The sequence below is a fragment of the Delphinapterus leucas genome, chromosome 4 (assembly GCF_059928025.1).
Source record: "Delphinapterus leucas isolate spDelLeu-1000000601 "Yukka" chromosome 4, BTC_Dleu_Yukka2, whole genome shotgun sequence".
Taxonomy (NCBI): Eukaryota; Metazoa; Chordata; class Mammalia; order Artiodactyla; family Monodontidae; genus Delphinapterus; species Delphinapterus leucas.
The window spans coordinates 56662767-56806945 of record NC_143132.1 but is presented as its reverse complement, the minus strand read 5'-3'; the positions used below and the strand labels follow the sequence as shown (position 1 = coordinate 56806945).

At 38.4% G+C, this 144179-nt stretch overlaps 1 pseudogene; it reads right to left on the bottom strand.

Annotated features, from left to right (window-relative positions):
- Positions 1-72365: 72365 nt before the first annotated feature.
- LOC111172323 (lysocardiolipin acyltransferase 1 pseudogene) lies at positions 72366-132753 on the bottom strand (annotated as a pseudogene).
- Positions 132754-144179: the final 11426 nt, after the last annotated feature.

Below are 144179 nucleotides of genomic sequence, written 5' to 3'. Positions count from 1 at the left end.
AAGTTATCTGTGAAAAAATGCATTACTAAAGGAGCAATAATGCTGTTTAAATGGGTGGGAAAGAACCTAAGCGAAAGATAGGAAAGTAGGAAGATAAAATGTCAAATTGAGTTTTAGAAAAATCTTTAGAGTCTTAATTTTTTAAGTGATATTGATGTGCTTATTCTGTTCATTCAGAAAGTTCCCTTTAGATGGCTTTTGTCTCTGACCCTTAGAGATGGACTTAGGCTAATACTTACAATATCTGAATTCAGTTGTTTTCTTGCTGCCATTTATAATCTACTGAGGAATTTTAGATGAAACAATTTCAATGTGACTTTTACTTAAAGAAATTGTCCTTTGATTTTTAAGATTTAATCTTTTTTTAAGTTTTTCTTTTTTTCATTTTGCTGTTGCCTCCTGCTTTGGACAGAGAGATTAGGAAGTTCCCATATGTCATAATATTAGTCAGACTGACTAACAAGCCTATGCACAGTTAGAATGTACTGGAAGGCTATGAACTCACCTGAATCCAAAGGAGGCTTGGAAACTAGTCTTGGATAACAGTCAGGAATCAAGGAACCCCTGGAGGCTAGGGCAGCAAAGGCAAACCAGAGGGATTAGTCTAATCTGAACCCCACTGTGGGCAAAGAGCCCCCAACTATTGCTAGCATTGCTCTCCTAAGATTCAAAGTCCTATAAGGAAGCATTCACTTTACTAAGCCCAAGTATGTACCTAATATGACCTCTTCCTCCATCCATGCAAGGACAAGGAATGCAAAGAACTAAATATCACTCTAAGATTATAAACAAATAAAAGTATACCCCAAAGGGAGATCAGGATATTAGGCTTATGGGATTGAATATTTACTCTTCAGTCAAAAATATTACAAATGCCCAACACATATACATAAGTAATGACAGAAGTTGGTTGAGCCTTAGGCGGAACTGATCAAAAGGTACTATGTATTATGGTAGAAGGAGCACTCATAGGTTTTGAGAAAATTGGTTGGAGCCAATCTTAGCTTCCCCATATCCTATATATGAGACCTTGTATGAGCAACTTGACCTCTCTGAGCCTCTCAACATAAGGACTGTTCTGAGGATTAACAATAACCCACCTAGCAAACAACAGAAACTCAGAAAATGACAGCAATCTGCAGAGATGGCAAGAACCTCTCTGCCATCATCTACCATCAGGACCATATCTACATGCCCTGACATTAGCCCTTCTAGATTAATATTCTAAGGACACTCTGTATTTTCTAGCCAGAAAACCTGGCACGCTTTCCCAAATTATCTGAAAATACCACAACTGGCGTTTTTCAGCCAATTTTCTCCTCTCAACCAATTCTAAGAAATTCATGACTATTCATCTCTTTAATGTTTAGTATCATCCATTATGATAATTCCAGATCTTCCCTCTGCTATTGAGAGACCATATGAATTCACAGCTGGAATAATAATTGTTTTGCGATAACTGAGAATCTGCTACATCATTAATTCTTATCACCTTCACATTACAAACCTTTATTTATTTATTTTTATCTTGGCCAATACATGGTTAGATTCTTCTGAGGAAAACGATTTAAAAAAAAAACAAAAACACCCCAGTTGCTGGAGAAATAAGTTGAAAACTGATTTCTTCAGGTGGACAACACTGCAGATGTAGGTAACTTGAGTATCAAAGGAAAAGGAAATGCTTATAATCCAACTGGGGGTTTCAAAGAAGTTAATTCTGATGAGCTTGCCCACCCTTAGATTAGTTAGCACTCTAGCTTGTGAATATATCCATATGCCTTTTCCTTCAGAGTCACTGTCCATCCTACCCTTTTTGCTGAACAGATGGGCCTCCCCAAGAGCTGGGATCCCCAGCTCTGCTTCCTGTTTGTCCCACTCCAGAAAGCAGTGACTAGTGCTTAATGAAAAAATCAGTTCTTGCTGTAGTTAGTACATAAACCAGCCAATGAGCTTATACTATAAAATGAAAAAGTATGTATTGAGGAGCTGTATGGGATTTAACAAAAAAAAATCCATTTATCCCATGGATTATTATCTCACTTATAGGTAATTGGCAGAGAAATATACTTACGTAAACTCATGTTATCATTAATGAAAGGTGATAATTATAGCTTACAAGAGTGTCAGTATAATCTTTTGTAATCCTTATGATCCCTTATATAGAAGTCAATTATCTCCACTTCGTATAAACATAAGGTAGCTTAATGCAAGCGACTGTATTTTTTAATTTATAACATTAAAGGTAACATTTGTTTTACAACCACTTAGGCAGCAAACCTTCTTTCATTTGGAGAACTGTTTTGTATGCTAATATGTTAATTTGCACTACATGGAAATATCACTCGATTTAGAAAGCAATAGACTCTACACTGACTAGTTTATAGTACAGCCATATTATCTTGTTTGTAAAAAGTTTGGTTAAATATAAATGTGATGTTACGCATTACTCAGTTATTTTGCATTTAAAAGGACTATATTTAGGCAGACCCTAATGCTAGTTTTACTTCTGTATAATAAAAATAGATCAGTAGATAAAAGGGAAAAATAACTAATTAGAAAAAGTTATATACCAATTGCTGAAACCTCACAATACTTGTTTCCACTTTCTTTAGTTTCAAAAATGTTTTATAACTACCTAATTCCCTATTAGACTCTAAGTTTCAAGAGCATAAAGATCATTTCTCTTATCTGTTATACATGATATTCTTGGAATTTTGCACAGAGCCTAGGACACAGAAGGTGCTCTCTCATGACTCTTATAAAGACATTAACCTCACTCACGAGGGTGGAGCCCTCATGACCTCATCCAATCCTAATTACTCCCCAAAGGCCTTTCCTCCTAATACCATCACATTGGGGATGGGAGGGTAGGGTTTCAACATATGAATTTAGGGAAGACACAAGCATTCATTACATAACAAGTTGGCAAGTCACAAGGACTAGTTTAAGTTTTTGAAACAAAGTAAGGAAAGAAAATCCCATTTTTTATAGGACAAAAACTACACGTATGGTTAGAAAAGCTAAGTTATATATCATTACAGAGAAAGGGCAATAAATGCAATTCAAATGGACACTAAATTTGGTTTTACATGTTCCAATAGTGAAGGCAAAAGAGAAGTCTGTTAGGGCTTTCTAAAAACAAAATGCATACATATTCATCTCCAGGCTTCTTACCATTTAACTCAAACAGAGATCTACAAAATAAGGAACTTTGAGTGGCATAATGGAAACAATTTAAAACCATAATTTAAAAAAGAGAGAAAGAGTGTAGATTTTAATTAAAAAAAAACAAAAAAACTTTGGTCTCCTATGTAAAATTGTTTAAGATTCCCCAAATGCAGTCTGCCCTATGTTCAATCTTTATAAACATTACTCAGGCAAAAATTGAAATAAATCTTTTGCTTAAAGTTTAAGGTCCCTGAAGTAGTATTTATGTGCACAAAAGAGTAAAATAAAATGTACATGGTTTTCCATCACTTAAATGGCATTATACCTTTTTACCCTTGGGGACTCAGAAAGACTCCAAGATTTAAAAACAATTTTTTTTCAAAGTTCCTCTCCTGGAACTTAAAAGTTTGATTGGGGATAAATAAATTAATTCTCATTATCTTCAGGAAGAAAAGTGTTTAATCTTTGCACTATAAATTGTCACTCAGAACCAAGAAAAACAGAACTCAATTCTACCTGTGTCTTAGTATGTGAGCTCATCTAATGAACCTAAGCGTGTTTACCAAAGTTGATAACTCAATATTTTATGGGCCAGATGTACAAAGCAGAAATCATTTGGAATGTATACAACGTGTGACTTTGAGGCAATTCAGTAGGCTCAATATTGTACATCTTATACCACTCCCAAACCCTGATGAAGTTGATGTAAGGAAGAAATACCAGTTTAATATCTGCTCTGTTTATAAGTTTCACAGCTTTATAGAACTTTGGGGTTTCTTCATTTATCTAGCTTAATCTCTTCACTTCACAGAAAATAACACTAAAACCCAGAAAAGTTAAAGATCTTAGCCTGAGTCTCACGGCTGGTAAGCAACAGAACTAAAACCCACCCTATCATTTAAAACCCAGCATCTCAACATTACCTGTTACTTCTAGGTTATTATTTAATACTATTAAATGGTCTAAATAATTTCTCATAGTATAGACTTACATAGTTTTCTAAATTTTAAAAGCATCATTTTGCATTATGAAAACAATTCTGTGAAACTGGAGGGAATCAGGTTGAAACCATATATTTGTATCACTTTGCTGGGAATGTTCTCTTTCCCCACTAGTACTCCAACCTTCTTTGACCAGGTTTTCTTATCTCATCATTGGGAACATACGCCAATTTCACATGACTGAGCTTTATCACCGAAAACTGACACCTTGCTTTAGATTACTTTTTTCTCTACATGACTCAAGAGATTTAACCTGTATTCTAGAAACGCTGAGTTAACACTGCAGCCTTAATGTCAATACGCATTCTTCTCTTAACCTCAGGCATAGTGGAAGAGAGGAGGCAAGCTTCTAGCAATGCCAACAGGAGTTTGTTGTTCTGGAAGGAGTTTCCTATTGTCATTCATTTATTACTGCAAATACACCTATGATACTTAGAAAACTCATGCTTTTTTTAAAAACTGCAGTAAATATGATGCCATCAGAAACACCATTGAGTTCAAAATATTATAGCTAACTTTCAAGCTTCATGTTTGTCAAAATAAAAATTGAAGAACGTATTATAAACTTGTGAAATAATACAGCTTATTTTTCCAAGCGTCAGTCCAATTCATTAAAACCAAATAATTTGATTGGGTTTAACCTCCTTATTTTTTACTGCCACTTCTAAGCAACTTCTTCAACCCAATCGTTGAATAACAATGTCACTGTAACAATAAAAAAGCTCACTTGTGTAATCTTCTTTTCCTTTGCCCTAATTCCATAATTATGATAGCTGACATTGTCATTTGGCATTTTTCTGAAACTAGTGATTATTTTTCTTGTACTTATTTGTAAAGGTCACTGATAACTGAATTCCTTTGTGTTTATGTTTTTTTAATGATCTAGATGCTCTGTTTTGCACGTATCCATCTTTTGAGTTTGACTGGCATTCACTTTTATTCCCCAGTCTCCAGGAATGTACTCCAATGTCTCTCCAGTCTCCCTCCTGCACCTTCAGCCTTGCCTATTTTACTGAGTGATTCCCATTAACATTCAAATATGGTTTCACATAACCCATCTTTAAAGCACACCAAAACAAATGTTCCTTGACTCCTACACTCCTCTAGTAGCCCCCCATCTACTTCTACAAGAAAGTGTATATCCCAAGAGACATGTATAGGGTGAAAGGTGGGAAGCTCCACTTGAGATTCCAGCTAATTTACATTCTTCATCGTAGTTTTCCTGAAGGTCAGGAGGAGGCTTAAATGCTTATCAAGATTAATACATTCGATTTCCCATTTGTCTAGTAATCATACATATCCACATCATTTTCAGGTCTCCAAAAATAAAGAAGGTTGAATAGTAAACTATGAATTCCCCAAAAGGAAGAGAGAATTGAGGTTGCTCACATGATGAAGAGTGAGAGTCAGACTGAAGGAGGGATTCTGAAGAAAGCACGGTTATTACCAATTAGATTTGTTCTCTGCCCAGGCCCTGTCCTAAGGACTCATTCCTGAATTGTCAATAATGGGAACTATAGCCAAAAGGGGGGAAATCTGAATGAGCTGTTTTACCACAGTCTCTGTAGTAAAACTGATATCTTCAATATTAGCCATTATCAGCCTAAGTGGAGATCCTGGCTGTCACCCACAGTAATGAAACTCTTGCCATCATGAGACTTTGAGCAGCACTGGCTGCAGAAGCCTCTTCATACCAAGGTTCATTGGACACACAGACCATTGGTACAAACATCAGTGGCCTAAGCATCATGTATTAGCAACCTCAGAGCACGTTGACAGGCATCAGTACCAGAACAGGTGGCACCTTGAGGCTATTAGTAGCATGGCTCCTACTTTGGATACCAACAAGACAGGACACATCACCAAGTGAGCCAATGATGAAGAGGAGGAAAAGCCAATGTCATGGGATTGCCAAGCACAGGGGTCAGTGGAGCATATATTGGCCACTTTGTAAGGATTAAAAGAATCATTTGCATGGAATTATAGGAAAGTTAGTTCCTCTACAAATCAGGTGGATGTATGAAACAAGGTAACTATTATTTTATGGTTAATCCTATTACTCTATTTTTAACCCCGGACTAATACGGTTAAATATATTATAGATTAAATATATTTGAGGACACTTAAAGAGTGTCTCGAAGTTAAAAATAAATATAACTTGCATAATTAAGTTATGGTCCAAGAAGATCTTAAAGGATGTTTTACAATAATCACCTAAGTTTAAAGACTAAGTTTATGGTTAAATATTAACATTGCTTTAAAATGTTAACATATGCCTTATTAAGAATTAAATTTTTTAAAGTCTGATCTCCTCGTGAGATCAACCATTATTCATATTATCTTTTAACAAGGTTCACTAAGCCCCTAGGGATTGTAACTATTTTTCATTTATGTCTAGGCTAGAAACAATTGAACATTTGTACTGCAATACGAAACTGCATAAAAAGCTACCCATGCATTTCTTTATATCAATCACTTTATCTCATGGAACATTTTTAATATCAGTGCCCTGAAGCATTTTAAATATTCAGGTGGACACGTTTAGATGCCTTCAAGTTTTAAGTAGATTATTTATGTAACCTAAAGGAATTTTTCTATTTCTACAAAGAAAAACAAATCACTGAACAAATAATTAATCTTTCCTTCATAACATTTTCCAGATCTATAGAACACTTCACTATTCTTATGAGGCTAACAAAATAATAACATAATGCTCTATGCTTATACACTTCTTTTCTAATAATTATCAACTCATTCACTTTTTGACAGCCTTGAGTAGAAAAACAACATTATTTCTACTTCATATTGAGGAAACTGAGGCAAAGAGTCCATGAGAAATTTGCCCAAGGTCAGAGTTTATCTATAGCTAAGTTAAATAAAGAAAAGACAGAAAAATAAAGAAACAGGGAGCAAAGTAATCAGGGTTCTTTATAATTAAAAGTAGTCATGGGTTGTTTCACTACTGAAAGCAGAGGGGACAAAAAAGTTTTATATAATAGATAAAAATACACTTGGATTGAAACCCACATCTTATCACAGGCTGTGTAGATACAAGAGGCTATGCTGAAATAACAAAGAAATACTGAAATCTTAGTGGTTTAACACAACACACTTTATTTTTCTTTTATTACCAGTGAAATCTAGGTTGTTCTTCTCAAAGGCTCTCCTTCACGTTTTAACTCAGGGATGTGGGTCCCTGCCATAATGTAGCTAAACCATCTGGAAGACACAGTGTCTAAGGTCACCGCAGAAGGGAAAAGGAAGCTTGGGGATAAGATCATTCAGGGTACTTTAAGTATAAGTCCTGAAACTAGCTTAAATCAATTCTGACCACACTCCACCGTCCAGAAGTTAATCCATGCTCCCAATCTAGAACATTGAAAAATATAGTCTGTGTGCCTAGAATATCAAACTGAATCTGGTAAGAGTCATAACTGCCTCTGTCACAAACTAGCATGTGGCTAAGCAAGAAGTTGTTGGAACACGTTTTTAAAAAGCATAGGGAAAAGTTTGAGGAGACCTATATTTGATCCTACTTCTGAGAATAGCTCGTAAATTTACTTTGGGCAACTCTGTTAACTCACATGACGTCAGTTTACTTGGCTACAAAATAAGAGATTGATCAAACTATGGTGATATTATATATGATAATAATAACTATTTACTAAGAGTTTGCCACCTGCACCTGCTGTACTACATTCTTTATTTTATTTCTTTTTTTAACATCTTTATTGGAGTTTAATTGCTTTCCAATGCTGTGTTAGCTTCTGTTGTATAACAAGTGAAGCAGCTATATGTATACGTATATCCCCATATCCCCTCCCTCTTGCATCTCCCTCCCACCCCTCTAGGTGGTCACAAAGCACCAAGCTGATCTCGCTGGGCTATGCAGCTGCTTCCCACTAGCTATCAATTTTACACTTGGTAGTATATATAAGTCCATGCCACTCTCTCATTTCGTCACAGCTTACACTTCCCCATCCCTGTGTCCTCAAGTCCATTCTCTACGTCTGCGTCTTTATTCATATCCTGCCCCTAGGTTCTTCAAAACCATTTTCTTAGATTACATATATATGTGTTAGCATACGATATTTGTTTTTCTATTTCTCACTTCACATGGTATGACAGACTCCAGTTCCATCCACCTCACTACAAATAACTCAAATTCGTTTCTTTTTATGCCTGAGTACTATTCCATTGTATATATATGCCACATCTTCTTTATCCATTTATCTGTTGATGGACACTTAGGTTGCTTCCATGACCTGGCTATTGTAAATAGAGCTGCAATGAACATTGTGGTACATGACTCTTTTTGCATTATGGAATTATTGGAATTATGGTCTTCTCTGGGTATATGCCCAGTAGAGGGATTGCTGGGTCATATGGTAGTTCTATTTTTGGTTTTCTAAGGAACCTCCATACTGTTCTCCATAGTGGCAGTATCAATTTACATTCCCACCAACAGTGCAAGAGGGCTCCCTTTTCTCCACACCCTCTCCAGCATTTGTTGTTTGTAGATTTTTTGATGATGGCCATTCTGACTGGTGTGAGGTGATACCTCATTGTAGTTTTGATTTGCATTTCTCTAATGATTAATGATGTTGAGCATTCTATCATGTGTTTGTTGGCAGTCTGTATATCTTCATTGGAGAAATGTCTGTTTAGGTTTTCTTCCCATTTTTGGATTGGTTTGCTTGTTTTTCTGATATTGAGCTGCATGAGCTGCTTGTAAAGTTTGGAGATTAATCCTTTGTCAGCTGTTTCATTTTCAAATAATTTCTCCCATTCTAAGGATTGTCTTTTTGTCTTATTTATGGTTTCCTTTGCTGTGTAAATCTTTTAAGTTTCATTAGGTCCCATTTGTTTATTTTTGTTTTTATTTCTATTTCTCTAGGAGGTGGGTCAAAAAGGATCTTGCTGTGATTTATGTCATACAGTGTTCTGCCTATGTTTTGCTCTAAGAGTTTAATAGTGTCTGGCCTTACATTTAGGTCTTTAATCCATTTGGAGTTTATTTTTGTGTATGGTGTTAGGGAGTGTTCTAAATTCATTCTTTTACATGCAGCTGTCCAATTTCCCAAGCCCCACTTATTGAAAAGGCTGTCTTTAATCCATTGTATATACTTGCCTCCTTTATCAAATATAAGGTGAACATATGTGTGTGGGTTTATCTCTGGGTTTCTTTCCTGTTCCATTGAACTATATTTCTGTTTATGTGCCAGTACCATACTGTCTTGATTACTGAAGCTTTGTAGTATAGTCTGAAGACCAGGAGCCTGATTCCTCCAGCTCCGTTTTTCTTTCTCAAGATTGCTTTGGCTATTCAGGGTCCTTTGTGTTTCCATACAAATTGTGAAATTTTCTGTTCTAGTTCTGTGAAATATGTCAGTGGTAGTTTGATAGGGATTGCATTGAATCTGTAGATTGATTTGGGTAGTAGAGTCATTTTCACAATGTTGATTCTTCCAATCCAAGAACATGGTATACCTCTCCATCTGTTGGTATCATCTTTAATTTCTTTCATCAGTGTCTTACAGTTTTCTGCATACAGGTCTTTTGTCTCCTTAGGTAGCTTTATTCCTAGATATTTTATTCTTTTTGTTGCAGTGGTAAATGGTAGTGTTTCATTAAATTCTCTTTCATGTTTTTCATCGTTAGTGTGCAGGAACGCAAGAGGTTTTGGTGCATTAATTTTGTAGCTTGCTACTTTACCAAATTCATAGATTAGCTCTAGTAGTTTTCTGGTAGCATCTTACGATCCTCTATGTATAGTATCACATCATCTGCAAACAGTGACAGTTTTACTTCTTTTCCAATTTGGATTCCTTTTATTTCTTTTTCTTCTCTGATTACTGTGGCTAAAACTTCTAAAACTATGTTGAATAATAGCGGTGAGAGTGGGCAACCTTTTCTTCCTGATCTTAGACAAAATGGTTTCAGTTTTTCACCATTGAGAACAATGTTGGCTGTGGGTTTGTTATATATGGCCTTTATTATGTGGAGGTAAGTTCCCTCTATGCCTACTTTCTGGAGGGTTGTTATCATAAATGGGTGTTGAATTTTGTCAAAAATCTTTTCTGCATCTATGAGATACTCATATGGTTTTTCTCCTTCAATTTGTTAATATGGTGTATCACACTGATTAATTTGCATATATTGAAGAATCCTTGCACTCCTGGGATAAACCCCACTTGATCATGGTGTATGATCCGTTTAATGTGCTGTTGGATTCTGTTTGCTAGTATTTTGTTGAGGACTTTTGCATGTATGTTCATCAGTGATTTTGGCCTGTAGTTTTCTTCCATTGTGACATCTTTGTCTGGTTTTGGTATTAGGGTGATGGTGGCCTCATAGAATGAGTTTGGGAGTGTTCCTTCCTCTGCTATATTTTGTGAGAGTTTGAGAAGGATAGGTGTTAGCTCTTCTCTAAATGTTTGATAGAATTCTCCTATGAAGCCATCTGGTCCTGTGCTTTCGTTTCTTGGAATATTTTTATCTCAGCTTCAATTTCAGTGCTTATGATTGGTCTGTTTATATTTTCCATTTCTTTCTGGTTCAGTCTCAGAATATGTTCATTTCTTCCAGATTGTCAATTTTATTGACATATAATTGCCTGTAGTAATCTCTCGTGATCCTTTGTATTTTGGCAGGGTCAGTTATTACATCTCCATTTTTCATTTCTAATTCTGTTGATTTGAGGCTTTTCCCTTATTTTCTTGATAAGTCTGGCTAATGCTTTATCAATTTTGTTTCTCTTCTCCAAGGACGAGCTTTTAGTTTTACTGATCTTTGCTACTGTTTCCTTCATTTATTTTTCATTTATTTCTGATCTGATCTTTATGATTTCTTGCCGTCTGCTAACTTTGGGGGTTTTTTGTTCTTATTTCTCTAATTGCTTTACGTGTAAGTTTAGGTTGTTTATTTGAGATGTTTTCTGTTTCCTGCGGTAGGATTGTATTGCTATAAACTTCCCTCTTAGAACTGCTTTGGCTGCATTCCACAGGTTTTGGGCCAACGTGTTTGCATTATCATTTGTTTCTAGGTATTTTTTGATTTCCTCTTTGATTTCTTCAGTGATCTCTTGGTTGTTTAGTAGTGTATTGTTTAGCCTCCATGTGTTTGTACTTTTTACATATTTTTTCCTATAATTGATATCTAGTCTCATATTGTTGTGGTTGGAAAAGATACTTGATACGATTTCAATTTTCTTAAATTTACTAAGACTTGATTTGTGACCCAAGATATGATCTCTCCTGGAGAATGTTCCATAAGCACTCGAAAAGAAAGTGTATTCTGTTGTTTTTGGATGGAATGTCCTATAAATATCAATTAAATCCATCTTGTCTAATGTATCATTTAAAGCTTGTGTTTCTTTATTTTCATTTTGTATGATCTGTCCATTGGTGATAATGGGGTGTTAAAGTCCCCTATTATGACTGTGTTACTGTCGATTTCCCTTTTTATGGTTGTTAGCATTTGCCTTATGTATTGAGGTGCTCCTATGTTGTGTGCATAAATATTTACAATTTTTATATATTCTTCTTGGATTGATCCCTTGATCATTATGTACTATCCTTCTTTATCTCTTGTAATAGACTTTATTTTAAAGTCTATTTTGCCTGATATGAGAACAGCTACTCCAGCTTTCTTTTGATTTCCATTTACATGGTATACCTTTTCCATCCCCTCACTTTCAGTCTGTATGTGTCCCTAGGTCTGAAGTGGGTCTCTTTTAGACAGCCTATATACGGGTCTTGTTTTTGTATCCATTCAGCCAGTCTATGTCTTTTGGTCAGAGCATTTAATCCATTTACATTTAAGGTAGTTATTGATATGTATGTTCCCACTTCCATTTTCTTAATTGATTTGGGTTTGTTATTGTAGATCTTTTCCTTCTCTTGCATTTCCTGCCTAGAGAAGTGCCATTAGTATTTGTTGTAAAGCTGGTTTGGTGGTGCTGAATTCTCTTAGCTTTTGCTTGTCTGTAAGGTTTTAATTTCTCCGTCGAATCTGAATGAGATCCTTTCTGTGTAGAGTAATCTTGGTTGTAGTTTTTTCCCTTTTATCACTTTAAATATGTCCTGCCACTCCCTTCTGGCTTGCAGAGTTTCTGCTGAAAGGTCAGCTGTTAACATTATGGGGATTCCCTTGTATGTTATTTGTTGTTTTTCCCTTGCTGCTTTTAATATTTTTTCTTTGTATTTAATTTTTGATAGTTTGATTAATATGTGTCTTGGCATGTTTCTCTTTGGATTTATCCTGTATGGGACTCTCTGCCCTTCCTAAACTTGTTTGACTATTTCCTTTCCCATATTAGGGAAGCTTTCAACTATGATCTCTTCAAATATTTTCTCGACCGTTTCGTTTTCTCTTCTTCTTCTGGGACCCCTACAATTCTAATGTTGGTGCGTTTAATGCTGTCTCAGAGGTCTCTGAGACTGTCCTCAGTTCTTTTCATTCTTTTTTCTTTATTCTGCTCTGCAGTAGTTATTTCCACTATTTTATCTTCCAGGTCACTTATCCATTCTTCTGTCTCAGTTATTCTGTTACTGATTCCTTCTAGAGAATTTTTAATTTCATTTACTCTGTTGTTCATCATTGTTTTTTGCTCTTTAGTTTTTCTAGGCCCCTGTTAAACGTTTCTTGTTTTTCTCCATTCTATTTCCAAGATTTTGGATCAACTTTACTATCATTACTCTGAATTCTTTTTCAGGTAGACTGCCTATTTCCTCTTCATTTGTTTAGTCTGGTGGGTTTTTCACCTTGCTCCTTCATCTGCTGTGTGTTTCTCTGTCTATTCATTTTGCTTAACCTACTGTGTTTGGGGTCTCCTTTTCCCAAGCTGCAGGTTCATAGTTCCAGTTGTTTTTGGTGTCTTCCCCCAGTGGGTTAGCTTGGTTCAGTGGCTTGTGTAGGCTTCCTGGTACAGGGGACTGGTGCTTGTGTTCTGGTGGTTGGAGCTGGATCTTGTCTTTCTGGTGGGTAGTGCCACATCTGGCAGTGTGTTTGCGGTGTCTGTAAACTTAGTATGATTTTAGAGAGCCTCTCTGCTAATGGGTGGGGTTGTGTTCCTGTCTTGCTAGTTGTTTGGCAGTGGGCGTCCAGCACTGGAGCTTGCTGGCCATTAGGTGGAGCTGGGTTAACGTTGAGATGGAGATATCTTGGAGAGCTCTCACTGATTGATATTACTAGGTACTGGGAGGTCTCTGGTAGTCCAGTGCCCTGAATTCAGCTCTCCCACCTCAGAGGCTTGGACCTGACACCAGGCCAGACCACCAAGACACTGTCAGCCACATGGCTCAGAAGAAAAGGGGGATGAAAAGAAAGAAACTTTTTTTTATTTATTATAAAAATGTATTAAAATAAAAAAGTAGTAATTAAAATAAGAGAGCAACCAAACCAATAAACAAATCCACCAATGATAACAAGCACTAAAAACTACTAAGATAAAGATAAAAATCAGAAACAAATCAGTCACAGACAGCAAACCACAAGTCTACAGTTGCTTGCAAAATCCACTGCCTCAATTTTGGGATGATTTGCTGTCTATTCAGGTATTACACAGATGCAGAGTACATGAAGTTGACTGTGGGGATTTCATCTGCTGCTCTTGAGGCTGCATGGAGAAATTTCCCTTTCTCTTCTCTGTTTGCACAGCTCCTGGGGTTCAGCTTTGGTTTTGGCCACACTTCTGCATGTAGGTCGCTCTCAGGTATCTGTTCCTTTTGGGAAGTATGAGGTCTTCTGCCAGTGTTCAGTAGGTGTTCTATAGGAGTTGTCCACACGTAGATGTATTTTTGATGTATTTGTGAGGAGGAAGGTGATCTCCACATCTTACTCCTCTGCCATCTTGAAGATCATCTGTACTACATTCTTTAAATCCTTATCTCATGATTTTCTCCTAAGCCTAGCTTCTAACATTTTATGATGCTGAGTAAAGACACTTAAACATCCTCATATGAGGGAATTCCCAGGTGGTCCAGTGGTTAGGTCCAAGCACTTCCACTGCAGAGGGCACGGGTTTTACCCCTCATTGGGGAACTAAGATCTGTGCAGCATGGCCAAATAAAAATCGTCACACAAGACTACAAGAAGGAATAAAATAAATTAGTGTTGAGTAATGTTTAGAAGTACAGGGAAACAGAGAAATAGCACTTGCTATGTCTCAGGAGTGGTCCAGTTAAGAATAATAAGGGTTGGAATTCATTAAAAGAAGAAAAAGAAATGGTAATAGGTTGATGAAGGTCCCTTGTTGATAATCACAACTTTTCCCTCTTTATTTCTGTAAATCTTGGCTTACTCCTCCTTCTCTTTATTCAAAGAGATCTCTGTTGAGCACCTACAATGTGCAAGGCTTAGATGCTGTCAGCCTAGAAACAAGAGAGCATTCAGAATGATGTTCAAGGGTCCTAATATTTTTATGGTGTATAAGTTGTATTAGTTAGAGTTCTCCAGAGAGGCAGAACAAGTATCTTATAGATGGATATATATGGGAAGTTTACTTAGGAATTGGATTATGGAGACCGAGAAGTCCCACAATCTGCCATGTGCAAGCTGGAGAACCAGGAAACCAGTGGCGTAATTCATTCAGAGTCTGAAGGCTTATGAAACCAGAAGACCAATGGTAGAACTCCCAGTCCTAGTCCAAAGGTCTGAGAGCCAGGGCTGATGTCTATGGGCAAAAGGAGACGGATGTCCCAGCTCAACCAAAGTGAGTAAATTCACCCTTTCTCTGTCCTTTGTCTCTATTCAGGATCCCAGGGGGTTAGATATTGCCCACCTGCAGTGGTGAGGGCTATCTTCATTCAGTCTACAGATTCAAATGCTAACCTCTCCCAGAAACACCCTCTCAGACACACCCAGAAATATTGGTTTACCAGCTATCTGGGCATCCCTTAGCCCAGTCAGGTTGACACATAAAATTAACCCTCACATAAGCTGAGGAAATAAAATGTAGAATTTATTATGAGAAAGAAAGAAAAAACTGAAATCCTTAGGGATTCAATTTGTCCTTATGGATTCACTTTGGAGACAATAATATCAGCTTTACAAAAATGCCTTGCAACACCCCTTACTGAGACTCTTGTAAAATGAAGAGTTTGTTTCAAAACTACCCATAAATCAAAAACCTCTTGTACTAGGGAATGGCACTCTAAAAAACTGAGCTATTTTTAGCTCTAAAACACATGTTTGTTGACAACATTGAAAGAGTACTGTCCATCAACCATCAGGCCATTCCACGGTGTAAAGTGGTATATAGTTTTCCCTTAATAAACTGTTTCCTCAGCAATGCTGGGATGGAAGTAGATCCCTGGCAGATGAGGGCTGTCCTAATGGAGAATGAAAATGCAATTTAAATATTCACACTTTTGGAGGACCAGATCAAGATAGCAGAGTAGGAAGATCCTTAAGTCACCTCCTCCCACAGACACACTAAACTACAACAACATATAGAATAACTATCCCTGAGAATGACCTAAAGACTAGAAGAACAAATTTTCTACAACTAAGGATTTAAAGAAAAGGCCCTATCAAGATAGGTAAGAGGAGCAGAGATACAATCTGGTCAGAACCCACACCCCGGGTGCGGCAGCCCACAAGCATGAAACATAACACAACCAAGGTGAGGAGCAAGGGGTCCCAGCCACATGTTCAACTCCCCAGTCCAGGGGGCCTCCATTGGGAAGATGAGCCCCCATAACGTCTGGCTTTGGAAACCAGCAAGGCTTACGTCAAGGAGAACTGGATGGCTGTGGGAAACCAAGACCCTGCTCTTGAAGGGTCACATACAACACACTTGCTCCAAGTTCTAGTACACAGGCAGCAGCCTGAAAGGCAGCCAGGTCATATGAGAAGATTCACTGACAAATTTTAAAGCATGTGCTGGAGGGGCAGAAATCTAGTGGAACTTTCTCTGGAGTCAAAAGTACTGGTAGGTGCCATTTTTCTTCCACAATCAATATGAAGTTATTATACATTCAGAAAAATATATTTTATACAACACACTATATAATTTCTAATTCCTCACATACCAGTAATTTCCACAAATCAAAGAGATTATCGACCTTCAACTTATTTGGAATTTTAAGACAAAGCTCAATGGCAGGTTGTGAATTTACAAGGTAGATGCCATATTTTTACACTCCTACCTAGCTCACCTGGCACTGGCTGGTGCTATTTCTGTCACTCTCTATCAACATAGCTAACATGATGGTGCATCTTGCCCTTGTATTCCCCTGAGTACCAATGCCACCCAACCTGCCCACACTGGCACTCCTCCAAGGTGGCTTACAGGCCACCCCACCAGGCAAGCAGCCCTGACCAGCACTGGTACCTCTTCAAAGAAACTCCTGCTCCAGGGGGTCAGCACAACACACCAAAGCACCCAAAACAACTGCAGCTGGGCCTCACAGCCAGCTGGCCTAGGAGCCAACCTTGCCCACCAGCACACCCACAGCAACTGCGGCCCAACCACAAGAGCAGGGCACACACAGCCCACACAGGGGAAACCCCTGGAGCACCTGACTCTGGTGACCAGGGGGACTGTACCACTGGGCGCCACAGGACACCTTCTACATAACACCACTCTTTCAAGACTAGGAGATGGAGATGATCTACTTAATAAACACAAAAAAACACCAAGAGTTAGGCAAAATGAGGAGACAAAGGAATATGTTCTGAATGGAAAAACAAGACAAAACCTCAGGAAAAAAAATCAAAATGGAGATAATAATTTACCAGATAAACAGTTCAAAGTAATAGTCACAAAGATATTCACTGAACTCAGAAGACTGTGTGAAGTCAATGAGAATTTCAACAAAGAGATAGAAAATGTGTTTTAAAAAAATCAGAACTGAAGAATATATAACTGAAGTAAAAAAAATACACTAGAGGGAACCAACAGCAGATTGGAGGATGCAGAAGGACTGATCAGCAATCTGGAAGACATGATGCTGAAAATTACTCCAAACAGCAAAAGAAAAAAATTTAAATAAGGAGAGTTTGAAAGACATCTCGGACAAGGCTAAATGTACTAACATTTGCATTATGGGTGCCCCAGAATGAGAAAAGAGAGAGAAAAAGAGAGAAAAACTATTTGAAGAAATAATGGCTGAAAACTCCCCTAACCCGGTGAAGGAAACAGACATACAAGTCCAGGATGCACCTAGTCCCAAACAAGATGAACCCAAAGAGACCCACACCAAGACACATTATAATTTAAATTCCAAAAGTGAAAGATAAAGAGAGAATCTTAAAAGCACCAAGAGATAAACAACTAGTTATACTTGAAGGAAACCCCTTAAAACTATCAGCCGATTTTCAGCAGAAACATCATAGACCAGAAGGGAATAGCATGATATATTCAAAGTACTGAAAGGAAAAAAAACTTACATCCAAAACTCAACAAGGTTATCATTCAGAATTGAAAGAGAGATAGAGTGTTTCCCAGACAAGCAAAGGCTAAAGGAGCTCATCATCACTAACCTAGCCTTACAGGAAATGTTAGAGGTACTTCCTTACATAAAAAAGAAAAGGCCATAACTAGAAACAATAAAATATGAAAGAAATAAATCTCACCTGTAAAGACAAATATATACAAAATGTAGTGAATAAACCATCTATAAAAGGTGAAAAGACAAGAGTAGTCAAACCATCTATATCTAAAATAAATAATGAAATAATACATGAAATAAACATATGTAAAATATGACATCAAAAATATAAAATGGGGCCAGAAAACTACTAGAGCTCATCAATGAATTAGGTAAAGTTGCAGGATACTAAATTAATAGACAGAAATCTGTTGCATTTCTACACAGTAACAGTGAAAGATCAGAAAGAGAAATTAAGGAAACAATCCCATTTACCATCATATCAAGAAGAATAAAATACCTAGAAATAAACCTACCTAAGGAGGCAAAAGACCTGTATTCAGAAAACTATAAGATGCTGATGAAAGAAACTGAAGACGACACAAACAGTTGGAAAGATATACCATGTTCTTGGATTGGAAGAATCAATACTGTTAAAATTAGTATACTACCTAAGGCAATCTACAGATTCGATGCAATCCCTATCAAATTACCAATGGCATTTTTCACAGAACTAGAACAAAAAAATGTACAATTTGTATGCAAACACAAAATAGCCAAAGCAATCTTGAGAAAGAAAAACAGAGCTGGAGGAATCAGGCTCCCTGACTTCAGACTACAAAGCTACAGTCATCAAAACAGTATGGTACTGGCACAAAAACAGAAATATAGATCAATGGAATAGGATAGAAAGCCGAGAAATAAACCTACACACCTACGGTCAATTAATCTAACACAAAAGAGGCAAGAATATACAATGGAGAAAAGTCAGTCTCTTCAATAAGTAGTGCTGGGAAAACCGGACAGCTACATGTAAAAGATTGAAATTAGAACATTCTCTAACACCATGTACAAAAATAAACTCAAACTGGATTAAAGACCTAAATGTAAGACCAGATACGATAAAACTCCTAGAAGAAAACATAGGCAGAACACTCTTTGACATAAATTGCAGCAATATCTTTTTGGATCCATCTTCTAGAGTAATGGAAATAAAAACAAAAATAAACAAATGATACCTTGTTAAACTTAAAAGCTTTTGCACATCAAAGGAAACCATAAACAAGATAGAAAAGACAATCTGCAGAATGGGAGAAAATACTTTCAAACAATGTGGCCAACAAGGGCTTAATATCCAAAATACACAAACAGCTCATACAAATCAATATCAAAAAAAAAAATCCAATCAAGAAATGAACAGGCAGAAGCTCTAAACAGACATTTCTTCATAGAAGACATACAGACGGCCAATAGGCACATGAAAAAAATGGCCCACATCACTAATTATTAGAGCAATGCAAATCAAAACTACAGTGAGGAATCACCTCACACCACTCAGAATGTCCATTATCAAAAAGTCTACAAATACTAAATGTTGGAGAGGGTATGGAGAAAAAGGAACCCTCCTACACCATTGGTGGGAATGTAAATTGGTACAGGCACTATGGAGAGCAGTATGGAGGTTTCTTAAAAAACTAAAAATAGAGTTACCATGATATGATCCTGCAATCCCACTCCTGAACATATATCCAGAAAAAACTATAATTCAAAAAGATACATGCACCCCAATGTTCATTGCAGCACTACTTACAATAGCCAAGACATGGAAGCAACCTGAATGCCCATCAACAGATGAATAGAAAAAGATGTGGTGTATACATATATACAGTGGAACGTCACTCAGCCATAAAAAAGAATGAAATAATGCCTTTTGCAGCAATATAGATGGACCTACAGATTATGATACTAAGTGAAGTAAGCAAGACAGAGAAAGACAAGTATCATATGATATCACTTACATGTGGACTCTTTAAAAAAAATTTTAAGATACAAATGAAGTTATTTACAAAACAGAAAGAGACTCACTTATGGTTACCAAAGGGGAAAGTCGGGGGAATAAATTAAGAGGTTGGGATTAACATATACACACTACTACATATAAAGTAGATAATCAACAAGTACCTACTATATAGCACAGGGAACTATACTCAGTATTTTGTAATAACCTACAAGGGAAAAGAATCTGAAAAAAGAATATATATATATATTCTTTTACATGTATATACATATATATGTATAACTGAATCACTGTGCTGTACACCTGAAACTAACACGACATTGTAAACCAACGATACTTCAATAAAAACTATATATATATATGTGTGTGTGTGTGTGTGTATACCCACACACACAAATATATATATAAAATGGGGGGGTGGCAGACAGTAAAAATGTAGTGCTTTTGGAATGAACTGAAACTTAAGTGAATAGCAACTTAAAATAGACTGCTATATACATATGCTTTTTTCTTTTAGAAATAAAAAGGGACTTTATTGGTTCACATAACTGAAAATTTCATGGCTATATTAAGATTCAGAAATGGCTGGATGCAGGTAATCAAACAAGATCATCATGGACTATGTCTCACATTCTGTCTCTAGACCCTGCATTCTTCTGGGATGGCTTCATTCCCAAAGTAGCTCTCTGCATGCAGAAAGAATCATGGCACCTAGCAGCTCCAGACTATTTTTTTAAAAATTTTCATTGGAGTATAGTTGATTTACAATGTTGTGTTAGTTTCAGGTATATAGCAAAGTGAATCAGTTATACATAGACATATATACCTTTTTTTAGATTCTTTTCCCATATAGACCATTACAGAGTATAAGTAGAGAATTGAGTAGAGTTCCTTGTGCTATATAGTAGGTCCTCATTAGTTATCTATTTTATATATAGTAGTGTGTATATGTCAATTCCAATCTCCCAATTTATCCCCTCACTTTACCCCCTGGTAACCATAAGTTTGTTTTCTACGTGTGTAATTCTATTTCTGTTTTGTAGGTAAGTTCATTTGTACCCTTTTTATAGATTCCACATGTAAGTGATATCATATATCTGTCTTTGTCTGACTTACCTCATTCAGTATGACAATCTCTAGGTCCATCCATGTTGCTGCAAATGGCATTATTTTGTTCTTTTTTATGGCACAGTAATAGTCCATTGTATACATGTATCACATCTTCTTTATCCAGTCCTCTGTCGATGGACATTTAGGTTGCTTCCATGTCCTGGCTATTGTAAATAGTACTGCAATGAACATTGGGGTGCATGTGTCTTTTCGAATTATGGTTTTCTCCTGATATATACCCAGGAGTGGGATTGCTAATGGTAACCACAAACCAGAAACTTATAACAGATATACAAAAATAAAAAGACCTCATCAAGATGGCAGAGTAGGAAGATGCTGCACTCACTTCCGTGGGCATACCAAAATTGTAACTATTTACAGAGCAATTATTGATGAGAAAGACCAAAACTACCATAAAAGACCTCCTACAACTAAAGATATAAAGAAGGAACTATAATGAGACAGGTAGGAGGGGTGGAGGTGAATATAGTCAAGACCCATACCCCCAGGTGGGTGACCCACAAACAGGAGGATAATAAGAATTGCAGATGTTCTCCCCAAGGAACAATGGGTCTGAGCCCTGCATCGGGCTCCTTAGCCTGGGGGTCCTGGACCAGGAAGTTGAGCTCCTAGAATGTTTTCTTTGAAGACCAGTGGGGTCTTACTTTTAGGTGACCCAGAGGGCTGTGGGAAATAGAGACTCCACTCTTAAAAGATGTACACAAAATATTACACACTCCAGGACCCAGGGTAGAAGCAGTAATTTGAAAGGGCTCGGACTGGAAGAATTAATATTGTTAAAATGACCATAATACCCAAGTTAATCTACAGATTCAATGCAATCCCTATGAAAATACCAATGGCATTTTCACAGAACTAGAATAATTCTAAAATCTGTATGGAAACAGAAAAGACTCTGAATAGTCAAAGAAATCTTAAGAAAGAGGAACAAAGCTGGAGGTATCATGCTCTCTGATTTCCAACTATACTACAAAGCTACAGTAATCTAAACAGTATGGTACTGGTACAAAAAACAGACCCATAGATCAATGGATCAGAATACAGAGTCAGGAAATAAACTCATGCTTTTATGCTCAATTAATTTACAACCATGAAGCCAAAAATATACAGTGTGGAAAAGAGAGTCTCTTCAATAAATACCCTTTGGAAAACTAGACAGCCACATGCAGTCTAGTTTGTAGACAGCAAATTGGACTACTGGACTGAATGAATAAAATGAATAAATGAGTAAAACTGGACTCTTCTCACAACATATACAAGAATAAACTCAAAATGTATTAAAGACTTCAATGTACAACCTGAAACTATAAAACTCCCAGAAGAAAACACAGGCAGTATGTTCTCTGACACTGATCTTAGCAATATTTTTTTTGATCTGTCCCCTCAGGCAAGGGCAACAAAGTCAAAAATAAACAAGTGGAACTACCTCAAACTAAAAATGCCTCTGAACAGTGAAGGAAACCATCAACAAAATGAAAAGGCAACCTACGGGAGAAGATATTTGCAAATGATATATGCGATAAGAGGTTAACATCCAAAATATACATAGAAACCGTACATCTCAAAATCAAAAAACAAACAACCTCATTAAAAAAAATGGGCAGAGGACTTGAATAGACATTTTTCCAAAGAAGACATACAGATGGCCAACAGGCACATAAAAAGATGCTCAACATCACTAATCATCAGGGAAATGCCACCTGATACCTGTCAGAATGACTATTATCAAAAAGACAAGAAATAACATGTGTTGACGAGGATATGGAGAAAAGGAAACCCTAGTGCACTGTTGGTGGGAATGTAAACTGGTGTAGCCACTATAGAAAACAATATGGAGGGTCCTCAAAAAACTAAAAATAGAATTTCCATATGATTCAGCAATTCCACTTCTGGGTATTTATCCAAAGAAAATAAAAACACTAATGAGAAAAGATATATGCATCTATACACTCATTGCAGCATTATTTACAACAGCCAAGATATGGAAGCAACCTAAGTAGTCTATTGATAGATGAATGGATAAAGAAAATGTTATATACACACACACACAAACACACACACACACACACACACACACACAATGGAATATTACTCAGCCATAAAGAAAAATTAAATCTTGCCACTTACGGCAACATGAATGATGAACGGACCTAGAGGGTATAATGCTAAGTGAAATAAGTCAGACAGAGATACACAGTTACCATATGATTTCACGTATATGTGGAATCTACAAAAGACACAAATAAAACAGAAATAGATTCATAGATAGAGAATAAACTGGTTATCACCAGGGGGGAGAGGGGTGGAGGTTAGGTAAAATAAGTGAAGGGAATTAGGAGGTACAAGCTTCCAGTTATAAAATACAGGGACGTAATGTACAACATAGGGTATATAGTCAATAACATTGAAATAGTTTGTATGGTGACAGATCGTTAATAGACTTATTGTGGTGATCAATTCATAATGAATATAAATGTTGTACCACTATACTGTATACCTGAAACTAATATATTGTATGTCAACTATACTTAGATAAAAACGAAAAAAAATTTTAAATAAATATTCAAACCATTAGGTTTAAAATAAGCTAGCAAGGACATATTGTACAACACAGGTAATATAACAAATAATTTATAATAACTATACATGGAGTATAACCTTTAAAAATTGTGAATCACTATACTGCACACCTGTAATTTATATACTATACATCAACTATAGTTCAATAAAAAAGATTAATTTGTGAAAACTTAAAAAGTAAACAAATACATACATACTCACATTTTTCCTACTGAGATTGTTCAAGAACGGTGAGAAAGTTGATTTTATTTCTGGAAGGAAAAAAAGTGTCTTACAATGCTTTTTAATGGACATTTTAAATAGGCCCCACCAATAGCGTTTTAAGTTGCTAATGAAGTGACTGTATTCTTTATGCCAGGAGCCAAGCAATGATAAATAATTACATCAAAGCCTTTCTCTGAAGTCAAAGTTCCAATATACTTCACTCAACTCATAGACTTTTTGATGTGTCAAAAAGATCACCATCACCTCTGATACAGAGCAGGTTTGAATCTCAAAAAAACTGTGTCCTTAATTAACTGTAAATAAATCAGTCAAACCTTCATCAGCATTCATCTGCTATTATCTTCAATGTACCTGGATTACTGTCTCTCTTCCAATGAGAAGCAAATATTACTTTGTTACATAGAAATACCTTTGCTTTTGCTAAGTGCCTGCAGGAAAACATTCCTCATTAAAATAATTAACTGTGTGTGCTCAGAAATTTTGCTTTCTTAAAGATACTATAAAATCCAAAATAGATACAGTTCTGAATTTCTATAAACTTTATGCACTATAATTTTAAACTAAGCTATGAAAATATTTCTAGATATTTTCCATTAAAAATTCAGTCTTTGAATTCAAATGTTTCTAAGCCGTAAAAGTTTTAAACAATTATTTTCTGAGTCACTTATAGCTTGAAAAACGTATGTATAAGATGCAACTATATAATATAAAAATATATGTGTATTTATAATATACTTTTTATAGCATTTGTGTCAATAAGACACCTTATTCTGAACTAAATGGTTCAATGTGGTTCTCACCCAGTGGTTCTCAACCCAGACTGCACAGCATGGATGAACCTCAAGGGCATTATGCTGAGTGAAATAAGCCAGACAGAGAAAGGCAAATATTGCATGGTATCACTTATAGGAACTCATAGAAATAGACACTAGGATGGTTGTTGCCAGGGGCTGGAGTTTGGGGGAAATGGGGAGAGGTTGGTAAACTGACAGTTTATAAGCTGTCAGTTATAAAATGAATACATTCTGAGGAGCTCATGTATAGCATGGTGAATATAGTTGAGAATACTGTTATTGTATAACTGAAATTTGCTTAAGCATTCTCAACAGAAAAACACAAAGAAACCAACAAAAACTATGTAAGGTGATGGATGTATTAATTTGTGCGAATCTTTTCACAGTGTATACATATGTCAAATCATTACATTGTACTTTAAATGTATCAGCTTTGTTTGTCAGTGATAACCTTGATAAAGGCGGAAAAAATCTTTTTTTAATTTGCCAGGGAGATTTTAAAAATTCTGATACACAGACCACTCCAGACAAAATAAATAAGAATCTCTTTGGGTAGGACCAAGGTGTCAGTAATTTTTAAGGCTCCTCAGGAGATTGTCCCTACAATGAGCATATCATGCTAATATGTTTGTTACTTAATATGAATTTTTGAGGAGAATACATATCTAATTACCATCATGAGCCTAATCTTCAGCAATTTCCCATCATTGACCATATCTTATCCATGAACTATTTATAGCAGACTTGTTTCTAGTCCTATCCCATTTTGAACATGCTGAAAGCCTTTCTGATTTCCTTTCACTAAACAACTGCATGTATTTAATTAGCATACAAGGCTAAAATCAGCAAAGATGTTAGCCTTTTTTACTGGTATATTTGCATCTCAGGGTACCAAGGGGGTAGCTATCAGATTTCACAAAGTCTTCCATTGCCTCTCCTTTAATCCCCTTGGAGCTGTGTGAGAGCCCTGACAATTTACTTCTGCACTAAGGAGGGTAAAGTGCCTGAGCTACACATTCCATCACAACCACTGCGAACTTAACAACAGTATTTACTAGGTGTGTGTGTGCCAGAATGTCTCTCATGCTCAGGCTCATTCATCTCAGGGCTTAAATTGGCTCTCTCAGTGTTATTTTAATCTGTACAGACCCAATTACACAAAACATACAAATGGTTCAAAGATATGCACATTATAACATGGCTGAGGATGCAGTTTCTGTCAGGAATAGCATTGTTAACTGTGATTGAAAAGACATGGATCTTGCTAAATAGATAGGATACATTTTTATACCTATTGAATCTTGGAGGAAAGAAATATGCAACAGGTAAAATTTGAATTCCTCTGGAAGCCCCTGGGACCTTCTCAATAAGAGGACACCTACAAATAATGATACGTAGTAGTAAATCCACTTTACAGATTAATAAGCCAAGGGTGCAAGGGTTACAATAGGCTACACAAAATGATCTGCAAGCATCCCTGACCCATGAATTGAGCATGTCCTTTTGCTTTATCTCATGTACTCAGACAGAATTGCTATTCTTTGCCTAAAAACAGTTTGATAAGTGAGAGAATACTACTTCAGCTCCTCACCAAAGGCCCAAGAGAGCTAAATGCTTAGTTTTGCACTGAAGAACAAAAAGCCCATGCATTACATAGGAGCAATTCATTTCATTTTTCCTACCCCACAGCAGCCTTCTCTGTTCGAGTCTTTGGAGGGCATTCTAGCAGTTAAAAATTCTGGCAGTTAACAACCGATATAACATGGGTTTGGAACAATCAGATTAGACAGCGGGAGCTCCTTCCTGCGGGCCCCCTGCCATGCCAAGGTCTAACTCTTTAGTTTCTAGATAAAGAGGCAGTCTCAAGGGTCTTAGGACCCACCAAGAAATTCTGTGGCAAGGATATGTTCGGAGGACTTGGGTCAGCAGATATATACCATTTGGTAAGGAGGAATTTCATTATCTTAACAACGGTTCTGGTTATCTGAGTGAATATTATCCCTGTGTCTAATACATGGGATTCTATTGATACAATTCTAGCACTTATCCTATTGACTGGAGATTTGGATTTTTGACCTAGTGGTTTTTGTTCTGGTTATTACATATTTTCCCTGTCTCTTATTAAAATAAAAGATCTTGCTGAAAATTAATGGAGAAGAGAGACAGAGAAAGATGGGGGAGGGAAGATGGGAGGGAAGAAGGTTGAATCAGAGAGAAGAGAGAGAAAGGCTAGTGTATCTAGACAATGATTCCAATTACATAAACAATGCCCCCCCCTCCCAACCTCTCCTAATATTCCAGGCTTGCAAAGGACTTGCAGCCACAGGTTTCTGCCATTCACAATCAGTGCCTCCATTTATCAATTTTACCTTGCACAGTGGTCTGCAGAACACAAATGCAAAGATACAGGAATAATGATTATCTGAGCACAGCCTCCCCTTGACGGCAATAACTGTTGGCTGGAGCAGGTGCTGAGATGCAATAAAATTCATGTTAAGCAGCATTCTATTCTGTAGTCTATCAGATGTACTAAGATATCTCTTGGTGGCATGTGGCAAACCATCAGTCAATTCTATTTGGCTATTCAATGAGCAGAAAAGGAAATGTGCTTCTGTCACAAGCAGAAACTTGTCCTAAGCCAATTCTGCTGGATGCCTTGAGGTTAACTCAACTTCCCAGCACTCACTGATTGAGTTTTGAGAAGTCTGAGTCCCACAGCTATCTGATAGTGAGTTCTGACTCTTTCATGCCATTAACCTTTACTAAATCTAAAGGCAAAATACTCCATCTTATTTGGTCTCAGACTGAATTTAATAGCTGTTGCCAGGCTGACAGCCTGAAAGATGGAACCATGTAGCTCTGGCCAGTGATATCCATAGGAACATTCCGACAGGGAATGGCCAAGGTGGCATCATTACATACGGTACTGGAAGCTCCCCATATCTTTTAAACTATTTCTACTTCCTAAGCTAGGGACCCACTCTAGTGAGATGTCATACCTTTTAGCTTAAGGTTTCATCCCCTTTCAAAATGTTTACACTGTTCAGATGAGTGACTCTAAACTTTACCAGTCATTTAAGCTATAATGAAATTGGGTCTATCAGATATTTTCCTGAAAGAAGCTTCTGTAAATAAAGAGATAAGAAATACATGAAGATACTTATAACTTGAAAGATAAATACACCTGAGGGAGAAGATGACAAATGGATGAGCAAAAAACATGCTGTTGTATAACTGTAACTCACATTTTTTGCCTAAATGGCCTTGTGCCTAGCTTTGATTAAAGGAGAATATCCCCTTTCCCCCAAGTTAAATCAACTTTGTCTGTAATCCTTTTTCCCAAAGAGACTCATTAAGCAGGACACTATTTCATACTGTGACAGAAGAGGCTAGTGGCTTTCTACATGCCTTCTCCCCTTCTTCCGTACTAAACAGCAGGGGCTTTAGCAGGACACGTTGCTCCTCAGGATAAAAAAACAGATTTTCCTGAATCCCTTCCAGCTATGTATAGCACATGCCTAAGTCTGGCCATTAAAATGTAAGTATTTGGAACTTCCAGGAAGACTTTAAAGGAAGTGGATTCACTGGGGTCGGGGCCCCTTTGCTGTTTCCTACTTTCTCCTGTTACCAGCCTGGCTAGAGTTTTAGTGATCAGCTTACACTCCACGATCAGTCATTAACATCATCCTTAGCATACTCTTAAAACTCTTTGACCCTTTTCTCACATAACCTTATTGTCTTACACCTTGAGAAACTCAGATCTTCGCTGAATCTGTGCCTGCGTCCACACAAATAAACTGGAGTACACAAAAGACACAAAACCATAATGAATGTTCTCATCTTAAATTCATACTACCAACTCTATTTTAATTTTTTATTTTTTAAATTGGGGTAAAATATACATAACTTAAAATTTACCATTTTAACCATTTTTGAGAATACAGTTCAGTGGCATTAAGTATTTTCACACTGTTAATACAACCATCATCACTACTTTCCATTTCCAGAACTTGTTTCAACTTGCAAAACTGAAACTCTCTACCCATTAAACAATAATTCCCCATTCTCCACTCTCCCCAGCCCCAGGCAACCATTATTCTACTTTCTGTCTTTATAGTTACCATGGGGATTATATTTAACATTCTTAAGTTACAACGTTCTAATTTGAGTTTATACCAGCTTAAATTCAATAACATACAAACTCTGTTCCAATACAGTTCTATCCCTACCCCCTTTCTGTTACTGATGTGACAAACTACATCTTTACACATTGTGTGTCCAAAAACATAAACTAATAATTATTGTTTTTATTCATTAAATAACACAGAAAACAAAAAGTATAGTTACAAATCAAATTAATAATATTTAATTGTCCATGTGAATACATTTACCAAAGACCTTTATTTTTTTATACAACTTTGAGTTACTGTCTAGAGTAACTAGACAGTAGAGTCCTTTCATTTCAAACTGAAGATCTCCCCTGAGCATTTCTTGCAAGGGCAGGTCTAGTGGTAATGAACTCCCTGAGTTTTTGTTTATCTGGGAGTGTCTTAATTTTTCCCTCATTTTTGAGTGATAGTTTTGCTCTATTCTTGATTGATAGCTTTTATCCTTCCACAATTTAAATACATCAATGTATTGCCATCTGACCGCCAAGGTTTCAGATAACAATCTGCTGATAATCTTATTGGGGATTCCATTGTATATAACTCTGTGGCTTTCAAGATTCTCTCTTTGGCTTTGGCTTGCAACTGTTTGATTACAATGTGCTTCAGTGTAGGTCTCTTTGAATCTACTCTGCTTAGAATTTGTTGAATTCCTTGGATGTTTATATTCATGCCTTCACGGAATTTGGGGAGTTTGGGGACATTATTTTTTCTCTTCCCATTTCTCTCTCTTTCTCTTCCTGGGACTCCCACAATGTGCATGTTGATCTGCTTGATGGTTTACCAAAGGTCCTTCAGGTTCCGTTCATTTTTCTTCAATCTTATTTTTTCTCTGTACCTCAAACTTGATCATTTCAATTGTCCACACTATCATCAAGTTCTATGATTTTTCTGGGTTCTCAAATCTGCTTATGAATCCATCTACTGAGATTTTCATTTCAGTTATTGTAATTTTCAGCTCCAGAATTTCTTTCTAGTTCCTTTTTATGTTTTTATCTCTTCTTTAAAAAATTTTTATTACTTACATGATATTTGTTGTTAAAAAATCAAACAAAATTGAAATAGTTAACAAATAAATATAAATCCCTCTGATATTTCACCTGAGAAAATGAACACTAACATTTTGGTGCTTGTGAATTCTGTGGCATGCTTTTAATGTCCTAGAATATTTATCTATATATTTTTAATTGAAGTACAGTTGATTTATAATATTATATAAGTTTCAGGTGTACAACATAGCAATTCTATGATTCTATATTTTTATAGATTATACTCCTTTTAAAGTTATTATAAAAATATTAGCTATATTCCTGTGCTGTACAATATGTCTTTGTAGCTTATTCATTTTATATGTAGTAGTATGTATCTCTTAATCTCCTACCTCTGTCTAGCCCCTCGCCTCTAACCTCTCCCTACTGATAACCACTAGTTTGCTCTCTATACCTGTGAGTCTGTTTATGTTTTGTTACATTAATTTGTTTACCTTTTGAGATTCCACATGTAAGTGATAACATAGAGTATTTATCTTTCCCTGTCTGACTTATTTCACTAAGCAGATGTCCAGGTCCACCCATGTTGTTGCAAATGGCAAAACGTTTTTTTTTTTTTTTGATGTGGACCGTTTTTAAAGTCTTTATTGAATTTGATACAATATTGCTTCTGTTTTATGTTTTGATTTTTTGGCTGTGAGGCATGTCTTAGCTCCCTGACCAGGGATCAAACCCACACCACCTGCATTGGAAGACAAAGTCTCAAACACTGAACACCAGGGAAGTCCCTAAAACTTCATTCTTTTTTATGGCTGAGTAATATTCCATTGTGTGTATGTATGTGTGTGTGTGTGTATACACACACACACACACACACACACACATATGGCACATCTTCTTTATCCACTCTTCTGTTAATGGACACTTATGTTGCTTCCATGTCTTGGCTGTTATAAGTAATGCTGCTATGAACACTGGGATGCATGTACCTTTTAAAATTACTGTTTTCAATTCCTTTGGATATATACCCAGGAGTGGAACTGCTGAATCATATGGTAGTTCTATTTTTAGTTTACTTGAGGAATCTCCATGCTGTTTTCCATAGTGACTGCACCAATTTACATTCCCACCAACAGTGTACTACAGTTCCCTTATCTCCACATCCTCACCAGCATTTGTTATTTGTAGACTTTTTTATGATAGCCATTCTGACAGGTGTGAAGTTCTATCTCATTGTGGTTCTGATTTGCGTTTCTCTGATGATTAGTGATACTGAGCATCTTTTCATGTGTCTGTTAGACATCTGTAGCCTTCTTCAGAAAAATGGATATTCAGGTCTTCTGCCCATCTTTCAATCACGTTGTTTATTTGATATTGAGAGGAAGTTGCAAGATGGCAGAGTAGAAGGACATGAGCTCATCCCTTCTTACAAAAACACAAAAATCACAACTAACTGCTGAACAATCATTGACAAAAAACCCACTGGAACCTACCAAAAAAGGTACCCTACATCCAAAGACAAAGAAGAAGCCACAGGCAGATGGTAGGAGGGGTGCAATCCCAATAAAAACAAATCCCATACCTGCCAGGTGGGTGACCCACAAACTCGAAAATAATTATACCATAGAAGTTCTCCCACAGGAATGAAAGTACTGAGCCCCACATCAGACTTCCCAGCCTGGGGGCCTGGCAACAGGAGGAGGAGACCCCAGAGAATCTGGCTTTGAAGGCCAGCAGGGTTAGACTGCAGGAATTCCACAGGACTGGGGGAAACAGAAACTCCACTCTTGAAGGGTGCACACAAGGTCTCGTGTGCACCAGGACCGAGGGAAAAAAGCAGTGACCTCATAGGAGACTGGGCCATACCTACCTGCTAGTATTAGAGGGTCTCCTGCAGAGGCAGGGGGAGGCTGTGGCTCACTGTGGGGACAAAGACACTGGCAGTGGCAGTTCTGGTGAGCACTCATTGGTGTGAGCCCTCCTGGAGGCTGCCAATTCCTCCCCAAGACCTAGCCCCATCCAACAGCCTAAAGGATCCAGTCCTGGGAAGCCTCAGGCCAAACAACCAACAGGGTGGGAACACAGCCCCGCGCATCAGCAGACAGGCTGCTTAAAGTCTTCCTGAGCACAGTCCTGCCCACCAGAGGGACAAGTTCCAGCTCCACCCACCAGTGGGCAGGAACTAGTCCCTCCCACCAGGAAGCCTGAACAAGCCTCTTAGACAGCCTCATCCACCAGAGGGCAGACAGCAGAGGCAAGAAGAACTACAATCCTGCAGCCTGTGGAACAGAAACCACACTCACAGAAAGTCAGACAAAATGAGATGGCAGAGGAATATGTCCCAGATGAAGGAACAAGATAAAACCCCAGAACAACAGCTAAGTGAAGTGGCGATAGGCAATCTTCCAGAAAAAGAATTCAGAGTAATAATAGTGAAGATGATCCAAGATCTCAGAATAAAGAATGAGGGCACAGATACAAGAAATGTTTAACAAAGACCTAGAAGGCTAAAGAACAAACAAATGGAGATGAACAATACAATAACTGAAATGAAAAATATACTAGAAGGAATCAATAGCAGAGTAACTGAGGCAGAAGAACGGATAAGTGAGCTGGAAGACAGAATGGTGGAAATCACTGCCATGGAACAGAATAAAGAACAAAAATGAAAAGAAATGAAGACAGTCTAAGAGACATCTGGGACAACATTAAAATACCAACATTTGCATAATAGAGGTCACAGAAGGAGAGAGAGAAAGGACCTGAGAAAATATTTGAAGAGATATTAGCTGAAAAATTCCCTAACATGGGAAAGGAAACAATCACCAAAGTCCAGGAATTTCAGAGTCCCAGGCAGGATAAACCAAGGAGGAACACACCAAGACACACAGTAATCAAATAGACAAAAAATTATTTGATATTGAGTTGTATGAGCTGTTTATATATTTTGGATATTAATCCCTTCTCAGTCATATCATTTGCAAATATTTGTCTCCCATTCAGTAGGTTGCCTTTTCATTTTGTCAGTAGTTTGCTGTGCAAAAGCTTGTTAAGTTTATTTGGTCCCAATTGTTTATTGTTGCTTTTGTTTCCTTTGCCTTAGGACACAGATCCAAAAACATATTGCTACAATTTATGTCAAAGAGTATCCTGCCTATGTTTTCTTCTAGGAGTTTTATGGTTTCTGGTCTTATAGTTATATACATCTTTAATCCATTTTGAGTTTACTTTTTGTATATGCTGTGAGAAAATATTCCAATTTCATTCTTCTACATGTACCTGTCCCGTTTTCCCAGCACCATTTACTGAAAAGACTGTCTTTTCCTCATTGCATATTCTTGCCTCCTTTGTCATAGATTAATTGACCATAAGGGTATGGGTTTATTTTTGGGCTCTCTATTCTGTTCACTGATCTATGTGTCTGCTTTGTGCCAATACCATACTGTTTTGATTACTGTAGCTTTGCAGTATAGTCTGAAGTAAGGGCCCATAATACCTCAGTTCGTTCTTTTTTCTTAAGATTGCTTTGGCTATTCAGGGTCTTTTGTGGTCCCACATAAATTTTAGGATTATTTGTTCTAATTCTGTGAAGAATGTCACATTTAACAGGTATCGCATTAAACCTGTAGCTTGCTTTGGGTACTGTGGTAATTTTAACAATATTAATTACTCCAGTCCATGAACACTGGATATCTTTCCATTTCTTTGTATCATCTTCAATTTCCTTCATCAACGTTTTATAGTTTTCAGAGTATAGGTCTTTCAGCTCCTTGCTTAAGTTTATCTCTAGGTATATTATTCTTTCTGATACAATTTTAAATGGAACTGTTCTCTGGCTTTCTCTTTCTGATAGTTCATTATTAGTGTATAGAAAAGCAACAAAATAAACATGTATATTAATCATGTATCCTGCAACTTTACTGAATTCATTTATTAGTTCTAATAGTTTGTTGGTGGAGACTTGAGGTTTTCTATATATAGTTTCATGTCATCTGCAAATAGTGACAGTTTTACTTCTTCCCTTCCACTTTGGATGCCTTTTATTTTTCTTTCTGATTGCTGTGGCTAGGACTTCCAACACTATGTTAATAGAAGTGGCAAGAGTGGGCATACTTATTTTGTTCCTGATTTCACAGGATAAGCTTTTAGCTTTTTATGGTTTTATTCTTTATTAATACTTCCATTTTGTTCATACATCATTATCTTGACTTTATCCACATCTTGTTTTAGCTCTTTGAGCATCTTTAAGATAGTTGTTTAAAAGTCTTTGCCTAGTAAGTCAGCCATCTTCTCTTTTTCAGGGATAGTTTCTATTAATTCATTTTTCTCCTATTTCTTTATAAGCCTTGTGATTTCTTTAAAACATGGACATTTGAATCCTATAATGTGGTAACTCTGAAGATCAGATTCTCCCTTTTCTCCAGGGTTTGCTATTTTATTTCGTTTCACTTTTGATTGTTTTATGGTGTACCTGTGCCAGTAATCAGCCTGAGGTGTAGATTTAAGGTCTTCCTAGGTCTCTTCTGAGTGGGTGCTTTCCTGGGCATACATGGTGACTTTCTAAATCTCCCACTATATATTGATGCTTTTGAACAAACATATATGGCCCCCAAAAGGGTAAAAAGTGAAAAATGAAGGGGGACAATTTCTTCAATGCCCTGGTAGTCACTTCAGCTGTTAGGAAAGGTACTTACAACAATGGGGGAGTGGGAGTGCAACAATGGCTTCCTGCCTCTGCACCTGTGCCTCTGCAATCAGAAGCAGCAATCAGCATCAGAGCATAAATACTTGCTATGGTGGACAGGGCCCACACTGGCTCCTGCAAGCAGCATGCAAGTTGCTCCAAGAATTTGTGCGCAGCTGTCTGCCATGGGGCTAGGGGTGACAGATGGAGAGCCACTACTGAACTAAGAGCTAAAATTGACTTAAAATAACCATGATTTGCTGTATAACCCATCCTCTGAAGTTTCAAGCTTTCAATACATTCCAGAGTTCCAAAATAGGTTCATCAAACAGATTCTGCCAGTACATCTTTAATCTCAGCTAATGACTTTACTTCTTATTTCACTAACAAAATATTCAATGTATTTAATCAAAAGAATAATTCTATATTCTTCCACCACTGTATCTGCTTATGCAGTAGCATCTGTCCCTAGGTATTTTGTCTTCTCCTCTGTTACTATAGATGAGCCCTACCACTGGCATACTGTGTTCCATCCCCTCTCTTCTCTCAGACATTGCTCCAGAATCCAGGAGTTCTTCCCTTTTTCTCCTCCATCATCACTTTTTTCCCTCATACTGGAACTTTCCAATTAGCATAAAAAATATTGTATTTTAATTTATCACTTAAAGGAAGAGAACCCTCCCCTTGACCCCACACTCTCCTCCATCCATTAACCTTTATTTTTTCCTTTGTTTCAAAGAAAAACTCTTTAAAAGATTTTATGTACTCACTGTCTATAATTTCATGGTCACCTTCTCCCACAAACCCTCTCCAATTAGAATTTAACTCCTTCCATTCTACCAAAACTATTGTTATCATCAAAGACCTTCACACTGCCTAACTCAATGGCCAATTATCCACCATTTTTTAACTGACCAACCAGCTACATCTAATACGGTTGATCATATTCTCCTCCTGCATCCATCTTCATCCCTCCCTCCCTTCCTTCCTTCTTTCCTTCCTTCCTTCCTTCCTTCCTTCCTTTCTCCCTTCCTACCTTCCCATCTCTATCTCTCTCTCTCCTCATCCCTTCCTCCCCCCTTCCCTCCCTCCCATCCTCTCTCCTTCCCCTTAGGACTCCTTCTCAGCCTCCTTTGCTATTTTCTCCTTATTTCCTCTTCCTCTAACTTTTGGTTCAGTCTTGTATCTTTTATCTCTATATTAATTCCCTTCACAAGCTACTCACGTCTCATGGCTTTTACCATTATCTATGTGTTTATGGTTCCAAGTTTGTATCCCCATCTTAGACCTCTCCTGTGAGCTCCTAACTTATATAACCAATTGCCTCCACACCTCTCCACTTGGAGCTTACAGCAGTCTGTGTCCAACCAGAAGAGAGAAACCATGTAGCAGGTTAAATGGGGAAGTTTAAAATAAAAATTATGACATATTATAAAAGAGCAACTTGACACACATGGTACCATAGGGCATAGGGAGGGAACCCAAGGAAAGGCAAACTTAGAAAAGGTTCAGACCTTGTTGGAGAAGGTGTAGCTCAGCCTACCAGACAGTAGAGAAAGCCAGAACGAGTCTGGAATTGCTGGACAAGTAACAGGCTACTCTTTGAGGTGCAGGTGGGAACAAGTAATCAGCACCCACTGACGTGCAGAGGGAGTCAGGGTGTGGGCAGATGAAGAAGGCCCTCAGAGAGTGTGGGGGCTCTGGTTTTCACTTCAAGAGGGCTGCAAAATAGTTCTTGCCAGGCTGAGGCTCCAAAGTCATATAGCAGTCAAATCCTGGTCCCAGGGCTGAAGCAACTCCACTGGATGTCCTCACACCCATACTGCCAATGCCCAGTCTCCACCAGAAACACCAGGAGGAAATGCCTCTTCCTCCTGCAGTGTCCTACCAGTGCCCTCTACTAAGAAAGCTTAACACTGTGCTTACTTTAAAGGAGAAATGCTTAGAAAAATTTTGTTGTTTATCACAGAGTATATATTGGAACTGAGAAGCAAACCAAAGCAAATGTCTAACCAGCATTTTAACTTGACATGTCCAAACTCCTGATTTTGACCCAAACCTTCTCCATTTTCAGTCTTCCCGATCTCAGTAAATGGCAACTCCATTCTTCCAGTTCATCAGCCCAAAACCTTTGTACCCATACTGACTCTGGTCTTTTGCTCTCATGCCACACTCATTATATTAACAAACGATGTTGTCTCTATCTTCAGATTAAATCTGAAATCAATCTACTTCTTATCAAATTTATAACTACCATCGTGGTCCAAGTCACCATCATGTCTCACCCTGACAATTACAACAGCATTCTGACTGGTCCCCCTGCTTCCACCTGGTCAATTAGTGGGTCTGTTCTCTAACACAGCAAGAAGAAGTGATCCTGATGAAACTGAAATATAAATCATATCATGTCACTTTTCTGCTTAATGTCCCTCCCTGCCCTCAGGCTAAATTGAAAATCTTTATAGTAGCCTATAAAGCCTACTCAATACGTTAACCCACCCACAATCTCTCTCACATCCTGCTTACCCCTGCACTCATTCACCCACATTCACTTCTTTGCTTTTTCTCAAATACACACATCAGGTTCATTCCTACCTTAGGGACTTCGATGCTTCTTTTCTCTGCTTGGAACACTTTTGCTTCAGATATCTATCACTTACTCCTTGATGTTTGTTTGCTCTTTAGTTTTCTACTCAAATGTCACCTTCTTGGCAAGATATTTTGTAGCCACACTATCTAAAATGCAATCAGATCTTAGAACAATTCCTGACACAAGGTAGGTGCCCAATAAATACTGGCTGAATAAATATATAATAAATCTTGCCATGAGGTGACCTTATGAATGAATCCATATATGAGAAAAAGATTCTATGATCCGAGGTACTTGATAACACCATAGAGCCACCACACCAACACTGGATTGCCTACTTCCAGACTTCTTTTCAGTGAGAGAAAAAAACGTTCTTATTTAATACACTGCTACTCAGGAGCTTTACATCTGGTAGTTGACTAATCCTGTTTTACTTCTATGCATCTGGTAGTTGACTAATCCTGATGTCCCTTCCTATAGCTCACTAGTTTCCAGTCCTAAATTTATGTTAGAATCACCTGAAAAACTTTCAATAACTACTAATTCTTGGGCCTCACCTCCAGGGCTACTGATTTAACTGACTTGCTAGAGCCAGATATTATTACTTAGAAGCCTCCTAGCACTTCAACCATGCAGCCAGAATTGAGAAGAACTGCTGTAAGCTTTTTTGTTAAATGTTTTTGTATCATTTTTCCAAATAAATAGCTATCATTTTTTGGTCTCAGTTTTTATCCAATGACTCTTAACATCTGTATTCCTTGGATTATACCAAAGAAGTAGAATAATAAAAAGTAATAATAGAAACAAACTCTATTTGCCTATTATTTGTACCTTACAGTGTTTTCATACAACAACCAACTCTATTAAGAAAGTTTTGATTGCTTTTCCACTTTGCAGGTGATGAGACCTCCCACTAAGATGACAGACCATCCTTGGTTAGGTCTCTGGTCAAAATGACTCACTGTAGCAAGAGCATAAGCTGCCCCAATTTGACAAGCACAAAATTTGAAACATGTATTTTCCATTCCTGCTGACCCACACATGCCTTAAAGCCATTTTAAACAATGACTAATTGACTAGGAAAGAACTAACCTTACTTGCTTAATTCCAGATACCAACCTCAAGGACATGCTCCAGGAAACTGGCAATAATTTAGACTATTAGCCAGACTTGAAGCAAACTCCCAGTTCCTGAACGATACAGATAAAGGTCTGACACACACTCTTAAGTTGTTTTTACAGGAACAGCCCCCACCAGATGAAAACTGCTGACCACAAGCATATAAACCCCAGACCGGTTGAAACCAGAAAATTGGTGATACTCACAACTTGACCTTGATGCCAACCTATCTGAGAATTATGCACAAGCTGCTCACACACCCTACAGCCACCTACCTCACACAACCGTAAAACATTTGTCTCCCAACCGTCAACTTGGAGATGGTCTTAGGACATTAGTCTACCGTCTTCGCAGATTGCCTGCCTCCTGAATAAAGCAACATTTCGTTTTCCACCAACACATATCTCTCGAGTACTGGCCTTTTGAGCGGTGAGGAGCCGAACTTGGATTTGGTACCAGCCTTGTTCGGTTACATCACCACTGTGCTCAGCTCTTTGCTCTGTCCTAAGCACTAAAATAAGCTGGCACAGTCCAGCTCTTCCTCCACAGGGGCCAGAGACTAGGATGGAGCTTTGTCCTGTAGCGATTAGAGAAAAAAAAAGAGTCCTAAATCAATCTCTTGCAGACCCTGATTCTCAGGATTCCCAACAAAGTAACCCAAAACCTAAAGAGCATAAGAAACAACCAAACCAACTGAGCAAGGAGGATGGGTCCAAAAGCCAAGGAATAAGACTTCAAAATACTTCAAAGGAAAAGAGATCACACCATTACTGAGCTAGGACAGGGGATATTTTTACTACAGAAACAAATCTAGGCTCATGAAATGAAAACTAAGACTATAGACTCACGGTATTTCATTGTATTTAATCTATAACCTAGACAGTGGAGAAACACATATCTATAGTCTAGAATAAAAATGGAGATAATTCGAAAGGCTTCACCTCAGCAATGGTTCCTAGCCAGCCAGCTTTGGCATTTCTAACTGCTACCCATGTTAAATGATAAGACAGAGCCTTCAAGAACCAAGGACAAAATGGAGAAGGATATCATAAGCAAAAATCCTCGCCCTGGCCCAACTGGAGGATCAATTATGCTATGATTTCCAGGCTTAATAATTATTGTATTATTTTTATTATTGAGAAGCAGCATAGCACAGTGCTTATAAATGTTACAAAAATGTTTTATGCTTTAGCTTCCTCATTAAGAAAATGGGAATAACGGGATCTCTTACATTAGTCTACTGTAGGGATTAAATAGGTTATCACATACAGTGTTTAGAAATTGCCTAATCCCATATAAGCAATTATGCGGGGAACATTTACTATTATTATTTATATTACTAGTAACATTATCATTATTAGGAACATCATCATACAGAGAAATTTATTTCACACAATTTCACAGTCATTTGGACAAAAGATACTTGTAATGAGCTGAACTGTATGTCTCTACTCCCCTGCCAAAATTCACATGCTGAAGTCTTAACATCTAGTACCTCAGAATGTGACTGCATTTAGAGATAGGGCATTTAAAGAGGTAATTAAGGTAAAATGAGGTTATATGGATGGACCCTAATCCAATATGTCTAGTGTCCTTGCAAGAAGAAGAGATTAGGACACGGACATACACAGAGAGAAGACCATGTGAAGACATAGGAAAAAGACAGCTATTTATAAGCTAAGGAGAGAGGCTTCAAGAAAAACCCACCCAGCTGTCACCTTGATCTCAGACTTCTAGCTTCCAGAACTGTGATAAAATAAATTTCTGTTACTTAAGGAGCCCAGTCTGTGGTACTTTGCTACGGCAGCCCTAGCAAACTAACACAACAGTGAATTTCTTGATTTCCTATAAATGTCCCTAATGTTGATTTCTTGCCCACCCCTTGCCAAGACAGTGTAAATCTCAGCAATTCCTGGGAATCCTCCCAACATTAGGAGGATGTGTGAAGGACTTAGTACAGTGACAAGGAGTAACCTCTCTGGATACTACCTAGACATATTCCACACGGTCCCTCTGGGTCCAGCCTTCTTCCCACCTGCTGCTTCTGTCTACCACAATGGGGAGGTAGGAACATGTGCAAGCCTAGGATCTGTACAACATTCCTCCCAGAGGTCTTGCTTCCTTACCCACAGCACTGACAGTGAACAGGGTGTCTCATGTGACCCTTGAGTTATCCTTATAATAATCCCCACCTTGCGCTACTATAAGTAGTATATTCATTTCAGTAGGAGGAAAATTAATCATTTTCCCTTCATCTCTCTCATGAGGCATTCTCTCTCCTCTCCTTCAAGAGCATCTAGCATAATCTCATCAAAAGACCTAGATTGTTAGAAAACAAAAATCTGGGTGAAAGTGAAACTTCAGTTTTATCATACCCAAATTTTCCTTGAGAGAAGAAAGCACAGAGCCTGGCTACCTACTTGAATGAGGATATAATTGGAAAACTAGAGAAAAACACATTAGGTTAACATCTTAAAAGATAGCCTGGAGAACCTTCAACATGGCAGAGGAGTAAGACGTGGTGATCACCTTCTCCTCACAAATGCATCAGAAATACATCTACATGTGAAACAACTACAGAACACCTACTGAATGCTGGCAGAAGAACTCAGACTTCCAAAAAGCCATGTGGCTAACAGGGTCTTGGTGCTCCAGCCAGGTGTCAGGCCTGTGCCTCTGAGGTGGGAGAGGCGAGTTCAGGATATTGGCCCAACAGAGACATCCCAGCTCCACATAATATCAAAGCGTGAAAGCTCTCCGAGAGATCTCCATCTCAACGCTAAGACTCAGCTCCACTCAACGACCAGCAAGGTACAGGGCTGGACACCATATGCCAAACAACTAGAAAGACAAGAACAAACCCCACCCATTAGCAGAGAGGCTGCCTAAAATCATAATAAGGTCACAGACACTGCAAAACACACCACCGGACGAGGTCCTGCACAACACAAAGGCAAGATCCAGGCTCATCCACAAGAACAGAGGCACCAGTCCCCTCCAACAGGAAGCCTACACAACTCACTGAACCAACCTTACCCAGTGGGGGCAGACACCAAAAACAACGGGAACAACGACCCTGCAGCCGGCACAAAGGAGACCCCAAACACAGTAAGTTAAGTAAAATGAGAAGACCGAGAAACAAACAGCAGATGAAGGAGCAAGGGAAAAAAACCCAACAGACCAAACAAAAGAAGAGGAAATAGGTAGTCTACCCGAAAGAGAATTCAGAGTAATGATAGTAAAGATGATCCAAAATCTTGGAAATAGAATGGAGAAAATACAAAAAACGTTTAACAAGGACCTAGAAGAACTAAAGAGCAAACAGACAATGATGAACAATACAATAAATGAAATTTAAAATTCTCTAGAAAGATTCAATAGCAGAATAACAGAGGCAGAAGAACAGACAAGTGACCTGGAAGATAAAATAGTGGAAATAACTACCGTAGAGCAGAGTAAAAAAAAAAAAGAATGAAAAGAATTGAGGACAGTCTCAGATACCTCTGTGACAACAATAAACGAACCAACATTCGAATTGTAGGGGTCCCAAAAGAAGAAGAGAAAGAAAAAAAGGGACTGAGAAAATAGGTTAAAAGATTATAGTTGAAAACGTCCCTAATATGTGAAAAGAAATAGTCAATCAAGTCCACGAAGCACAGTGAGTCCCATACAGGATAAATCCAAGGAGAAACATGCCAAGACAAATATTAATCAAACTATCAAAAATTAAAAACAAAGAAAAAATATTCAAAGCAAAAAGGGAAAAGCAACAAATAACATAAAAGGGAATCCCCATAATGTTAACAGCTAACCTTTCAGCATAAACTCTGCAAGCCAGAAGGGAGTGGCAGGACATATTTAAAGTGATGAAAGGGAAAAGTTACAAACAAGATTACTCTACCCAGCAAGGATCTCATTGAGGTAATTCAGCACCACCAAACCAGCTTTACAACAATGCTACAGGAACTTCTCTAGGTAGGAAACACAAGAGGAGGAAAAGACCTACAATAACACACACAGGTCAATTAAGAAAATGGTAATAGGAATATACATATCGATAACTACCTTAAATGTAAATGGATTAAATGCTCGAACCAAAAGACATAGACTGGCTGAATGGATACAAAAACAAGACATGTATATATGCTGTCTACAAGAGACCCACTTCAGACCTAGGGATACATACAGACTGAAAGCGAGGGGACAGAAAAAGATATTCCATGCAAATGGAAATCAAAAGAAAGCTGGAATAGCAATTCTCATATCAGACACAACAGACTTTAAAACACAGACTATTACAAGAGAAAAAGAAGGACACTACGTAATGATCAAGGGATCAACCCAAGAAGAAGACATAACAATTTTAAATATTTATGCACCCAACACAGGAGCACCTCAATATATAAGGCAAATACTAACAGCCATAAAAGAAGAAATCGACAGTAACACAATCATACTAGGGGACTTCAACATCCAACTTTCACCAATGGACAGATCATCCAAAATGAAAATAAATAAGGAAACACAAGCTTTAAATGATACGTTAAACAAGATGGACTTAATTAATATTTATAGGACATTCCATCCAAAAACAACAGAACACACATTCTTCTCAAGAGCTCATGGAACATTCTCCAGGATAGATCATATCTTGGGTAACAAATCAAGCGTTCCTAAATTTAAGGAAATTGAAATCGTATCAAGTACCTTTTCTGACCGCAGCGCTATGAGACTAGATATCACTTACAGGAAAAAAAATCTGTAAAAAATACAAACACATGGAGGCTAAACAATACACTACTTAATAACCAACAGATCACTGAAGAAATCAAAGAGGAAATCAAAAAATACCTAAAAACAAATGACAATGAAAACACGACAACCCAAAACCTATGAGATGAAGCAAAAATAGTTCTTAGAGGGAAGTTTATAGCAGCACAATCCTACCTGAAGAAACAAGAAACATCTCAAATAAAAAACCTAACCTTACACCTAAAGAAATTACAGAAAGAAGAACAAGAAAATGCCAGAGATACCAGAAGAAAAGAAATAATAAATATCATATTAGAAATAAATGAAAAAGAAGTGAAGGAAACGACAGCAAAGATCAATAAAGCTCAAAGCTGGTTCTTGAGTAGATAAACAAAATTGATAAACCATTAGCGAGACTCACCAAGAAATAAAGGGAGAAGACTCAAATCAATAGAATTAGAAATGAAAAAGAAGTAACAACTGACACTGCAGAAATAAAAAGGATCATGAGAGATTACTACAAGCAACTCTATGCCAATAAAATAGACAACCTGGAAGAAATGGACAAATTCTTAGAAATGCACAAACTTCCGAGACTGAACCAGGAAGAAAGAGAAAATATAAACAGACTAATCACAAGTAATGAAATTGAAACTGTGATTAAAAATCTTCCAACAAACAATAGCCCCAGACCAGATGGCTTCACGGGGGAATTCTATCAAACATTTAGAGAAGAGCTAACACCCACCTTCTCAAACTGTTCCAAAATACAGCAGAGGGAGAAACACTCCCAAACTCATTCTACAAGGCCACCATCACCCTGATACCAAAACCAGACAAAGATGTCACAGAGAAAGAAAACTACAGGCCAATATCACTGATGAACATAGGTGCAAGAAACCTCAACAAAATACTAGCAAACAGAATCCAACAGCACATTAAAAGGATCATACACCATAATCAAGTGGCATTTACCCCAGGAATGCAAGGATTCTTCAATATACGCAAATCAATCAATGTGATACACCATATTAACAAACTGAAGGAGAAAAACCATATGATCATCTCAATAGATGCAGAGGAAGCTTTCGACAAAATTCAACACCCATTTATGATAAAAACCCTCCAAAAAGTAGGCATAGAGGGAACTTTCCTCAACATAGTAAAAGCCATATATGACAAATCCACAGGCAACATTGTCCTCAATGGTGAAAACCTGAAACCATTTCCATTAAGATCAGGAACAAGACAAGGTTGTCCACTCTAACCACTATTATTCGACATAGTTTTGGAAGTTTTAGCCACAGCAATCAGAGAAGAAAAAGAAATATAAGGAACCCAAATAGGAAAAGAAGAAGTAAAGCTGTCACTGTTTGAAGATGACATGATACTGTATACAGAATCCTAAATATGCTACCAGAAAACTACTAAAGCTAGTCAGTGAATTTGGTAAAGTAGCAGGATACAAAATTAATGCACAGAAATCACTTGCATTCCTGTACACTAATGATGAAAAATCTGAAAGTGAAATTAAGAAAACACTCTCATTTACCACTGCAACAATAAGAATAAAATATCTAGGAATAAGCCTACCTAAGGAGACAAAAGACCTGTATGCAAAAATTATAAGACACTGATGAAAGAAATTAAAGATGATACAAATAGATGGATAGATATACCATGTTGTTAGATTGGAAGAATCAACATTGTGAAAACAACTATACTTCCCAAAGCAATCTACGGATTCAATGCAATCCCTATCAAACTACCAATGTCATTTTTCACAGAACTAGCACAAAAAATTTCACAATTTGTACGGAAACATAAAAGACCCTGAATAGCCAAAGCATTATTGAGAAAGAAAAATGGAACTGGAGGAATCAGGCTCCCGGACTTCAGACTATACTACAATGCTATAATAATCAAGACAGTATGGTACTGGCACAAAAACAGAAATATAGATCAAATGAACAGGATAGAAAGCCCAGAGATAAACCCATGCACATATGATCACCTTTATCTTTGATAAAGGAAGCAAGAATATACAGTGGAGAAATGACAGCCTCTTCAATAAGTGGTGCTGGGAAAACTGGACAGCTATATGTAAAAGAATGAAATTAGAACACTCCCTAACACCATACACAAAAATAAACTCAACGAAAAAGAAAAAAAAAGTTAGCCTGAAACATTTCCAATAATTTTTGTACAGACTCTTAAATCGATAAATTTCGTGATTTTTTAATTCAAAAACTGTGGGTGAGCTTCTTTTATTTGTCTTCTTTTCTCCCATCAGCTTATTTACTGTTCTACTTCATTTGTGAAAAGTGACCAATTACTCCAGAAAAAATGTGAGTTGTTTTTACTGACTGGTCTGCCTCTCCTCTGACCTCTATTCTTTTGGCCTAAGAGGTAAAAAATGTTATCAGGCTGGGTTTTTAGTTGCAAGCAAGAGAAACTAACCATGACAGATTAAATGGGAAGGAAAAGAATTTATTTAAAAGGCTATTGGGTAGCTCTCTGAGTCACCAGGAGATCTGGACCATGTTGCTTATAACTGCGCATCTTGAAACACCACCACAAATTAGGCTGCAAAACTGGGCTTATGAAGACATGACTTCTGTCTCTGGAAGGACTAGAATACTGAATGTCCTCAATACTACTGTCACTGATATGCCAGGAGTACAATTTTGCTAAACCGACTTCCTTTATAAGGGAATTATCCACTTTGCATATTTCTCAGTGTCACTAGGTCTACACTCAAAACCTGGTGTGTGTACATCCAGTTGAGAAAGCTTTACTTGCCTAAGCCGTAGTTTCAAATGAGGCTGAGAAACTATCTTAGTTTATACAGTTTATAATTGGCTCTGTCTCCCATTAAGACTCATTTCACATAGGAAGGGAATTCAAATGCTAAGCTGCTGAAAAGACTAAAAAATTTCCACAACAGACCAATAGTAAGCTGAAAGAAAGAAAAGAAAATAGATAGCAATTCAGGATGTTGTTTGGAGTGCTTTTGGCTGCAAGTAATAAAATATCTGACTAGGAGTAATTTAAACAGTAAAGGGTGTTTTATCACATTATACAAAATCTGAAAGTAAGAATTTTCTTGTCTTAACTCAGTAGCTCAGCAATGTCAAAATTAAGTTAAAAATTATCTTGGGGGCTTCCCTGGTGGTGCAGTGGTTGAGAGTCTGCCTGCCGATGCAGGGGACGTGGGTTCGTGGCCCAGTCCGGGAAGATCCCACATGCCACGAAGCGGCTAGGCCCGTGAGCCATGGCCGCTGAGCCTGCGTGTCCGGAGCCTGTGCTCCGCAACGGGATAGGCCACAACAGTGAGAGGCCCACATACCGCAAAAAAAAAAAAAAAAAAAATTATCTTGGCCTTTCCCTCCTAAGTCCAATACAACATTGTTTTTTAGCTTCAAAGCAGAAAAAGGAAAGAAAGAAGTAAAGTACCAACAACAGACTTCGATGTATGTCTCACAGGCCAGAAACACTGGCAACCAGTCCATAGAAAAACACAGCATTAAAGCCACAAGCTAGAGTAGTATTTTCCTCATATGTAAGGCAATGCTATCCTACAGAGTTCCTTTAAAAAATCCCAATTAAAACTGATTTCTAAGAAATTTGTTCCTGTTTTGTTGACAAAAGTGTATGCTTCCCAACTGTGAGTGATCACTTTTTTGAGTTACAATCTTAACATTTTCAAGATTTTAACCATTAATTGTGTCTGGGCATATATGCAACAGAGAATATAAGTAAATGTACAATATGTTATAGAACTTAAAATGATAGATATTAAGGAGAGTCACCTGGTTTGTAACTACCTTCCATATTAAGAGATGCATCTGTAGAATTTACTGACAACCTCGTGTGTTGTTTTGTTTTTCTCTCCAGTCACATATAGTTCATAGCCATTGCCAAGAACAATCCCATTTATCTTAACAATTACTGAAAGTGTTTATATTTACGTGACTTTCTAATGTTTTCTTTGGTTCTACAACTCTTTGAAAACTCACTTTAAGTGGTCTTGTTTGGTAACATCTAAAATGCCATTTCTAAGGTCCCAGTGTCTTTCCCAATCATTTGTATAATTGTCTCTACTGATGCCTAATTTAATACTGGCATTCTGGATACTCCCTTTTCCCATCTCTCTGCTACTCTTTATTTTAAATAGAAGACCAGACATATGGTAATAAACATAAGGTCACATCCATGTCTCCAGATGAATGGGATATCAAAATTAAGTAGGCACAACAGTGAAAAGACTCCTGTAAAAACACTCAAGATACTCTGGGTTGGAGTCCAGGCTGTGCTTTTTATTATTCAGGTGACTTTAACGTGTCACTCAATCTCTTGAGGACCAATTTCATCAAATGTACCTTACTTCATATATTTTTGTTAAGAATCTTGTGAAGATTTTAGATACAGAATACTTTTAAGTCTATAAAATTGTTTTTAAAGAAAAAGTAATGCATATTATGTATTATTCTTCCCAGTGTTCTTGAACCCTCCTAGAAATTATCCAACAAATATTGTTTACCCCTACCTCCATGTTTCCTTCTCCACCTCTTCCTCACCTCACATCCCCTCTAATTGCCTCCATCTTGACTACAGTGTTCTTACAAAATGAAGTGGATAAAAAATGTAAACAAAAGAAGTAGGTTTATATCAGATTCTGCTCAGGGTAAACTATAGAGATCAACCTTATTCTCTTTGTCCTGACCCTAAGTAGTGGGTTCTGGTCTCTATATTAGCTGTCAAGGGCGGTTATTTATTTCACACTATGGAAGTCTCTGGCCCAGAAGGGTTGATTTCTCGAACCTGTCCAGTCTTATGAGACTCAGATACTGATCTGTACCTTTGTTACCTACTCTAAACCTGCCTAATGAGTTAACTCTGTGAAACATCAGGACTCTTGGTATTTGGCCTTAGCGTAGCCTATTAATTCATCCTGTTGTATCTCCTACTTCCTCCAGGAGGGGATGGTAAAATTTTTAAAGTGAGTTTTATGAGCAACCTATGGCCAGATTAAAACACTGCTTTCACATATTTATGACTAATGTTCCAAGAAGTTGAAACTATTGATGGGTAGGAAATCCCATGTGCTAGACCCTTGCCATGTACACCCACTTACTCATGGGAGATTGAGCTTGACAGTTAATCCAAAAGGGGCTCAAAACCTACAAGAAAGTATAAATTTTGCTTGTTTTCTCATTCAATTTTACTTGTTTACTCTCCTTCTTTAAGGCATCTTTTAAGAGGATTGCTTTCTTGACTAGGGGACCCCTACTGACAATTTTAGTTCATCTTTGATTTGTAACATTACTTGACATATGCATGAAGCAAAGTGCCTAGTTTTATGTTTCCTATACCTCTGCACGTTTTTGCCTTCCAGTGTTCATACTTCGGTAAATTTGGATTCCACTGTTTTCCTAAATAAAGACTACTTTCCTTACAGAGACCACTTTCTCCATGCAGTAAGTAAAAGAAAGCGTATTCCAGCTTCCACTCTTATTCACGAAGGACTCTGCCAGTGAAGGCCTTTGTGGTGCTGAGGTATCAAGGGATCTATTGTCCACCATCAAACATGAGAGCAGCACAGAATGTACATTCTCTAGCAAAAGCCAGAGGAGGCAAGGGGGCAGTGTGAGAGTGCCACATACTTTAAAGGAGTGTGGAAAATACAGAAGCTAAAAGTGACAGCACCCAACGCACAATTGCTCATGCAAGAAAAAGTAATTCATTAGCTCACATGTCTGGAAGGATGCTGGGGATAGTGCATAGCATAAAAGAAAAGTTTAGAACCAGGGCCAGGAGATGGAAGCTGGAACTCAGAGGCCATTATCTCTTATGCCACTCAAATATTGCTTCCCTCTACTTGGCTTACTTTTCTAAAAAGACTCTTCCCTCTTATTCATCAGGGCAACTGGTTATCAGATGGGTTTGTCTTTAACCCTCTTCCCTACTTCCAAACATAAAAAAAAATTCTCTCTCCTGGCATTCATTAAAAAAAAAATAAAAAAGAGAGAGGGCTCTGATTCTACTTTTAGGGTTGCCAGATTTAGCCAACAAAAATACAGAACACCTAGTTAAAACTGAACTTCAGATAAACAATGAATATTACTTGAGTGTAAGCCTATATTGGTATGAATACATCCCATTCAATAACTGACAAAATTTCTACAGATGTGAAAAAAAGGCATAACCTAGGCTCCTAGTCATTGTTTATCTAAAATTCACATTTAAGTGGGAATCCTGCATTTTATCTGGCAACCCTGCATACTTGGGTCAAGTTCCCATCACAATCACTACTGTCCAAGAATTGGGGTCACTATGCTTGGTCTTACCCCGCCATACCATCCAGTCACCATGAGGGTGAAGTCTGATACCAGAAGAGAGGCAATGATGGAAACATTGTCATGTGCAGCCCCAAATAACTATCCCACACCATAACAGAGATGAGTAAAGGTGGACGTAGTTGAGCCAAGGATACACAAGACAAATCTATTCACCATTTGCTTAGGGCTTAGCTTAAAAACAGAAGATGCTGATCAAATTTGGTTTTCACTGTTGATGATCCACATTACTATACATCACCACTGATTATAGGTCCAAACCACAGAAAACAGTCTTCTGATTTTTTTTTTTAAGAAAACATGAATTCCTATGTAATTGTACATTGCTGCAAAAGACAAGTGGTAGGGGCGGACTAAATAACTATGGTTTAATATTGGGGGCATGGCCAGGATGGTAGGCAGTCTTATTTTATGGTTTTCCTGGGATTCAAGAAGCTTCCTTGAGCTTCTCTCAGCGGTGATTATAAAATGTTAAGCAACAAACATGTTGGGTCTGCTGTCAGGCAGGAGGACAGGAGTGCAGGCCCATCTGACTTTGGCAGCAGCACCCTTAATCATCTTGACATGTGGCTGTGTCATTTCTTAGGAACTAACTATTTCATTCCTTCGGAAAGAAAATGTCCCTCAGGACAGAGTTTTTGAAATACAACTTCTGAACCAAAGACCTCAACACAGTGAATCAAATTATGATGATTGGTTGCTGATAGGATAGTTTTAAACTTTAAAATAAGGATAAAAATTTTAAATACCTACCATCCTTTACAGAGATAACGTAAGTAGATATGGCTGTGGAATGACTACAAAATAGTCTCCTCATAACATTTCAATGGTTTGATGTAATTCCTCAGTGGCGGATCAGGCTTTAAGATCAATCTTTCATATAGACGGGGAATGGGAATGAAGTTTCCTACCATCAATTTAAGTGGGAGCCACCACTTCCATGGGTAAACAATGATTTGTCAAAGATAGTTTAGCTCTGATAAGCTGATCTGAACTGACAGAAAGAGTGACAAATACTAATGAACAAGTGTGTGAAAGAGACACACAGACACAGAGAGGGACAGAGAGATACAGAGACTGACTGACTTTACATCCTGAGTAGAAGGCAACAAACTGCCTTCACTTTGAAAGGTCTGGACATCACGCAGAGGAACAGACAGGACAATGGCAACTGTACTCTTCTGGGCCAGTTGTGTTTCTCTGATTTCTCCTTCCTCTTTTCCTTGCTGGCTTACTTCTTTTTCCTTTTACCCTCTAAATTTGAGCATTTCTCAAAATTCCTTCTCTGTACTCTCTCCCTCGGTAAATGTCCCTGAACAGAACCATCCCTCTTGTGGCATACAGTCCCTGCATGAGTTTGGTCAGGTTGTGCAGTGCACAACTCTCATGGCCCCCTTACGCTGTAGTCCACATGCCCTGCAAACCTATCAACTTTTACGTGGCAGCCTAATATGGATGATCCAAATCCAGCTCTACCCCTCTTTTTTCTTCTGTTCTCCACTCATGAACCTCTAGCTGCTTATCCAACAATTCCTTTTAAACAGAAAATAAATGCCAATTGTATGTATGCTCTTAGAGTAGAAGGAACTAAGAGCAGAGGTCTTCCTCTACCAGAAGAAAATAAAAATTACATGAAGCCATCCCCATTTGGTTGGTATTTTTGAACAATAAGTGGCCTACTATTACTACTTGCACACATTTCCCCTAATACTATAGACACACAGTGCCAAAGGTGATTCTCAAAGGACTCGATTATAACAACACCACACAGTCATAGCAGTAATGAAGGGCTGCTTAATGGGCAATTCTAAACACTAGATGACAGTGATACTATTTCAGCCTCACAGAATTTCCTGATTGCTGGGGCAACCTCTAGTGGTAAGTGCAGAGAAGAGGAAAATGTTCAGCTGAGAGCAGGGAATGACGACTAGCAAGAGATACAGCAGCTCCCTAAGCAGGCTGCTTTTGAAGACGTGCTCCAGACACTGCCCAAAGACGCTAATGTGAGCTCAAAGAGCTAACAGTGCTAAATGATCTACCCATTCTATGAACGATCTTAATGCTCACTTATCTCGCAGGTCATATTCTTGTCCCCAGCCATGAGATCTGAGATCAGTGTGGACTTAGCAACTGACACCTTATAAACCCAAAACCTTGACCTCCTTCCCCTGTCAATTTCCTGACTACATCTGCATTCGGGCACTCTAAAAGTACAAATGACACCCATTTCCAAATCTAGAGCTATGCACGTGAAGGCCCTCTCAGAAGCTTCAAGGGTGCCTTCACCTTCCTTCTCTGAGGGAGGCTAACCCAGTAGCTCCAAGTTTTTCCCTTTTAAGTGAGGCCCTCTGAGTACACCAGCTAATCTTCAATAGGATCTTGCCTCCAATGTCTTCAAAGTGGATTTTTTCTCTAACACCTTTCTAATTAATGGCAGGAAAAACAAAATCTCCAATAACCTCTTCCAAAATTTTAAAGTAATCCTCATATCGCCATGTCTCTTATTGCTCACAACTTTCCCATCATGCACAAAATTAAGAAAACAAAATGATTACAAAGAATTTCTACCATATATGTACACAAGTCTTATCTCACTTTACTGCCTGTAGAATTACTGAAGTGGGCATTATTTCTCAAATTCATTCCAAACATTGTATATTAAGTTATTCATTATATTCCCTCCACCTGGAATTCCATCCACCTCACCTGTCAAAAAGCTATTCTTCATTCAAAGGATGACAGTAATGCCACCTCTTTTTAGTCATCCCCAAACAATGGTAACCTCTCCATCTTTTAAATTCCACCAAGTACAGTGCCAAGACTGTAGGCGATGAAACTCAACACAGGATTGTGTGAATCTCACTTTCACCACTCCCTTAGCTCTGTGTCCTAGAGAGATTTACTTAATACCTTGATCCCCATTTTCTTCATTTTTAAAATGATCATTTTCTTAATTTATAAAATGTAAATAATATTTTTCTTTCAGGATAACTATAAGAATAATATAACTCACATAGCAGAGAGCGAGGCAAATATGTGCTAAGTAGGGAGTAGCCATTGCTATCACTATGAATTGTATCTTCTATAACTTTACCAGGTGGGTAACAAAAAACTTAATCCAAAAATATGGAAAACAAAGCAGGTCAGGTACAGGAGACCAAGGGCAAATCCTTAAGTAGTAATGGAAATCCAACACAGGTTGGCCCTGAACTCATACAAAATTCTAACCAATGTTTGAGTGCTGTTCTGACTGAATTATATTACATCCTGTTGCGTATGTGGTTGTTTCTGCCACAAGAGTGCCTTAACGATGTCAAGTTGCAATTTCTGAAGCACTGTAACCAATTATTTTATTATTTATTAACTAATTATTATCACAGCTTTACTTATATAACTATCTAAAAATTTCCTATGTTTATGACTCAGCTCCTCACTTTAAAAGCTTACTGGGGCCCTGAACCAAGATGGCGGAGTCGAAGGACGTGCTCTCACTACCGCTTGTAAGAACCACAGAATCACAACTAGCTGCTGGACAATCAACAGGAAGACACTGGAACTCATCAAAAAAGATACTCCACATACAAAGACAAAGAAGAAGCCAAAATGAGATGGTAGGCTGCGTGCAATCACAGTAAAATCAAATCCCGTAACTGCTGGGTGGGTGACTCACAGACTGCAGAACACTTATATGACAGAAGTCCACCCACTGGAGTGAAGGTTCTGAGCCCCACGTCAGGCTTCCCAACCTGGGGGTCCAGCAACAGGAGGAGGAATACCTAGAGAATCAGACTTTGAAGGCTAGTGGGACTTGACTGCAGGACTTTGACAGGATTGGGGGAAACAGAGATTCCACTCTTGGAGGGCACACAAAGTAGTGTGTGCATCGGGAACAGGGGAAGGAGCAGTGACCCCAGGAGAGACTGAACCAGACCTACCTGCTAGTGTTGGAGGGTCTCCTGCAGAGGCAAGGAGTGGCTGTGGCTCACAATGGGGACAAGGACACTGGCAGCAGAAGTTCTGGAAAGTACTCCTTGGCATGAGCCCTCCCAGAGTCTGTCATTAGGCCAACCAAAGAGCCCAGGTAGTCGCCAGTGTTGCGTTGCCTCAGGCCAAACAAACAACAGGGAGGGAACCCAGCCCCCCACCCATCAGCAGACAAGCCGATTAAACTTTTACTGAGCTCTGCACACCAGAGCAACACTCAGCTCTACCCACAACCAGTCCCTCCCATCAGGAAATTTGCACAAGCCTCTTCAACCAGAGGGCAGACAGCAGAAGCAAGAAGAACTACAATCCTGCAGCCTGTGGAACAAAAACCACATTCACAGAAAGACATACAAGATGAAAAGGCAGAGGGCTATGTACCAAATGAGGGACAAGATAAAACCCCAGAAAAACAACTAAATGAAGTGGAGATAGGCAACCTTCCAGAAAAAGAATTCAGAATAATGATAGTAAAGATGATCCAAGACCTTGGAAAAAGAAAGGAGGAAAAGACTGAGAAGATGCAAGAAATGTTTAACAAAAATCTAGAAGAATTAAAGAACAAACAAAGATTAACAATACAATAACTGAAATGAAAACTACACTAGAAGGAATCAGTAGCAGAATAACTGAGGCAGAAGAACGCATAAGTGACCTGGAAGACAGAATGGTGCAATTCACTGCTGAGGAACAGAATAAAGAAATGAAGACAGCCTAAGAGACCTCTGGGACAACATTAAATGCAACAACATTCACATTATAGGGATCCCAGAAGGAAAAGAGAGAGAGAAAGGAACACAGCAAATATCTGAAGAGATTATAGTCAAAAACATCCATAACATGGGAAAGCAAACAGCCACCCAAGTCCAGGAAGCACAGCGAGTCAATTACAGGATATAAACCCAAGGAAAAAAACACCAAGACACATAGTAATCAAATTGGCAAAAATTAAAGACAAAGAAAAATTATTGAAAGCAGCAAGGGAAAAACGAATAATAACATACAAGGGAACTCCCACAAGGTTAACAGCTGATTTCTCAGTGGAAACTCTATAAGCCAGAAGGGAGTAACATTATATACTTAAAGTGATGAAAGGGAAGAACCTAGAATCAAGATTACTCTACCCGGCACTGATCTCATTCAGATTCAATGAAGAAATCAAAAGCTTTACAGACAAGCAAAAGCTAAGAGAATTCAGCACCACCAAACCAGCTCTACAACAAATGCTACAGGAACTTCTCTAGGTAGGAAACACAAGAGAAGAAAAGGACCTACAAAAACAAACCCAAAACAATTAAGAAAATGGTCATAGGAACATACATATTGATAATTACCTTAAACGTAAATGGATTAAATGCTCCAACCAAAAGACACAGGCTTGCTGAATGGATACAAAAACAAAACCCATATATATGCTGGCTACAAGAGACCCACTTCAGACCTAGGGACACATACAGACTGAAAGTGAGGGGATGGAAAAAGATATTCCATACAAATGGAAATCAAAAGAAAGCTGGAGTAGCAATACTCATATCAGATAAAATAGACTTTAAAATAAAGAACATTACAAGGGACAAGGAAGGACACTACATAATGATCAAGGGATCAATCCAAGAAGATATAACAATTATAAATATATATGCATCAAACATAGGAGCACCTCAATACATAAGACAACTGCTAACAGCTATAAAAAAGAAAATCAGCAATAACACAATAATAATGGGGGCCTTTAACACCAATGGACTGATCATCAAAACTGAAAATAAATAAGGAAAGAGAAGCTTTAAATGACACAATAGACCAGATAGATTAAATTGATATTTATAGGACATTCCATCCAAAAAGAGCAGTTTACACTTTCTTCTCAAGTGCACATGGAACATTCTCCAGGATATATCATATATTGGGTCACAAATAAAGCCTCAGTAAATTTAAGAAAATTGAAAGCATATCAAGCATCTTTTCTGATCACAATGCTATGAGATTAGAAAACAATTACAGGGAAACAAAATGTAATTAACACAAACACATGGATGCTAAACAATATGTTACTAATTAACCAAGAGATCACTGAACAAATCAAAGAGGAAATCAAAAAGTACCTAGAGACACAACAATGAAAACATGACGATCCAAAACCTATGGGATGCAACAGAAGCAGTTCTAAGAGGGAAGTTTATAGCTATACAAGCCTACCTCAAGAAACAAGAAAAATCTCAAATAAACAATCTAACCTTACACCTAAAGGAACTAGAGAAAGAAGAACAAACAAAACCCAAAGTCAGCAGAAGGAATGAAATCATAAAGATCAGAGCAGAAATAAATGAAATAGAAACAAAGAAAACAACAGCAAAGATCAATAAAACTAAAAGCTGGTTCTTTAAGAAGATAAACAAAAGTGACAAACCATTAGCCAGACACATCAAGAAAAAGAGGGAGAGGACTCAAGTCAATAAAATTAGAAATGAAAAAGGAGAAGTTACAACAGACACCGCAGAAATACAAAGCACCCTAAGAGACTACTACAAGCAACTCTATGACAATAATATCGACAACCTGGAAGAAATGCACAAATTCTTAGATATGCACAATCTTCTGAGACTGAACAAGGAAGAAATAGAAAATAGTAACAGAGCAATCACAAGTAATGAAATTGAAACTGTGAGTAAAAATCTTCCAAAAAACAAAAGTCCAGGACCAGATGGCTTCACAGGTGAATTCTATCTAACATTTAGAGAAGAGCTAACACCCATCCTTCTCAAACTCTTCCAAAAACTTGCAGAGGAAGGAACACTCCCAAACTCATTCTATGAGGCCATCATCACCCTGATACCAAAGCAGACAAAGATACTACAAAAAAAGAAAATTACAGACCAATATCACTGATCAACATAGACGCAAAATTGCTCAACAAAATACCAGCAAACAGAATCCAACAACACAGTAAAAGGATCACACACCATGATCAAGTGGGATTTATTCCAGGGATGCACGGATTCTTCAATATACTCAAATCGATGTGATACACCATATTAACAAATTGAAGAATAAAAACCATATGATCATCTCAATAGATGCAGAAAAAGCTTTTGACAAAATTCAACACCCATTTATGACAAAAACTCTCCAGAAAGTGGGCATAGAGGGGACCTACCTCAACATAATAAAGGCCATATACGACAAACCCACAGCAAACATCATTCTCAATGGTGAAAAACTGAAAGCATTTCTTCAAAGATCAGGAATGAGACAAGGATGTCCACTCTCACCACTATTATTCAACATAGTTTTGGAAGTCCTAGCCACAGCAATCAGAGAAGAAAAATAAAAGGAATACAAATTGGAAAAGAAGAAGTAAAACTGTCACTGTTTGCAGATGACATGATACTATAGAGAATCCTAAAGATGCCACCAGAAAACTACTAGAGCTAATCAATGAATTTGGTAAAGCTGCAGGATGCAAAATTAATGCACAGAAATCTCTTGCATTCCTATACATTAATGATGAAAAATCTGAAAGTGAAATCAAGAAAACACTCCCATTTACCATTGCAACAAAAATAATAAAATACCTAGGAATAAACCTACCTAGGGAGACAAAAGACCTGTATGTATAAAACTATAAGACACCGATGAAAGAAATTAAAGATGATACCAACAGATGGACAGATATACCATGTTCTTAATGGGAAGAACCAATATTATGAAAATGACTATACTACCCAAAGCAATCTACACATTCAGTGCAATCCCTATCAAATTACCAATAGCATTTTTTATGGAACTAGAACAAAAAATCTTAAAATCTGTACAGAGACACAAAAGACCCCAAATAGCTAAAGCAGTCTGGAGGGAAAAACACGGAGCTGGAGAGATCAGACTCCCTGACCTCAGACTATACTACAAAGCTATAGTAATCAAGAGAATAAGGTAGTGGCACAAAAACAGAAGCACAGATCAATGGAACAAGATAGAAAGCCCAGAGATAAACCCATGCACCTATGGTCAACTAATCCATGACAAAGGAGGCAAGGATATACAATGGAGAAAAGATGGTCTCATCAATAAGTGGTGCTGGGAAAACTGGACAGCTACATGTAAAAGAATGAAATTAGAACTCTCCCTAACACCATACACAAAAGTAAACTCAAAATGGAGTAGAGACCTACATGTAAGACCGGACACTATAAAACTCTTAGAGGAAAACACAGGAAGAACACTCTTTGACATAAATCACAGCAAGATCTTTTTTGATCCACCTCCTAGAGTAATGGAAATAAAAACAAAAATAAACAAATGGGACCTAATGAAACTTCAAAGCTTTTGCACAGCAAAGGAAACCATAAACAAGACACAAAGACAACCCTCAGAATGGGAGAAAATATTTGCAAATGAATCAACGGACAAAGGATTAATCTCCAAAACATACAAGCAACTCATGCAGCTCAATATCAAAAAAATAAACAACCCAATCCAAAAATGGGCAAAAGCCCTAAATAGACACTTCTCCAAAGAAGACAGACAGATGGCCAAGAAGCACATGAAAAGCTGCTTCAACATCACTAATTATTAGAGAAATGCAAATGAAAACTACAATGAGGTATCACCTCACACCAGTTAGAATGGGCATCATCAGAAATCTACAAACAACAAATGCTGGAGAGGGTGTGGAGAAAAGGGAACCCTTTTGCACTGTCAGTGGTAATATAAATTGATACAGCCACTATGGAGAACAGTATGGAGGTTCCTTAAAAAACTAAAAATTGAATTACCATATGATCCAGCAATCCCACTACTGGGCATATACCCAGAGAAAACCATAATTCAAAAAGACACATGCATCCCAATGTTCATTGCAGCACTATTTACAATAACCAGGTCCTGGAAGCAACCTAAATGCCCATCGACAGACAGATGGATAAAGAAGATGTGGTACATATATACAATGGAATATTACTCATCCATAAAAAGGAACGAAATTGGGTCATTTGTTGAGACATGGATGGATCTAGAGACTGTCATACAGAGTGAAGTAAGTCAGAAAAACAAATATCGTATATTAACACATGTATGCGGAATCTGGAAAAATGGTACAGATGAACCGGTTTGCAGGGAAGAAGTTGAGGCACAGATGTAGAGAAGAAACTTATGGACACCAAGCGGGGAAAGCCGCGGGGGATGGGGATGGTGGCGTGATGAATCGGGCGATTGGGATTGACATGTATACACTGATGTGTATCAAATTGATGACTAATAAGAACCTGCTGTATAAAAAGATATATAAAATAAAATTTAAAAATAATAAAAATAAAATACGTGTAAGACACACACACACACACACACACACAAAGCTTATTGGGGATGACCATATCATGTTTTTTAATTGTTTCTATCCCCCTTAGATCTGGATAAAGAGTAGGTGTCAAGAAAGCACCAATTCAATTGTTGCATTGGACCTTACTGCACGCAGAGATGTTACTGACAAATGTATGTTGGCATCCCTCATAGGGAAGTAGCAGATGTTAGTGTCTAAGCAAAAATTAGAATCACTATTGGGCTATCACCTTAAAGTACTATATAATCTGGGGCAAATTTCCAACTCTCAGTGCCATTTTGTTCTCTGTAACCTAACATATGACAATCAAATGACAGAGTAGTTCAAGTGCAAAGGTGAGAAACTATCCTTACAGACTCGGATGCTAATACTTAAGTGGGAAAGAATCACAACAGAATCTTTACCTTGGATTGAAATAGTTTCGATTTTTAGATTCTTATTTTCTTAAAATCACTAACTGAAACACCCAAACCAAATTTTTACCCAGCAAATATTTATTCAGCACCTATTATATTCATAAATATGTTAAAGGTTGAAGAAAGGAATAACATTTCCCAATTTAGTGGTAAAAATGGATATGTAAAATGTTCAGTTAACTATGCTAAAGTGAATTATAAAGCCAGTACAGCGAAATATAGGGACAAGAGTAAGTCACCCAACTTAGTTTAACCCATGCTGAAGGAGGGAGTGGCACTTTACCTAATGCTTCAAAGATTTTTAGCTTTTGAACATGCATAGGGAGGAATTAAGAGTATCTCGTGTGGAAGGAACAACACGAGAAAAGAAAACTGGGAATGAGTGCACAGTTTGTTTGCGGGTGTTCATGCATTTGAGTGACATGAGATCACATGTATCCTGGTCAAGTGAAAGTTTCTTTTTCCCTGGCTGTGGAACTGTGACCTGCCAGAGCTGCCATCCTAAGTGTGCAGGAAACCATTCAGGTGGGACTCCAGCCATGCTGGCCCACCCTCCACTCCCAGCGCCCCTGTGGGCGCCACTCCCCTCTGACTCAGGGCACCCCTGGACTACTAGCCCACATAGGCCTGGACAGGACAGAGCCTAAGTGCGGTTGTACAGGCAGCCTTTCCTCCTCCCTCATACATTTGTTCTACTTAACAGTGAGCAGTGCGATTTATTAATCACATGACAACTGCCATTTTATGCATCTTGGATCTCAAGTGCTCCATCTTCCTTGATGTTTCCACAGCTCCTCCATTCAGCAGTTTCTATTTCCATCAATAACCACAGCAGAAAAATAAGCATGCCTAATATCCTTTAAGATTTACACCGAATTTGGCTCCGTAGATTTGGGCACAACATCTTGTGATTGTGAAACTCCTACTGTCTCTTCCTGTAACTCCAGCACTTCTCACAGGGTGGGGGTGAGGTGTGTATTCCGGGGTGAGGGCGTTGAGGTCACATGAAGACGGGGATACATTTCCCTGGGCATCAGTGTACTCACGGTGCTGCTCTTGTGGAACTCTCCATCTTAATGGCTCCTTTCAGCTGTCCTCACTCTGGAACTCACTAATCTAGACATAAACCATAGATCTCTTCCTTTAATCCTTCTGTGATACCATCTCCCCCTCGAAAAATATACTTCACCTGAGACTTTTGTGAATGCAACAGAGTATATTGACATTTGTAGCAATGGAAGAGATTTACAACACAAAATGCAAGTGTATTAGTTTGCTAGGGCTGCTGTAGCAAAATACCACAGACTGGATGGCTTATACATAGGAGGAATTTATTTCCTCACAGCTCTGGAGCCCAGAAGTCTGAGATCAAGGTGTCAGCAGGTTTGGTTTCTCCTGAGGCCTCTCTCCTTGGCTTGCACATGGCCACATTCTCACTGTGTCCTCACACGGCTTTTTCTCTGTGCACACATATCCTTGGTCACTTTGTGTGTCCAAACTTCCTCTTCTTATAAGGACACCAGTCACATGAGATTAGGGCCCAGCCTAATGGTCTCATTTTAACTTAATTACCTCTTTCAAGGCCCCATCTCCAAATACAGGCACATTCTGAGGCACTGGGAGTTAGGGCTTCAACATATGAATTTTGAGGAAACATAATTCATTGCATAACAACAATTAACTGCAAATTCAGTATTAGGTATCCTTGTTCCTATTAAAGTTCCTTAGCACCAGGAATTTCTCACAGGCCATTTTTCTTCAGAAGTTCTAGCTTCTGTGTAGACCAGCTGATAACATTTTGTTTTGTTTTGTTTTGTTTTGTTTTCCCACCCAGCTATACGGACACAGAATTAAAACTGCAGTTTATCCTTTTCAGAACATATTGCTTCTAGCATCTCTCTGCTAATACTCAACCAATCCATGTAAGAGGCTCCACTAGATTAAGCACCAAGAACTTCTCAATTACTAATTATGTTTGCACATAGCAGAGGCTGACACTGAGGTGAACCCATACTCAGCCCTGGGATTCAGACTGGGCATATCTGATCGGCTGGTTGTATGAGGGTTTGGGTTGAATGTCCATAGAGGAGCGTACACTTTTATGTATCAGTCACAGGTCAGTGAGGAAACAGGAAACACTCTCAGTGTTTTAAACACAGGGAACTTAATGTTGGGAAGGGGTTATACAGATGATGAGAAAGATGAGAAGCAAAGCAGGGCTGGCGGAGTAAATGAATAGTTAGAAACAGCAGAAAACCACCACCACCTCTAGGACTGCAGGAACACAAAAGAGAAGTGGTACTACCGGAAATCAGAAGCTTGGGACACATGGGGAGAGCTAGAACCACAGCAGGGTTTACCTGGTAGGGACTGGGTTTACAAAGGGAGAGCTGTTCAGAAAGAACTTGCTACCCTAAAGACTCAGCCACTTCCAGAACCTGCTGCCTGAAGCAGAAGAACTTTAGAAATATCCCAGCTTCTTTACTCCTGAAACCCTCTAATATTCCACCAGTGCTTCCTACAGGCCAAACATACCTGGAAGCCCAACACAGAGGCAAGATACAGCAAATATAGACAAGACAGAAAACATAATGGGCCAAGAACTGGATCTTTGTGTAAATAAATAGGCAATGACTAGAACTGTACTCGAGAATTATGAGAGCACAGAAAATCAGTCTCACAGATTCCATCCTCAAGTATAATAAATGGATTAATGCCTGCATCTTACAAAGGCCAGTGAAACTTGAAAAAACACAATGAAAATTGTTTATACCAAAAGCTCTGCATGCTATTGGGGAATACAGTTAGAATAATGGGCCCCCAACGATGTTCCTGTCCTAATCCTTGGAATCTGTGAATATGGCAAAAGAGACTTCACAGATATGATTAAGATTAAGGACCATGAGATAGAGAGGTTATCCTGGATCATCCAGGTGGGCCAAATCTAAACACATGTGTTCTTAGAAGTAAAGAATACTTCCTTGTGTGGTCAGAAAGGGATGTGACTATGGAAAAATGATCAAAGATGCAATGTTGCTGCCTTTGGAGATGGAGGAAGGGGGTCACATGTCAAGGAATGTGGGCAACCTCTAGATGCCAGAAAATGCAAGGAAACAGTTGCTTCCCTAGTCTTGAGAATAGAACATGGCCCTGACAACACCTTGGCTTGAGCTCAGGGAGACCTGGGTCAGACTTCTAATTTACAAACATAGAAGAAAATAAATTTGTGTTGTTATAAAGGCACTAAGTTTGTTACAGCAGCAACTTGAAACAAATACAGAGAACAAAGAGCTCTGCTTGGTATCAGTAACAAAGTTGAACTGAAAGAAGGGAAAGGTGGGAAAGAAGCATTTTCCCAACCTCTGCATGGAAAGCAATGTGGCTTCGGTGCATTGTTGGTCTCCAAAGAAGTCAGCAACAGCATAGTGATCACCATGCAGAGTGCAAACAGTGCCTGATTAGAGGTAGAGGAGCCCAGGAAAATCAGCTCGATGGCCAGCACTCACACAGCTGGTTATGGTAGGTCTGAAAGCAGAAGAGTTTCAGCAGGAAGCACCAATGAGATGACAAGTAGTCCTAAAGGACCTATGAGTTCCAGGTGAGGATGGACTGGACTCCTTCATGGACACACATGAAATTCACAGTGAAGAATTTTGATGGCAGTCTTCTATTCCTTTATTCTTTTTTTTTTTTTTGTGGTACGCGGGCCTCTCACTGCTGTGGCCTCTCCCGCTGTGGAGCACAGGCTCCGGATGAGCAGGCCCAGCGGCCATGGCTCACGGGCCCAGCCACTCCATGGCATATGGGATCCTCGTGGACCGGGGCACGAACCCGCGTCCCCTGCATCGGCAGGCGGACCCTCAACCACTGCGCCACCAGGGAAGCCCTATTCCTTTATTCTTGAATGAAGTCCTAGGTAATAAACTGAAACAGTTTTGTATTCAAAACACAATTAAGAGGTACTTGGAGAGATAAATTAGTTTCTAACAAAAAAGGATAAAGAATTCTCCAATATAATTATTACTAATTATTTTTCTGCACACCTACAGCTCTAGAATAAATTAGAGACATAATAATCTGTTTAGAGCAGAATGTAGTTAGCAGGCTTTATTTAAGTTTATCTGATAAAGACTGGCTTGTTGCTTTATCCTAAAGAACAAAATCAAAAACATCACTTCTTGAAAATAGTCCTGCAAAATATGATTTGGTATCTAAACATTGTATCTTACTATCTTAAAGTAATTGTACAATTCTGTAAGGATAAATTCCTAAGGAATATTATTCCATTCTGTCTAAAACACCTTCTGAGCCAAACCTGATTCTCAGGTTTTCCCTACATCTTCCATTATATTGCAGGGCAAAATAGTCAGGTAATGGAACAAAAGATGGATAAAAAGCGCTTGAATATTTTGGAATACTGAGTGCCACTTTGAATGACTATAAGAGGAATATGTGTTTTTTACCTCAAATGAAATATTTCTTAAACTAAAATGTTTGATAGTCAAAAGTAATAAACTAAATCAACTTTCCAATCCAGAGCTGTAAAATGTTTTTCTCCATGATGGAATTACTTACACCCTTTAGGCCCATTTTCTCTCTGGGATGCAGGTTTGGTAACAGCTCTGATTTTAGCACCCAAAATACTGAAACAAACCTGGGCAACTATTTTACAGAACGCGTGAACACCGGAGTTAAGCGCTCTCCATTTTTCTACCCTTTTTAATGGCCATCCACTTAATGCCCATATTTGATCAGTTCTGAACCACGGCAGTAACTTCCACTTCTTGCAGTACTTACACTGACGGTAGGTATATTAACAACAATATACTATTTTAATTATATCCTGTTCCCCAGGAGGTGATTACCTTTTTTAATCTTTACTATAATGCCCATTGCTAGTATCAGGATTTGGTGGTAACAACAAGAACAAAAAAAACAAAGACTGGAATGGTTTTCAGAATGCTATTTATGATATTTACTCAGTGTTACAAGGTTTGGCTGGAAAGCATGAAAGCTATGATTTCTTAGGCTTAGTCAAAGATATAATTTTGGAGACAAGAAAATGTTTTTTAAAATTTTAAGTATTTTTTTAAACGTAAAAGCAATGCACAGCTTTTGTACTGACTCAAGCAATATGTACGGAATAAAAAGTTAAAGCCAGCCAAGGCAAGAATGATCATTATTTTAAATATTATTATAACCTTGTTCTCCAAGTCCTATCCAATTAAGTTATCAAAGAAAATTAGATTAAAAATATTGGGGAAAATAATCATTGTTTAATGGTGGTAGGATTTCATATGTAGAAAACTGAGAGAATCAACTATATAGGAAATAAAAAGAATTCAGTAAAGCAACTGATTACAAAATTAATATATATAAATCAATAACATCAAATATGCAAAGGATTTGTCAGAAAATATATGAAAAGAAAAAGAATCCTTTATGATAGCACTAAACAGATGGAAATATATTTAAGAAAGGTGCTGGTCCCATAAGAAAACTACTATAAAAATCAACTGGAGGAAATGAAGAAAAAAAATTAAAGTAAGATATTTCATGCTCTTGGATAGAAATGCTCTCAGTATTGTTGAGATTATGAGTTCTCCATAATTTACTCAACTATTTTATATAATCCCAATTAAAACAGCCTCAGGATGTTTAAAATTGGAAAACCCTGATGACTCCACAGACGATACTGACAACTCAGCATTCTCATATACCATTGGAATGCCTTTCTAGCAAGCAGTTTGGCAATAACTATAAATTTTAAATCTTTATGTCATATGATCTACGAATTCATCTACTAAAAATTAACCCTGTGCATATTCCAGTAGTCAGAATTCCAATCTAAAAATAGTCATCAAAGCCTTGTTTACAACAATAAAACAAAAAAAAAATGCATCAATAAGGCACTGAGTAAATCTACATTTTTGTATAAATAAACTCTTAGTGAGTACCTTTAGATAAAAGAATATTGGTCAAAAGACAGGAAAAGACTTTCTGCATTTCATTTTTTCCACTGTTACGTCGTTTTTATTACCATTTGCATATAAAAGTATATTGACCAGGGATACCTTTATGGTAGACTATGGATCATTTTAAAATATCTTTTTTTTCTTTGATTCATTCAACATTTAATTATTGAACACCTACTCTATGTATCACACTCTTTGGACACTGGGGATACAGTAGTCAACAGTATTTTTTAATGTACTATACTATAACATATTTTTTTAAATAATAAAGATTACCAAAAATACAAATTCCTTTTCACAAAACCATGACTCCTATTTACCTCTTCAGAGACAAATCAACGTTAAGAGTTTAGTATACAAGTATACCACGCTTTATTGTGCTTTACTTTATTGCACTTCACAGGTAATTCATTTTTTACAAACTGAAGATTCGTGGCAACCCTGCGTCTAGCAAGTCTATCAGCACCATTTTTCCAACAGCATTTGCTCACTTCGTGTCTCTGTGGCACATTTTACTAATTCTCACATTTCAAACATTTTCATTATTATTACATTTGTTATGGTGATCTGTGATCAGTGATTTTTGATGTTACTACTAGGACTCACTGAAGACTCAGATGATGGCTAGCATTTTTTTAGCAATAAAATATTTTTTAATTAAGGCATGTACGTTTTTTAGACATAATGCTTTGTACACTTAACAGACTACAGTATAATGTTAACATAACTTTTATATACACTGGGAAACCAAAAAATTCATATGACTCACTTTATTGCAGTATTTGCTTATTGTGTTGGTCTGGAACTAAACCCACAATATCTCTGAGGTATGCCTATACTCCATCAGACATTTTCTATACATTACCACATGTGATAAAGACACAGAAAATAAATAAAGATGATATAGACACAGTCACACAGACTCACATTCATACAAGCAGACTTTTAATGTGAATTGAATAATACCATTCTATGTTATCCTGCTTCCCTCTATTTCTTAAAAATACATGAATACTTAGAGATCTTTTCACTTTTTTTAGCTGTTGCACACTCTTCTCTAGTATATTATTTAACCATTTAAATAATAATAATAAACAATAATATATAAATAATACTTAATAATAATAAATAAATAATACTTCTCTAGTATTATTTAACCATTTCCCTGTTCATATGCATTTGAATTGTTTAAACTTTTCCATGATCACAAATATAATTGTAAAAAGTAATGCTGAGCATATACAGAACATCCTTCATATCCACGGGTTCTACATTCATTAATTCAACCAACAGTGGATGGAAAATATCCCCCCAAAATTCCAGAAAGTTCCAAAAAGTGAAACTTGAATTTGTCACACACCAGCAACTATTTACCATCATTTACATTGTGCCGGGTACTATAAGTAATCTAGACAATTTAAGGTATAGTGGAGGATGTGTATAGCTTATATGCAAATACTATGCCATTTTATATAAAGGACTTAAGCATCCACTGATTTTGGTATCCACGAGATGTCCTGGAACCAATTCCCCATGAATACTGAGGACGACTGTATATCAGAAGCAAAATCTTTTAGTTGATGTAAATGTGCTTTTGAAATTTTGATACCATTAACCTGCCCATCAAAAAGCAGTTCCAATTAACCCCAAGAGGAAAAGAATGTGTCTATTTCCCCATACTTCTGCTAGTTCCACATATTAACATTGTCCATTAGATGGGTTAAAGTATATAATTTCATTATTCATTTTATCAAGACTCTTCATAATTATTCTGAGCCATTTGTATTTCTTCTTATCTGAATTGCTGTGCATATTATTTTCCAATTTTTCTACTGGTTGTATTTCTTACTGATTTAAAAGTGCTCCTTATACAGCACACTTATCAATCCTTTGCTAAATGTTTACAAAAATCTGGCCCAGATTTTTCAAATGCCTTTTAACTCTGTCCATGGATTTTTTAATATTATAAACAATAAGGGGGTCACCACTTTTATATGATGACATTTGTAAATCATATTTACAAATGGCTCTATGGCTTTTAGAGTTTTATGTCTTTTTTTTTTTTTTTTTTTTTTTTGCGGTACACAGGCCTCTCACTGTTGTGGCCTCTCCCATTGTGGAGCACAGGCTCCGGACGGGCAGGCCCAGTGGCCATGGCTCACGGGCCCAGCCGCTCCGCAGCATGTGGGATCCTCCCGGACCAGGGCACGAACCCGTGGCCCCTGCATCGGCAGGTGGACTCTCAACCACTGCGCCACCAAGGAAGCCCTTATGTCATTTTTAAGAAGGGCTTTCTTGTTAAAAATTTATAAAAATGTTCTCCAGTACCTTTGTATTACTTTTATAATTTTTAAGTGTTTAATATTTCTTGAATTTTCTTGGATATGGCAAGGAAAGAGATTCTGCTTTATTTATACAGCTAAATAAATGGATTATCAGATAAATTAATTGAATAGTCTATTTTTTCCCCACCGATTTGCAATACATCTTTTTTATTTAAATTCATGTATGTTCCAGGAATACTTCTCTACTTCTTAAACTACTTGTTCATTCAAGCCCTATCAGCATTATCTTTTAATGTTTTGGCTTTAACATCCAGCATCAAAAGACTGCCCTCATTTTTTTCCCCAAAAGTTACTGTCTCCTCTTATGCATTTACTTTTCCAGATAAGCTTAGAATCAATTTGTCACTTTCCATTTTTAAAAATACCATTAGAATTGTTTTTCAGATTGCATCTATGTTATAGATACACTGGGTGAATAGATATTTTACAAAACAAAGTCCTCATATTCAGGAACATAGGGAATCTCAACATTTATTCAGGACTCATTTAGTATCTGTCTTTAATTTCTTTTTTCTTTTTCTTTTTAATTCAGGTAATTGTGTATGTGTGTGACATTTTTCCCAGTATGCTTTATTTTTTTAAATAAATTTATTTATTTATTTATCTTTGGCTGCTTTGGGTCTTCGTTGCTGCACGCAGGCTTTCTCTAGTTGCAGGGAGCAGGTGCTACTCTTCGTTGCGGTGTGCGGGCTTCTCATTGCGGTGGCTTCTCTTGTTGTGGAGCACGGGTTCCAGGGTGTGTGGGCTTCGGTAGTTGTGGCAGGTGGGCTCAGTAGTTGTGGTGCACGGGCTCAGTTGCTCCGTGGCATGTGGGATCTTCCCAGACCAGGGCTCTAACCCGTGTCCCCTGCATTGGCAGGAGGGTTCTTAACCACTGCACCACCAGGGAAGCCCTTTCCCAGTATATTTTTAATTTCTAGTATAAACACACTTTTATCCATTTGAATTTGTGTCGCCATGCTTATCTCTCTTATTTACTCCAATATATAGTTAGTTGACTCTAGTTGGTTCCAGAGAGTTCTTCATGTTGTTTCCAAAAAGTAAAATTTTTCTTATTCTTACTATCTAAAATTCATTGTGCTTTCAAGATGTATTGCATTGAACAGAACCATCTATAAAATACCTACAGTGGTGCTGAAGGTGTACTCCTTTTGTCATTTCCAGTTTTAGTTATAATACTTCAAATATTTTCAATAATTTTGGTTTTGCTAGCATAGTTTTCTATACTTTTAAGATCTCTCTTAAATCCTTTATAAGCTAAAGGAAGTTTCATTTTTTTATAGCTTACTAAGCATTCTTACCAGAAACTTTTTATTTTTAGTACAGTAAGTAGTTCGTTAGATTACTAATGACTAAAAACTACTCCATTCCTGTGATAAACTCTATGTTACAAAGCTGACTTTGATCGAAGTTTTACTTAAAGTAGTTGCATCTCTATTAATAAAGGAAATTGATCTAAATTTTTCTTTCTTTCAGTTTATTGCATTTTATTTTGTGTATGTATAGTTCGGGCTTAGACATGAACTAATCTTGAAATGAGTCGAGAAGCGTCAAAAGGCATTATCTGCCCTTCAGTTCTCCATGTTTTTCCCTTCCTGTCTTGCAGTTAACATAAAGGTGGTGGGGTTAAAATCTTGAGGCACAATGTATGAGCAGCCCTACTGGCTAATTCACCACATCAAAAAGGGCTGCCTGAAAGTCTCACCTGTGCCCTCAACAGGTTTAATTTGATTGAGAAGTAAACTTTTCTATGTTAAACTACTGACATTACTGGAATGTTTGTTACTGCAGCATTCTGACTAATATAGTACCTTTCCTCTATTTAATGCTCAGGAATATTTTAAACAATGTATTTAAATATTTGGTAAAATCACTGTAAAATCTTTGGGTCTGATGCCTTTTTAATGGTGAAACTTTTCACTACTTTTCGGTTTTCTGTTTTGCTTGGGTATTCTACCTCTCCTTAGGTTTAGAATACTATATATTAGAAAACATCTTTTCTTCAATTTCATGACTCAATTTCCAAACTTATTGGAAGGAAGTTACACATAATCTTCTAAGTTTTAAATCTCTGTAATTGCACCTGATTTCTTATACCTAATGTTTATTCATGATTTTATTTCTCTAGTTGATCAGTCTCTCTTTTATCTTTGTTAGCTTCTTTTTCTCCTTTCCTTGGGTTTATATGGCCAGTTTTGTTTTTTTTTAATTGAAGACAGTTCATAAGACTTTAATTTTTTTCAGCAAACTGTGTTAGCTAGGTCTTTACATGTGACCCACCTTGTTATTTTCAAAAATTCTTAACAATATATTTCAGTATTCCCTTTAATCCATTTAGATAAATGCATTTTTAAATAATTTCTAAGAAAAGTCAGAATTTTTTTTGACTATGAAGTGAATGCATTTATTTTCAATATACTGTTATGCTTAATTTCTATTTATATTGCTTGTAGTTAGAAAATCTGTTTTGTGTAATTTCTCCTACACGGAATTAATAGAGATTATCTTTGTAGCTTAAATGACATGTTCAATTTTTATAAATGTTTCATGGATATTTGAAAAGAACATATACCTTCTGTTTACTGGTATAAAGTTACATATTAATACTTCTGACACTGAATGTACTGATTGTGTTATTCAAATTATTTCTATTACCCTACTTATTGTTTCCCTCATCTATAAATTTCTAAGAGAAGTATATTAAAGTCTCCCATCGAGGTCATGGATTAGTATATTTCTCTGACAAGATTTTGCTTTATATTCCTTGATATTTTGAAAATAAGAACATAAAGATTAATAAAAATGAAAATTCCTGATTCACTAATTTTTTCAATATAAAATATCCATTTTCTCATGTAATACATTATATCTTAAGCCTTTTTTAATACTGACATCAGCTTTCTTTTTGTAAGGATGTACTAACTATATTTTTGTTCCAACCCACTCTATTTAATACAGTTCCTCATTTTGTTTCTGTATATCTTTGCGTAATCTTCTATTTTATTTTAATACAATCTGTTTCTGTCATTAATACCATAGTTCAAATATAGTTTTATCACTTTGATTTTGATAGTAAAGTGCTTGTATTTATTTCTATATTTTTACACTGAGAAAGAAATATAATCCTATATTATGAAAACTTTACCACTTAAAAGTAAATCTTCGTGATGATAATATTTACAAGAATTTTTTCATTTTATTTCTAACTTCCTTCACTTTTTCTCAGTGAAACTTAGTTTTTACTGTTTTTTGTTTTTTGGTAATGCATGCCTTTTCCTTACTTCCATTCCTTTTTCATGTTGTATGACCATGTCTCCAAATCACCTTTTTATTCCAAAGGGCAAGTATAACTGATGAACATTTTGAAGTTTTGCCTCTGCAAAAATGGATATTTACCCTCACACTTGATGGCAGTTTGACTAGACAAAGAATTCTATGTTAAGACACCATTTATTACTGAAGTTATTTTTCAATGTCTTCTAGTAGCTAGGGTTATAAATTGGAATTGTGATGCCACCCATATTCTTGATCTTTTGCAAGTATCGTCTGATACTGCTGCAAGGTACAGAATACCTAACTCAAATAGTATAAAAACAAACAACAAAGACAACAAAAAAAGTCTTTTCTCACAATGAAAACTAGACTAGTGGCATGACAGTACCATGTGGATTAATTCACAATGTTGCTATCGACCCAAATACTTTCCTATAGTTGTAATGCTATCTAAAGTATGTTGACCAAATGTCCTTATGGCCAAGACATGGCTGCCACAATTCCAGGAATCATGTGCACCCTTAACAACATTTTGCAGTAGAAGAAGGAATGTATTTTTTTTTCTTTTTCTCTTTATCTGAGAAGGCAAACCTTTCCTCTAGAGACAGACTTCTCTTTATGTCCCATTAACCAGACTGAATTATATTTCCAAGCCCAAACCAATCCTTGCAAAGGAAATAAGAGCATCACAGTTCTCCCCTTGAGGAAGAAGTCGACCTTCCCTAAAGATACGTAGAACCTGATAAAAGCAAAGTTCTTCCAGATAAAAAAGGAGATTGAGGAATGGCTGCTGGCAGACAATCAGCAGTATCTATCAAAAAAGTAACTTTGGTCGGCGGTCTTAGCACTGCAGCTCCGAGGCAGCAAGATGGCGATGCCACCACCAGCTTGTGAGGGCGGAGGGCAGCCAGCAGGGCCCGTGGCGGGGCAGACCTCCTGGGCTGCTTCGCGCAGCCCATATGTTTATAGGTGTCCGAGGAGCCAGTGCAGTTGCCCTGCGGACGGTTCCTTTGCCCTGCATTCCTGCAGGAATGTTTGAAGCCAAAGAAGCCTGTCTGTGCAGTGCATCGCAGCACTCTGGCACCTGGCATCTGAGCTGTGGGACTCAAGCAGCCAATGGAGAGCACGGAGACTTCTTGCCACGGCTGCCATAAAAATTTCTTAAAAGGAAAAAGAAAAAACCCGTTGGAGCACTTGACATGTGTCCCTTGAAGTTGGGTGGCCACAACAACTATGTATGTCTCATATGTAAACAACTTCTAAAAGTCAAAGTCTGGCTGGAGCTGCTCGTGTAAAAAGAGAAACACGAAGTCTGCAGTAGGAACGAGTCACTCATCTACCACGGACGGCCAGAGGTGCTTGGTTTTCAAGAGTCAGTCATGATCCCTGCAGAACTGGGCTAGAACTGAGTCCTCCTAAAAGGAACCCTACATACAAGGCCTAAATGGATGGGGGACGTCAACCAGTAGAGTGTCTTTTTGCAGTAGAAGCCAGGAGCTAAGGGAGGAGTCGCCTATGAGGAGAAAATCGACTGTGGGATGTCACAGGTTTTAAAAAAATATTTCAACCAAGACGCAACTTCAAAAGAGAGCTTCTGATGGCAGTAGCAGAACCTTCTTCTACACTTTCCTTTCAAATCGTAAATGACTTGATGAGCACAGTTTTTAATGCAGAAAAGCGACACCTGCCAACAAGCTGTGAAGAAACCAGCACTAAACATACAAGGTTATGCAGACGTGGAAGAATTAAAGTGTATGAATTCCTAGCTTTAAAAATTCAAACTAAGGTTTCTGAGTGGAGAGCCTATGGTTGCTCTGTGAGACTCATCTAGGCCTTATTTTCCGGTGAGTAGAGGGCACTGGTGGTCTTCTGACATCTAGGTCACCGCAAGGCTAAATGCCAAGATTTTATGAATAATTAAGGACTTCCTATCAAAATGTTTGTTTAGCTTAAGGACAAAGGGTTTCTGTTTTCTGGTCTTAAGGAAGAATGCAAGGGTTTGATTGGCATAGAAAGGAGTGTGGGGACAGTGCCGAGAGGGAGCCAGCAGGAAGGGCCCTCACCTCCGCGGTCAAGTGCCAGAACTTGATCTGGGCCAGTGCCCAGGAGCCCCAAATCTGCCTCTAGTCTGGAGAGTTTGTTAGGAAGTAGGATTGGGCCTTTAAGACAATCTTGTGTGTACCTTGTCTGCTAACAGCATGACGACTGTTTACTAATACTCTGGCCTAAGTTATTTCACGGAGAACGCTCCCTGCTACATAGTGTTGAAATTACATTCAGAGATTTAAAAAGAAAATTGTGTGTGTAGCAATATTTTTCCACTGAGTGCAAAATATCTTTAACAAATAATGATGGTAATAAGAAATATTACATGTAGTCATGCAAAAATGCATCTCATTTTACAAAGGCTTAGAACATTAACAAAATATCCCCTAGGTTTTTAGACTGTGAACCTTACAATCTTACCCATTTTTCTTTGCATTTAAATGTGGCTGTTTGTCCAAAAAACATTAACATGCAAGTTCAGTGATCTCTAGTCTACCAAATATTCTCTCCCACAGCATGAAGATGATAATGATGATTATAAAATACCACCAAACAAGACTGTACACATAGATGAGCAGGCACACTGCAGGGCTGAACAGGGTCCAGTACGGTGTAGGAAGCAATTAGACCAGAAGGATCCTGGGCACAGACTTGCAAGGTGGAATTACAGTCTGTCCCATAAAGTAAAAAGTCTTCTCCCCCCAGTAGAAGCAGCACAGCCTCTCTTCTTTCTCCTCCCACCACTTGTGGTACCAGAGCTGGAGGTCCTCCTTGGACGTGGGGAGGGTGTCCACTGGGTATCGGTGGACATGGAAGTGGATTTCCTTGGAAAGGTCCTTGAGGAGGACGTGCCTCTCTGTCTGAGGAATGTTATGAGGGTATGCTACCGTGATGTCATGGACAGCGTCCAGGTTCTTACCTTCTCTTAGATGGTCTACTACAAAAGTAAAGCCTGTAGTTCTTGGATGTTAAGACATTTTCATATTTCTGAAGTCCATTCTTTTTAGCAAATTCATTACTTCAAGCTGTGCTATTTTCTGTGAGATCAGTCCCTTCTGGGAATATGAGGAGTTGAAGTGGTTCATGGATATCACAAAAATAATTAATCACATTTTCAAAAAAAAAGAAAAAAGTAACTTTGTTGTTGTCATCTTCCCTGGAGCCTTTTAGAGGTTTTATCCTTTTCTTTACAGTCCAGAAATTTAACCAGAACTTGTGTAGATGTATATTTTTATTTTTCCCATCTTAGTATATAGTGAGTTTTTACAAATTAAAGACTTGAGTCTTTCTATAGCTCAGGAAAATTTTCATCTACATTTCTTTGATTATTTCCTGCCTTCATTCTTTCTGGTCTTACACTAAACTTCAAATTTAACTTTCAGATCAACAACTTATTCTTCACCAATAGCCAACCAAATTGTTAGCCATTCCCTTGATTTTTTTGTTATTTCTTTTCTCATTACTCATTTTTCACAGTCTCTTGGTCTTGTTTATGAATTTTAAATTATCCCCAATCTCTGCAATTATTAAAAAATAAGTTTGTGTGAGGTTATAATCTATTTCCAAAATTACCTGTTTTTACTTAAGTTGGTCCTGTTTTTTCATATTGTCCTCCCTTCTATACTATTGATTTATCTCAGATGTTTGACGATTTTTCATTTTCTATTCCTATTTATATGCAAAGATCTAGATCTAAGGACACAATTTGAGGTTACTTTGTGGTTCTGATGTTTCTCCTGTCTTCTATGGGAGGGAGGGGTGCTAACTATAGGTTCTCTAGAAATGCATAGGGTGAGCTACTTGATAAACTCCCCTTAGTGTGCCTAGGTAGGTGGAAACAGGCAGGCTAAGTGCTCCCAAGTTTGCCATGTAAGGAGAGTTCTGAGGAAGTGACAAATATTGGTAGATTTTATGTCAAAAAGAAGCTGCAGTTTTTTCCTTATCTACCTAGTACAAAAGTCTAGTTACCTGAGGGTCTACCTTGATTCTCTGTTCATCCTCAGTATTTAATATAAGAACTATGTCTATATGCACAGCCTGTTAATTGGTAAGGCATTCTCAGCACATTGTCCTAGAGCAAATTCTAAACTGAGAAGCTCCATAAAAGGAGGGATGTGAAGAACTAAGGGGAAGAATGTTACCTAAGGTACACTTTAAGAAATTAACATGGAGTAGTGTGGCCAAAATGGCAAAGTAAGAAGACCTCACCTCCTCCCATGGGCACACCAAAATTTAAAATATTTACAGAGCAACTATCTATGAGAATGACCTGAAGACTAGAAGAAAAGATTTTCCACAACTAAAGATATAAAGAAGGAACCACAATAAGATGAATAGGAGAGGTAGAGAGGAGGTATAGTCAAGACCCACGCCCCTGGGCAGGTGACCCACAATGGGAGGATAAACACAATTGCAGACGTTCTCCCCAGGAAGCAAGGGGTCCAAGCCCCACATTGGGTTCTCCAGCCCAGGGGTCCTGCACCAGGAAGATGAGGCCCCAGAATGTCTGGCTTTAAAGGCTGGCAAGGCTTGCGTATGAGACAGCTAAAGGTCTGTAGGAAAAAGAGACTCCTCTCTTAAAGAGCTCATGCACAAACTCACGTGCTTTAAGTTCTAACACAGAGGCAATAATTTGCAAGGAGCTTGGGTCAGACCCACTTGCTGATCTTGGAGTCCTCCTTGAGAGGTGAGAGGCAACTGGGACTCCCCCTGGGACATAGACATTGATGAGAGACAATTTAGGGAGCTCATTCTACCATGAGGACACTGATGCTGGCATGTGCCATTTTGGGGTCTTCCCTCTAGTCTGTTAGTGCCAGGGGCAGGCCAATACCAGCTCCAGGGCCCACCTCAGGACACAGCCCCACACACCAGTGGGCTAGCACCAGGGCACCCACCTGGGCCCCACAGTCAGCACCCCCTGGACCCAGCCCCAATACCAGTGGGCCAGTACCAGTCCCAGCCCCTCCCCCAGGTCCTACAGGTAGCTTCCCAGGCCCCAACCCTGCCCATGAGCAGGCCAGCATTAGCCCTTAGCCCCCATAGGCCCTGCAGGCAATTGCCCCAGAACCTGGACCCACATACCAGCAGGCCAGCACCAGATCCAAGACCTCACGGATGCTACAGCCAGCATCCCCATGGCCCAGCCTCACAACCAGTGGTCAGGTACCAGACACAGGACCCCCCTAGCCACAGAGCAAGTCGGCCCAGGACATGGTCCTGCCTACCAGAAGGCTGGCACCAGCCTTGAGACTGCCCAGGGAATGTAGCCAGCTGAACCGAAACCCAGATATGCCCACCAATGGGCAAAGAGATACTGCACAAGGCAGAGCCTGGCAGCCAACCAGGTCAGGGCCCAGCCCTGCCTACCAAAAGACTCACATTAGCACCACAAAATAAGGGCCATGCAGCCCACATAGAGGGCAACCCTGCACATATAGCCCTGGTGACCAGAGAGGAGTGTGCTGCTGTGCCCTACAGAACATCTCCTACAGAAGGCCACTTCTTAGATCAGGAAATGTAACCCACCTACCTAATACATGGGGAAAAAAAACACAGAGACTTAAGCAAAGTGAGGAGATAGTAAAATATGTTTTAAGCAAAGGAACAAGACAAAACCTCAGAAAAGAAGTAAATGACAAGGAGATGAGCAATTTAACAGGTAAAGAATTCAAAATAATGATCATAAAGATGCTCAAAAAACACAAAAGAAGAATGAAAACAGTGAGAATTTTAACAAAGTTAGAAAATATAAAGAAGAACCAAATAAAGCTGAAGAATACAATAAATGAAGTAAAAAATATACTAGAAGGAATCAACAGTAGATTAGATGATAGAGGGGAATGGATCAGTGAACTGGAAGACAGAATAGCAAAAATCACTCAAGCTAAAGACAAAAGAATTTTTTTTTAATAAGGATAATTTAAGAGACTTCAGGGACAATATCAAGTGTACTAACATTCGCATTGTAGGGGTCCCAGAAGTAGAAAAGAGAAAGAAAGTGACAGACAACTTATATGAAGAAAAAAAATAGCTGAAAACTTCCCTAATGTAGAAGAGGAAACAGAATTCCAGGTCCAGGAAGCACAGAGTCCCAAACAAGATTCCTCAAAGAGGTCCACACCAAGACACATTATAATTAAAATGGCAAAAATTAAAAATAAAAAGATAATCTTAATAGCAGTAAGAGAAAAACAGCTAGCTATGTACAAGAGAACTCCCATAGCCATCAGCTGACTTTTCAGCAGAAATTTTGCAGGGCAAAAGGGAGTGGCATGATATATTCAAAGTGATGAAAGGAAAAAAAAAAACAATGCTACAACCAAGAATATTCTACCAGGCAAGGTTATCATTCAGATTTGAAGGACAGATAAAATGTTTTACAGACAAGCAAAAGCTGAAAGATTTCAGCACCACTAAGCTGGCTTTACATAAATGTTAAAGGGACTTCTCCAAGCAGAAAAGAAAAGACCACAACTAGAAATAGGAAATTCGCAAAAGGAAAAATATCACTGGTAAAGGCAAACATACAGTAAGGGTAGTCACTTATAAAACTAGTAAGAAGGTTAAAAGACAAAGGTATTATAATGATCTATATTCACAATAAAAAGTTAAAGGATACACATGAAGAAAGATGTAAAATATGATGTCAAAACATTAAAAGTGAGCAGGTGGAGTAAAAATGCAGGCTTGTTAGAATGCATTCAAACTTAAGAGATCATCACCTTAAAATAATCATATACATAAACAAAAATATTAAAATATATTTTAAAACAAAGACTGTAACAAGAGACAAAGAAGGACATTACATAATAAGAAAAGGATCAGTCCAGCAAGAAGATATAACAATTGTAAATATGTATGCGCCCAACATAGGAGCACCTAAATACATAAAGCAAATATTACATAAAGGGATAAATTAACAGTAACACAATAACAGTAGGTGACTTTATCATCTCACTTACATCAATGGACAGATCATATAGAAAGAAAACCAATGAGGAAACACTGCCCTTAAACAATACATTAGATCAGACGGACTTAATACATATCTAAAAAACAGTCCATCCAAAAGCAGTAGAGGGACTTCCCTGGTGGTGCAGTGGTTAAGAATCCGCCTGTCAATTCAAGGGACATATGATTGATCCCCAGTCTGGGAAGATTCCACATGCTGCAGAGCAACTAAGCCCATGTGCCACAACTACTGAGCCTGCGCTTTAGAGGCCATGAGCAACAACTACTGAGGCCGCGTACCACAACTACTGAAGCCCACGCACCTAGAGCTCATGCTCCACAACAAGAGAAGCCACCACAATGAGAAGCCCACGCACTGCAATAAAGAGTAGTCTCCGCTCACCACAACCAGAGAGCCCGGGGGCTCGCCACTGCCCCCACGTGCAGCAACAAAGACCCAACACAGCCAAAAATAAATAAAATAAATAAATTAGTTTAAAAAATAAATAAAATACTGTTTAGAAAAAAAAGAAACAAAAGCAGTAGAATACATATTCTTTTCAAGTGCACATGGAACATTCTCAAGAATAGATCACATGCTAGGCCCCAAAACAAGTCTCAGTAAATTTAAGAAGACTGAAATCATATCAAGCATCTTTTCCTACCACAACACTATGAGACTAGAAATCAACTACAAGGAAAAAACTGCAAAACACACAAACACATGGAGAATAAACAATATGCTACTAAACAACCAATGGGTATTGAAGATCAAAGAGGAAATTTTTTAAAAGGCACAGAGACAAAGAAAACGGAAATTCAACAATCTAAAATCTAAGGGACACAGCAAAGCAGTTGTAATGAGGAAGTTTATAAAAGCCTATCTCAGAAAACAAGAAAACTATGAAATAAACAATTTAACCTTAAACATAAAGGAACTACAAAAGAAAAAACAAAAGAAAAACAAAACCCAAAGTTAGTAGAAAGAATAAAAATAGAGCAATTAAATAAAACAGAAACCATAAAAAAGCAAAGATCAATGGAAATAAGAGCTTTAAAAAGATAAACAAAATGATAAAACTTTAGCCAGACCCATCAAGAAAAAAAAGGAGAGGGCCCAAATAAAATCAGAAATGAAAGAGGAAACATTACAATCAACACCACAGGAATACAAAATATCATAGGAAATTACCATGACCAGTTATATGCCAATAAACTAGACAACCTGAAGAAATGGATAAATCCCTAGAACCATACAATCTCCTAAAACTGATCAGGAAGAAACAGAAAATGAAGAGACAGATTACAAGTAAGGAAATTGAATGAATAATAAAAAAATAAAACTCCCCACGTACAAAAGTCCAGGACCAGATGGCTTCACAGGTGAATTCTACCCAACTTTAAAAATGAGTTAAATACCTACCCTTATCAAAATATTCCAAAAATTTGAAGAGGAAGGAATGCTTCCAAACTCACTTTACAAGGCCAGCATGATCCTGATACCAAAATCAGACAAAGACACCACCAAAAAAAGAGAATTACAAGCCAACATCTATGATGAACATAGATGCAACAACTCCTCAACAATATATAAGCAAAACAAATTCAACAATACATTTAATGATCATACGACATGATCAAGTGGGATTTATCTCAGGGAGAATGTTCCAATACCCACAAAACAAAATTATGATACAGCACATCAACAAATTGAAGGATAAAAATCATATGATCATCTCAATAGAGCAGAAAAGGCTTTTGACAAGATTCAACATCCAATTATGATAAAAACACTCAACGAAGTGGGTACACAGAGGAAATTACCTCAACATCATAAAGACCATATATGACAAACACAGAGCCAACATCATTCTCAACACTGAAAAGCTGAAAGCATTTCCCCTAAGATCAGGAACATGACAAGGTTGCTCACTTCACCACTTTTTATTAACATAGTATTCAAGTCTTGGCCCCACAATCAGAAAAAAAAAGAAGTAAAAATACTCCAAATTGGAAAACAAGAGGTGACACTGTCACTGTTAACAGAGAACATGCTACTCTATATAGAAAATCCTAAAGACACCACCAAAAAACTTAGAATTAATAAATGAACTCAGTAAAATTTCAGGATACAGAAATCTGTGTGTTTCTATACACTAACAGTGAACTAGGAGAAAGAGAAATTAATAAAATAATCTCATTTAAAATTGCATCAAAAGGAACAAAACACGTAGAAATAAAACTAAGAAGGTGAAAGACCTGAACTCAGTAAACTAGAAGACAATGATGAAAGAAATTGAAGACCACACAAACAGATGGAAAGATCCACAGTGTTCTTGGATTGGAAGAATGAATATTGTTAAAATGACCATACTATGCAAGGTAATCTACATATGCAAGGCAATCTACATATTCAACCCAATCCCTATCAAAATACCAATGGCATTTTTCACAAAACAAGAACAAATAATTCTAAAATGTTTATGAAAACACAAAAGACCCTAAATAGCCAAAACAATTTTAAGAAAGTAAAACAAAACTGGAGGTATCATGCTCCCTGATTTCCAACTATACTACAAAGCTACAGTAATCGAAATAATATGGTACTGGCACAAAAACAGACACATAGATCAATGGAACAGAACAGAGAGCCCAGAAATGAATCCAAACTTATATGGGCAATTAATATATGACAAGAAGGCAAGAATATACAGTCAGAGAAAGACAAATGCCATATGATATCACTTATATGTGGAATCTAAAATATGACACAAATCAAACTATCTAAAAAACAGAAACAGACTCACAGACATAGAGAACAGACTTGTGGTTGCCAAGGAGGGGTAGGGTAGGGATGGATTGGGAGTTTGGGATTAGCAGATGCAAACTATTATATACAGAATGCATAAACAACAAGGTCCTACAGAGAAGTATATTTAATACCCTGTGATAAACCATAATGGAAAAAAATATAAAAAAGAATATATATATATATACACACACACACACATATATATATACACACATATATATACACATACATATATATATACACACACCCAACTGAATCACTTTGCTGTACAGCAAAAATTAACACACCGTAAATCAACTGTATTTTAAATAAAAATATAAATAAAACGTGAAGTTTTAAAATACCTTCTCTGATTTCAACACTTCACTATCCCTTCCTTGTTTTAGCATTCTCCCAAAGTCATGGTAATGAGGGATAATATCAGGAAAAGTCAGATAAGCACTGGAGCCTTTGCTCCAAACTTTGAGACTGCCTGACTTCACTGTGCCCAGCCTACCTCCTCCATACATTACTCAACTCTACATCATAGCCCATGGACTTTCTCCTGTGTCCAGCATTAATAGGCTAGCAGCCAAGTTATTAAGATCCTACCTGTATCCTTGATAAAAATGAAGGCAAATTTTTTTTATTAAAGAAACAGTTTTTCTTGGTGATGTTGTTTAATAGATAAGGACAATGCCAGATGCAGAAGATGAGGCTGTAGCCCAGCTTACTCTCTAACTAGCTCTGATTCTCAACCTCCAATGCTTGAGCAAGTCCATCCAGAAGAGCTTCCCATCCCAGTTCTGAGTGAAACCACCTTCAGTGCCTACAGTAGAACTTTGGTAAATAACCTTTTAAATGCATCCACAGAGGCAACGATTGTTGACACAGACGATCTAAAAAGTGAGAGACTCTGGCAGTTCGTAATTATCACTCTTAAATAAAATACTTAAACTCACTGGTCCTCAGTTCTTTTGCTTTAAATAACTATGTTTTTCTGTGTGCTCTCTTAGGTCCTCCCAGCTAAATATTTCTATGAGCTACAGCAAAAGAATGAGACTGAGATGTGCCATAATGCTTGAAGGGAAACATCTGATATTAGAGCAGTGTGTTTGGTATCCACAGTGAGGACTTAGTATTCATGTAAGTCAAAAGTGTCTGCATTTGATATAGTCTATAATGAAAGACAGGCTTGATAAATAGCAAATGGTTTGGAATTACAAATAAAGCCTTAGGGGTTGTCTCATTTATACAACCTTCCAAAGAATTACAGGCAGCCTAAATAAAGAGCCTTATTTCCCCGATCATGGTGAAGATCATTTTGGGTACAGCAAGAATTCTTACAAAGGCTGGTCTTCCCTGATGTCCATGAGGTACCGTGTAACAATGTAAAGGACACAAATCTCAGAGTTGACATAACTGGATTGGAGGTCAGATTCCATTACTTCCAACTGTATGTCCTTAGGCAAATAAATTACCCTCTCTGATTTTGTTGGTTTAGCTATAAAATGGGATGTTGTTATGTGTATTACCTGCTTCAAAAGGTTATTGTGAAGAAAAGTGATTTAATACATGTTAAAGGAATTTGGAAACAGAAAGGCTACATGTAATTATAAAGCTATTTTTACGGGGAAACTTAAGTAGGCAGAATACACTTCTCTCTTTACAGAGGTCATAATCCTATTCTGGGGCAAGGAGCTAACTGATTAAACATCTTTTCCATGTCACATGTTAATAGCAAAGATTACAGGCTCCGACATTCATTTTTGCAATAGTAAGATCCATACATTAAAGCCACCATTTTTTTGTGTGCTATGAATCTCCCATCTGTTTTGTACTCTCTCCCAGAAAGAGACTGGTGTTATTTTTCAAAGTAGATGTCAGCTTTCAGGCTCTGGAGCTCCTAAGTGCATCTGAGCTGGTGCATCCTCCACCACCCGTCATCAGCAGATGGATCTTGTCTAAGTGATTTGGATTACTGGATAAGAGCAAGATTTGGAACATGAACTTGTTCAAGGAATATATGCTCAAGGAATTCATATATTTGGTAAAACAGGTTAAATGTGTATGTGAAAAAATCATTTTTTCCTCTTCATTATTTCCAGTATTAAAAATAAAATAAATAAAAATAGCTTGCTACTAATGGCACTGAAGAGTCCAAAAAAGGACCAAAAACATTTGGCATTTTGGTGTTGAAGGAAAACCAGTCCTTTTTTGTTGTTATAATAAGTGAAGCCTGAAAGGACCATGCGGAGAGGAAGATGAATCTAAGCTACGTCAAACTAGCAGGGAAATGGCACCTGTGAAGAAGCCTATTGGCAACTTCAACGATGATTTGTCAGGTTTGATTAAAACCTGAATTAAGCAGTTCTCATTAGAACCTCAGAAGGATGAATTATGCAGCATAAATAGATTACTCATGCCCTGATAGAAACACTGGCACCACACACCCTGCTAGTAACTTTCAATTACATTGATAAATGAGAAGTTAAACTGTAATTTGTTTAGCACTATCCATTTTGTCTCTAATATCCTGCCACTTTTGTTTGTATTGTGACTAAAAAAACAAGGCCGCAATGAAACAGTCCTCTAGATTAGTGTCACACTCCAGACCAGGAGATAATGGGGGGTAGAGTTATGATTGGAAAAGGGACCCCAAGAAGAGTGAAAGGTGTTCTTTATCTCCAATGCTGCCCCAGGTATTTATTAAGGTTGTATAATAAGTGCATTTAGGATTTATCTTCACTTACAAATAAAATAGCCAGATTATGGGATAATCTACTAATGACAATGTCTTGAAAGTGCTATTGGAAAATTTAATGTCATTGGTCATGGACTGGACTTGTTAACTAGCCAGTGAGTCAACAGATTTCATTGGCCATAGTTAATCTTTATAACACTTCCAAAAAAGAGACGGCAGCAAAAGCACTTACCATGTTGGTCGCCATTTCCTCCCCTCAGCTGTTTATAAGCATCAATTAAATTTATATCTGATCTCATCCTTTTAGTTCCTGACACACAGTCATTTTTCCTATTAATGCAGATTGCGAAAAATTGGGCTAGGCATTGTGGGAAAGAAGGAAGGCGTCAAAAATGGATACCTGCATTTTCCAAATGAAACTGTTTTTTGGGGTTCTTTTTGCCCCAACTTTGAGGCCCATCTTTAGCATGGTGATGCACCCAATAAAACAAAAATCCAACTCCTCAAAGACTTGAAAAGCAGTATGCCTACAGGGAAGTCTCCAGTAGAGGGAGAAAAAGACGAACTGTATCTAATGACTCATACAAAAAAAAAAAACAACTTCTTAAAATCTCTACCCATATCTGCCTCTCCCTGGATTTCCAGCAGAGGAAGGAGCTGGTAAAACTCTTCTCACCCAACCTCAAAATTTCTCCAAACTTCCTTGGTTTCACTACTCCATCTCCTCTCCTGCTGCCCTCTTCTTGCTTCTGAACCTTTTCTCTTCTTCCAAGCCTAAGTGCAGGCTAAGAATGTAAATTAAGTTTGCTCAGTTTCCTCCAGTTATCTTCTCCATCCATGACTCTAATCAGACAAGAACCATGATCCAAGTACCATAATGAATGCTCCTGATTACAGAGGAGAAAGGGTCTCATCACTTACCTTTCAATATTTTTACCGCAGTTCTATTACACCAAGGGGCTGGGGAGACCTCCCAAAAGAAATGAACGCTAGAAATTTCACTGACAGTGGTTTCTGCTGTCAAGGTTTGAAGGCAAATTCCTCTTAGCTTTTCATCTCACTCCAAAGCAGCTGTATGCCAGCTTAGATCAGAGGCTTTCAGAACCTTCCCCCTTTTATATAAAAGAACTTCATGTTGAGAGGAAAGAAATGTGAGAGGAAATTTTTAGTACAGAGGCATACAAAAGAAAGAGAAAAAAGAAGAGGAATGAGATTTTAGGTAAGAAACCATTAAAGACAAACTACATACTTCAAACTTATCCTGAAGCTTGGAGTAGGGAGAGAGACCATAAAGAAAAAAAGAGTCCAGAATCCTGGAATTAGAGTCCTGCTCTTCCATTTGTATTAGGAAAATCACCTCCCTGGGCCTCTGTTTACTCCTGTATAAAGTCAGGGAATTTGACTAAAGGATCTGAAAAGCCCACATCCCTTGCTTTTATGAATCCTTCTTCATCTAATCTGCCTTCTAACCATCGCTCTAACCACCCCCATCACTGCTATAATCCTCAGGATTTTAACTGTGTGCTTGTCCACACAGTCTGAAGATGTGTTGTGTTTTGCTTCATGTTCTATGCAAACTCCAGCAGTCCCTGAATGCATGTACATTATCTCTATTATTAAATTCATCACCTACCAAAAAAAATAGTTTAATTACCTGATCGATTATGATACTGCACTAAGTCTACAGAATAATGACTTCACAGGAGTTAACAAATTAAGATAAATGAAGCTGCCATGAATGCAGCTACACATACAAAAAAAGAATAAACAGCATTAAATTAAAACACATCTGACCAGTAAGATGGAAGCTATTGAGTGTTTAGCCATGAACTATATATATCTATTAATATCTATATATCTAATGGATAATCTCTTTTGAAATAGTCACCTAGAGAAAAAATGTTCAGCTGTTAGAATTGTTCAGTGATCACACACTAAACTCAGAGGCATTTCTATATTGCCCTTCCTCAACTTTATTTCCCAAAATGGAACTTACTGACTTTCTAATCTGACTTATTCCCTGGACTTAATTTTAAACGCTCTTGGTTTATTCTTAAGATAAGGATAAAAACCATGCTTCAGGTTCCAGAGGAAAGAAATTCAAAGGAAGAATTCTAAAATAACATGACTTAACTATTAGTATCTAATTTTCCAAGGTAAATACTGTGAAAAAAACAGCACTCACTTGAAAGTAAAAATTCTAGATCAAGAAAAATATTAGATTATTTTCAGTCATACATTCAATATGCCAAGCTCATCTTGGGAGTAAGGAGTGCTTTGGTGATAAGAAAACACTTCACATTAGGCCTCAGGATAAGATGCCATTACGTGCAAGGAAGGATCTGTTCACTGCTCAGCTCACTGCTGGGCACTAAATCAACATTGTTATGTGTCTGACCGAACAAGACACAAATCTTATTTACATTTCAGAAAACTGAGCACAAGTCATTGAATTATTTGCAGGAGGCTGAATCAGAGATAGGATGAGCCTTCTTAAATCCCTGGTTCTATTCTAAGACTTCTGACACCTAGAATCAGAACAGTGTTTGTAATAAATTGAATTTTGATTATTTTGATATTTTATTGAAAAAAATCTAATAAAATGATCAAAAGAAAAAAAATTTTTTTCATGCATCTCCTTTTTATCATACAAATCCTTCCCTTCTCTCCAGAATACTGAAGTAATACTCGAATATAAATTCACTGTAATATTCATATGGACCCAAAATAAATTTGATTCCATGTGAGGGCCTGAGAGAATCTCTTAATCATCAAGTCTTGCAGTGAGGAGAGAGGAAACATCCCTTAATTTTTTTCTTTTACAAAATTATTTACATTGTTAAACAATTCTACAAGACTTAAAAAAAACATATTCAACAGACCTCTGATCTTCCTCCCACATACACATTCACACCTTCCTTCCCTGACACTGAAATGTCTTAAACTCAGAATTTCATTGACTCCACCTCTCCAGAAAATCCACCTGCCTTCATTCAAGGGAAGGGAGCAGTGGGTACCTGACAGTGTGGGCTGAAGAAGGAAATCTAGGGATCAAGTTCTTAAACAGCCTTTCTAATAATAATCCTGCTTTTCAGTCCTACTCACAGTCCTATTTCAAAGATATCTCATGTCTCCATGGGACCCACACTGCCTTGCTACTTGGCTCCACTCCCTACCCAAACTACATTTCAACTTCCTTTGGTCTGCTGATTTCAGCTTTCGTCCATCTACTACGTTGCCACCTCCTCTATGGTTTCCTTGACACTGTGGATTTACAACTTTAAAAAAATCACCTTATTGCCCTAAAACTGGGATTTTAAGAGGAATCATGAATTCAACTGTTCATGCTATACTTAGCCAAAAATCTGCTATATTTAGTCAAAAATCTCAACTTTCGTTTCTTACTCTAAACCCTTATATATTGATAATTGACTTGTATATTTTCTGTAACTTAAAAATAAATTTAAAATTAAGCCCATGGAATCCATGACGGTTCTTTCCCTACTCAGGCTTTCTATAAGTTTTCACCATTTTCTATTATGTGGCTAATTCTAGATGGTTAAACTTGTTTGAAGTTGGGTCTCTGACTCAGTGCACCCTTGTGTAGAGTCCAAATACATTCAAAATGATAATTAGCAAAAAAAAAAAATCAGTCATGTCACCCATGACTTATTATGAACTATTTTCATAATAGTTATGAAAACCAAGTGTTGGCTTTCTCTACAAAATGATTCAGGGTATAGTCTGTGGAGGTTTTTCCAAAAGTCCAGAGCAACCATGTGCCCCAGAGGTTGTTCAGGCAGCTGCTTATAAACATACTTGAAACACAGTTCTTAAGATGTCCTTTTGCTTGGAGTTGGCTCTCTCTTTTCCCTTTTAAAATAAACAATCTTACTTATTCTTCAAGGCACGGCTCAAATATAACTTCCCCTCTTTGGCATTCTCTTTTCTCTTCCATTTCCATGGGAGAATCAATTACCCCATTATCTGAGCTCTTTTAATATTTTGTACATGCTTCTACTGTAGTATGTAACACACAATGTACTGAGATGATTTATTGTCTATACCTCCACTATATTTTGAACTCCTCAAAGACAGGATCTGTGTTCCATTCTTTTTGGTATCACCAGTAGCTAGCAGAGTACCTATAACTCAAAAGAGCATCAGTAAATAATCTTGAACTTAATCACAATGACACAAATATCCTCTACTCTGAGAAAGCCCAGGACTGCACAAGGAGAAATGAGATGAAAACTCAATTCAAACTCTAAAATAAAGAGAAGCTTTATGTATTAATCCAATTCCCCCTCACTAAAACTACCTGAGGAAGGTATCATCCTCTGAGAGATGAAGGAATAGAGACTCAAATAACTTGGTCAAAATCAAAGCTAGTAAACATTAGAATAAGAGCATTTTCACCCCCATCTGATTCCAAAGCTAGAGCTCTTGAAATTTTTTCTTTTTAATGCTTCTTTCCTGGAGATCAGAGAATACAACATGCAAAAAAGGAACAGTTTTTCATCTCTGTTTTGCCAGATCTTGGTATATAACTGACTAAAGTCCTCAAATATAAGTCATGTCCAAATGTTTGTTTTTTGACTTATTTTTTACATGGTTCATTTCTGAACCATTACATCTGCCATGGTTAGTTAAGCCTGCTGTGAGCCTGTACAGTCTGAGACTGCTATTACTTTAAATGGTAGTTCTTAGTGCATGAAGATGATGCTCCCAACTGTTCTACCTTCAGAGAAGGAAGGTGGGTACAACCAATTCCTTGACTTCTGTTCTCAACCACATATTGTGCACCTGCAATTTGCATACTTTGGGAAGTGTGCCTACTGGGGCCTTGATTTTTTTGTGTTTAGAAAAGTGAAATGTGGGATACATGCATAACACAGTAAATCTTGCTGGAATGCACACTTGGTGCTTTTTATCTTCTTTGACTCCTTTGGGCACCTACATATTGGCTACAACACTCAAGTTTGAGTGTACATATCTACATCTCTATATACAGATTCCTATATAGTTAACATTGCTATGCAATGTGAACAAAAAGTTTTTTATATCAATTTCGAATCCCTCTTCTCCACTGACTACTAATCAGTGTGGCCAAGAATAATTGTTTCCATTGTGGAAAGTCTGATTTTCATTCTCCTAGATCTCACTGGCGTCTAGATTCCAGATATCTCATAGATTCTTATGCCTTACATGTCATGCTCTCTGTGTCACGATAGGTGGGAAGCAGAACATAAATCCTTGGCGTCCACCATTCCCAAACCTGCTGCAGGCTTCTTACTTAAAGCATTTGCAGCTCTTAATAGAGGGCTTTATCTACTTGCCAAAAATGCTCATCCCAGGCACAGGGGAGTCCAGAGGTGGCAGAAAGGTGATGTCTCTGGAGCAGCCTTCAGAAGCTGACAAAGAGAGGTGTGTCCTGCACTGACTCCCCGGAGGTGCCCAATAGGACTAAGCCCTGCTGTGTCACTGTGGTGATCGTCTCATTAGAATATCAGCTTCCCTCCCTTCTCTACCTCACTTCCCTATTGGCACTACTGGGATTGCCTCACATCTGACCTCCAGCCCTGAAGCCTAGAACAGAGAAAAGGCCACTTTAAGAACAGTGCTTAGTAGGTGATACTTCGGAGATTTACTCCCTCCACTCTGCAGAGAACAATGCCAGATCCTAACTCTCTCATCCCACCAGGACTGGCTTCTGCTTATTTCCTCCATTCATCAGTTCTCCCAAACCTGGGTGTCCTGTGACAAGGTCTCTACTCTGAACACTGTAGCACAATTAGGGGTCTTTTAAATTCCTTAGGGCAAGAAGAGTCACTGTCCTGCCTGTGTCCAGGATGAAAATGGATTCCCTCCACCCTAACCACTGAGTGGTGCCTTTGCAGCTCCAGTCACTCCTTCCTTGACAAGCTGCAGGCCACAATGTCCTTTTGCCTAGTCTTCTCAAATGAGCATTTACTATCTTTTTCCTCTTGTAAGCTACGTGCATACACACAAACTTTTACTTTACTTATAAATGTGTTCATTTATTATTGCTGTTACTATAATAAATCATAAATGTAGTGTCATAAAACAACAAAAAAATCTTACAGATCTGGAGATGAGAAATCTGAAACAAGTCTCACAGGGCTAAAATCAAAGTGTTGGTAGGGCTGGCATTTCTTTTGGAGACATTATGGGAGAACCAGTTTTCTTGCCTTTTCCAGCTTCCAATCTGCATTCCTTAGCTAGTGGCCCCATTCCTCCATTTTCAAAGCCAGCATCTTTAAAGTAAGTCCTTTTCATGCTGCCATCCTCTTCCACTTATAAGGACCTTTGTGACCACATCGGGCCCACCCAGATATCTCAAAGTCAGCTTAGTAGCAACTTTAATTACATCTGTAACCTTAATTCCCTTTGCCATATAAACTAACATGTTCACAGTTTCCAGGAATTGGGATATAGACATCTTTGGGAGGTGGGGGCATTATTCTACCAATCACAATAAGTTTAAAAATGCTCATTAGGTTACTTACTGCTGTCAGACCTAAATTATTCTAGATGCTGTGTATAAGGATGATCCTACTACCCCACTCACTCTAGAAACAACATCCATCTAAAACACTGAATACTGTACATTACCAATAGTTGCCATCATTCAGAACCTATGATGTGTCAGGTATTCGATGTACTAAACAATGTTTAATAGTTACAGCATGGCCTTCAGAATTACAATGGTCTGGAATTCAAGTTGTACTCTGCCACCTACTAAATAGATATCACTCTGGACAAGTTAATTAACCCCTTTGAATCTCATTCTATCAAATGTTAAAGAGACAGTATACCTCCTTCATAGTGGCGATTTGATCACTTTATTATTTTAACTGACACCAGAATTCCTTATTGTAATATTTGTCATTGTTTGGAAAAATTGAGAGGAATATTTGATTACATAAAGGATTACCTCATGTTTTTACCTTTTAATGCTCCCAAAATTAATCCAAAATGACAGCTGAGAAATTAGCATGTTAGTAACCCATAATGTTGAGAATGAGAGAGGAGGAAACAGTGAGAAGAATCACTTCAACAAATATTTGAGAGACGAAAAATAAATGGTGTGGTAACTGACATATCAGAATACAGGAAGCTAAAGTCTACATCAGCATCAGAGGGTACCAAAAAAGAAGCTAGCCAATTTACCCAACAAAACATCTGGAAGCTCAGCCTTTGGAATCAGTCAGCACTAAAACTGGAAGGGCTGGGGTGAACAAAGAGAAAATGGCTAAGATCTATACTCATAGTAAGTGGCATGGAGACCTTTCCACCCAGGTTCTCTTTTTCAGTCTGTGCAGCCAGGCAACTGTTCCTCAACCTCAGCTCTGTGAGAGAGGGGATATGTTCTCCTGTGGAGAAATGGAGTCAGTAAGGGTCCTCCTAATGTGGGAACAAGAGACACACGGAAAAGGGGATGATTCATGGTACTGAAAAGCAGGGACTATGCATAAGTTCACATACTGAACTACAGGCATCTTAGACCTCAATCCTCATCAGGAAGAAAACTAGAGGATTTTTGTTTAGGTAACTAAACAGTTCACATATTGACCTTTGACTGACCCTCAATGAAATAAATAGCTTTCTATTGAAGGCCATCAGACAACAAGTCCATCTACCATTAAACAGAACTTCTAACCAGAATTTTAGTGACAAGTATCAATGGAAAGTTAAAGTTTCCTGGACATTTGAGTAAGTATCCAAAGTGAAAGATCAAAACAAACAGAAACCAAAAAAGAAGATAAAAGGCAATGAAGAAGAAAATCAACATAACATGCAAGATATTCAGAGAGACATAACTCTTTCTCTAAAACTAAAAAATGATGCAGTGAAAAAAGGACTGTCTTAGAATTTAAAAATGAGCTCCTGGGGGCAGAGTCAAAATGGCATACTAGGAGGACGCAGAATTTGCATCTCCTCACAACTAGGGCACCTACTAGGCACAGTGGGGGACCACAGACAACCAAGCGGACGGGAGGAAACCCCAGTGGCGGGGAGGAGAAGTGGAGGCGGGGCGGGACTGGCATCCCTGAGGGGCAGCTGGGGGAGGGAAAGGGATCCCACACCCAAAGGGTGAAATTGGGGGACCACTGGGAGGGCAGAGGATCAAAAGGGAGAGTGGCGAGGTTTCCCCTGTCCACTTGGGCCCCCAGGAGCCTGCTGAGATACCGGGCGTGATCCTCTGTCCATCGAGGCCCCCTCCAGCCATGCGGGTCCTGAGGGAGTGGGAGGGAGGAAAGGGGGAGGAAAAGTAAAGGCCGGACCTCCGGGACCGGCACCCCTGAGGGGGGACTGGGGGAGGGGAGGAGTTCCTACACCTAGCAGGACCCACCCATTGTTAGGGGTCCAGAGGGGATCGGAGAGACCCTGGGGGAGATGGTGGGGGAGGGGTGCGAAAGAACAGAAAGGAACATGGCCAGTGCTTTTCCTGTCCGCTTAGGCACCAGGGAGCTTGTTGGGCTCCCAGGCCTAATCCTCTGCCCTTGGAGCCTCCCTGCTGCTGTGCAGAGCCCAAGCCCCACCCCTACACCCCCACCCAGGGCCCTACCTCTACACTTGGAGACCCCCTCTGAGACCCCCTCCAAACGTGCTGAGCCTAAACCCCACCCACACACCCCCACCCAGGGCCTTACCTCCAAACTCCAAAACTCCACACTCCAGAGGCCCTCCTTTCGAGGCTGCCTCTCCCCTTCCCAGCAGGTCCTAAGCAGAGGCCCCACCCCACGCTTCAATGTTGCCCCGCCTAGGCCCCCGCCCCCAAGGCCTTTTCGAGCTGCATGGATCCTGAGCCTAGGCGCCCCCCTACGCTCAAACGTCACCCCCCACCCACATAGATCCCGTCCCACCCTAAACCCCGCCCCTGCAGAAGTTCCACCTCCACCTAAACTCTGCCCCCTATAGCCAAGGCTTTTTTTTTTCTGTTGTGGTTTTATTTTACCTTGTTGCAGTTGTTCCAATTATATTTTTACTTTTCCTAATATATTTTTTATCTTTCTAATTTTATTTTGTTTTTTATTCTTTGTTATTGTATTGCTCCTTGCTTTTTTTTTTTTCTCCATGCCGCACAGCTTGTGGGACCTTGGTTCCCAGGCCGGAGGCCAGGCCCGAGCTCCTGTGGTGGGAACTCCAAGTCCAAACCGCTGGACTAACAGAGAACCTCAGACCCCAGGGAATATTAATCAGAGTGAGGCCTCCCTGAGTTCCTCATCTCAGCACCAAGACCCGGCTCTATCCAACTGCCTGCAAACTCCAGTGCTGGACATCTCCAGCCAAACAACAGGAATACAGCCCCACATATAAAAAAAAAAAAAACATGAAATGACAAAAAAATTTGTAACAGACGAAGGAGCAACGTAAAAACCTACCAGACCAAACAAACGAAGACAAAATAGGCAACGTACCTGAAAGAGAATTTAGAGTAATGATAGTAAAGATGATCCAAAACCTCGGAAACAGAATGGAGAAAATACAAGAAACATTCAACAAGGATCCAGAAGAACTAAAGAGCAAACAAACAGTGATGAACAACACAAAAATTGAAATTAAAAATACTCTAGAAGGAATCAACAGCAGAATAACTGAGGCAGAGGAACAGACAAATGAGTCAGAAGATAAAATGGTGGAAATAACTGTCAGGGAGCAGAATAAAGAAAAAAATGAAAAGGATTGAGGACAGTCTCAGAGACCTCTGGGACAACAGTAAATGCACCAACATTCGAATTATGGGGGGTCACGGAAGAAGAAGAGAAAAAGAAAGGGTCTGAGAAAATATTAGAAGACATTATAGTCAAAAACTTCCCTAACATGGGAAAGGAAATAGTCAATAGAGTTCAGAAAGTGCAGAGTCCCATACAGGATAAATCCAAAGAGAAACATGCCGAGACACATGTTAATCAAACTATCAGAAATTAAATACAAAGAAAAAATATTAAAAGCAGCAAGGGAAAAGCAACAAGTAACGTACAAGAGAATCCCCGTAAGGTTAACAGATGATCTTTCAGCAGAAACTCTACAAGCCAGAAGGGAGTAGCAGGATATATTTAAAGTGATGAAAGGGAAAAACCTACAACCAAGATTATTCTACCCAGCAAGGATCTCCTTCAGATTCCACAGAGAAATTAAAACCGTTACAGACAAGCAAAAGGTACAAGAATTCAGCACCAACAAACCAGTTTTACAACAAATGCTAAGGAACTTCTCTAAGCGGGAAACACAAGAGAAGAAAACGACACACAAAAACAAACGCAAATCAATGAAGAAAATGGTAATAGGAACATACTTATCGATAATCACCTTGAATGAAAATGGATAAATGCTCCAACCAAAAGACACAGACTGGCTGAATGGATACAAAAACAAGACGCTTATATACACTGTCTACAAGAGACCAACTTCAGACCTAGGGACACATACAGACTGAAAGTAACGAGATGGAAAAAGATATTCCATGCAAATGGAAATCACAAGAAATTGGAGTAGCAATACTCATATCAGATACATTAGACTTTAAAATAAAGACTGTTTAATAAAGAGATAAGGAAGGACACTACATAACGATCAAGGGATCAATCCAAAAAGAAAACGTAGCAATTATAAATATTTATGCACCCAACATAGGAGCACCTCAATACGTAAGGCAAATGCTAGCAGCCATAAAAGGAGAAATTGACAGTAACACAATAATAATGGGGGACTTTAACACCCCACTTAAACCAACAGACAGATCATCCAGAAAGAAAACAAATAAGGAAACACAAGTTTTAAATGACACAATAGACCAGATAGACTTAATTGATATTTTTAGGACATTCCACTTGAAAGCGGAAGAATACACTTTCTCCTCAAGTGCACATGGAACATTCTCCAGAATAGATCACATTTCAGGTCACAAATCAAACCGTGGAAAATTTAAGAAAACTGAAATCGTACCAAGCATCTTTTCCAGTCACAATGCTATGAGAAATCAATTACAGGAAAAAACAGTAAAAAACACAAATACATGGAGGCTAAACAGTGTGCTGCTAAATAACCAAGAGATCACTGAAGAAATCAAAGAGGAAATCAAAAAATACCTAGAAACAAATGACAACAAAAACATGATCCAAAACCTATGGGACACAGCAAAAGCAGTTCTAACAGGGAAGTTCATAGCAATTCAAGCTTACCTCAAGAAACAAGAAAAATCTCAAATAAACAATCTAACCTTACACCTAAAGCAACTAGAAAACGAAGAAAAAAGAAAACCCAAAATTAGTAGAAGGAAAGAAATCATAAAGATGAGAGCAGAAATAAATGAAATAGAAACAAAGAAAATAGCAAAGATCAATAAAATTAAAAGCTGGTTATTTGAGAAGATAAAAAAAACTGATAAACCATTAGCCAGATTCATCAAGAAAAAAAATGGAGATGATGTAAATCAATAAAATTAGAAATGAAAAAAGAGAGATTAAAACTGACACTGCAGAAACACAAAAGATCATAAGAGACTACTACAAGCAACTATATGCCAATAAAATGGACAATCTGAAAGAAATGGACAAATTCTTGGAAAAGTACAACCTTCCAAGATTTAACCAGGAAGAATTAAAAATAGAAACAGACCATTCACAGGTAATGAAATAGAAACTGTAATTAAAAATCTCCCAACAAACAAAAGTCCAGGACCAGATGGCTTCACAGGCGAATTCTATCAAACATTTAGAAAACAGTTAACACCTATACTACTCAAACTCTTCCAAAAAATTGCAGAGGGAGGAACACTCCCAAAATTGTTCTATGAGGCCACCATCACCCTGATACCAAAACCAGACAAGAGATATCACAAAAAAAGAAAATTATAGACCAATATCACTGATCAAAATAGATGCAAAAATCCTCAACACAATACTAGCAAGCAGAACCCAAAAACACATTAAAAGGATCATATACCATGATCAAGTGGGATTCACCCCAGGGCTGCAAAGATTCTTCAAAATATGCAAAACAATCAATGTGATATATCATATTAAAAAATTAAAGAATTAAAAACAATATGACCATCTCAATAGATGCAGACAAACCTTCTGACAAAATTCAACAGCCATTTATGATTAAAAACTCTCCAGAAAGTGGGCATTGAGGGAACCTACCTCAACATAATAAAAGCCATATACGACAAAACCACAGCAAACATCATTCTCAATGGTGAAAAAGTGAAAGCATTTCCTCTAAGATCTGGAACAAGACAAGGATGTCCACTCTTGCCACTAGTATTCAACATAGTATTGGAGGTCCTAGCCACAGCAATCAGAGAAGAAAAAGAAACAAAAGGAATAGAACTACAAGTTGGAAAAGAAGTAAAACTGTCACTTTTTGCTGATGACCTGATACTATACATAGAAAATGCTAAAGATGTCACCAGAAAATTACTAGAACTAATCAATGAATTTGGTAAGGTTGGAGGATACAAAATTAATACAGAAATCTCTTGCATTCCTATACACTAACAATGAAAGATCAGAAAGAGAAAATAAGGAAACACTCCCATTTACCATTGCAACAAAAAGAATAAAATACCTAGGAATAAACCTACCTAAGGAAACAAAACACCTGTACTCAGAAAACTGTAAAATACTGATGAAAGAAATCAAAGATAACATAAACAGATGGAGAGATATACCATGCTCCCAGACTGGAAGAATCAACATTGTGAAAATGACTGTACTACCCAAAGCAACCTAAAGATTCAGTGCGATCCCTATCAAACTGGCATTTTTCACAGAACTAGAACAAAAAATTTCACAATTTGAATGGAAACACAAAAGACCCCGAAGAGCCAATGCAATCTTCAGGAAGAAAAGGGGAACTCGAGGAATCAGGCTCCCAGACTTCAGACTATACTACAAAGCTACAGTAATCAAGACAATATGGTACTGGCACAAAAACAGAAATATAGATCAATGGAACAGGATAGAAAACCCAGATATAAACCCACACACATATGGTCGTCTTCTCCTTGATAAAGGAGGCAAGAATATACAATGAGGAAAGACAGCCTCTTCAATAAGTGGTGCTAGGAAAACTGGACAGCTACATGTAAAAGAATGAAATTAGAATAGTCCCTAACACCATACACAAAAATAAACTCAAAATGGATTAAAGACCTAAATGTAAGGCCAGACACTATCAAACTCTTAGAGGAAAACATAGGCAGAACACTCTATGACATAAATCCCAGAAAGATCCTTTTTGACCCACCTCCTAGAGTAAGGGAAATGAAAATAAAAATAAACAAGTGGGACCTAATGAAACTTAAAAGCTTTTGCACAGCAAGGGAAACCATAAACAAGACGAAAAGACAACCCTCAGAATGGGAGAAAATATTTTCAAAGGAAGCAACTGACAAAGGATTAATCTCCAAAATATACAAGCAGCTCATGCAGCTCAGTATCACAAAAACAAACAACCCAAGGCTTCCCTGGTGGCGCAGTGGTTGAGAGTCCCGCCTGCCGATGCAGGGGACACGGGCTCGTGCCCCGGTCCGGGAAGATCCCACATGCCATGGAGCGGCTGGGCCTGTGAGCCATGGCCGCTGAGCCTGCATGTCCGGAGCCTGTGTTCCACAATGGGAGAGGCCACAACAGTGAGAGGCCCGCGTACCGCAAAAAAAAAAACAAAACACCCAAAAAACAATAAAACAAACAACCCAGTCCAAAAATGGGCAGATGACCTAAATAGACACTTCTCCATAGAAGATATACAGATGGCCAACACATGAAAGGATGCTCAACATCAATAATCATTAGAGAAATGCAAATCAAAACCACAATGAGGTATCACCTCACACCGGTCAAAATGGCCATCATCAGAGAAACTACAAACAATAAATGCTGGAGAGGGTGAGGAGAAAAGGGAATCCTCTTGCACTGTTGGTGGGAATGTATATTGGTACAGCCACTACAGAGAAAAGTATGGAGGTTCCTTAAAAAACTAAAAACAGAACTACCATATGACCCAGCAATCCCACTACTGGGCATATACCCTGAGAAAACCATAATTCAGAAAGAGACATGTACTACAATGTTCACTGCAGCTCTATTTACAATAGCCAGGACATGGAAGCAACCTAATATCCATCAACAGATGATTGGATAAAGAAGATATGGCACATATATATATAATGGACTATTACTCAGCCGTAAACAGGAACGAAATTGAGTTATTTGTAGTGAGATGGATGGACCTAGAATCTGTCGTACAGAGTGAAGTGAGAAGGAGAAAAACAAATACCATATGCTAATGCATATATATGGAATTAAAAAAAGCAGTACTGATGAACCTAGTGGAAGGGAAGGAATAAAGACACAGACGTAGAGAACAGACTCGAGGGCATGGAGGTAAAGGGGAAGCAGGGATGAAGTGAGAAAGTAGCACTGACATATATACACTAACAAATGTAAAATGGATGGCTAGTGGGAAGCTGCTGCGTAGCACACGGAGATCAGTTCGGTGCTTTGTGACCACCTAGAGGGATGGGATAGGGAGGGTGGGAGGGAGGCTCAAGGGGGAGGGGATATGGGGATATATGTATACATATAGCTGATTCACTTTGTTGTACAGCAGAAACTAACACAACATTGTAAAGCATTTATACTCCAATAAAGATGTGAAAGAAATTTTTAAAAGAGCTCCTGAAAATTAAAGATATTATAACTGATTTTTTTAATCAAAAGCAGAGATGGGGGCTTCCCTGGTGGCACAGTGGTTGACAGTCTGCCTGCCGATGCAGGGGACACGGGTTCGTGCCCCGGTCCGGGAAGATCCCACATGCCACGGAGCGGCTGGGCCAGTGAGCCATGGCCGCTGAGCCTGCGCATCCGGAGCCTGTGCTCCACAACGGGAGAGGCTGCAACGGTGAGAGGCCCGCGTACTGCATAAAAAAAAAAAAAGCAGAGATGGAAGTTATAGTTGGGAAATCCAGGAAATTAGACTAAAATGTAAAATGACATAGAATATAGGAAAGACATAACAAAATAAGAGAATTGCACCCTGCTTTCTGACATTTAATAGGAATTCCAGAAATCCTGAATACAGATATTATCAAAGAAATAATATTAGTTTTCCTTGAACTGAAATAAATAATTTTCCAGAAAGAGGGTGCTCAGGAATGCCCAGAACAATAAGAAACACCATTAGAAATTTTATCAAGACGTAAGGGAAGATTCTGAAAGTTTATAAGATAGCACACACACAGCCTTCATAAAATAATAGGCATTACATATTTCAGCAACACTAGATATTAAATGACAGCAAAGCTGAACCTCTGAACTTATGACACAAAATTATTCTTAATCTAGCATTCCAAACTAACTGTATCAGTCTTCATTGCAAACAAGAGAATGTACCCTGTAAGCTAAGAAAACTGAGTGTTTTAAAGGATAGTAGATAGCTCACTGAATCATTGGGAATGCTGGAGAAATAAGCTCAAGATCAGGGTTCCAGTACCAAGACCCAGAACTACACTGCAGAACCACCCTGATGGAAAAGCCATTTTATTTTACTACTGCACCAACCATGCACTGCAATTTCTCCTCCCATGACACCAGTGACACTAGTGCCCCTGAAAACCACATGCCTCTAAACCTTCACCAGCAAAATGGTTTCTTCCTATAACACTAAAGCTACTTGCTTCTGAATGTAACCCTGTACTGGTAAGGACTGTCTGATAAGATGAACTCACATAAGTGCCCCATAACTGCAAAGGAGGTTGGTGAAACGAGTATTCTGGATTATACCTTGTAGAGACAGAATTCACAGAATGGGAAATCATAAAAATATAAGGAGGATGTTTGAGAGAAACTCAACAGCCACTATTCCCATCAAATGAGAGATGTGTACTATTCCATAAATTATCAATCAAATGTGAGAGTATAATAAAAATATTTTCAGACATGCAGCAAATTCAAATAAATGCCATCACCCTTTCTTAGAGAGATGCTAGAAGATGAGCTCCACAAAATAAGGGAAAAAAACAAGAAAGTAATACATGGCATCCCAGACACAGGATCAAACACTGAAAAAGAATGAAGGGAATTCCAGGAGGACATCTGATCATGATGCCTAAAGTGTAACCAGCTGAGACCAGAGAAGGATGATAGACAAATGGGAGGAGGGCTTTCTAGTGCAAAAAAAAAAAAAAAAATGAATTAACTGATTTATTATCTCTTACATCTTAACATTTGAAAATATATTAGTAAGTGTTTGACAGTTTTATTGGAGCTTTTGGAAGAAATGCAAAATAGAAAAATATAAGCAATAATAAATATAGTAAAACAATAGAGTAAATTTGGGAAAGAAGAAATATAGTATACCACTTGGCTCAGTAGTAAATAATATTTAACTACTCAGTAACATAAAAACTGAGTACTGAGTTAATTAAATACATGCTAAATTACACTGAGAGAACACATGTGTACATGTGGAGTGGCGTGTATTAAGAGTGATAAATCCTGAATTACCATAACAGGAAGTCTAAAAACACTAAGATTGAAAAACTAATGAACAGCAGCACAAACATAAATATTTATAAAGATGCTGGAAAACTGCAGAAGATATCTACAAGATACCTGTAAAAGAGCTGAAGTTGATACATTAGGAGAGCAAGACTTGAGAATGAGGAAGTATGGGACAGGAGTCTATATTTTATTCAAAATATGCCCTTTAGTCCTTTTTGATTTTTAACTATGTGAATGCAATACATTGATAAATGTAGAATTTTTTTTAAAAGAAAATAATTTTGGTAAATGATGGTGTAGAAAGTGGGATCTCAAGAGCCTGGATAACAGATATCAAAACTTTAGTTTTGCATGATAGAAGACAACCAATTTGAAGTTTCCAGGGAAATCTAACAAAAACTAAACTAAAAAGAAGGGGACAGGAGAGAGAAGTCATGGGCAGTAGCCAGCAAAAAGGTGACATTTTGTGCCACACATTATATAATTCTTCCCTGTGACACTGCAAAACCATCAGTAACATATTCTACACCCGGAGATCAGTGAGTGATCTCTGACCAAAAACGATAAAAATAATGAAGAAGGAATTGTCATTCTTTCAAACATAGCTGGTATCAAATGATGAAAGAACCAATAGGCTCTGAGTTAGTCCTTAGAAAACAAGCTCCTTAAAAATGAGCAGAAATCTTAGAAAGATTTTGGATTTAGAAATTTGATTTTTTCTAGAACTTAGAGGGGCAGCAAAGTATCCTGATTTACTGTCGATTATACACAAAATAATGCATCTGATAAGCTTAACACAATGCTGGCACATTCAGTATAAGGCAGATGTATATATAATCTCACGCACTTCTCAAACAACCCTTTAAGGTAGGCAATATTAACGCCACGTTTCCCAAGGAGGAAAAGGCTCACAGACACCTTTTTCTCAAGATCACACAGACCAGTGCCTTTCAAAGGTCTGTATACAATACCAACAGAATCATCAAATTCATCCTAAGTTAGAGTTAGAACCATACATACTGATCAGACCATTAGCACTGTATCCTGCGTATACTAATTTTATACAGAGTGTGGCAAAAAGATGAGGAAATATATATGCCCTTTTGCTTTGGAACCTAAGATGCTCTAAACTCTCCTTAAACAGATTGAATAGGAAAAACTGAGTAGGAGTGGAAATGATTGTGATAATCTAGAGAAATTTTTAAACATGTCCATATTTTATGTAGGAGAGTTGTTTTATTTTTTAAGACATCTTTTTTGTGGGAGGACAACTTCTATCTTTACTCTGTTTTAAGAAGCTCATTGCCCCAATCATGTAATATATTAGATCATGAATGTTATCCTGGATTCTGTTAAGAGTACTAGATCCTCAACTACAGAAATAGAAAGCCTAAAAATAGCAACTAAAATTAATTAATTAAAACTAGCCATACAAGTATTTTATTTAGAAAGATGCTGGAAAATTCCATTTGAACATGATTCATCAATGCCACTAATTATTGATAAACAGGTTGAACAGGTTACACTGCTGACAGAATCCTTTAGCTTTCCACTGTCCCAATTTATTGCATTTTTCGGTTAAATACTGTCAAAGAAAGGTGTTAATTGAAAATATTTTGTCCTATGGCTTAGAGTTCACTCTTTTCTCTCCAATTATTTACAAACCATTCATCTTTGCAATGATATATTCTAGAACTTTGCATAGGATCCATGTCAACAATCTGTTGCACTCTAAAGCACAAATGCTTCCAAGAACTAACCAGGGAATAAAACTGGGGAACACAGAGGAGAGCAGAGGAGGTGGAAACTGTAATAAACTATAGAACACGTATCCCCTAAAAGTATTCAGATTTAATAACTTTTTCTGTACCAGTCAACAGATCCTTGCCAGCGTTATTTGTCCTATGGGCAACCAGATTGTGACTTCTTAGCAAAAGTGCCCCTATTTGCCATCACACTCTTTTCAAAATCAGAATATCATCATCCTCTTCAGTTTCCAATGATTCCTCAGAGGTCATCTACAAGGACGTAGTAAACTCCTTTCTTCCTTGAAGGTGTGCTAAGTCCCAACTACATCCCAGGCACTGTACTGGCCACCAGGGAAACAGCAGGGAGACCAAAAGACAAAGCACTTAGATAGAAAAGTAATCATTGGAATGGCCACAAACAAACATATACTTACAAATCATAACATACACTGCCTTACAGGGTGCTATGAGAGAATATAACAGGTGTATTGATCTTTTTGAAGTTGTCCTAATCTTCAAGGGCCTATTTCATCTAGTAGGAGACCTGAGTTAATTTAGATCCATTAGGTGCTGTCTCATAAAATCTTCACCCATATAGATTTAAATTCCCCTGGAACCAATATTTGTTTCACCCTATGGTTTGAAGATCATTCTATTTGACAGAGAAGACAAAAACAGAACAAAAGTTGAGGGTTTCTGCTTCTCTGTATTTCTTATCAATATTGTAATGTTGGCCCTAATCAACACACTGTTACTTATTGATCTTTTTCCTCAAACACAGCTTTTTAAAAATTCATTCCTTACAGTTTTTGCATGCTTCTGCTAGTCTCAGATCAATTTGGATTTTAAACTTTTTGACACTATTTTTAACAAGCAGCTCAGTTTAGTAAAAAGACAGCTTTGGTTCAGATGTGAATCCTTAACAGGACACTAACAAGTTGTTTTACCATAACCAAATTATTTTGTCTCTCTGAGCCTCACTTTAAAAATGAGAATAATAATTCAGTTCTGTGGTGAGTATTAAATTTTATCCTAGGAGCAAAACATCTAGTACAATGCTTGCCACAGAGCAGACCCACCAAACAACTGATGATCCATGCTGTACATCATGTTTGTCCTCACCTGTACTGTGGGTTTCTTAGGGGCAAAAACTGAGCTTCCCACTTCTTTTCTCTCCCACATAATGTCTACGGCCAATTAAGAGAGCAGGCAGGTTGAACATTAATAACCTTGGTGAAAACTTAAAAGGAATTCCACAGTTGAAGATATTCTTTAGTTTAGCAAGGAAGAATAGCTTTTATCTTGTAAATACTAAATTGCATGCTCCTTTTCCAGTTAAACACGCAGTCTGTTTACAGCTAATTGTCACGTTAGTGGCTTCTGCTCCAATAAATGTTCATACACTGGATTCACAGGCTTACACTTCTACTGTGTCCCTGTTCTCATAGAATACATATCCTGCGTGATAAGGGCTTATCTCCCTACACCAAACAACCCTCTGCCTGAATTTTTTATGAATAAGTCCAAGTGTTCAGTTATTTTGATGCCTGCTAAGCAAAAGTAATTTCATCAAACACCATTAGAATGAGGCATAGAAAAGAAAATCTAGTCCTCCATGTAACAGACTGTTTGTCTATGACAATGAATTCCTAACTCTAGGTGGTTATATCAAGGAAGAAAGAAGGGCGCTTTCACTATTCCATTTGTTAAAGTACTACTGTAAACATGTAAACTGTTATGGTGAGCCTCACTTTACAAAATAGAAAAGCAAACAGCCTCCGTTTTATGAATCACTTGACTTCTAGCAGTTCAGTCTAGCAAATATTTTTCTTGAAGTATCAGAATAAGGCTATGTCCCATTTATTAACTAAATGAAGCTTATCTAGGCCCCTATCTTAATAATAGAGATAGGCTCATTTTCTCTTTACCCCTGCCATACGTTTCTGTGATAATAACAAGAGTCCTGGTACAGGGACTCTGTGGATGCTCAGTCCAGATCCTCGCCAATCCCTTCCACAGCTGCTGTGTGGCCCAACTTCTGACCCTTTGCTTCTAGCACCATACCTGGAGCTCCCTTTGGAGAGTAGTATGTTGCGAGCTTACCCTGCTATTACTAGGCTTAAACTATTCAAGTGCAATTTTAAATGTTATTTCTAATAAAAGGACTAAGTTATACTTTAAAATTAGATTCTAAGAATACATTTAACCTTCTAATCCAAAGACTATCCACACTGGTGCCAGAAAAGAGGCTCCCTCACCCATAGTTTATCGGTGATAACAACTCCATCGGTGACTTGAGCTACCACATGTTCCTACACTGTTGCCTTTAGGATCAATGCTACAGATTCCTCAGAAGCACCTGAATCTGTAAAAAATATATATACACAAACATACATACATATATTTTAATACCGCATTTAACTCCAATGCCTAAACCAGTGAATATTTTATAAAAGGCACTCAATACATGTTTGATAAATTACAGAATAAATGACCAAATGAGTAACCAAACAAACTAATGGACTTAACAGAACTCTACTGAATATATTCCATGTATCCGGTACTGGACTAGGTTCTAGGGACACCACAATCAGCAAATCCATTCATAGACTCTACCCTTATGGAGTTTATATTCTAGTGAGGAAGAAAGGCAGACACACTGTGCACATATGCATGCACATGCACGCCCGTGTGCATACACACACACACAGAGCCAACTGAGTTCTGTAAGGGGATAATGATTTGTAGGGATAGGAAGATCCAATATGGAATACAGCAGCAAAGACAAGAGTGAAAGAGTGAGCAGACCTCCTGCCTACTTTGGTACTTTCCCCAGTGGCTCCTGAAGCTATGGACACCAATTCATATACATGGATCACTGGTATGTCAAGGATGGCCAGTATTCCCAGTAAGACATCAAAACAGATGTTTTTACAAAGAGAATCTATTTTCAGTAAACTCTTTAACTCATTATATAGCGAACATTCATGCAAAGTAAGGAGTCGTAGTCTCTCATCAGTTTCACAACTTATCTTTATGGTTTATTCAGAGTAAGATGAATCTGTAATGCAATTAAATAATAATGTAGCAAATTGTTAGAGGCAAGAATTAGAGGAAGCTTGTAATGTGTTTCAGCAAAAGTTGAGAGAATTTGGCCCCCTCCGAAGATGCATGTTTTCCTCACTCTTCTGAAAGTATGAGCACACGGTGGAATAGCACGCTAGTATCAGCCTGAATATAAATGCTAGCTTATAGAATTATGATAATTTTTCCTGACCGAATAAAAAAGAATACAGTTTAATTCTATTAACTGTGTGCTTGCTTTAGTAAAAACAGCATTTAGTATGATGCTATGGGAAATGACTTCAACTCCACTGCAGCTGCACTGGAATGCCTATAAACAATTTCACTCATTCTTAGAATATTTCCTAAATTCAAGAGAGTCACATGATAGCTAAAGTAATGACACCATGAGTGTCCTACACAGCAGCACCTCTGCTGCTGCAGAAGAAGTGGCGAAGTAAACTCTGTTATAAACTTACTGAAAAAAAAATTACCAAGGTAGAAGACAGTAAATGCAACATGGTAAGGAATGAGCTTTACATCTGGAAACTGCGTGTTATAGCTACAATAATTTCTTCTTATATTTTAGACCAACGTTGCTCAGATGTGTTGGTCCTAAAGTATGAAACCATTGCCATAAACATGCTGTCAGTCTTCATGGAGGCTCTGGAAAATAACCTATTTTTCACATATCAAAGGTAGACATTTCTTATACCTAGAAGAAGAGAAGAAAAGATAGAAGAAAATCTTTAGCCAACTCTGACATCTTGACTTCAGACTGCTTTGTATGGCCCTCTACTGTTTCTATCATTCGTTGGGTCTTCAACCACACAGGACAGTATATGTGACAGGGAGTGTGGTGTGGTATTGACAGCACAGGCATCAGAGTCAGTAAACTCTGGGTTAAATTCTGGCCTGGCCACATAGGAGGTATGCAACACTGAGCTCTTAACACTTTGAGTATGACTTTTCCTCGTCTATGAAAAGGAGTAAGAATGTATACTTTACAGATTAAGAGGGCTAAATGTGATTATACATGTACAATTCCTTTCACGGTCACACGGCTGGTATTTAATAATTGTTCAAATAAATATATGGTTGTCTTCATCTCACCACTAAGGAATGAAGAGTGAAGATTTGTACTATTACGGTGACTCCTTAGGGCACAATCACTAAATTCTTCCAGCTTCCCTTCTCTTACTTACTTCCAAGTTAGAGAATTGTTTGGCATCCTCCCCATCTCTACAGGAATTTGTCTTAATACTAATGTCCAGCTGTCCATAGCCTTTCACATGTGACATCTACTCTTCCCTTTTGAATCCCATGCACCTCCAGACAAATACCCATAATGCTTTACTCTGATCATGTCACTTCATTTCTCTATAACCTCCAGTGACTCCTAAGTGCCCAAAGAAAATGTTCAAATTCTAAGCTAGGACCCTGAAGACCCTCCACTCTCAATATACACATGTGGATGGAATAAAAATGAAAAATCTGAAATTAAAATGATTACCAGAATCTATTAATACAAATTATAAACCACAGTACAATATTCTTTGCCTAATCAGATTGAGAATCTGTTACACAAACATATAGCTAGTCAGTAGCAGATGTCTTTGAATCCTTCTCTGCTAGATTGTCTCTAAAATATTATGAGCATTATGCACTTTTACGACAAGTAGAGAGGTTATGCTGGGCTGCACAGCAAGATGGTATGAATAAAGTAGTGACTTACAGAGTCTCAGGTAGACAGAATAATACCAATAATAATAGGAACTATTCAGTAATGCCTGTCTCAGTGTAATTTCCCTAGAAAGACTAAGTCAGAAGCTTACTGCTAACAACTTATTAGAAAGACCAATTCCAGAGAAGCAGGGGTAAAACAAAAAGGTACTAAATGAGGGAGAGAACATATAAGGGAGTATACTACTGAACTGGTCACAGCTTTGTAGCATGGTGCATTGTTCAGGCTCGTGGGGTAGCAGCCTTAGAGAGGTGTGTAAGACTACTGTGTTTCCAAACAGTCCACAGAAAAGGGATAAGAAGGAATTTCTTTGCTGTTCCCTCCTGACTCCTGTCACCTGAAGAGTCAATGTTCACACCATGGGAAATTAATTCCCCACATCTTGGGGGCATCACCTGCCCCTTCAGCAAATGCTGGGGAAGCCAGACCCTATGCCCGTCACCTGGGTGCTTCGAGGCAGGAGGTGGTGAGAGGAGCCAGATCCTTATTTGTGGTAATGGATCTCACAGGCATCGTGAAGGTGGTCACTGAAACAATGGAGTTTTACCACAACAGGTGGCTAAGTAAGGTCCATGCCGAGTCAGTCATAGAATCCCTTCCGCGTCTGCTCAGCAATAAGCGGATTATTCTGTGATAAGGCTCATGAAATACAAAGATAAAGCAAGAGAAAGCAAACTGAGTAGGAAAAGTCTTCAGCCATTCAGCAGATCTGATACCTGTCTGTGGAAGGAAAGAAGAAAGGAAGCAGGACTGGTCCAGGTAAGCCTCGGGCTATGATGCAGGTCTGACAAAGCCTAAGCCAACTCCCATAGGATGCTGTGGAACAAAGACTGCCCACTAGAGGAGTCCCACAATAGGCAGAAATAGCCAAACCCTAGTACCCGTAACATGTTCAGTGACATGCTGAAAGCCACCTAAGAGGATGGTGATCTTGGCCCAATGCCATGGCAGATCCCAAAGGTGCTACAGTTGGTTGCTGTTAGCTAACACAGCTTAAAAATAAGTTTCTTCTTGAAGGGAGACACAAGAAGAGCATCTCCACGACTCCCACACCTACAGAGACCTTGCCTCAACAGCAGCTAATTGAAGAGAATTTGCTGAGACTGATTCCCTAATTGTAAAATTCAAGGCATGGTTTTCTTGCTTGAACTTTCTGATTCGGATACTGCTGATCAATCCCTTCTAGCTAATCCTGACTGTACCCAGTACGTATACTACTTCATAGCAGTAACCTTGACAGAAAAAAATGGCCAAAATTATCTAGGTGGCATTTCAAAATAAAATCCAGAGATATGCACAGCTTTCTATAGCTAAAGAACCAAAAGTTTTCATTCTCTTTGGACCAGCTCAGCAACATAGAGCAGGTGATAGACAGGAACGCGTTCCCAGATGAGTAATGGTGATGAATATGGCAGGACTGACTGATGGAGAAAGAAAAAAGATCTAATTTGCACAGCACCTAGTCTTTACAGTTACTGAGAAGGGCCAAAAGAAGTCTGTAAATACATGGGATGTAAAACACTAAGGGAGAAAACAAGATTTGTAGATATGCAAGAGATGTAAGTCTGTGCAATGAAATACTTTTTTAAATAATTTTTTTTTTTTTTTGCTGAATGGCAAGAAAAAAACTTCATGACCTAGAAGAAGCTTATGAAATTTTATTTAAAAGTAGACTAGAAAGAAACTGAGGTTACAGTATACAATTCTGTACCATCCCATAGGGGAATCAACTTATTGGATTTTTTCCATTTCTTATTTACCTCCTTCTGTTGTCTATACCACAACTTTCCAGAGACATTTCTAGTGCTCTTGGCAGCTCTGGGCACAAATGGATAACTAATGATTTCCCTGTGGAAGGATCAAATATCCTTGGAGAGAAAGCTGAACTGGAATTTTTCAGGCAACTATCATATTCTCTCCTAATGTGGCAGCTGGTCTGCTGGAGAAAAGTACAGGAAGTTCCCAGCTGAAGGGTAGGCTGTGTTCTAAAAGCTGCAGAGTGAAAATTCATAAATTCCAGTTCCCCATGGAAAGATTTTAACCATTAACAATAATTAACTATCATTAGAGAAGTATTGCCTGGATCAAGCTTAACAGTTTAACAGTTTACAAGTTAACAGTTTAACTTGTTTAAACTGTTACAAGTTAACAGTTTAACTTGTTTAAAAACAAGTTTTACAGTTTAACCCCTACTGTACCAGAAGTGTGATGATAACTAAGTCTAACTTCCTATGCACTTATATCATTCCTAAGCACCTGCTTCTAAGGGGAAATGCATTACAAGCAGCAGGACATCAGAAAGACAAAGCAGTCTTGCTACAATAATAAAAGTGAGCACTCTCTCAATTCTTACAGCTGCAGTAGGACAAGTGGAGCAAGGAGGAGTATCCTATACTACTATGAACACTCAGGACTGGCAACATGGGCATACAACCTATGTAGTCACACAGGGCCCTATGCTTAGAAGAACCCTGTCTTCGATTTAAGGCTTTGCTATTGACATCTTGAAATTTTTAATAGTTTCTGAACAAGGGGCCAGCATTTTTATTTTGCACTGGACCCCACAAATTATGCAGCCAGTTATGCTAATACTATCTTACAATTAACAAAGTTAATTCCCATACATTACCAATCCACTACCTCACTTTATTCTCACAAATGCCTGTGAAGTAGGTAAGGCAGGTTTTACTGTCTCTGTCTTACAGCTATGTAAATGGAGGCTCAAAGAAGATAAGACATTTGTTTCACAAAGTTAAATACATGACACAGCTAAGACCTAAACCTACGACCTCAGACTTCAAGGCAATAGCCAGCACTGCCTCCAGGCATCTTGACGTGCGGTTCATCAATAGAACAATATAAAATAAGGGGTCGGGCAGGTGAAAATAACCTCCTCTTCTCAGCAGCTCTACATTACTGATATTATTTCATCTCAAATTCTTTCTTTGTAAGTGACAAGATCTTGCTCTTTTTTGACAAGATCAGGTTCTTTGTTTTTCAATTTCTTAACAGACCTTGAAATTTGGCTATTCAGTCATCATCTAAATCCCACAGATCTTCGTGTATGAATGTCCCTTCCCTAATTGGTAGGGTTATATTTGGGTTTCCTGCGCCTGTTTGACCCTTGTCAGTACACAGAAATGATCTATGATTTTGCTAGCTGTGTGTATGGGACTTCTTGTAACTTTTTCTTAGCTTTATACAGTAAGGAGGGAAGTTCTAATTAGGAATCCCATGAGGCACAGATGAAAGATGTTGAATAGCATGTTATAAAGTGCATCTATCCCTGTTAGAAAATGCCTAGGGGTATCAGATGAGGAAAAGGAATAGTGATAAGATATCAGGTTATGAGGATTACTGAAATCCCTTGAACATACACAGCGTGGCAGGAATGACCAAGGCTTCCTCACTTTGCACAACAGATCTGAAGACAGGAAATTTCTCAAGGCTTCCATTTGTAAATATAAAAGCAATTTTAAAGCCCTGATGACAAGAAGATTATTTTTCTCTCCAAGGTGCATAAGACAGAAAGGATCATAATTAACTCACCAAGGTCTCTGGTCTTAGGGGACGGTAATAGCAGTCCCAAAGGTGAATATAATTAAACGTCAAGGTTTGAAGACAAGTGAGATATTTACTATACTGTACTATATGATAGAATCAGAAAAGTCATTATAAAAATTATATACCAATGCTACCCCTCAGTTTCAGAAAACTACTGAAAGTAAAAATAATATTTAGTTTAATAATATATTCTAGGGGCTTCCCTGGTGGCGCAGTGGTTGAGAGTCCACCTGCCGGTGCAGGAGACACGGGTTCGTGCCCCGGTCCGGGAGGATCCCACGTGCCGCGGAGCAGCTGGGCCCGTGAGCCATGGCCACTGGGCCTGCGCATCCGGAGCCTGTGCTCCGCAGTGGGAGAGGCCACAGCAGTGAGAGGCCTGCCTACTGCAAAAAAATAAAAAATAAAAAATAATAATAATAATATATTCTAAACCTCAGCGCCAGGTACACAGTACAGAGGAAAAAGCAAGAGTTCTTGAACCACACGGACCTAGGATAAATTCCCAGTTTACTTATAGTTTTGTGAGCTAGGACAATTTATTCAGTCTCAATGAATTGTTCTGACTTTATAATAAAATGGGAGACAATAATATCCACATAAGTTTTTGGGGAATAATAAACCTTATTTCACAGTGCTTGACACAGAGTATGTGCTCAACAGGGGTAGCTGTTATTAGTATTTATTCCCCTCCAATCAAGTTTACTTAGAATACTTGGCTTGCCTGGGAGACATTCTTTTCTACCCTGAGATGATCCTTTGCCCAATAAAACAGAATCTATAGTTGCTAATGGCCAAAGAGATAGGCAGTTCCTCCATTTTCAGGTAACAGGATCTTAAAATTGGAGTGGAGGGGAATGTACTCCTCCTCTTACGCTTGCTCAAGCTCTGGCACTCCCACACTAAAAATACATTTAAAATTATTCTGCTGCATCCTCCTTTTCATCCATCACTGCTCCCAGCCCAACACTGGCATGGCCAGATTCCAAGACCAACTTTATTCTCAGAGGATCTGTGATTCAAGGCATCACTGTGCATTACAAGAGGGGAAGCATTTTCGTACTTTGATTACATGCTGCTTCCAACACAGAGTCATTTTGTGTAAGCTGCAATTAAACATTTACAATTCATTTAAGAGCAGTAAAAGAGACATGGTTTTAAAACATAATTGTGATGTTGGCTCTACAGGGTTTTTCTTTATATCTAAATATTTGCAATCATGCAGTGCTGATACATGTGTAAAAAGTACCTATGCAAGAAGAAAATACTCTATAATTTTATAAAGAGGCACTCTGGGGGCTTCCCTGGTGGCGCAGTGGTTGAGAGTCCGCCTGCCGATGCGGGGGACGCGGGTTCGTGTCCCGGTCCGGGAGGATCCCACATGCCGTGGAGCGGCTGGGCCCGTGAGCCATGGCCACTGAGCCTGCGCATCCGGAGCCTGTGCTCCGCAACGGGAGAGACCACTGCAGCGAGAGGCCCACATACGGCAAAAAAAAAAAAAAAAAAAAAAAAAGAGGCACTCTGAACTTTTTGCTATTGCCACATTGTAAACAATATTTAAAACATTTTAATATAGTCTAAGGATTTTATGAGTTTTTCATATTTTGAATTGTGAGAATAATTTTGAATTCTATGTGTAAATGGTAACAATCAGCATCTTATTTTTCTAAAAGAACTATCACCTTCTGACTATAAGCTAATGAAAACCGTATAGCAATATCTTGAGTCACTTTGTGCTTAATTAACACTTAACTCTCAATAATTACAACAATCTAAAACTCTGCTCTTATAGTATAAAATTTAATAATTTTAGCAAGTTTTGCTAAATCTGTCTGCAGACAAAGTTACCATATGTATGATTTGCGTCCCTTGCTTCCACACTTGGCTCTTAATGTACTATAATGTTTTCAATATAGGAAAGAAAGCCAGCATAGTAAGACATAAAGACATCACAGAATTAATAGTTAAAAGACATGGGCTCTATTTCCTACTTGATATAGGCTAAATATTTGTGTTCCCCCTAAATTCTCATGTTGAAATCTTAATGCACAACCTGATGATATTAGGGGATGGGCCCTTGTGAGGGGACTGAGTCGTGAGGCATAGTCCTCATGAATGGAATTAGTGCCCTTATAAAAGAGGCCCAAGAGAGCTCCCTCTCCCCTTCCACCATGTGACGACACAAGGAGAAGTCCGCCACCCAGAAGATGGCCCTCACCTGACCATACTGGCACCCTGATCTCAGACTTCCAGCCTCTAGAACTGTGAGAAATAAATTCCTGTTACTTGTAAGCCACCCAACCTGAGGTGTTTTGTTACAGCAGCCTGAACAGACAAGACGCTGCCCTTAAGACAATGTGAGTATATGTAATGCCACTGAATGTCACACATAAAATTGTTAAAATGGTAAATTTTATGTTACATACATTGTACCATGATAAAAAATATGATGCACTCAAAGAAAAGAAAAAAAAAAGGACACTGCTCTTGAGTTTGCCAGTGTTTCACCTTAAGCTAGTCACTTCACTTTCCTGAGCCACTTTTTCTTTATTTGAATCTTACAATATGGCCAAGGCAAACTATGAGATCTATACCAGTTATAGACTCCTGTGACCCAGTTTTCCGGGCACATTATGTTGGTGTAAAGGATAGGTCCACCCACTGCCTCATCCTCTTGCCTTGTCTTGTTGGCCATATTGTTAGGCAAAAATATATTCTGCCAGAATGAATGAAAGAAAATCATGAAAGAGACAAATGGGAAAAGCAGTGTGACTTGAGTTTGTTTCCCTAACTTTGCATTAGTGAATTGTTAGCTCACATCACAGAATATAAGGGTCTTTAAAAGCATCTATATCCAACGCCTGAGTTAATACATGGAAACTGAGACGGGAAACAACTGTCCAAGATTCACCACTTGGTGAAGCAGCGGCAAAGCCAGGACTAAGAGGCTGGGCTCCTGCCTCCTGTCTGCTGGTGTTACTGATCTGTAAGTATGTCTGGTTCTAAATGTTAGCACAGCAATGGGTGAGATGAGTTGGAGAAATTCTGTCAAGTGAGATTTAAAGCCACATTGCTTATCATTTTGTATACTTCCCAGTAATTTCTGTTCCAATAGAAGGCAGAAGTGGGCAAGAAAGAGAACGGCATGAATGAAGAGAGGATACCATGGGTCTCTCAAGCACTGACGTAATCCTGGACATCAGCAGTTTCTTGTGGTCTCCATGGATACTATAAACCACCTTCTTAATTCAGTTTTTAGTGGTATCCACAACATGTATCAATTAACATGGCTAGAAAAAAGCCTGATCTTTAAAAAGTAACCTCACAGAGACTGGCAGTATACTGAAATAACTTATAATAACATTTACTGATCATAATTTAGACCTGCCTCCATTTCCTCTCTATATTTTTCTCTAATTTCCTCTATATTGCTTCTGAAATGTGTATCTGACCTCTCAGCACTTGATTTATCTTCTGTAATTGGCCCTGCATTACTCAGTATCTCATCTAAAGCATCTCCAAGATTAGAATGGGGTGACGCTGGCCTGGAAGCCAGGCACAGGCGGGCACTGGTGGATGGTACAGTTGGTTGAGCTGCACCATCACAAATAACCAGCAAAAACCCCTAAGGCAGCTGGTCCTCTTACACTGAGAAAAGCCAGAACTAAATCAGAGCATGATCACCACGTGGCCCCAAAACAAGTGCCTCACTAGTCCTTCAGGGGTTGAGATATCTGAAGGAAATTTTAGCTTTCAGGAGTTCTAAAGGTGCAAAAAAAACATTTTCAGAAATAGCAGCTAACAGATCACAATCCCTTTGGACACTGGCATTTGGTGTCATCTAGAATCCTGTACAACTTGTTTCATGGTGGCTGTTTCTTCCCCAGGTTATTTTATGTAAATTGTAATCTCAATGACTGATTGATTTATCTGACTTAAGTTTTCAAAATGTATGTACCCTATGTTGCAGAAATTTATAGCTCCTTGCCAAAATCTGTTTTTTCTCTTCTTCCTGGTCTCAATTTCAGTGTGACCCACGGATGTTGGCAGAGAAACACAGAAACCTCAAACATGAGGAGTTAAATGAAGAGACCACTTTCCCTTTTTCTCAGATGCCCTCTCAGCGCCCCCATTCAGAGGAGTCAGGCTTTGAGAAGAGACAGGGGGATGTGAGACCCAAAGACAAACACCCCCTCCTCTTCTGAGATGGGGGCGGGGGGTGGGGGGTGAGGGGGGAGAGGAAGGGAAGGAGGGAGGGAGAGGGAGAGAATATGAGAATAAAGAGATCAGAAGAGGCCCATGTATAAATATGATAAGTATGTACTTGTAAAACAGCAAAGAAATAAAGACTATTAAATACTAAATAGTGTTGGAAGGATGAGCCATTATAAAAAGAATGTGTGAGGGGTGGAAAATTAAAGGGAAAGTTTCAAGCAGTATTAGGAAAACAAATTGACTAAGGTGACTGTACAATTACTATTTCACAGATTAAGTGTGTTTCTTAGTTTACCTGCAGTCAAAAGGAACCCAGGGGCAGAAGTAGCCTTAGATTTTTACTTGACTCTCATAAGTCACATTAACCTCTAAGGACGTGGCCTTTTACATTTAATTCCCCTTAAAAAAAAAATTAGTGACTGAAAGCCACAAACAAGGCAGGCATACTTCCTATAAGGGGATGTAAAAGTTACCAAAGGGCTTTCTGAACAGAGAAGAAAGAAGAAGTCAGCCTTCTGCATTTAAAAGCCCATACAACAGCATGTCATTCAATAAACCTTAAAGACTTATTTTCAAATGACATTTTATAAATATATACTGAAGGGTACAAATCTAGGCTTCATTTTTGATAATAGGTATAACTCAGGGACAAGTGTTGATTCTAATATAGAATAGCTATCTAGCTAATATCCACAGCCCAAGATAATTTAATAATCATAAAAGAAGATAGTATTTTTGGTTAAATATATACAGAAATGCAACACAAAGTATATTGTAATAATACATATGATGCATATAATAATATTGAAGGCAGGACAATTTAGAGCCCTCCCTTCTCATCCTTAGGTATTAAATAATTAATTAGGTTAATCATTTTCTCTTAAGAGTTTACAAACCTCATCAACTAGCAGACAAACTGGAATTCTACTGTGAAACACGTTCATCTTCAAAATTACGTTAACATTTGAAAGCACTTCTTAAAATTTAGCTGGCATCATTGCTTGTTGATTATTACATGAACCATATCATATCACAGTGCCGACTAGGATGTGCTGGCACTAGGGGCGTGTCTGAGACCATCTCGAAACACTTTTGGTCAACACCCACCCATCCTCTTTTAAGACGGCTCTAGTTTACTTCATCAGTGAAAAATAACTATTCTGGTACTTTTCAACATGGGTGGTAGCAGCTCATGTTACTACAACAGTTATCAACATGTGCATCCTTGTGCCTGTGAACATGCACATACACTCACATGTTTAGGAAAAATTTTCTTTACAATGGCAATAAGGGTATCTCTTTCATAAATCTTTGCTTTCTTCAGAAGAGCTACATCCCAATTCCTAAACTGGTATTAAGACCTTCCAAAAGCAAGCCTCACACTCTTTCAATTTCGTTTCCAAATATTAATCTTCTCCATTCTACCCCTGCTCATCTATTTATTTATTGGCCTTTTCCTTCGCCACACCATTGTTCACACTGTTCTCATCTCCTTCCTCCTAACCAAATTCTATCCATTATTTACTGCTTAGTTTAAATTCTACCTCTTCTATAAAATGGTCCTAAAATATTTTAGCCATTATTCATCCTCCCCTGTTTTCATCCAGTATTGTGTTCATCTTACTAATTTTAGAATTAATTATTCACTACCTTATCAGAGATCTATTAATATTGAAGCTGGCCTCTTAAGAGTTTTACTGTGTCCATAGTTACTGGAAATTTCTTGAGTGACTCTGTGTATGTGTGTGTGTTGTGACAGGAAATTCAACAAAATATAAATAAGGGAAGGGAAGAGATGACATGGGACTTTTTAATCACGTAAAGATCTATATTTCTTTCTAATTTTTTGTAAATTATCATTCCTTATGCTTTGTTTTCCCAGCTCTTTGAATGACAGAGTTGTATTTTTTTTTTTTTCCTTTTTTAAAAAGTTCCTGGTAGCACTTAACACATCAATGAATACCTACTGGGCAATCAACATTAGTTCAACAGACATTCAGAACCAGACTACTGATTAACACATGCAAGCCTAGTGTGGGAGATGGAACCAAGAAAAAAATGAAAACCAAAACAATGACAATAATAAAAATCTATATTACTTTAGGCTGTCATATCTCTTTTGTCTTAAACCTACATTCAAAGACCCAAAAAAAACTATTCTTTGGACAGTCAAATCAATACAAACCAAGTAGTTCTTGCAGGCATGCTTCCAAAATGAAGGAAAAGTAACTGACAAACATCAAAACTGAAATAGCCAAAAAGCTCAAGATGTCCCCAAGTCTTTAACTGCCTTACAAGTATTCCCTGGGGTTAAGTCTCTAGGAAGCTCCTGGAGACTGTCCCCTCAGGTCTGCTTTACCTCCTTCTGGAGGGGCAGCCCTGGTGGTCTGGTCCCCTCTTCGCTGGTGTCACCCCTTGCCCGTGCTCTCCCTATCCAAAGATCAGCTTTGGATATGCCTGTGTAAATGGCACTGGTAGGAGAAGATGAATATGCCTGATCAATGATTACAGCTCCACTGCAGATCCTCTAGCTCAGTCTATAAAGCTTCCCTCTTTATGTGTATCCTCTGTTTGGAGAGCTACTGCCTTTGCATAAAAATTCTCACTTGGAATGAGGTCACTCTGCTTCTTCCCTGTTTTACCTTGTAGTTAAAATTATACCTGAGCTGCAAGAATAACCTAAAACTCGCTCTGTCCTGGCATTCTTTCTTTCTCTAAGCTTCAGGCATTTATTTCTCAAACTACAGCTAAATCCTGGCCTCCTACACACACACTGAAGGGAATGGGGGCCAGCAAACTCCTCCACAGTTTCTCTCTCCATGTGGGAACAGTTCAGTGTGCCTAAGCTAGAGGAAGCACTTTCTTCAGCAACTCCTAGACCGAAGGTTTGGGACTCTGTTCCATGACAGCATGGGAGTGCGCACTCAAAATGGAAATCTAGAGACACAAGTAGGACAAAAGAACATTACTGACCATAAAAGGTGCAGCATTTGGAAAACAAATCCTTACTAGTCATCTGATGAACATATGAACAATAACTATTTGGTATTTTATAATACTCAAAGCCCTTTCAAACACATTACTTGTGGGAGATTGGTTCAAGATGGTGGAGTAGAAGGACGAGAGCTCACTCCCTCTTGGAGAGCACCGGAATCAAAACTAACTGCTGAACGATCATGGACAGGAAGATACTGGAACTCACCAAAAAAGATACCCCACATCCAAAGACAAAGGAGAAGCCACAATGAGACGGTAGGAGGGGCTCAATCACAATAAAATCAAATCCCATAACTGCTGGGTGGCTGACTCACAAACTGGAGAACAGTTATACCACAGAAGTCCACACGATGGAGTGAAGGTTCTGAGTCTCACATCAGGCTTCCCAACGTGGGGTCCGGCAACAAGAGGAGGAATTCCTAGAGAATCAGACTTTGAAGGCTAGCAGGATTTGACTGCAGGACTTCAACAGGACTGGGGGAAACAGAGACTCCACTCTTGGAGGGCACACACAAAGTAGGGTGTGCATCAGGACCCAGGGGAAGGAGCAGTGACCCCATAGGACACTGAACCAGACCACCTGTTAGTGTGGGAGGGTCTCCTGCAGAGGCAGGGGGTGGCTATGGCTCACCATGAGGACAAGGACACTGGCAGCAGAAGTTCTGGGAAGTACTCCTTAGCATGAGCCCTCCCAGAGTCTGCCATTAGTCCCATCAAAGAGCCCAGGTAGTCTCCAGTATTGGGTCGCCTCAGGCCAAACAATCAGCAAGGAGGGAACCCAGCCCCACCCATCAGCAGTCAAGCAGATTAAAGTTTTACTGAGCTCTGCCCACCAGAGCAACAGTCAGCTCTACCCACCACCAGTCCCTCCCATCAGGAAACTTGCACAAGCCTCTTAGATAGCCTCATCCACCAGAGGGCAGACAGCAGAAGCAAGAAGAACTACAGTCCTGCAGCCTGTGGAACAAAAACCATATTCACTGAAAGACAGACAAGATGAAAAGGCAGAGGGCCATGTACCAGATGAAGGAACAAGATAAAACCACACAAAAACAACTAAACGAAGTAGAGACAAGAAACCTTCCAGAAAAAGAATTCAGAATAATGATAGTGAAGATGATCCAGGACTTGGAAAAAGAATGGAGGCAAAGATCAAGACGATGCAAGAAATGTTTAATAAAGACCTAGAAGAATTAAAGAACAAACACCTAGAAGAATTAAAGAACAAACAAACAGAGATGAACAATAAAATAACTAAAATGAAAAGTACACTAGAAGGAATCAATAGCAGAATAACTGAGGCAGAAGAATGGATAAGTGACCTGGAAGACAGAATAGTGGAATTCACTGCCATGGAACAGAATAAAGAAAAAAGAATGAAAAGAAATGAAGACAACCTAAGGAACCCCTGGGACAATATTAAACGCAACAACATTCGAATTATAGGGGTCCCAGAAGGAGAAGAGAGAGAGAAAGGAACTGAGAAATATTTAAAAAGTTTATTGTCAAAAACTTCCCTAACGTGGGAAAGGTAATAGCCACCCAAGTCCAGGAAGTGCAGAGAGTACCAGGCAGGATAAACCCAAGGAGAAACACACCAAGACACAGAGTACTCAAACTGAAAAAAATTAAAGACAAAGAAAAATTATTAAAAGCAGCATGGGAAAACAACAAATAACATACAAGGGAACCCCCATAAGGTTAACAGCTGATTTCTCAGAAGGAATTCTACAAGCCAGAAAGCAGTGGCACGATATATTTAAAGTGATGAAAGGGAAGCAACTACAAACAAGATTACTCTACCCAGCAAGGATCTCATTCAGATTTGATGGAGAAATCAAAAGCTTTACAGACAAGTAAAAGCTAAAAGAATTCATCACCACCAAACCAGCTCTACAACAAATGATAAAAGAACTTCTCTAAGTGGGAAACACAAGAGAAGAAAAGGACCTACAAAAACAAATCCAAAACAATTAAGAAAATGGTCATAGGAACATACATATCAATAATTACTTTAAATGTGAATGGATTAATGCTGAAGCAAAAGACACAGGCTCGCTGAATGGATACAGAAACAAGACCCATATATACATTGTCTACAAGAGACCCACTTCAGACCTAGGGACACATACAGACTCAAGGTAAGGGGATGGAAAAAGATATTCTATGCAAATGGAAATCCAAAGAAAGCTGGAGTATCAATACTCATACCAGATAAAATAGACTTTAAAATAAAGAACGTTATAAGAGACAAGGAAGGACACTACATAATGATCAAGGGATCAATTCAAAAAGAAGATATAAACATTATAAATATATATACACCCAACATAGGAGCACCACAATACATAAGGCAACTGCTAACAGCTATAAAAGAGGAAATTGACAGCAACACAATAATAGTGGGGGACTTTAACACCTCACTTACGCCAATGGACAGATCATCCAAAGGAAAATTAATAAGGAAAAACAAGCTTTAAATGACACAGTAGACCAGATAGATTTAATTGATGTTTAAAGGAAATTCCATCCAAAAACAGCAGATTACACTTTCTTCTCAAGTGCACAAGGAACATTCTCCAGGATAGATCACATCTTGGGTCACAAATCAAGCCTCAGTAAATTTAAGAAAATTGAAATCATGTCAAGCATCTTTTCTGATCACAATGCTATGAGATCAGAAATCAGTTATAGGAAAAAAACATAAAAAACACAAACACGTGGGGGCTAAACAATACGTTACTAAACAAGCGAAAGATCACTGAAGAAATCAAAGAGGAAATCAAAAAATACCTAGAGACAAATTACAACAAAAACACGAAGATCCAAAACCTATGGGAGGCAGCAAAAGCAGTTCTAAGAGGGAAGTTTATAGCAATACAAGTCTACCTCAAGAAACAAGAAAAATCTCAAACAAACAACCTAACCTTACACCTAAAGGAACTAGAGAAAGAAGAACAAACAAAACCCAAAGTTAGTAGAAGGAAAGAAATCATAAAAATCAGAGCAGAAATAAATGAAATAGAAACAAAAAACAACAATAGCAAAGATCAATAAAATTAAAAGCTGGTTCTTTGAGACAATAAGCAAAATTGATGAACCATTAGCCAGACTCATAAAGAGGGAGAGGACTCAAATCAATGAAATTAGAAATGAAAAAGGAGAAGTTACAACAGACACTGCAGAAATACAAAGCATCCTAAGAGACTACTACAAGCAACACTATGCCAATAAAATAGACAACCTGGAAGTAGTGGACAAATTCTTAGAAAGGTATAACCTTCCAAGACTGAACCAGGAAGAAATAGAAAATATGAACAGACCAATCACAAGTAATGAAATTGAAACTGTGATTAAAAATCTTCCAACAAACAAAAGTCCAGGACCAGATGGCTTCACAGGTTAACTCTATCAAACATTTAGAGAACAGCTAACACCCATCCTTCTCAAACTCTTCCAAGCAACTGCAGAGGAAGGAACACTACCAATCTCATTCTATGAGGCCATCATCACCGTGATACCAAAACCAGACAAATATACTACAAAAAATTACAGACCAATATTACTGACGAATATAGATGCAAAAATCCTCAACAAAATACTAGCAAACAGAATCCAACAATACAGTAAAAGGATCATACATCATGATCAAGTCAGATTTATCCCAGGGATGCAAGGATTCTTCAATATACACAAATCAATGTGATAAACCATATTAACAACTTGAAGAAGAAAAACCATATGATCTCAATAGATGCAGAAAAATCTTTTGACAAAATTCAACACCCATTTATTATAAAAACTCTCCAGAAAGTGGGCATAAACGGAACCTGCCCCAACATAATAAAGGCCATATATGACAAACCCACAGCAAACATTGTTCTCAATGGTGAAAAACAGAAAGCATTTCCTCTAAGATCAGGAATAAGACAAGGATGTCAACTCCCACCACTATTATTCAACACACTTTTGGAAGTCCTAGTCACGGCAATCAGACAAGAAAAAGAAATAAAAGGAATACAAATTGGTAAAGAAGAAGTAAAACTGTCATTGTTTGCAGATGACATGATACTATACATAGAGAATCCTAAGATACCACCGGAAAACTACTAGAGCTAATCAATGAATTTGGTAAAGTTTCAAGATACAAAAGTAAGGCACAGAAATATCTTGAATTTCTATACACTAATGATGAAAAATCTGAAAGAGAAATTAAGGAAACACTTCCATTTACCACTGCAACAAAAAGATTAAAATACCTAGGAATAAATCTACCTAGGGAGAAAAAAGACTTGTATGCAGAAAACTGTAAGACACTGATTAGAGAAATTGAAGATGATTCCAACAGATGGAGAGATATACCATGTTCTTGGATTGGAAGAATCAATATTGTGAAAATGAGTATACTACCGAAAGCAATCTACAGATTCAGTGCAATCCCTATCAAATTACCAATGGCATTTTTCACAGAACTAGAGCAAAAAAAATCTTAAAATTTGTTTGGAGACACAAAACACCCCAAATAGCCAAAGCAGTCTTGAGGGAAAAAATGGAGCTGGAGGAATCAGACTCCATGACTTCAGACTATACTACAAAGTTACAGTAATCAAGACAATATGGTACTGGCACAAAAAGAGAAATATAGAACAATGGAACAGGATAGAAAGCCCAGAGATAAACCCACGTACCTATGGTCAACTAATCTACGACAAAGGAGGCAAGGATATACAATGGAGAAAAGATGGTCTCTTCAGTAAGTGGTGCTGAGAAAACTGGACAGCTACATGGAAAAGAATGAAATTAGAACACTCCCTAACACCATACACAAAAATAAACTCAAAATGGATTAGAGAGCTAAATGTAAGACCGGACACTATAAAACTCTTAGAGGAAAACATAGAAAGAACACTCTTTGACATAAATCACAGCAAGATCTTTTTTGATCCACCTCCTAGAGTAATGGAGATAAAAACAAAAATAAACAAATGGGACCTAATGAAACTTAAAAGCTCTTGGAAAGCAAAGGAAACTACAAACAACATGAAAGGAGAACCCTCAGAATGGGAGAAAATACTTGCAAACAAATCAACGGACAAAGGATTAATCTCCAAAATATATAAGCAGCTCATGCAGCTCAATATTAAAAAAAAAAAAAAACCCAACCCAAAAATGGGCAGAAGCCCTAAATAGACATTTCTCCAAAGAAGACATACAGATGGCCAAGAAGCACATGAAACGCTGCTCAGCATATCTAATTATTAGAGAAATGCAAATCAAAACTACAATGAAGTATCACCTCACACCAGTTAGAATGGGCATCATCTGAAAATCTACAAACAACAAATGCTGGAGAGGGTGTGGAGAAAAGGGAACCCTTTTGCACTGTTGGTGGGTATGCAAATTGATACAGCCACTATGGAGAACAGTATGGAGGTTCCTTAAAAAACTAAAAATAGAATTACCATATGATCCAGCAATCCCACTACTGGGCATATACCCAGAGAAAACCATAATTCAAAAAGACACTTGCACTCCAATGTTCATTGCAGCACTATTTACAATAGCCGGGTCATGGAAGCAACCTAAATGCCCATCAACAGACGAATGGATAAAGAGGATGTGGTACATATATACAATGGAATATTACTCATCCATAAAAAGGAACAAAATTGGGTCATTTGTAGAGACCTGGATGGATCTAGAGACTGTCATACAGAGTGAAGTAAGTCAGAAAGAGAAAAACAAATATCGTACATTAATGCATATATGTGTAACCTAGAAAAATGGTACAGATGAACCGGTTTGCAGGGCAGAAATAGAGACACAGATATAGAGAACAATCGTTTGGGCACCAAGGGCTATGCAGAATCTGTGCAGTAAAGTGGAGTTTTGTGGGGGAGATGTTGTTTTGTTTTTTGCAGGATCAGACAGCCTTGAGTATCTGCAGAGATATGTATCCCTCCTCTTGCCCCAAATATGAACTGACCCTCCCATTGCTCAGTCTTCTGATGCTACATGATCCATGTCCAGTCTTGTCTGAATATACTGCAATAGTGATATTAAAGGCTTTCCTCTTAAAATACCAGCTCTGAGGCAAGGCCCACTCCAAGCCACTTCAAAGCAATAAAGAAGTGTCACAGGAGACTTTTTCAGTGGCAAAGGTGGTCACCCCGTAGTGAAATCCCTTATAATTTTGAAAAACTCTTTTCATAATATTATTTCTCTCTGAGTAAATTTAGAATTTGCCTGGTAATAATGTGGTAGGTGCTGCAGAATCCTACAAATATCAGTGAACAACCTTTAATAAGACATAAAAATTCTCAATATGTGTTGGTACTGGTTTCCCATAAGAACAGATATTTCACAAGAAAAAGGGCACAGCTGCCAGGTAATCTTCAGATTAGAAGCAAGCACTAGGAGTGTTCCAGCCACTGCACAGAGAGATATCAAAGCTAGCACTTTGTCTTTTGATGAAGTTTTGCCCTTTTCCCCAAGTAATATCTAATTATTAATGCTCTTCCCAAGAATAGTACACCCGTGCCCATGTGCTCATTGTCAGGGGCCTGGAGTACAGAGCAGACACTGGCTAATAATTATAAGGGCTTCTCTATTCCGTGAATAAGAAAAAAAGGTTATTAGCAGGAATATTGTTATTAGGATGCCATTTCCAGGTGTGCTAAATAAAACTAGCTCTCACCCAAAAGCCACCTTTTCTAATGAACTGACATTAGCAAAAGTGAGCAACAGTGTGGGTAAAAAAGAGATGGGGAATCTGAAAACTGAAACATGAACCTACTTCCATCACTTATATTGTTATTGGTATGAACTTGGCTTAAAAATATCTCTAAGCCTCAGTTTTCTCATCTTTAAAGTGAATCCATAGTACTTCATAATTTATGGTTATGAGGATCAAATGAGTAAAACTGTATATAATACTTGGAACAATACAAAGCCATATACAAACATAAGTAATTATTATTCTTATATTGACACTCTGAGATAGAGTTTGTAAAGAAAGACAGCTAGAAGGGCACTGCTGGCAGAGAATAAGGTAACTATCGTCTTCCCAGGAGTCACAAAGAGCAGGGAGACAGATGACGGTTCAGGTAACTTCCTGTCCAAAAATAACACCATCACAGCAGGAATCTTTGGGTATTTGAGGTGGTTCACATGTTTAAAGAAATATCTGAGAAGCCCTACAAAGAATGTCTATCCACACTAAAGAGCTTGAAATTTGTTTCAATAAAATTTAAATACAAATGAAATCCATGTGCAGCTATTATTACCTCCTACCAAATAGATGTACCTGTTGGACTAGAGACAGAAATATATACTCTTTCTGGCCATAAAACGAGAGAGAAATTCTAACTTTTTACTTTTGAAGTTACTTTTCTGTTCCTTCTGTGTGAAGCAATAAAGAAACACAGTGAGCATCCAGACTGAGCCACACATTTCAAGCGAACGGCACGTATGTAATGCACAGATTTCTACCCAAAGACATTCAGATTATCTAGTGAAGCAAAGGCTGGCTATGAGCTCCTCCCCAGTCTCCACAGACACCTCAATACAGTCAGAGTTGCTCATATTTGCACCTTTTACCCCAAAAGTTATGAACAGTTCTAGATAACACATTAACTAAAGACTGAAGTCTGCCAATAAGAAAATAAACAGTGGGGATTCAATCCCTTATGCGGCACCTGCTCTATGCCAGCCAGAGTACCAACTACTGAGAAGAGAGAGGTGAACGATACCGTCAGGTACCTTAACCTCAGGTAATCTCCTAGTCGACCAGTTCACAAGGTTCATCCTCCATCAGTGCCACCATCATGTGTGCAGTAAGGAAGGGAGAATAAATTAATGTATTAAAAACAAGCAAAATATATGTGCATTTAAAATTCCTTTGGTTTAAAAGATCAGCAACAGAAGAAGAAATAGAAGAGGCATCACAGCCTGCAGCCTGCTTTCTGTCCAGTTACATTTTCCCTTGGGAGGATTTTTAGCTTCTTTGAGAATGGTCTTGTAACAAGGAATACTCATATATGTAAGACAGGAACCCCACAGGTCATGGCTATGACTATGGAACTAGCTCTCACCCAAAAGCCACCTTTTTTAATGAACTGATATTAGCACAAGTGAGCAACAGTGTGGGTAGAAAAAGACATGGGGAATCTGTCAATTAAAATCTGAACCTAATTCCATTGCTTGTAATAATCACTTGCTTATATAATAGTCATGATTATTATGGCTATGACTATGGAATGGTGTGGCACTGGGGGACCCTTTTGGGATTCTGGGTTTTGATGATTCCAGCTATGGCTCCATCCCCCACCTCTTCCTAAAGATTACCTTTTCTAGGATGGTGTGTTTTCTGTGTCTGGAAGCTAGTATCTCCAGACATCCTTTTTCCTTCCTTTCTCATGTGAAATTATTCATAAGCGCAACTGGAAGAGAAAGAGGAACAGGGAAAGGCCTTTCCTGCCTTCTGGAGAAGATGCAGAGGATATCAGAATTTGTTCATTTTTCCATTCATTAAAACAAGAGTTATTGAGCACCTAAGATATTCCAAGACGTAATCAACTTGCTGGAGACATAAAGATGGAAAAAGAACACTACCTGCTGCAAGGCAAGTCTCCGTTCAGTGGCAGGGTGCAGACGTATAAATGAATAAGTACAGTCCATTAGACAAACATTATAATCGACGTGTGTACAATGGATGTTGGTACAATGCGAGCACTGACAAGAAAATCTCCTGCTTCTTAGAGTTTTATGGAAGGAAGGGATAATGCTTTACAACAAGCATACTAAGATGGGAAATTAGAGGCCCACAGGGGAGGATAGAGAAGTTCTAGGACAAGAAGCATGTGAAAAGGGACACACTCCCATGGACACATAAGAATCCATGGCCCCACCAGGGACTCTGAACACTCAACAGGGCTGTGTGGCTGGGACAAGCCAGAAAGAGGTTGGGAAGTCAGTGGAGCCACAACTTGAAAGCTTTGAGTAGTAGAATATGGGGTTTGGAGTTTATTCTCTGAGCAGAAGAATTTCATGCAAGGAAGTGACTAGTTCAAATCTAAGTTTTGACAAGATTTTTCCTTAGGATATATGGACAATGGACTGCAAAATGGAAACAGACTTTAGTTAAGGATTTATTACAGGAATGGAAACCATGATGGAGGTGAGAAAATAAAAAGAAACAAATGCATTTGCAAGACATTTTAGAGGTAAAATCAACAGTACCTCAAGGCAAAGTGAATACAGAGAGTGAGCAGTAGGTGAAAATCAGAAACTCAGAGATTTTTCTTCGAGACAACTGATGAAGTTGCAACACCATTAATTGAGATAAGAAGAAAAGTATTTCAAGGGAAGGAAGTAGTCAAGAAGAAAGATTATGAGTTTGGTTTGAAGTTTATTAAGTTTCAAGTACCAAAAGCCATCTATCTGCTATCTAAAAGCAGTTGGAATTATAGGTCTGGAGGTCTAGAGAATACTTGGTGAAGATATTAATTGGAACATCATTAGCATAAACACTTCATAGTTGAAGCCATGAGAGTGAATGAAATCATCCAGAGAAAATATAAGAGGGCAAGAAGAAAACATTCCAGAGAACCCCAAATAAGGAGTAGGGTGAATGAGGAGTAGGAGGAATCTGTTCCATAGTCATAGCCACGACCCGTGGGGTTCCTGTCTTACGTATATAAGTATTCCATGTCCCAAGACCATTCTCAAAGAAGCTGAAAATCCGCCCAAGGAAAAATATAACTGGACAAAAAGCAGGCTGCAGGACCTGACTCCTTTTCTTTTTCTGTTGATCTTTTCAACCAAAGGAATTTTAAATGCACATATATTTTGTTTATGTCTTTAACACATTTATTCTTTACTGCCTTTTGTCAAATAGAAAACTCATTGTTTCTAGGTACTGATATACAGCCACCATCTAGTGGTCAGATGTGGTAACCACAGGCTTGCACAGTTGGGGGCGAGGGAAACATGTTTAACATCGTTTCCTGGTGATTTTAAGGATTATGTTCGGTGAAAAATAGCCGTCAGTATGATGGAGAACATGGAAAAAGCAGCTTTTCTCTGTTTTTCCTGAGTATGAATTATGGGAAATAGAAACAATTTACATACTATGACTGCCCTTCTTTTGAGCACTATAGGGGACGGTGGAATGAGATACAGCTTCTGTAGGGTTATCTGGCCTCAGGTGAGATGGCAACACCTGAAGAGATTGATGAAAACATGATCAGTAGCCACAGCCAGTATTTAAAATCCAAACTCTTTATCACGTTCTCCAAAGTCTTATAGGATCTAGCCACTGGCCCTCTCTCTCCAGCCTCACCTCTTGCCACTCTGACCCTTGACCATTATGATGCAGCCACGGTGGCCTCCTTGCTATAACTTGAACTTCTAAGTTCAAGTAATAAGTTCACTGCTGCCACAGAGCCTTTGCACTTACTATTTCATCTCTTCTGCCACTTCATTTTACCACATTCTCCTCATCTTAGGTCTCTGTTTAAATATTTCCTTTTCAGAGAGACCTTCCCTGACAACTGTAACTCTAAACCCTTTTCCCCCAGTTTATTTTATTCTTGGTACTTAGCACTATCTGAAGTTGTATTAGTTAGTTGCTGAAAAACAAATCTCCAAATCTACAGAGCAAATTACATGACAGAAGGGATTTTAACTATATTGTTTGCTAGCACCTAGAGGAGTGCTATTACATAAAAGGTGTTCAACAAAGAATTGAGGCTGAATGAACCCAGGAAGTGCCTTGGCAGTGTCTGGACGAAAGGTGTGGTTGGGCAGACTGAAGTCTACACAGAATCATGTGATGACGTGACTGAGGCCAAAGACTGATATATAAGCAAGAGGGCCCAGCACGTAATGGACGAATCCTGCTTAAGGTTCAGTAACCAAGTGGGGCCAAAGTAGGGACAGCAGAGAGCATGAACTTAAGGTTTAATCAACAGTTAGAAATAAGGGTTCAAAACATATGGACACCAAGGGGGGAAAGTGGTGGGGGGGGCGTTGTGATGAATTGGGAGATTGGGATTGACATGTATACACTGATGTGTATAAAACGATGACTAATAAGAACGTGCTGTATAAAAAATAAATAAAATAAAATTCAAAAATTCAAAATAAAACAAAACAATTTAAAAAAAAAGAAAGAAATTGTAAGTGGGGGAGGGGTTAGCACAGAGATTCCTGGGCTTTATAGGAAACAGATCCTCAACCCCACTAGAAGCAATTTCTCCATCCACTAAAAAGACCTTACTAATGTCAAGAAGGACTCGTGTAGTACGTGGTTTTCAAATTTCATAATGCAGAAACATCATCTGAGATGGGAGGTATAAAGGACTAATTAAAAATGGAGATTCTGGGACTTCCCTGGTGGCACAGTGGTTAAGAATCTGCCTGCCAATGCAGGGGACACGGGTTCGAGCCCTGGTCCGGGAAGTTCCCACATGCCGCGGAGCAACTAAGCCCGTGCGCCACAACTACTGAGCCTGTGCTCTGGAGCCCGACGCACCGCAACCAAGAGTAGTCCCTGCTTGCCACAACTAGAGAAAGCCCACGCGCAGCAACGAAGACCCAACACAGCTAAAAAAAAAATGGAGATTCCTCTGAGATAGACTGCCATCATGTCTGATTCCAGAGGTCTGTGGAACTCTGCAACGATATTTTTAATTAGTATACAAGGTGAGTCTGATATACTCACCCTGAAGATACACTTTTTGAGATATAGCTGATCTAGTGCTTTACTATTCACAAAACACTTTTATATAGTGTCTCCTATGATTCTCACCCATAACTCTGCTGAGAAGTAGGTAGAGTAGGGTTTTATTTTCAACTACTATATATTTTTTAAACTTTGTATTATAGAAGACTTTAAACAAATACACATATGGAGGATATCATAAGAAACCCTCATGTACCAATCACCCAACTTCAACAATTATCAGCTGAAGTCAATTCCACCCCACCCCACCCCCACCCCCAAAGACTGTATAATTTTAATCAAATCTCAAAAATACCTGAGATCAATGTGGACCAGAGGAGAGGTTTTAATTTTTATTTTAGTCATAGGACTCTGTGTCTTTCAGAGATGATGACTTGTCCAAGAATAGATGCCTGTCAAAAAAAAGAATATATGCCTGGTCTTAGAACTGAGGCCAGAACTTACTTACATATGGTGTGAGAGTGAGGATGGGGGAGCTAAGTATACTGACAGCTACAGCCTTCACACATAGACTGTGAGGCTGTGGCAATTCTCTAGTATACTGTGCGTGCGTGCATATGTGCTTGTGTGCATGCGTACGTGTGTGTATGTGTGTGTTTCTTTTATAAGAGGGTAAGCAGCTATCTCTTTAGAATGATTTCTGCTCAGTTCTCCCTAGTGACCCTTGCAGGTCTCACATTCTAGGGCAACTAAATATTTTATAAACATAAATTCCCAGCGTGCTTGGAAACTCTAAGCTATGAGGAAATGGCTGTGAAGATGCACCATAGAGAATCAGTGAGCCAGCCTAGGGCAAGCAAGCCGAGGTACACTACCTGAAGTGTCCGGAAAACAAATGCGATTGAAATGCATGCTTCCATCTAAAAATGTGGCTGGCAAAACAGAGCTCTGCCTTGGGCTGTTGAGACAGTGACAAATGAAATGCTGGTTGATCCCCCATTTATTTCATTTTTAAAGTGTTTGCCAATACTAACAGCCCTGGTTGTGTTGGACTGCCACGCCACCAGCAGCATTGAGATCCCCTTCACTGTGCTCAGAGTCCCATCTGATCTCCATTACACTGTTTTCTACCTTTCCCAGTAATGACCCAATTAGGAGACTGTCTAAAAGTGAGTAGGCAAGGATTCAGATTGGCTAAGTTGCAGGCATTACAGTGAATCCATCTGGAAAATATGGCATGGCAGCTCTTAGTGTCCTCATTTATGGGTACGTGGTCAGACTCTGTCAGGGCATTTTTATAGTTCTAGAACTCTCTTTTTGGTCAGGTCCTCTTCAATATACAGATGTTTTCAGTGGCTAAAGCAAAGTCACACGTACTTCCTGGTTAAAGTCTTTCCCTAAAACAGCCCACAAGTGAACCAATTTGCTATGCCAAGAAGAAGTGAAAGCACTTAGAAGAATACTTAGCCCTTCTAATGCAAAGCATTTTGTAATTCTCTATTTGCCAAACCTGTCTTGAGAGGAGGTCAGTAATTTTCTCGTTATCCTGCTAAGGAAAGAAGTCAGCTCTTGTTTGCAAAGTAACACATTGTCAATCAATATCTGGAATTAGAACACAAAGCATTTTCATTCCACAAACCATGCTGAGCCAACCACAAATTGTGTAAGAGTACTGTAAATTTTGCAGGCAATCAATATGATGAAATCATACCCTGATGACAGGATACACATATGTATAAAGTCAAGAAAAAACAGGAATTCTCATTTGCATGTAAAGCCAGACACTTGTTCATTTGAGCTTTATAAGTTTCCTAATGATGTATGAGTTGAAGGAAGAAAAGGGAAATATGCAGAGGAAGAGAGAGAAAGAGAATGGAAAATATTATGTAGAGAAATTTCAAAGTAAAAATGGATTCTGAACATATATGAAATTAGTTTAGTCATTTTTTAATTTAACAGCCCTGTCTCAGAAGAAAGGTAAAGGTTTCAGAACGCCTCATACCAAAAATTCGTAATAGAGTAGGATAATAAATGTCATGCCATAAATTTAGTATCAAAGAGAATATATCAAAATAAATAAAATCATGCTATTTTGTCACTCTGACTCAGAATAGCAGGAGAGTCAAGATATTATTTTAAGTCAATACACAGATATGAAAAAAACTTTTATTCTTATTTGCCGTTTAGGTTCAGAAAAACATATATCCTCCACCACCACACACACTCTAGGCAACAGCTTTAGAATCATTCCTGACTACCTCACCACACTGTTCCTCGTGTTACCCATGAATGCATTTTTATCCTTTCCTCGACTTGTGTCTTGTCAATCTACTGAATTTTGACTGTCATTTCATCAGGCTGAGATCCAGTAAAATCCTATTTTCCATGCAACTTTTAACACTTTATGTGCATTAAAAAAAAAAAAGTAATAGAATACAAAACACAATCCAAAAAGAAATATTTCAAAAACAACCATACTTTCTTCCTTAAATGGGTGTGCTTTTAAAAAAAAAATCAAGTGCTCCAAAACCATCAAGTCATATACATTAAATACGTACCACTTTTTATATTTCAATCATACCTCAGTAAAGTGGTTTAAAATGTTTTAATTCCCATACACAGTTCAAAAATAAATAAATAAAATTAAAAAAAAAAATCAAGTGGCCTCTATCAGTTCAGGGGGTGGGTAGAACAAAGGGTTGTTTTATGTGAATCCTCCAGTAACTTCTTGCATTACTCTAAAGCAAACTCATATCAGCTAGCTCATTATTATTTAAAGATTTATATTGTTTTTAGAAATCACCACGTTGATTTTTTGAACTGATACCTTTCAATTTATTGGGGGGTTGGAGAGATTGGCTATATAATATTTACTGATACATAATAATTTGTCCAAATTTAAAGTGGTATTGATAGGGACAGAGTAAAGGGACAAAGTAGGTGATTAAATAGTTAATCCCACTAAGGGATCATAAATAAAGAAAAAAGTATGGGAGACCCATACTTCACTCAAGAAAGCAGGTTTACTTAACCACAAAAACCAAGCAGGGACTTCCCTGGTGGTACACTGGTTAAGAATCCGCCTGTCAGTGCAGGGGACATGGGTTCAATCCCTGGTTCGGGAAGATCCCACATGCCACGGAGCAACTAAGCCCGTGTGCCACAACTACTGAGCCTGCACTGTAGAGCCTGCGAGCCACAACTACTGAAGCCCACGCGCATAGAGCCCGTGCTCCGCGCAACAAGAGAAGCCACCGCAATGAGAAGCCCGCACACAGCAACAAAGACCCAACACAGCCATAAATAAATAAATAAATAAATAAATAAATTTATGGGGGGGGAAAAAAACATTAGGAATATTAGTCGAAACTCTCTCTCATTAGTAAGAAAGTCTAAAATTGTACATTTCCATATGCTTGTATTTGGTAATTATTCAGAGAGATTACCTGTTTAAAAAAAAAAAAAAAAAAAACCAAGAAGCCTTGCTTAGCAACAAAACCATGCAGCAGAAGCATGAGACATGCCCCAAAACAATAAAACAATGGTGGAATGAGACCCACATCCTGCCCAGTGAGGTCAGTCAGTTAATGATTCCTAGAACATGCTTCTCTGCACACTCTAAAAGCAAAAATATAAGGAAAAGGTGACATTATACTGAAACCTGAGATAATTTACCGCATGTTAGTATATGTTACCACCTTTTTGCTCATTTTCAATGTACCAGGACAGTCCCAGTTGGACCATGTAGGGACAAAAAAACTCCCCCACCTGACATGTAGGAGTTGATGATGGAAGCTTGACATCTACTCAAGAATGAGGAAGGTCTCCCCCTCCCGACTTTTTGATTATAAAACTGTAGCCCACTAAGCTCTTGGGGCTGCACCCTCCTGCCAGCCCACCTGTAGACCTCACAAGAATTCTATTCTAATAAATCACTTGTTATCTAACACCTTGCCTCTCGCTGAATGCTTTATGTGCTGAGACATAAAGAGCCCCCCAAGACGCATTTGTAAGGTTTCAGCATCTCTACAGTATCTTGGTTGTCCCGTGTACAATTAACTTAGACCACCACCACCAACCCCCTATTTTTTAAAAAACCTTGGTTAATGGAAACTCTTTCAGTCTTAATAGTTGGGAGGGGAGGGGGCCTCACATCCAGGGATGATCTGTGAGTGGCAATCTTCTTCTGAAAACTAAGCAGTATCTCCCTTGAGATTTGCTCCCTGCTTGCCTGAAGATGCTGGTTCTGTGCACAGTCATTCCTTCAGATCCCAGAAGACTGTTGACATGATCCAGTATGCCAATAATGGCCCTGCAGTTGCTTTCCTCATTTTGACTAACCTCACTAGAGACCGACTCTGAGTCTTCAGTACCAAACACAGACAATCCAAAGACTTCAGAGGAATTCTTTTGCAAAATGTGCATTCCGCAAACAAAGGCCCATCACTGCATTCTTTTTTGTAAACACATCCGCAAGGTGACTAGATGCGGTCTGCCAGTTTTCTTTTCTCTTTCAATATGGTCTGAGAAGTTGTTTGATGACAAGGAAATTGCTATAGGAGATCCTACACCCGTCCCTGGGTATCAATAATGGGTTATAAATACATGCATCACAGGCCCAACTGCTTAAAATCATCTATGAAATAAATTGCCTATCTTCAGTTATCCATTTGCTTTAAATTTACCTAGAGTGTTATCTTCAAACATGGGGAGATCAGGTAGTTCAGAATTTACTCTCCAAAGCAAATATGCCAAATTAGTAGAAGCTAACTATTCCTTTACACTGACTTAGAATAGCTAGATGTTATTTGAGGTCAATACAAAGAGGTAAATGGAAAACTCTATTTTTACTTACCACTTTGTTTCAGAACAGCATACAAGGGGGTAAGCAGTTTCTTAGGCGCTGAGCACTAAATAAACACAGTTTTCCTTATAGTGTCTGCCTAGACCTTGGGCCAAGTCACCTTCTTTGAGAGTAACCCCATGAATATAATGAGGTGAGCCCCTGGCAGCTCTATTTTACTACACGACCTTAATGTCCCTCACCTCTGCCCATAGCTGTTTGGACCAAAGGTGGACCTTGTTTCAAGCTGCTTAACTTCTCTCCCAGATTCCTAATTCAGTCAATGAAGCAGCCACCCACAAGTGCAAGAAGTGTGACACAGAAACACAGGAGCCACTGGGGTGGCCTATTCTGCCACGTGATGGAGAAGGGGAGACCAGAGCACGAGCACAGACAGGAGTGGTCAGGTCAAGAAGAGAAGCAGGCTCTGCACTGATCCTGATGCCTTGCCTTTCCTGCTTCCCAGTGTTTCCTGAAGCCCAGCTTCATCCCTGTCCTTAATGGCCCTGGCTTTCTTAGAATAAACCTCCTTTTTTTCTTAATCTAGCTTAAGTTGGTTTCTGATACTCTTACCTAATACAAAGGAGGCCAATGGATATTAAAAAGAAGAGTCTTCAATATATGTGAAAAGCAGGGACTTGAACTAAGCTGCCTTCGCTAAGCCACGTCATTGGGGGTTGCAGATTCCTCCTCTATCTCCACCCACAAGTTCTTTTCACTTTCAGACTATCCTTAGTTTCCATTTTATTTTACAGAGTAAAATTGGGAAACACACATTAGATTCTCAGTACTTTGCTGAGCATAGAAGAATAGGGTTGGCCTGTCTTATTCTCCATAAGGGACTAAGTAAACACAATGATTTCTATTAGCTAATGAACCTGCTTCATGTTTATGCTTTCTCTTCCTATTTTTACTATTTTTCTTAGTCCTTAAATGCTCACTAGAACTCGCACACTGCACATTGATTCTGAAGAGAAAGCTTGTTAAAGGATGCGTCACTATTTTTCCTTAAGTCTAAACAAATGAACTGACCTTCACAATAGAGGATTAGGAAAACCTTTTCTTTCCTTTGGAACATATCTGCACATGTGTACCATGCTGGCACTCAGTAAGTGTTGAAAATCTCTCACAGATATTGTACTAAGGATATTCTCATTAATACAAAAAAACAAACAAATAAAAAAATCTAACAGCCATCAACAGCCCAATCCAGAGAAGTGATAGGGAGACAGGCAGAGCTTATGGAGGGTCCTGGTCCCCTTCATGTCTCAGGCCTCCTGACAACACCTAGGCCAGTGCCCTCATGCTTCCTCAGGGCACTCCAGCCAGTCTCAGTGATCAGGCGTTACGACTTCAGCTTTTAGAGAGGCTTTTTCCTGCCCTCTCTCCCCATTAAATCTTACAGTTCCTCAGTTCTAATTCCATTTTTATTGTTATCCTCCCACCTTAGTCCACCAACGATTTACGGAGGCTTATGAAAGTATGTTTTTAGAAGTAGAAAAAAAATAATCAGACCCCCCCAAAAAAATGTACTTAATTGCAAGAATGATACCCCTACTGCAATTTCCCCAGAGACAGGAAAAAGTGGCCTGTCCAAAAACTTCATCAGGTTTTTAAAAGTGGCTACACCAATCCTCGGATGAAAGAGAAACAAATGGCTGTCTTTTTTTAAGCTCTGTATTATTTTGAGTCTTTATTACTTGAAGCTTAACTTAGCTCTTCCAGTCTCAGAGGTTGTTCTCTCTCCAGATCCACCTCGATTCCTCTGCAGCACATTTCTCCGAATCTGAGCTAGCCAATCTAGTTAAATGTCCTGGAACCAACACTGGCATGGTGCAGTGGATGTGGTCTTTCCAAGTCTGGCTCCTTTTGAGTGCAAGCCTGATTTACATTATTCTGATACCCAACAGGTAAGTGCTGGAAAACACACACACACAAACACATGGCCCTTCCACAGAAGTCAGAATTCAATCTAAACTGAAGTCAACATATGTTTATTGAGCAATTTTGAATGTGACAAACACTGCCTAAACAAACTTATTTTGAACCTTGTCATTTTTGTAAAGAGTTTCCCAAACCTGAATTCATTCACTTATAACGAGAGCACCCTGTGTCCATCGTTGCCACACTGGAGGGTAGGGAACCATTGACTCGTCGTGGTGTGTCTGTGGAGGGCTGCGTGAGCAGAACCTGCATCTCGCCTTTACCAGAACATTTGCTGCCTGCAGCCTCAAGCCTTACCCTACTTCGGGCATGACATCAGGTGTCATGTCTTGATTCAACTCAGCATCGAGATGCTTTTTCTGGATTGGTGGGAATATCTCCATGTGCTTTGTTTTTGCAGGAAGAGGTTTCGTTCACCTCTGAAATCTGAATGATTGTTGTCTTTTTTTTTTTTTTTTTTTGCGGTACGCGGGCCTCTCACTGTTGTGGCCTCTCCCGTTGCGGAGCACAGACTCCAGACGCGCAGCCTCAGCGGCCATGGCTTACGGGCCCAGCCACTCCGCGGCATGTGGGATCTTCCCGGACAGGGTCATGAACCCGTGTCCCCTGCATCGGCAGGCGGACTCTCAACCACTGTGCCACCAGGGAAGCCCTTGTTGTCTTTTTTTTTTCATGAGAAATAATTGCTGCAGATTGACTCTAATGACATGCTGTCTTTTAATCTGTGAAAATTTGAACTGAAATAAACATGTATAATTTAAAATTTTAAAAATGCATTCTTTTCATTATTCTTTATATCCATCTTTTGAGAGAGGTACTATATTTTCTTACTGCTCTCCATAGGTGACCCACATTCCCAGGGTCATCCCACTGTCCCTGATGGCTGCTAAAATCCCTGATTATACAACTATATTCTAACAAGAATGAAGCAACAAAGAAGGGCATGCCTGCTTCCTTTAGGAATACTTCCTGTAAATTGCACACACTACTTCTGCTTACAGCCCACTGTCTAGGATTTAATCACATGGATATACCTGCAGCAAGGAAGTCTGGGAGAGTGGCCTTTATTATACTGGGAGAGTGGTATAGCTACGTAGACATCTACATAGCTAAAAACCAAAGGTTCTAATACTGAGGAAGGAGAGGAAACAAACAGGGGACAACCAGCAGTCTTTGCCATGGGAAGGGTGTGTCAAACCTGATCCTGAGGAGAGCATGATGGTGAGGAACAACTAATGCCTGGATGACTCAGAGGAATAATGAGACTAATTTTCCCTTCAACTTTATATACCATAAGATGGTGAACCTGGAAATGGGTAAGAGGAGTCTGATATACATAGCAGGCCAAAACTTATGGGAAAGTTAGAAGGGAGAAATGCAAGCTAAAGTTTCCACCACTACCAAACTAATCATATGTTTCTTCTTTCTCATAAGGAGACAAAAACAGCTCATCTTGGAAAACCAATTGTTTCTGATCACTGAGTCTTGGAACATAAAAACAAATCTCTTGATAGGCCTCTATATAGGAGACACTAAGACATGGGATATCAAGTCCTTGTTATGCTACAGTTAAGTATTCAGTGGAAGGAAATTATCCTAACTGTATTTAGCTAAGGTATAAAAGAAAAGTAACCCGTCCTGATGTATTTAAGCTGCCCCAAATATTTATATTTTAGAGGACAAACATTACATTATATCTAAGAGTAGAATCTTTTCATATGTCATAAGACAGAGAACTTTCTGCTTGCCTCTCAAATTATATTCCCTGTGGTGTACATCAAGTCATTAAAGTTACTATAATAGACAGATCCAGTACAGGAACTTCCGCCTCACCTTCTTTCTGCCAACTAAAATGATACCTACCCTTAAAGATCTAGCTCAAGTTTCACCTCCCCTAAAGTCTTACTTGACTTTACTAGCTCTCATTTCTCTTCCTCTTCTCTGAGATTCCCACTACACTTAACAGCCTGTGTCAGACATTTTAACCTTTAATTATATGCTGTCTTCTAATTATTCATGTGGTTTAAGATCCTAGAGAAATAGGTGTCTTGAGTTTCTTTGTAAACTCCCAAGGGGTCTGAATACTAGAGTACGGAATACATATTTGTTGTATAACTGATTTGCCTTTTGTTAGAGCCTAGAGCAGATATCCAAGTGCTTCGTACCTGAACCTAGTTAGGGTGGGTCCACCTGCTGAGTATTATGGAAAGAGGAAGGTGGGATCACCATGAGCTGGTAGGAACAAAAAAGTGTGTGTGTGTGCGTGCGTGCACGCGCATGCATCCCTCTTAATATGAGTAATAAGTAGCAATACTTAGTTGAAAAGTATTACTAGCATTGTGTGTATGCACACACAATTGGAACATCCACAGACTGAATATGACTGGCCATTTATGTGCTATAATTTGGAAGGCACTTCTTGCCTGCTTTGAAAATACCTTCCCATGCCATGTGGCTTAAAATTTCATCATTAGAGTCAAAGAAAATAAGAACACTGCCTCCCTCCAAAAGCCAATAGAAAGGCATGTTATTTTGAAGCCACTCTTAACTCTCTCTGGACGGTGATAAAATCATCAGATTAAATAACAGACACAGGAAAGTAAGGCAAGACTGCTAGAAGGGATAGCAAGGAAGTGGCCTCAGAGTTGAATCCTGCCTTCTTCAAGACCTATTTTGAACCAATTCAACAAAGTAAAACATGGCAGGAGGCAAAAGGAAGAAACACTTCTCAGCGCCAAGAAGGAACTCTGAATCCTTGGCACTCCCTTACCCCAAAGCCAGCCCAGCTACCCCTCTGCAGAACCCCAAAAGTGGATAGGAACAGAGTTTGAACACTGCAGCTCTAGTCCAAGCGTATCGCTTCACAGATTACTTGCTTACTCGCTGATTATACAGGTCAGAAGGTAAGTTAGTAAAAACATCAAGAGTAGAATCCTGGTCCTTTTATTCTCAGTCAAATGCTTTTTCCACTGTATTCTTGATTCCTAAGAGTACAAGCAACCTCCCTTATATCCAGGTTGCAAAAGTGCAGAAGTATAAGAGTCCGCAATTTTCTGCTCTATTTTTCACTAGGCACCATGGACAGTTTTTAAGGGGCAAGATTGTATAGAGATTAGCAGGGGAGCAGTGGCTCTGAATCCCTACTGTCAAGGTTCAAATTCCAACTACCCCATCTCCTAACTGGGTGACTTGGGGCAAGCTACTTAAATTCTGCGGTTCTTGGGTTTCCCACTTGCAAATACGAACAATAATAGTACCTACCTCATAGAGTTATTTGGAGGATAAAATAAATCCATGCAAATCACTTAAAACAATGGACTGGCATTATAGTAAATACTATCTAAGCACTTACTATTACTGCTACCTTTAATCACAGAAATACAGGAAAAGAGTATCACAGATAACTAACTTCAAAAATCTTGAAACCGATATTCTAGATTCCCTCATAGGCAATGTCTGTATGCATGAGCACTTAGTATTGAGTACCAACTTTTAGAGATTAAGAAGTTGACGTCTTCTGTCATGACTTTCATTTCAAAGGCATAGGACTGGGGGGAAATAAGTGATCAGGTATACAATGAAAGATGCCTTATATGCCAATGTCTTGCTAACTCTGGTCTGTATCCCAATTACAAAAGTTGATCTGTATCACTGGAAAAATTTCAGAAAAGCCTGCAAAATTTTAGTACTTTCTGCAGACCTTAACTAAATACTAAAATGCCCATCTGTTCCAAAGAAGATGTTTCCTCTTCTATTTTGTGATTTCTAAATAATGAAAATGGTATTAGTAACTATGACCAACTCTGTGGTAACCTCCAGAGGTCTCAATGCCAAAGGCTTTCATGTTAAAATTAGTGAAGTGAAGTGGCACCATTCTTGGTCTCTGAGAAACAGGAGTAGCAAGTGCCCTGAGGGTGTGGAGTTTACTTTCTTCAATGTGAAGGTGGCAGGTGGTAGTGGAGAGTGAGTCCAGCTAAAGCTGCAGGTCAGAAGGGCACCCTCCCAACAGAGGGACAGTGAGTAAGTAGTGCATGAGAGGGTGAGCACTCCAGGCTCAAAAGTGCCCAACATACGGGATGCACCTTAGAGTGGTGGGAGACAGCCAGATGCTGGTGTAACCTCTGTATATCTGGATGGCTTATAGGATCGTGCATATATATTTCAAAATTTACTGTGATTCTCATTTTTAGTTTTTGTCAAACTCATTAGAAGCAGTCAAAACGGCATGAATGTCAGGAAATCTTATAGAGATTCTAAATGCTTATAATAAATAAATACTCTGTAAAAAGGGGTTTTTTTTGAGATCTCATTTCTTAAATCAAAATTAAAAGAGAGTTCTTAAAAAATAATGTTTTAGGGAACAAAACAATCTAAACTTCAGGCATAGATCATTTCAGCCTCTACAACTTACAAGTCTGCAGAATCAATAACATGAGATTAAAGCTCTGGGGCTATCTTTAGATTTTCCTCCAGGAAATTGAGAGGTATTTCCTGAGCTTCAGAGCATAAGTGTCTCACTATTATCACTGGGCATGGTTTCTCCTCTTTAGGGTTTGATAGATATATAAGTAGAGAATGGGATGAGATTCAAATAAGACTTCAATCATTAGTTCTTAACTTAATATATTTAATGATTCACTCATTCATTTATTCAAATAAATAGTTATGTCAGACACTATGCTGTGCAGTTGTGAATTACATACATCCATCCAATTAAGAATGAATTCAATAAATGTGCTGAATTGCTACTTTGAACCAGGCATTTTTTAGGCACTGGGAATACAGCAAAGGACCTAAAAAGCATGACCCTTGTTTATATAATAGGGGAGATAGAAAAGAAATACGTAACATTTCATATAAGTATTATGAAGAAAAGAAGACAATATAATATGAAGATTGGATGGTCATGGAAGACCTCTCTGAGGAGGTAAGTTTTATCCTGAGACCTGAATGAGAATGATTCAGTTATGCAAAGATCCAGGAGAAGAGCATCCCTACCATGCAAAGACCATGGACTTGGTATGTTGGAGGGACAGAAAGCAGACAAGGGTTGCTGGACTGTAGTGAGATGGGTTATTGAAGAAAACAGGGGTACAGGTTAGGCTGAGGTCAGAATATCTTACGGTCTAGAGAATCCAGTAAGTAATTTGGATTTTATAGGATGTCACTACAGACTTTAAAGCAGGAGGATGACAGACATGATATAATTTATGTTTTTAAAATAACATTTTGCAGCTATATAGGAGAATATGCCTAATTGTAGGCAGCGATGTGCCAGTAAATGTTTCAACTAGCTGGCTGGAAAATATATATTTAAAAGTCCTGGACTTCCCTGGTGACACAGTGGTTAAGAATCCGCCTGCCAATGGAGGGGACACGGGTTTGAGCCCTGATCCAGGAAGATCCCACATGCCACGGAGCAACTAAGCCCACGCGCCACAACTACTGAGCCTGCACTCTAGAGCCCACGAGCCACAACTACTGAGCACGTGCACCACAACTACTGAGCCTACACACCACAACTACTGAAGCCTGCACCCTCCAGAGCCCGCGTGCTGCAACTACTGAGCACACGTGCTGCAACTATTGAAGCCTGCGTGCCTAGAGCCCATGCTCTACACCAAGAGAAGCCACCACAATGAGAAGCACACACACCACAACGAAGAGTAGCCCCCGCTCGCCACAACTAGAGAAAGCCCGCACGCAGCAATGAAGACCCAATGCAGCCAAAAACATAAAAAGTAATAAATAAAGTCCTGATTTATAGCATATTCCAATTTCTTTGTGTAAATATTCCCACTATGGTCAATTTCAAGCTGCCAATGTATCACTAAAGGTGGAACTGGAAAGTGATGTACAGGACTGGCTCTTGAGAGCCTGAACAAGGCAGCTGTAACACATACCACTGATTGTAGGGCAACAGGAGTGGAAACAGGGAAAAGAGTCAAGAGGCTTCAGTAGCTGTCCAGGCAAGACAGATGGTGGCCTGGTGGAATAGATCAGGTGATTGCAGATGTATTTAAAAGAAATGAACAGATTTAAGAAGTTTAAGAGAAAATAGGGGATTCCCTGGTGGTCCAGTGATTAGGACCCTGCACTATTTCTGCTGAGGGCCCAGGGTTCAATCCCTGGTCGGGGAACTAAGATCCTGCAAGCCACGTGGTGGGGGCGGGGGGGGGGGGGAGGGAGGGAGGGGGGAGAGGGGGAGAGAGAGGGGGGGGGGGAAATAGGACTTAATTATGAATTAAATGTAGGAGATAATCAGACAGGCATCAAGAATGAATTCCATGTTTCCAATGGGTAAAATTCCTTTCAGCTACTAAACCTCTCCCAACATGCCTCTCTCTCTCCTATATTCCATCCAAACTCCTTTTATTTATGGCTTTTTTAAAAAAAACATAATTCGTATCTATTTGCCTCTTACCTAATGCAGAGAGAATAAAGAAGTTTCTTCCCTGTGCATGTTCTGTTCTCTTCTATGTGGATATAGCCCAGGAGGCACTGGTGACAGTGGGGGTGGAAATTCTGGATTCAGCACCAATGTTCTTACTCCAGCTGCCTATGCCTGCCATCCTTGCTCATGTCACACTTGGGCAGTTTATTCCGGCCTATGTTAGGGCTGGGGTAGGAGAGGCTGGTGACCATTCATTTAGAAGAAAAGGCCATGATGGTATTAAGAGAAAGTCATGCTCTTTCCCAGCTGATTCCTAAGTCTATTATTTCAATAATCAATTTGACAAAGAATATTGAGGTACTGTTCATTATCCCCAATTATATTAGGAGGTATTTGACTACTTGATAAAAATCTATTTCTAACTGAGCACCACTCCGTGGTGATTAAAATCTGTTTCGTAACATTTTTAGTGTTTGCTGTGCAAGTATTTTAATCACTGTCTATGATCTGTTTTTATGTTACATCTCTCAAGTTTTCAACCAGCTATCTCCAGAGAATCAAACTGTGAGTTTTCAAATTACTTTAATAAGTACATTATACTGGCTCATTCTTATTAAGGGACCCCCCCCTCCCTTAATTTGACTGACAGAATGACACTGAGGTTCAGCATCCCAAAACTGGCAGAACATTCTATGGATAATATTGTCTATTTGTCATCACAGCTTTTAATAGAAACAATAAGACTAATGATGAACTGAACATCAGAAAAAGTGCATGTCATTTTTTTTTTTGCAACTAACAAATATTTAAATCCCAGGTATTCTTTCCATAAAACCACTTTTCCTTTACTTTCCTGTTGACCTATATTTAAGAGACAGGTCCACTAAAGAAGACTTTATCTGTTTCTGCCCTTCAGTAATCTAAATACTGAATTTATTGTTATAATTTGGTCTAGACATAACTGAAGGCTGCAATTCCAATACAGTTTCTTAGACAGTGTTGAAATTCATCACTGGCACAGCAATGCAGGAAAAAGGTTATTGAACTACAAGCAGATTTGGATTTCAGGTCTTCTATTGACTTGCTGTTTGACAACAGGAGATACACTGTTGTCCATAACTTTACCCATTTATATAATGAAGCATTTAAAAAATCCCCCTCTCAAACATTTTCTTTTTTGGGGAAACTTGCATCTAGCTTATATAGGATCGTGCACAATATCAAATCATTGTATGCTATCACTTTTAACTTCTGCATTACTCATCAAAATTGCAATTAAACAATTAATAGATCACTGCCTATATGTTAGTCAGGACTCAACCCAAACCAGTTCATGAAAAAAAGGAGAGGGAGTGGGAGAGGTATAATATAAGCAGGAAGGACAACATGAGTCCAAGGACTTAAATGATGCTCTCTGATCTTTCACTCTCTCATCCTGGCTGCTTTCTGGGTTCTGACTATTTTCTCCTACTTCAGATGGCTTCCAACATGAGAACAGATGGGCGGTGTATGCCCAGAAGTAACTGCAACATTATATCATCCTAGATTATGACTCAGAGGAAGAGACATTTCTTTCACCCAACTTTTACATATAAAATCCCAGGAAGACTCTACCTGGCTCAGAAAGGATTCTAACTAGCTCAGTCACTGATTAGATTAAAAACTGGGTTAAATTCACTCTCCTATGATTTTGAGGGTGATGAGAAAGGGAGAAATCACTGAATACCAGCCCCACCTTCAACCTAATGTGTGGAGAAGTATGAGTTCCTCAGAAAATGGTGGTGTTTTTCTTTCCAGAGAACAGAAAAGGATACTACACTGAGAAAAGTAGGTATAAATGCCAGAGTCTGATTTTTGGTTTGCCCCCTCAACAAGTTATAGGATTGTTTTCTTCTGACCTTTAGTATGGGCCTTTATTATTTTTCTTGATATACTGCAGGATGTTAGAAGCCTAACTGGATTGTCCCATCACCTAGAGAAGGGAAGAGTGCAATTTCATTATTTGCAACCCATGTACCTTATTCAAGCAGCTACTCAAAAAATACTTGGTGATATGAAAAAGGTCTAGTTGCTATAAGCCAATTTTACTTTACATTTAACTTCATTATATTATCTACTTCTGCTAACTATTTTTGGCTCAAGTTATTATGGAAGAGTATACTGTTCCTAGATACTTAATCTGTGTAAGCTTTAGCAGAGCTTTTTATGTTCATCAGGCAGTGCTTGATCTCTTCTGACAGCTTCAATCCTATAATACTCTTCCCCAAAGGCTGTACACTTAAAGTCTAGATATCTCTATACATCATAAAGGTCCAAAGTTCATGATTTCACTTCTTATTAGACTCTTACTGAAATTCCAAGGATCCTAGATATTTGTTATACAGGAGTCATCTTTGGGAGTCATTATTAAAGGCTTTGCAGTTCTTAGCCAGAATTTTATACCTGTGAGGAAACAAAATGTGTTTATTATCTGAATGAATATGTCCCTTTTCTTTCCATTGATCCTCAGAAGTGAGAGATCATATGCATAAATCATATTCCTCTACTCTGCCTGTGATTTACAAATAAATTAGGTGAAACAATTTTATTATCGGGGAGCAAGCTTTATATTAAACAAAAATTGCGATTGTTTCTTTGCTTGATAACTGCCCTTCATTTTGCTGGATCAGA